Source organism: Coregonus clupeaformis, unplaced genomic scaffold (assembly GCF_020615455.1).
Source record: "Coregonus clupeaformis isolate EN_2021a unplaced genomic scaffold, ASM2061545v1 scaf0012, whole genome shotgun sequence".
NCBI classification, from domain to species: Eukaryota; Metazoa; Chordata; class Actinopteri; order Salmoniformes; family Salmonidae; genus Coregonus; species Coregonus clupeaformis.
The window spans coordinates 1152452-1296630 of NW_025533467.1; the positions used below are offsets into that span (position 1 = coordinate 1152452).

Consider the following 144179-nt stretch of genomic DNA (forward strand, 5'->3'; position numbering starts at 1 on the left):
CTCTAGAGGAGATCTGCATGGAGGAATGGGCCAAAATACCAGCAACAGTGTGTGAAAACCTTGTGAAGACTTACAGAAAAGGTTTGACCTGTGTCATTGCCAACAAAGGGTATATAACAAAGTATTGAGAAACTTTTGTTATTGACCAAATACTTATTTTCCACCATAATTTTTAAATAAATTCATAAAAAAATCCTACAATGTGATTTTCTGGAATTTTTTTTCCTCATTTTGTCTGTCATAGTTGACTTGTACCTATGATGAAAATTACAGGCCTCATCTTTTTAAGTGGGAGAATTTGCACAATTGGTGGCTAAATACTTTTTTCCCCCACTGTATATGTGTAGGCAATACTGTGTGTGGCATGGATGATGAAATCAAGCATAAGCAGATAAATTCTTATGTTCTCCTGTGAAAGGAAGTATTTCCAGATAGTGGACTAACAAGGATCTTCCATACCAGCTGATGATCTGTTGACTTACGTTTATTATTTAGAATTAGCAGTGTTTCGTGTCTCTTCCATGTTCATGTGGTTTATACATTACTGTATTTATAATCCCAGAAAGTATATTGTCCGGTAGTTGACCCAGGTTGGTCAAACTAGCCCCTCTCCTACATATACACTCGCATGTCAGTCAGGGCTATTTCTTCACTTTTATTGGTGTTTTTTCTCTGAAGAGTGTACAGATAACCACGCCCCACCCATCTTTTTGTGGGACTTGGAAATGTGACGTCATTGGAGCCCACAGTGATGGGAAGTGGCTCGAGCGCTGGTGAGTTCCTCTCTAAACCAATAAAATCACTGAATTCGATTGTGTCAGTTCGACAGGGACGAAAGAAACTGCAATACATTTTGGGGCTTGTACATTTACGGAAGTATCGGGCGAGGATAGCTCTGTTATCGAAACATTCTCAGCTAATAGTTTGATTTGGAAATGGCTGGAAGTAAGTAAACGTATTTTGTTTTGTAAAGGTATTCGTCTGCTTACGAACAGCTTGACAGTTGGCCGCGCGCTAGCAGGTAATTTTGCTGCTACATTATTGTCATGCTGTCAAAACAGCCACGAACGTGATGGGATGTTTTAGTGGCAGTATGGTATGTGTCATTAAAGAAACTTGTGTAATTTATAGCTAGTTACTTTGATGGGTAACCTAGATCCAAATATTGTGTACAGAGCATGCATAGTTTGCTTGCTAGCTAATTTACCTTGTAACGTTACAGGTGCAAATTCGGCTAGTTAGCGTGCCGAGGTAAATACATGTGCCCAGTCAGTATTATTTCAGTGGTCACAGCACGGCTAGCTAGGTTTGGCCATTTTAAATACGGGATTGGGCTGAGGATTTGGCTAATAACATTATAGTTGATGGTGTGTTGTCACTATGTGTGTCTGCAAAGCAGAGAACGCTTATGTGCGCAGTCTGTAAATTTGTATTTAATATAACAATTTTGGACCGTTGACCCCTCTCCCTGCTCGTGTGGGTCCTCTAACGTTACCTGACCCAAGAGAGACCTGCCAGTGTTGCCATTGCACAACAAGGAACTGGTATGATTACTGTAGCTTACAGAAATAGTGATGTAACATGTCTCGTCTTGCATAAAGAATCTTGTAGATGTGTGCTTATTTTATTGATCTTGTCTATTCTACTTCCAGATTATGTGACAGAATAACTATATACACTGAGTATACCAAACATTAGGAACACCTTCCTAATATTGCGCCCCCCTCCCTCCTTTGGGTGGTGGACCGTTCATGATACACACGGAAACTGTTGAGCGTAAAAAACCCAGCAGTGTTGCAGTTCTTGACGCCTGGCACCAATTACCATACTCTGTTCAAAGGCACTTAAATCTGTTTCTTTGCCCATTCACACTCTGAATGGCACACACACAAGCCATGTCTCGAGGCTTAAAAATCATTATTTTAACCTGTCTCTCCCTATATCTACACTGATTTGAAGTGGATTTAACAAGTGACATCAATAAGGGATCATAGCTTTCACTTGGTCAGTCTGTCATGGAAAGAGCAGGTGTTCTTAATGTTTTGTACACTCAGTGTATAGAAACAATGTATCTTGATTTAGAAGAGGTGCTAAACCAGGACTTAGTTATAACCCGTTGCTATGTACAGTGGGGAGAACAAGTATTTGATACACTGCCGATTTTGCAGGTTTTCCTACATACAAAGCATGTAGAGGTCTGTAATTTTTATCATAGGTACACTTCAACTGTGAGAGATGGAATCTAAAACAAAAATCCAGAAAATTACATTGTATGATTTTTAAGTAATTAATTTGCATTTTATTGCATGACATAAGTATTTGATCACCTACCAACCAGTAAGAATTCCGGCTCTCACAGACCTGTTAGTTTTTCTTTAAGAAGCCCTCCTGTTCTCCACTCATTACCTGTATTAACTGCACCTGTTTGAACTCGTTACCTGTATAAAAGACACCTGTCCACACACTCAATCAAACAGACTCCAACCTCTCCACAATGGCCAAGACCAGAGAGCTGTGTAAGGACATCAGGGATAAAATTGTAGACCTGCACAAGGCTGGGATGGGCTACAGGACAATAGGCAAGCAGCTTGGTGAGAAGGCAACAACTGTTGGCGCAATTATTAGAAAATGGAAGAAGTTCAAGATGACGGTCAATCACCCTCGGTCTGGGGCTCCATGCAAGATCTCACCTCGTGGGGCATCAATGATCATGAGGAAGGTGAGGGATCAGCCCAGAACTACACGGCAGGACCTGGTCAATGACCTGAAGAGAGCTGGGACCACAGTCTCAAAGAAAACCATTAGCAACACACTACGCCGTCATGGATTAAAATCCTGCAGCGCACGCAAGGTCCCCCTGCTCAAGCCAGCGCATGTCCAGGCCCGTCTGAAGTTTGCCATAGACCATCTGGATGATCCAGAGGAGGAATGGGAGAAGGTCATGTGGTCTGATGAGACAAAAATATAGCTTTTTGGTCTAAATTCCACTCGCCGTGTTTGGAGGAAGAAGAAGGATGAGTACAACCCCAAGAACACCATCCCAACCGTGAAGCATGGAGGTGGAAACATCATTCTTTGGGGATGCTAGGACGACTGCACCATATTGAGGGGAGGATGGATAGGGCCATGTATCGCGAGATCTTGGCCAACCACCTCCTTCCCTCAGTAAGATCATTGAAGATGGGTCGTGGCTGGGTCTTCCAGCATGACAACGACCCAAAACACACAGCCAGGGCTACTAAGGAGTGGCTCCGTAAGAAGCATCTCAAGGTCCTGGAGTGGCCTAGCCAGTCTCCAGACCTGAACCCAATAGAACATCTTTGGAGGGAGCTGAAAGTCCGTATTGCCCAGCGACAGCCCCGAAACCTGAAGGATCTGGAGAAGGTCTGTATGGAGGGGTGGGCCAAAATCCCTGCTGCAGTGTGTGCAAACCTGGTCAAGACCTACAGGAAACGTATGATCTCTGTAATTGCAAACAAAGGTTTCTGTACCAAATATTAAGTTCTGCTTTTCTGATGTATCAAATACTTATGTCATGCAATAAAATGCAAATGAATTACTTAAAAATCATACAATGTGATTTTCTGGATTTTTGTTTTAGATTCCGTCTCTCACAGTTGAAGTGTACCTATGATAAAAATTACAGACCTCTACATGCTTTGTAAGTAGGAAAACCTGCAAAATCGGCAGTGTATCAAATACTTGTTCTCCCCACTGTAGGTAAGATAAGAGTACTGTTTTTGAAGGTGGCACACAATACATCTTGATTATTTCCTATCAGCCTATGACCAGAAAGGGTAGGCCTATTCTTTACCAAATGTGTATAATGCAGTACTGAACAAATGGCTGTGTAATACCTTTATCATATTATTTGTGTTTATGATGGTTTTATAGACTCTAGGCTGTTCAAGTTCCCTGGTTAGGCCAATCTTGTTCTTGATAATAACTTGTTTTTGACATTTACCTTTGCCTAGGAAAAATGAGTGCCATTCCCCTCTCTCGGTCTGAGGTGTTCGGGGAGCTGCGGAAGGAGCTGCATGAGGATGAAGAGTTCCATCAGTCTGACGCTCACATCTTCATCATCATGGGAGCATCGGTGAGATAGGGAAGATGCGAGGGAATGTGGGGGAATTAGAGGCTACTTTGATTATTGATGAATGACCCTGCAAGTTTTGGCACTCCACAGCACAGGCAATTTTATTTTTATAATTACAAAAGTTGTGAATGCATGTGTGTGTTGGATGCATATTTTAGAGAGTCATTGATAAAATAAGTGAATCACTTGAGGTTATGAAATTCTCTGAAAATGTGTGCCATTTAAGACGCTTTTATCCAAACCAACTTACAGTCATGCGTGAATACATTTTACATATGGCGGCCCCAGCAGGAATCGAACCCACAACCTTTGGCATTGCAAGCGCCATGCTCTACCGGCTGAGCCACACAGGACCAATATGATGAAATGAAACCAGTAATCCATTCTGAGGTAGTTCAAGATCGATCAAATTTGCATTAGATTAACTATTTACTAAATGTAGGCTACCAAACTGCATATATTAGGATACATTTGGCCTAGGCACATATAATGAGTATTTTCCCAGAATCATTGTTATTTTTTGTTCAGTTATACCTATTTTATAAACACTTTATAATAGATTTTAGGTGGACAGAGAAGGGAACATATTTAGTGAGAACGGTGTGTTGAAACCTCAAAACGGACAAGAGGGGTTGCACATGACTGTTTGAGGAAATGTAGAAATTTCATTGAGACACATTACACAGAGCTTGAGTAACTAAGCAACCCCAGAAACACTTCAGCTCTCTGTAGTCTGGCCTTGATACAAAGAGAACCAACAATCATGAACCTTGACATTATGGTTTGGACACAGACCGTTTGTTAGCCAATCATGGTCAGCTCAAACAGTTTGTTAGTCAATCATGTTGCGCAAAGACAGTTTGTTGGCCAATCATAGTGTATGAACTGATATTTTGTTGACCAACTCAGCTGACTGACTGTATGTTCCCCAGTCACATAGAGAGAGCCTAACGAGTCAGAATGTCATATTTCCCATAGCCATTAATTCTCTCCTCCTATCTGTACCTACAAGGATGATCAATTCAGTGACTCAGTCCAGTCACTTTGAAGTTGTATTTTCTTACAGTATTTCCTTCTCTAGAAATGTCACCCTCCTCTTTAGGCCTACACTGTTTTTTCATGTTTCCTTCTTCTCTACTGGCCTGTAACACCTGCCCAGTTAACTGATAAACTGTACTGTCGAAGAGTAGCTCAGATGTTTCATTCTTCCGCCCACTTTTCCATCTAGGCTAGGTTCTCCCACTCTATTTTCTCTTGGTTGAAAGGAGTGGTGTGAGAGCTGAATAGTGCAGTTTCCTTTCATAATGAAGGTAATAGAGAAGCATGTTGGGAATCAGGATGGGGGAAGGGTAATGGTGGTAAGGCATAGCCTTGTGGTGTCTATGGTGGTTTTTGGGAACAGTGATGTACTACTACATAGGTTACTGTAAAATATGCTTTGTGTGCAATGCTGCAGTCTGTCCTTGACACTCAGCAAGCACACACCAATCACCAGCTGGTGTTACATGCACACAAAAACACACCGCAGGCACACACACCACCTCACTCGACATGGCCTCATTATAGTCACTGTGCCAATTTAAACGGTTAGTAAATATTCACTGAATATTCACTGATTAACTGAAGAATGACGAGAGAAATGTGATTGGAGGGTATTTGTCAAGTCACCCTCAGTTTGGATTTTTCTCTCAGCTGAGGCGGGACAGAAGGCCATTAGTCACGGACAGACTGGGGCATAGGCTAATGCATATCAGTTTAAAGGTGTAACCCATTGAGTCATTAAAGACACAACAACTCACTGGAATAGGACACAAATAATAGTCCATAAGGCCATTCGGATGATTATTATGTTTAAGTTTTCCCCCAAATGACAAACAAGTGGCAAACAAAGCCCGCTTGGTGTTCAACCTCCCTATGTTCTCCAATGTCACCACGCTCCTCCGCATACTCCACTAGGTTCCAGTCGAAGCTCGCATCATCTTCAAGACCATGGTGCTTGCCTACGGAGCAGCAAGGGGAACTGCACCTCCTTACCTTCAGGCTATGCTCAAACCCTACATCCCAATCCGAGCACTCTGTACTGCCACCTCTGGTCTCTTGGCCCTCCCACCCCTACAGGAGGGCAGCTCCCGCTCAGCCCAGTCCAAGCTCTTCTCTGTCCTGGCACCCCAATGGTGGCACAAGCTTCCCCCTAAAGTCAGGACAGCGGAGTCCCTACCCATCTTTTGAAAACGTCAACCTTACCTCTTTGAAAAGTGTCTTAAGTAACTCTCACTATGACCCCCACACACACACACACACACACACTTTGCTGATAAATACTTTGAGGGAAAATGTACTTTATACAATTGTGATGTTGTCTCACCTAGCTATTTTAAGATGAATGCACTAATTGTAAGTCACTGTACTAATAATCACCACACTGACAGACCTGAATGAACGGTCTGCCTGTAGTGCCAAGCTAGCCTCTGTTTCAGTCAACATTGTAGAGGTGACTAATCTGGTTTTGTGTTAATAATGTTCATATGTTTCTCTTTAGGGGGATCTAGCCAAAAAGAAAATCTACCCAACTCTATGGTGAGTGTGCAGCCTCTTTAGTCTTAAAATGAGAAGTCTATCACAGGGCAGCTGTTTGCACTGGATTTTCGTGTAATAAGCAGTCAACCCCTCTTTTTCTCTGAGTTGTCAAGTGATGAGTAAAAACTCCTGTCTAATGAGCCTCCTTTCTGTTCTCCCCCCCTCACTCAGGTGGTTGTTTAGAGATGGTCTCCTCCCTGAACAGACTCACTTTGTGGGCTTTGCCCGCTCAGACCTCACGGTGGATGCCATCAAAAATGCCTCCATGCCCTATATGAAGGTGATTCTTTCCCATCAACACATTATCTAGCATTACACATTGATCCACATTTTCTACACTGAGTGAGTTAATGCATATGTACAGTGGGGGAAAAAAGTATTTAGTCAGCCACCAATTGTGCAAGTTCTCCCACTTAAAAAGATGAGAGGCCTGTAATTTTCATCATAGGTACACGTCAACTATGACAGACAAATTGAGAGAAAAAAAATCCAGAAAATCACATTGTAGGATTTTCAATGAATTTATTTGCAAATTATGGTGGAAAATAAGTATTTGGTCACCTACAAACAAGCAAGATTTCTGGCTCTCACAGACCTGTAACTTCTTCTTTAAGAGGCTCCTCTGTCCTCCACTCGTTACCTGTATTAATGGCACCTGTTTGAACTTGTTATCAGTATAAAAGACACCTGTCCACAACCTCAAACAGTCACACTCCAAACTCCACTATGGCCAAGACCAAAGAGCTGTCAAAGGACACCAGAAACAAAAGTGTAGACCTGCACCAGGCTGGGAAGACTGAATCTGCAATAGGTAAGGACCTTGGTTTGAAGAAATCAACTGTGGGAGCAATTATTAGGAAATGGAAGACATACAAGACCACTGATAATCTCCCTCGATCTGGGGCTCCACGCAAGATCTCACCCTGTGGTGTCAAAATGATCACACGAACGGTGAGCAAAAATCCCAGAACCACACGGGGGGACCTAGTGAATGACCTGCAGAGAGCTGGGACCAAAGTAACAAAGCCTACCATCAGTAACACACTACGCCGCCAGGGACTCAAATCCTGCAGTGCCAGACGTGTCCCCCCTGCTTAAGCCAGTACATGTCCAGGCCCGTCTGAAGTTTGCTAGAGTGCATTTGGATGATCCAGAAGAGGATTGGGAGAATGTCATATGGTCAAATGAAACCAAAATATAACTTTTTGGTAAAAACTCAACTCAGTCGTGTTTGAAGGACAAAGAATGCTGAGTTGCATCCAAAGAACACCATACCTACTGTGAAGCATGGGGGTGGAAACATCATGCTTTGGGGCTGTTTTTCTGCAAAGGGACCAGGACGACTGATCCGTGTAAAGGAAAGAATTAATGGGGCCATGTATCGTGAGATTTTGAGTGAAAACCTCCTTCCATCAGCAAGGGCATTGAAGATGAAACGTGGCTGGGTCTTTCAGCATGACAATGATCCCAAACACACCGCCCGGGCAACGGAGTGGATTCGTAAGAAGCATTTCAAGGTCCTGGAGTGGCCTAGCCAGTCTCCAGATCTCAACCCCATAGAAAATCTTTGGAGGGAGTTGAAAGTCCGTGTTGCCCAGCGACAGCCCCAAAACATCACTGCTCTAGAGGAGATCTGCATGGAGGAATGGGCCAAAATACCAGCAACAGTGTGTGAAAACCTTGTGAAGACTTACAGAAAACGTTTGACCTGTGTCATTGCCAACAAAGGGTATATAACAAAGTATTGAGAAACTTTTGTTATTGACCAAATACTTATTTTCCACCATAATTTGCCAATAAATTCATTAAAAATCCTACAATGTGATTTTCTGGATTTTCTTTCTCTCAATTTGTCTGTCATAGTTGACCTGTACCTATGATGAAAAGTACAGGCCTCTCTCATCTTTTTAAGTGGGAGAACTTGCACAATTGGTGGCTGACTAAATACTTTTTCCCCCACTGTATGCATGTTAAAACCATAGACATATGACAGCATTACTATCTCTCTGTGGTCCCAGGTGGCAGACTCTGAGGCGGAGCGGTTGTCGGTGTTCTTCAGCCGTAACTCTTATGTCAGTGGGAAGTACACGGAGGAGAGTGCCTTCTCCAACCTCCACACCCACCTGTTGTCCCTGCCTGGGGGGAGCGAGGCCAACCGCCTCTTCTACCTCGCCCTGCCGCCCAGCGTCTACCACGACGTCACCAAAAACATCAAGCACCACTGCATGAGTACCAAGTCAGTAACCCTGTCATGTCTTGCTCTGACTGCCTCTCCTCTCAATCCTCTTCTGTGGTGTTGCTAGGGACTGGAACAGGCCTGGTCATATTTAATCCACTTGCTTTATGTAATTGGTCTTGTCTGGGGAGAGTTGCTCATTAGATTAGCTTTCCCCTCTTCCGCTGTTTAATAACCAAAACATGCTTACCTCCCCTCCTATCTGTGTGTTTTTAGTAGGGGCTGGAACAGGGTGATTGTGGAGAAGCCATTTGGTCGTGACCTGCAGAGCTCAGAGGAGCTGTCCACCCACCTCTCTTCCCTGTTCACTGAGGACCAGATCTACCGCATAGACCACTACCTGGGCAAGGAGATGGTGCAGAACCTCATGGTCCTCAGGTACAGTGCCTTGCAAAAGTATTCATCCCCCTTGGCGTTTTTCCTATTTTGTTGCATTACAACCTGTAATTTAAATGGATTTTTATTTGGATTTCATGTAATGGACATACACAAAATAGTCAAAATTGGTGAAGTGAAATGAAAAAAATAACTTGTTTGAAATAATTATCCAAAATAAATAACGGAAAAGTGGTGCGTGTATATGTATTCACCCCCTTTGCTATGAAGCCCCTAAATAAGATCTGGTGCAACCAATTACCTTCAGAAGTCACATAATTAGTTAGATTGCACACAGGTGGACTTTATTTAAGTGTCACATGATCTCAGTATATATACACCTGTTCTTAAAGGCCAACTAAGCAAGGGGCAACACCAAGCAAGCGGCACCATGAAGACCAAGGAGCTCTCCAAACAGGTCAGGGACAAAGTTGTGGAGAAGTACAGATCAGGGTTGGGTTATAAAAAAATATCCGAAACTTTGAACATCCCACGGAACACCATTTTAAATCCATTATTAAAAAATTGAAAGAATATGGCACCACAACAAACCTGCCAAGAGAGGGCCGACCACCAAAACTCACGGACCAGGCAAGAAGGGCATTAATCAGAGAGGCAACAAAGAGACCAAAGATAACCCTGAAAGAGCTGCAAAGCTACACAGCGGAGATTGAAGTATCTCTCCATAGGACCACTTTAAACTGTACACTCCACAGAGCTGGGCTTTACGGAAGAGTGGCTAGAAAAAAGCCATTGCTTAAAGAAAAAAATTATCAAACACGTTTGGTGTTCGCCAAAATGTATGTGGGATACTCCCCCAAACATATGGAAGAAGGTACTCTGGTCAGATTGAGATTTTTGGCCATCAAGGAAAACGCTATGTCTGTCTCTCATCACCCTGAGAATACCATCCCCACAGTGAAGCATGGTGGTGGCAGCATCATGCTGTGGGGATGTTTTTCATCGGCAGGGACTGGGAAACTGGTCATAATTGAAGGAATGATGGATGGCGCTAAATACAGGGAAATTCTTGAGGGAAACCTGTTTCAGTCTTCCAGAGATTTGAGACTGGGACGGAGGTTCACCTTCCAGCAGGACAATGACCCTAAGCATACTGCTAAAGCAACACTCGAGTGGTTTAAGGGGAAACATTGAAATGTCTTGGAATGGCCTAGTCAAAGCCCAGACCTCAATCCAATTGATAATCTGTGGTATGACTTAAAGATTGCTGTACACCAGCGGAACCCATCCAACTTGAAGGAGCTGGAGCAGTTTTGCCGTTGAAGAATGGGGAAAAAATCCCAGTGGCTAGATGTGCCATGCTTATAGAGACATACCCCAAGAGACTTGCGGCTGTAATTGCTGCAAAAGGTGGCTCTACAAAGTATTGACTCAGGGGGGGTGAATAGTTATGCACGCTCAAGTTCTCTGTTTCTTTGTCTTATTTCTTGTTTGTTTCACAATAATAAATATTTTGCATCTTCAAAGTGGTAGACATGTTGTGTAAATCAAATGATACAAACCCCCAAAAAAATCCATTTAAATTCTAGGTTGTAAGGCAACAAAATAGGAAAAATGCCAAGGGGGGTGAATACTTTCGCAAGCCACTGTACAGGACAAATACAGGCTACACTCTGTTTTTCTATTCTCTATTGCAGTCTCTGTCCCTCACTCTCTTTGCTTGGAGTGAGAGAGAACAACATGAATAAACCTTGCCACAGACAGTTGTTTGCATCTTTGTCCATGTCAATAAGGCTGAGGTTAAACGGTGGTAAATATTCCAGGTTTGGGAACCGGATCTTTGGGCCTATCTGGAACAGGGACAGCATAGCTTGTGTGGTCCTCACCTTCAAAGAACCCTTCGGCACCCAGGGCCGGGGCGGCTACTTTGACGACTTTGGAATCATCCGGTGAGGAGAACTGCCTTAGTGCTCAATGAAATCAAACCTCAATGAAGGCATTTATTTGTGCCATGTTTGTAACTTATATCACCCTCAATTCTGTATAAAAAATTTTTTTCAGGGATGTCATGCAGAACCACTTGCTCCAGATGCTCTCGCTGGTTGCCATGGAGAAGCCTGCCTCCACCAGCTCTGATGATGTCAGGGATGAAAAGGTACAGCAACATGGACACAAACTAAATCCCAAAACACATGTCTTCACTTGACTCCACCATTGGCCCCCGTCCAGAAAACGACTGATACCAATCTTTAATAGGTAGTAAAACCAAACAGAATAAACAAGTAGACTTAAAACCAATCACTTTGTACTCACTCTCTCCCTGACCACTGTCTCCCCCTGCAGGTGAAGGTGCTGAAGTGCATTGCCCCCATTACCATGTCAGATGTGGTGTTGGGACAGTACGTTGGTGACCCAGAGGGAGAGGGGGACGCCAAGCTGGGTTACCTTGACGACCCCACTGTACCCAAAGGCTCCACCCAGGCCACCTTCACCACAGCTGTGCTCTATGTGCACAACGAGCGCTGGGATGGTGAGAATAATAATATGCCATTTAGCAGACGCTTTTATCCAAAGCGACTTACAGTCGTGTGCATACATTTTTACATATGGGTGGTCCCGGGGATTGAACCCACTACCCTGGCGTTACAAGCGCCATGCTCTACCAATTGAGAACCTCGGCTTTCTTTCTATCACAGACTTGCTTGTTGTGCTTTCACTGTCTGGTCAAACCAGCTCACTCCTCAGAGATAACTGTAATAACTCTGTTCTTCCAAAGGTGTTCCCTTCATCCTGCGTTGTGGCAAAGCCCTGAACGAGAGGAAAGCGGAGGTGCGGTTGCAATTCACGGATGTTCCGGGGGACATCTTTGGAGCGCAGTGTCGTAGGAATGAGCTGGTGGTGCGTGTGCAGCCCAACGAGGCCGTCTACGCCAAGATGATGAGCAAGAAACCAGGAGTGTACTTCCACCCCGAGGAGACTGAGCTGGACCTCACATACAAGAGCAGATATAAGGTGAGATACTGAATGAACACACACACACCCAATCATTCATAGAAAACAGACACCCACACACACTACCTCGCCACGCTCACATTTTAGTAACCCATATACTGGCACAATGTTCAACCATATTGACATAATTTTCACTGTTATCTTTTCTCTCCTCAGGATGTGAAGTTGCCCGACGCCTACGAGCGTCTCATCCTGGACGTCTTCTGTGGCAGCCAGATGCACTTTGTCAGAAGGTCAGTCAGGCTGTCTTGGCTGTCTGTCTCGCTCAGAAGTCCCCTCTGTTGCCATGGTGTTTGTGTTATGCAAATAAGACCATGAACCTGCATTATAATTATGTTCACAAGATGGTGCCATAGGGTTTCTTTCCCCCATTGGCTGCATTGCAGTGTGGTACTCTCTTTACATTATGTCTTCTCTTTTCACTCAGTGATGAGCTGAGGGAAGCCTGGAGGATCTTTACGCCTCTCCTTCATCAGATCGAGAGCGAGAAGCCGCCCCCCACCCCCTACATATATGGAAGGTAAGATTTACCATTAACAGTTGAACAAGCATTTCGCTACACTCGCAATAACATCTGCTAACCATGTGTATGTGTCCAATACATTTGATTTGAAGTATCGCAAGTCAATAGTCCCATTCATTTGTCAGTGATATTTTTGGTGTTATTTTGTGATTGATTTGTTCCTTTCCTTCTTCCTAGCCGGGGTCCAACAGAAGCAGACGAGCTTTCAAAGAGGGTCGGTTTCCACTATGAAGGAACATACAAATGGGTCAACCCCCACAGACTGTGAGAGGGGGAGGGGCCAGAGCGGGGTAAATGAGCAGCATCATGTTCCAATACTTTTGTCTTCTTTGGGTCTGTGGAGTTTCTGCTGTATTGCTCTTTCCTTTCCAGACCTGTCACGGCAACAGTCAAGTGAGAGATTAGGATGGATGTATGGAAAGGAAGCTATGTAAAAGTATTGGAACATAGACTAGGTCTCAGCTACTACATGAATGCTCTGTACGGTGACCTGGTGTCACTAGTGTCCATCAGGTCTTAACTAGTTGGGAGGGCGGGAGGGAGCACTTAACCACTGGGGAAGAAGGGAGCGAGAGAGAAAACAACACTAGGCCAATTCTGTTTCTCCCTCTTCTTCCTGAAGTGTGCACTCTTTCACTTCTCTTCATGGATTCAAAAGCTTGGTTGTGATCTGATTCGCTACCCTTCCACCACTTGTTTCCAAAATACTCCTCATATTAGTCCATTCCATAAGGTGGAGTGTGTACAAGTGCAAATTTAGGATTGGGAGAAGGGTAGAGAATAGGACTGCTGCCATTGAATGGATGTAAGCATGGGCTAGACAATTTCCCACTGTCTTACACCTTGAGGGGGAGCGTACAAATACCACATTGGTGGTGTTTTTTTGTTTTTACTGTTAAGGTTATCCTTTTGTTTTGCTCAAGCTATTTTGGACCAAGGAAATCATGTTGCATAGTAATAATACTTATTGTGACTGTGAAGTGGATGCAGAGGTCCAGATTTCGGACAACATTTTAGTTACGGCAAGGTCTGTCACAGGGTCAACATGATGCAGTCTTTATAATGATATACTATGTTATAGATTGAACATTCACATGTTATTTCCACAACTTGCAATAAACCAGTCTTATTTCTTTGTGTTCAGTCTCCATTAATACAGATATTTTGTGTTTTAAGGGGTTGGTCTCTAGAAGTATCTTGCATTCTTGTGACACTTGATCATGTGTAGCCTATTAAACTAAAAAATAAGGTTTTGCTGTTTTTTTATTTTTATATGTGCAATAAAAAATAGCTTTCCATTGCTTTGTATTACAATTTTGGCGGTTTGTCTCATGTAAAGAACAAATATATTAATGGCTTTGTTGATTTGGTGCCACAGCATTTTCATGTGAAGTGCCTAGCCTAATTGGCTTGGTTGACTGTCGCAGATAACTTTCTTTCCCCATGATCACTGCTCAAGTCTAATTTTAAAGCAATTAACTTATTCCTTAAGTTAGCCTGTTACTGCTGGGTTGGAACAAAAAACCTGCACAGCCAGTAGCTCTTCAGTACTGAAGCTGTTTTATTCACAGTACCTCTCACTTTGCTGTCAAACTCTTTATAGGTTTCATGTTACTTCTCTGTTCCCTGGCTCTGACGTGCTTGTCCATGCAAATCGCAACAATTGATTCTGACCACGTGAGCTACAGTGCTGAGATTCCAGTTGACAACTTGCCATCACCGGAATAAAACTCCCCTCAAGAAGCTTATGTGAACAAGTAGCCAAATGAAAAGGGCAGCCACGACACAAATCAATTATTTATTTCAAAGGCAAATCTTTCTTTTGACATGCACTCTTTTCAAACATACTGTGCAAGCCATATGTCAGTGAAATTCAAAGGCAGCGTCATGGTGACTAATGGCTTCATGGAAGGACAATAAGGGGAAAAACTATTTGGTTTCACAAAGCACATAAACAGCCAAGACTTTTTAGCAATGTGGCATAGAAAGGCACTTTAAATTGTTTTAACAGGTGCTAAGCAAATCTAGCCTAACTATACATATAGTATAAGTCAAGACATCTCAAAGGATGCAGAGAGATTCAGAATTAGAAAAGGGAGAAGGACAATTAATCAAACGGCCACCCGGACTATTTACATTGACTCCCCCATTTGTTTTTACACTGCTGCTACCCGCTGTCTTATCTATGTATAGTCACTTTACCCCTACCTACATGTACAAATTACCTAGACTAACCTGTACCCCCGCACATTGACTCGGTACCAGTACCCCCTGTAAATAGCCTCATTGTTATTTTATTGTGTTACTTTTGATAATTTCTTTACTTTAGTTTATTTGGTAAATACACTCTTTCTTGAACTGCATTGTTGGTTAAGGGCTTGTAAGTAAGCATTTCACGGTAAGGTCTACCCCTGTTGTATTCGGCGCATGTGACAACTAAAGTTTGATTTGAAGGACACAAATAGCCTAGCATCTGCTACAACGCCCTACCACAATTAACATGAATAAGCCAAACAATAAGAAAGTGAGGTCACAATGGACAGACCAAGATAACAGCTGAGGATGGACAGTGGCGTCTGATTGGGTGACAACAAAAACATGCTGGGTCACACTCCTGTTGAAAACCAGGAGGAGAAAAGCACTTATACTATAGCGGTACATACAAAAACCCCTTAGACAGTACAGAGTAGATAGCTGCAGCACACACCACAAGTCCAATGCAAGCTAACTTTACTTCACATCGTCCGATGGAGTCTGCTTGCTGTACACCGAAGTGTACGTATTTTCCTACCCGGTACAAAGTGGAAGTGGTGTTGATCCTTCTCCTGGCACTTGGTCAGTCTGTTAGCCTACATATGCTCTGGGTGGTTCTGCAAACATTTGATGAACTCTGTGATCGGATGGCCCTGGTAGCAGATCTGGTACACAGCGTTGAATAGTGGGAACCTGGGACGGGAGAGAGGGAGGGAGGGATTGTTGAGTTGTCACAGTCTTTGTCCTTTGAGAATAACTGCATTGTTTTGACCATTTCATATTTATCCTTTTATCTGCATTTAACTGAGGTGACAGAGCAAGAGGTTATTGGTAAGTGAATCATCACATTTAATGTATAATCAGTTTCTTCAATGGGTGTGTAACCCTCTCACCAGGCTCGAATTTGACTCTCAAGATATTACCTTATTTAGAATATCTGAACAGCATGGGATATTAGGTGAGAAGGACATCTCCAATAAGAATCCCTATTGTAAACTTGCTAGGGTGAATGACAAATAGGGTATTAACTTCAGATAGAATGATTATAGACTTGGTTATTGGTATCAGGATATGCTTTCCCATGCATTAAATGAAACTGAAACAGTAAATGACTCCACCAATACAACAGACATAAGGTTCAATATCTATATTAATGAAATGTTCAATATATCACATCAAAAGAAATACAAATTATAAACCCCAATGATTTTCCCACAACCCATGTCCAAATTATTTGCAAGCTTGCTTAAACCCTGGGCGCGCGTTGGAGCTCATAAAAAAATGACGACATACATAAAGTCCTGAAGTCCACCACACATGTGTAGTTACTCACTACTTGTAGATAATGCCTCAGCAAAATATAGTAGTTCCGTGCAGGTGTCCTCACAAGATCCACAGCGGACACAGCTATCAATGCAGCCAGTAATCCGTAGCAGCAACAGACATCCGTTGAAACCCGAACTCGTTGGTCGTCACAAGCAATTCTCTCCAAGTCTTGCACGATGCTAGGCTAACCTCTAGGATGTCGAATGTCTCCACAATGTGACGGCAGCTTCAGTCTCTACTAGGTCTTTCTTAACGAACTAATAAACACTTTCTTATAGAAATAAAATCAGGATTTCCCTTTAAAACAAACTCTGTAGGTATAGTTTTTTTTATCTTTATCGTTTCCTTGGGTCGTTTTTTCCTTCCCCAACGCCACTAACGTCTCTCCTCTTTCTCCTCTCAACTTTTTCCTCTCTTTTCTTCCCAGCAACCAGTCCACTCTCCCATTGGCCACAACTTAACAAGTTACCTCATTGGTCAAAACTTTAACGAGATACGTGGGAAATTTAAACTTAAAAATAAACCAACCTATTACTTGTACATTTTTTTTTAAACATTGCTTCAAAAGAAATGCATTAATGACATTACAAATCAGGAGCTATTCGATCACCTTTTAAATCTAATACCAATGAATTATAACAAATAAACTCTATACTTGGTTTTAGCAAGGTATTACACTCTCCCCCCACCAAAATAGGCATGTCCTCATGACTTGTAAACATAAGTGAAATGTAATGACAAGTAAATGTGTCAACTCTTAACTACAACCTACAGCTGAGACAAAACTTGTTAGATAATTGAAAATGAGATACATTTGTGTTTCCCTTATCCAATCCACTTGTACAATGTGGAACAATATCTGACAACTGGGGCTATACTTGGAAATCCGGGTTTATCATAGGTAAGTAATACAGGTGCTTTCTTTACTCTCTGAGATCTTCTTATCCCTGGTCCTTCCATTTCCTCCGAAGTTTCCACTTCTCCCTGAACTTCTCGTTCCTCTTCTGTAATCTCTTCAACTGAGTTAGATGCCTCATTATCATCTACTTCAACTCCAGTTGCGACCTCAGCTTCTTGACTGGACTCTTTTACTTCCAGAACTTGGTCTGCTCTTTCAGGTTCCCCTGTCATTTGATTCCAAACTATGTCTAAGTCCAAGCTAAATGGTTCCGACATCTCTTCCACTTCTCGGCTTATACAGTTTGTATTTGGCACTTCATACCATACTCCGATGTCTTCATCTTCTGAGTCAAAATCCTTCTCATCTTCTGGATTCTCAACCTCTTCAACTTTCTCATCATTCTGAGGAGTACAGTTTCCAGGCAACTTTTCATTTCCCTTTCTCTTCCTCCTTCTTTGCAGGGTCCTTCTACCAGGTGTTGGTTCTATGTTAACCACAGGTTCTATGCGCACTTTCTGCCCCAGTGGTAGCAGGTGGTTTCGATGAAGAATCTTAATGGGTCCATCTCCAATTTCAGGCTTCAAACGAAACACAGGTAAGTTTGACATCTGACTTTCCACCACATATGGCGTAGAGGCCCAGCGATCTGCCAGCTTATGTTTTCCTTGCAGTCCTAGATTCCGTATGAGAACTCTGTCTCCAGGCATAAGTTGCGTGTAGCGGATCTTCTTATCATATCGCTGTTTGTTTTCTTGGTTTTGCTTTCAGCAGTGCTCTCAGCAAGTTTGTAAGTAGCTTGTAACTGTTTCTTCATATCAGATACATACTTGAGGTAAGTTCTCTCTGAAGAGCTATCACTCGAGACTCCAAAACAAATATCAACAGGCAATCTAGCTTCACGTCCAAACATCAAAAAATATGGCGAATAGCCAGTCGCTTCATTCCGACTACAGTTATCACGAGTGCACTAGATGCCCAACATACTGACTCCATTTGTTCTTTCGTGTAGGATCAAGAGTTCCAAGCATGTTCAACAAGGTTCGGTTGAATCTCTCGGGTTGCGGATCTCCCTGAGGATGATATGGTGTTGTCCTTGACTTCTCCACTCCAAGCATATTCAGTAGCTCATGGATGAGTCGACTTTCAAAATCTCTACCTTGATCACTATGCATCCTCTTGGGCAGACCATAATGGATGAAGTACCTCTCCCACAATACCTTGGCGACCGTGGATGCTTTCTGATCCTTCGTAGGAAAAGCTTGAGCGTATCTTGTGTAATGATCCGTAATGACAAGAACATTCGCTGTGTTACTGGAGTCTGGCTCAATGGACAGGAAATCCCATACACACAAGGTCCATAGGTCCATCGCTTTGCATATGACCAAGCGGCGCAACTATCTTTGGAAGTGTTTTCCTCTGTACACAGCGAGCACAGGACTTACAGTACTCTTCTACTTCCATCTTCATGCGTGGCCAGTAGAACCGGTCTCTGACAAGTCCATATGTCTTGTCAAATCCTAAATGACCTGAGTCATCATGCAGCGACGTGAGAACCATAGTTCTGAACTTCTCTGGAAGAAGTAACTGAGCACCGACGAGTCTTGTTTGGCGGATGTGTGATCCTGTACATAACTCCATCTTCCATCTTTAGCTTCTCCCACTCTCTCAGGAGCAAAGAGATGAGTGGATGTTTTGTCTTGGTCACCCTGGTGATATCATGTTTATTAAGAGCAACCCACATCTCTCCTAAGCAAGGATCTTCTTGTTGCGATGCAGAAAGTTCCATAGTGCTCAATCTGGGCATGTTAGACTTCAGCATGCTCAGGTTACAGTATGCTTGAGGCACAGCATGCATAGAGGCTCCCAACTGATCAATCACTCTACTATGAGATGATCCAGGAGTTATTCTAACAACATTAGACATCTGGCACATGGCTCTAACACCGGATGCAGGAATGTCTCTCCAATCTTGTTCCATTGCATATTGCTGATGAGGGCGGCGAGATAAAGCATCGGCATCTATGTTCTGCCTGCCTGGCCTGTACTTGAGACTAAAGTCATAGGTAGACAACGCAGCCAGCCAACGATGACCAGTGGCATCCAGTTTTGCGGACGTGAGGACATATGTCAATGGGTTGTTGTCTGTTCTAACCTCGAACTTGACCCCATACAGGTAATCATGTAGTTTATCAACCACGGCCCACTTCAACGCAAGAAACTCTAACTTGTGAGCTGGGTAGTTGCGTTCAGAAGCGGTCAGGCTTCGACTCACAAATGCCACAGGACGCAGACCCTCACCTTGGTCTTGGTACAGTACTCCACCTAACCCTTCACGGCTAGCATCTACATGTAGAACGTATGGTAACTGAGGATCAGCAAAAGCTAACACAGGAGCTTTTGTGAGGCTTTCCTTCAATGTCTCGAATGCCAATTCACACTTCTCATTCCACCTTGATCCAAATGGTTCTGAGTTGTTGAAGTAGGCTTTCACCTCTTCCTTGGGCTTTCTCCCTTTCTTGCCTGCGGGAAGATATCCACATAAGAGCTGATTCAGGGGGTAACTCACTTTAGAGTAGTCTTTCACAAATCTCCTGTAATATCCACAGAATCCTAGGAAAGAACGCAGAGCAGTCACAGTTTCAGGCCTTGGCCACGTGGTGACAGCTTCAATTTTTGATGGGTCTGTGGCCACTCCATTCTGGGATATGATATGTCCAACATAGTTGACAGATGTGCGGCAAAACTGACACTTGTCAAGGGACAGTTTTAGGCCTTCACTTTTCAAGCGGTCCAACACCTTGAGCAACCTCTGCTCGTGTTCTTCCAGCGTCCTTCCAAACACGATTAAGTCGTCAAGGTAAACAAGAACTTCGAGTAGATTCATGTCTCCAACTGTCTGTTCCATGACACGTTGAAATGTTGCAGGTGCTCCGGACACACCCTGTGGCATCCTCTCAAATTGGTAAAATCCAACTGGACAGATAAATGCAGTCTTCTCTTTATCTGTGTCACCCATTGGGATTTGATAGTATCCGCTTCGGAGATCTAACACACTGAACCATTTGCTCCCACTCAAACATGTCAGAGCATCCTCCACACGTGGGACTGTGTACTGGTCGGGAACAGTGCGCTTGTTGAGGGTCCTGTAATCAACACACATGCGTATGGTGCCATTCTTTTCCTCACCACCACAATAGGAGATGCATAGGGGCTTCTCGACTCAGATATGATCCCAGAACTTTTCAAGTTATTTAGATGCTTCCTTACATCTTCAACATCAGCTGGAGCCAAGCGGCGAGATCTCTCCCTAAACGGTTTGTCTTCAGTAACTCTGATGGTGTGATGAGTACTCTTTGAACAACCCACATCAAACTCATGTGTTGAGAACACTTCTTTCCGTTCCATCATCTTTTCACATAACCTCTTCTTCCATCCCTCAGGCACTGGAGAATCTCCAAAGTTGAATGAAGAAGACGTCAACTTCTCAGATGAATCCTGCTCTCGTTTCAATGGAGACCCAGGAGCAATATCTACAGGAAACAGATGAGCAATAGGCATACCTCGTTTCAGAGTGATCTCCTTTGTCGAGACATTCCTGACAGTAAGGGTGATTCTTCTAGACGACACAACTGCAACCGTCTGGATTTCAGGCCTCACTAGTAATTCTTCAGGGAACCGGGGTTCTTCAGGCCTCTCTACCAGAAGGGTTTGAGTAGAAGGTACCCCAGGAAACTTTGGAATTCCAGTAACTCTCGCCTGCCCACCAGGTGGCAGGGTGACAGGTTTTGTCTGTGCAAACCAGACCGTTCCTTTCTTCTCATCATCATCAGTTGAGCTTTCTCTCATCCTCTCATATGCCTCCTTGATAGCAGGATGAACTTGTAGTGTGCTAAGGAAACCTTCACCTTCCTTTTCTCTGCAAGCAGTCATAAGTCTCTTCACTACAGACGTATTTGTGCCGACCAGAATAGACACGTCACCTTTCATGGCCGGATCTGGACATACCAACACAAGTGCTTCAATGGTCTCTGCTACGCCCACAACCGATCCCGAGAACTCAAGCTTGAGCGACAAATAGCCATCATATGGATACTGCTCAGAGCTAAGGCCCCATATCTCTAAGTTTCCTATAGGAATCAATGGCAAATGCGTCAGGTACTTGTCATAAAAGGATCTGTAAAGTAGAGTAATCTGAGAACCACTATCTAGTAAAGCTTTAGTATAAACACCTTCAATCTGTACAGAAACGACAGAACTTGGGCCAACTAAACCTGTAGGTAGCATGTCTTTCATGTCTTCATACTTGTGGCACTTTGTGGAACGTGTCTTCACCGGGACGTCAGGCCGCTCCTTTACTGGGTCCCTCTGTAGTTTCCATAGACCGTTTTTGTTTGATCAGGCGTGTGTTGACTTTCCTCAAGTTCTCTTCCACCTTCACAGTTTCTCTTGAAATGGCCATCTTCTCCACATCTATAACAGAACACTCCAGGGTTTCTGTCGGCCTGTGTCTGTTCTTGTGATGGATTTACCCTTTTCTTTTTGCTTTTAAGTGCAACATCTGACCTTTGTGTGTCAGAGTGAGCTGCTGTGACGTTAGCAGACATGAGACGTGTCATTTCAATTTTCAAACCTTTTAGCTCTTTTCTCAGCACTTCTATCTCAGTATTAGCTTCTTCACAAACTGTAGCAACAGGAGCAACAGCTGATGACTTCACAACACTCTTCGTTGTGTTCCTGTCTTGAATCATGTCCTCCTCCTCCCTTACCTCCTGCAGCAGCTCAGTAAAGGTTGGTGGATCACGCAGCTTATAGGTCATGCGAATACGAGGCGCAACCATGTCATGTGAGGATGCACCTCTCGCTACTTGGCCAATGCGTATGCGATTCATCTCTGACAGCTCAATGCCTCCTTTTCGATATACAGTGTGTAGCAATTTGTCAAGTCTCAATAGGTAAGCTGAAAGCTTCTCTCCTTCACTCTGGAATGTGCTTCTGAACCTTACCATGAGATCAGGTGCACTTTCGGTGGTACCGAATGCGGTTTCTAGAGCCTTCATGTATTCGATCGCTGTAGCATGAGGGGTTTCCGGTCCTAAAGAACCTCACAATGTCAGCAGCAGGCCCTTTAAGACTTTCTATTATTCTCTGTTTTTCACATTGTCGGTGCACTGCCATTCCTCTAGAAAATGGGTGGTTTGCTCAGCCCATGCATCATACTCTTCCTCTCCACTAGGAGTGGGCTTCACACCTGAGAACATACGTAGCTTACGGTAACTCTGAGTCTCAGATGGCACATTGTTGCATTTTTCTACCAGTGAACTTATGGCAGTAACCAGTTCAGCGTTGAGGTCAGCACCAGAGGGACTTACCAGGCCTTTAACATCAGCCACAGTCTTCCCTTCATATCTCAGAAAGGATAATAGCTTTGCCTGGAAATCTTCACCCTCTCTCTCAACTGGAGATGTGACTTGTGAAACTACATGGTACAGGCCAGGGACCCAACTCTCCAGGTATCCCAACAACACTTGGCACAGCTATTTCGTTAAGGTTGTTTGATATCTCTACCAAAACATACTGCTTGTTACCAGCTGAATAGGAACAACGACCATGCAGTCTAATTTTACCAAAAGCCTTAACATAAGTCAGCGTTTCCAGCAGAACCTCATCAGACACATCATCTGTAACACTGCTAAGGACAACTGCACGATTAGTAGCTAGCTGTTTCTCTCTACACCAGGTAACAATCTCTTCAACATGCATGTTGTAGGTTTATGCCTATACAGCAATGTCAGAAGAAAATCCAAAATTTCAATTCAAAATTGTCAAATGGGAGTCAAAAATATCCCATCAACAATAACCAAGATCCCCGGACGAGCCCCCAAAAATGTAACCCTCTCACCAGGCTCGAATTTGACTCTCAAGATATTACCTTATTTAGAATATCTGAACAGCATGGGATATTAGGTGAGAAGGACATCTCCAATAAGAATCCCTATTGTAAACTTGCTAGGGTGAATGACAAATAGGGTATTAACTTCAGATAGAATGATTATAGACTTGGTTATTGGTATCAGGATATGCTTTCCCATGCATTAAATGAAACTGAAACAGTAAATGACTCCACCAATACAACAGACATAAGGTTCAATATCTATATTAATGAAATGTTCAATATATCACATCAAAAGAAATACAAATTATAAACCCCAATGATTTTCCCACAACCCATGTCCAAATTATTTGCAAGCTTGCTTAAACCCTAGGCGCGTTGGAGCTCATAAAAAAATGACGACATACATAAAGTCCTGAAGTCCACCACACATGTGTAGTTACTCACTACTTGTAGATAATGCCTCAGCAAAATATAGTAGTTCCGTGCAGGTGTCCTCACAAGATCCACAGCGGACACAGCTATCAATGCAGCCAGTAATCCGTAGCAGCAACAGACATCCGTTGAAACCCGAACTCGTTGGTCGTCACAAGCAATTCTCTCCAAGTCTTGCACGATGCTAGGCTAACCTCTAGGATGTCGAATGTCTCCACAATGTGACGGCAGCTTCAGTCTCTACTAGGTCTTTCTTAACGAACTAATAAACACTTTCTTATAGAAATAAAATCAGGATTTCCCTTTAAAACAAACTCTGTAGGTATAGTTTTTTTTATCTTTATCGTTTCCTTGGGTGCGTTTTTCCTTCCCCAACGCCACTAACGTCTCTCCTCTTTCTCCTCTCAACTTTTTCCTCTCTTTTCTTCCCAGCAACCAGTCCACTCTCCCATTGGCCACAACTTAACAAGTTACCTCATTGGTCAAAACTTTAACGAGATACGTGGGAAATTTAAACTTAAAAATAAACCAACCTATTACTTGTACATTTTTTTTTAAACATTGCTTCAAAAGAAATGCATTAATGACATTACAAATCAGGAGCTATTCGATCACCTTTTAAATCTAATACCAATGAATTATAACAAATAAACTCTATACTTGGTTTTAGCAAGGTATTACAGGTGAAAGAGTGGTTTGATTTCTGTGCCTACTTGTCAAGCAGATTTTTGTTCTTTAGGATAACATGGACTTCAGCTGCTGTTGCTGGTCCCTGGAGCTTCTGTCCATTCAGCATCTCTTTCTCCAGCTCTTCAATTGACTGAGCAGAATACAGACATGGCAGTTAAGTCAAGACTACTATTGTAGTATTACACCACTCTCCAAAACAACATTGAAATGAAACTCACTCTCTTTACTTTACTAACTTTATCTGTGGCCCCCTTTATTTTCAAACCTAATAATTACAGCGTTCATCTACTGTATTTTTCCCCCTTCCAATCCTAAATGCTATAATTCAAACCTTCATTTTTATATCGACCCTAAAAGCCAATTAGTAACGTCCCCTCTCACCTTCCCCCCTTTAGCAAAGGCTTCGGCCACTTTGCGGTTGCGGCCGCCGTAGCAGGTCGTGATGAGGTCGGCAACGCCACAGCTCTCCAGGAAGGTGGCAGAGGAGACGGGCCCGGCAGTGCAGAAGATTCGTGCGAAGGCGATCATCTCCATCAGGCCCAGCCGGATCACCGCCGCCTTCGTGTTGTCCCCGAAGCCCAGGCCGTCACAGAAGCCCGCCCCCACCGCCACAATGTTCTGACAGCCGCAGAGGTTAATGGCTTCAACACATTAGGGCAGTAGTTTCTTACAAGCACGCTTTCTCTCGTCTAGCCCTCTTCTCACTACCCTTTTATGTTTTCAGTAAGAAGTAGATTAATTGAGATTCAGACATCGAGACAACATGACTAGACATGAAGTAAGACGAGGCCAAGCAGAATCTCTTAACGGTTGAGTGCTCACCTTCAGTGCTCCACAGATTTCAACCACATCGGACTCCTCCACTACCGTGACCCGGAAGTTACTGGTCTGCATGAGTTCCTTCAGCAAAGCCCCATGTTCTGTATTCTTACATCCTGGGGAGAGAGGGAGAATGAGAAATGACCCTTTTCGATCCTAACATCCGTATCTTTCACAACCACCCCGTTCAAATACTTCACCACTCTTGTATTGTCATGCTTAGTTCTGGAGTTTTTCCAGACCACGTGGCTTAACCCAGAAAAACTCAAGGTCCACTCAGGGCCCAGACTTATAGGCTAGGGCACAGTGTTTTCATGGGCAGGTCACACGGTAAGGAACAACTTGGCCCTAGACATGCTCAATGTCATGTTTGAAATACACAGTACAGAAATGACATACCAGAGTTCACTAGTGCTGCATACAATTACAAGTGTACAGAACTACCGTAAAACAAGCCAGCTCACTCTCTGTAATGTAAACAGCCAGACTTTTACCCCCATGCTGACATGGCAGTCTTGAGCAGAGACATTGTTTTATTGCAGGTTGATTAAATCTGGCAAAGGCTGTCCCTACTTTTTTCTACTCCAGTTCAGTCTCTAACAACTAAACTTCTAACATCTATGGTGAACACCTTTACTAATGTCTACACACACACTGACAAAATGGACCAACTCTCAAAACAGTTTATATTAATGCGTGCCTTACTTTTCAGTTTGCACTGTGCTGTATAATCTACCCAAACTATTAAGAGGCATTTTCAGGAAGGGAAAAAGACAAGGGACAGCACGCCATTCAAACGTACAGTGGGGAGAACAAGTATTTGATACACTGCCGATTTTGCAGGTTTTCCCACTTACAAAGCATGTAGAGGTCTGTAATTGTTTATCATAGGTACACTTCAACTGTGAGAGACGGAATCTAAAACAAAAATCCAGAAAATCACACTGTATGATTTTTAAGTAATTAATTTGCATTTTATTGCATGACATAAGTATTTGATCACCTACCAACCAGTAAGAATTCCGGCTCTCACAGACAGTTTTTCTTTAAGAAGCCCTCCTGTTCTCCACTCATTACCTGTATTAACTGCACCTGTTTGAACTCGTTACCTGTATAAAAGACACCTGTCCACACACTCAATCAAACAGACTCCAACCTCTCCACAATGGCCAAGACCAGAGAGCTGTGTAAGGACATCAGGGATAAAATTGTAGACCTGCACAAGGCTGGGATGGGCTACAGGACAATAGGCAAGCAGCTTGGTCAGAAGGCAACAACTGTTGGCGCAATTATTAGAAAATGGAAGAAGTTCAAGATGACGGTCAATCACCCTCGGTCTGGGGCTCCATGCAAGATCTCACCTCGTGGGGCATCAATGATCATGAGGAAGGTGAGGGATCAGCCCAGAACTACACGGCAGGACCTGGTCAATGACCTGAAGAGAGCTGGGACCACAGTCTCAAAGAAAACCATTAGCAACACACTACGCCGTCATGGATTAAAATCCTGCAGCGCACGCAAGGTCCCCCTGCTCAAGCCAGCGCATGTCCAGGCCCGTCTGAAGTTTGCCATAGACCATCTGGATGATCCAGAGGAGGAATGGGAGAAGGTCATGTGGTCTGATGAGACAAAAATATAGCTTTTTGGTCTAAACTCCACTCGCCGTGTTTGGAGGAAGAAGAAGGATGAGTACAACCCCAAGAACATCATCCCAACCGTGAAGCATGGAGGTGGAAACATCATTCTTTGGGGATGCTTTTCTTCAAAGGGGACAGGACGACTGCACCGTATTGAGGGGAGGATGGATGGGGCCATGTATCGCGACATCTTGGCCAACAACCTCCTTCCCTCAGTAAGAACATTGAAGATGGGTCGTGGCTGGGTCTTCCAGCATGACAACGACCCGAAACACACAGCCAGGGCAACTAAGGATTGGCTCCGTAAGAAACATCTCAAGGTCCTGGAGTGGCCTAGCCAGTCTCCAGACCTGAACCCAATAGAAAATCTTTGGAGGGAGCTGAAAGTCCGTATTACCCAGCGACAGCCCCGAAACCTGAAGGATCTGGAGAAGGTCTGTATGGAGGAGTGGGCCAAAATCCCTGCTGCAGTGTGTGCAAACCTGGTCAAGACCTACAGGAAACGTATGATCTCTGTAATTGCAAACAAAGGTTTCTGTACCAAATATTAAGTTCTGCTTTTCTGATGTATCAAATACTTATGTCATGCAATAAAATGCAAATTAATTACTTAAAAATCATACAATGTGATTTTCTGGATTTTTGTTTTAGATTCCGTCTCTCACAGTTGAAGTGTACCTATGATAAAAATTACAGACCTCTACATGCTTTGTAAGTAGGAAAACCTGCAAAATCGGCAGTGTATCAAATACTTGTTCTCCCCACTGTATGTAATGATAACCCAGCCCACAAAGTTCATTTTCACAAGGTTAATTTTCTCTCCTAAGTAAATGTTCCCCTTAACCCCATGAGTCTAACCGATAGTGGTCTCACAGAACTTCTCATCGGCGACTTCGTTGGCGATGTTGGCCCCCATCAACACACTCATGGTGATGCCCAGCTTCTCCTGGATCACATCAGAGATGAGCTTCAGCCCATCAGGACCCTCATCCACACCCTGGAGTAGAACACACAGAACATGAGTACTCAGTATACGGTACGCACAATAAAGCAATTCAAGAGAGGTACTGTATATTACAGTGGAGCATTTAACTACATAATAACATCACATTAACACAATCAGAATCTGGCAACACTACTTATTTATTATTGCTAATACTGCACAATTTAAACACTTGCCCCCCAATCCTCCCTTCCTTGATACATTGTGCTATAAATTGTGCTTATGCTAAAATGTCTATTCTATTCTACTGAGCCATTTACTTGATGTATTCTTATATTTTCTTATTTGTTATTGGATTGTTGAGAAGGATCCTGCAAGTAAGCATTTCGTTGGACAGTGTATACCATGTGTATACAGTACATACGACTAATAAAACTTGAAACTACTGCTTTAAAACCTTTAGGGGTGGTTTCCTGGACATAGATTAACCCTGCGTTCATAACCAACTGAGAAGGTGGTATTTACCATATACGACTGGAAACACCCCTCCAACTGGTAATTACAAGTGGGAAACTCGTCTATCATCCCTGAACTCCGACTTCTCCTACATGCTGACCTCTGACGTCACCTACTATGGGAATTATACGATAACAGCATTTTTGTCAATTAAATGCAACAACAAAACATGATTTATAAAAAGCAATATATTAATATGTTTTTTGAACACTATAATTTGTTTACAAGCATGATGGTCGGCTAAAATGGCGCCGACAGAAAGGGCTGCGTCGATTCTAGTCCTTAGGAAACTTTGCAGTATTTTGTTAGCCCAGAAAAAGTGTTATTCCATACAGCCGGGAAGAACTATTCCATTCCTTTTGTGTGTATTAGATATTTGTTGTGGAACTGTTAGATATTACTTGCTAGATATTGCCGCACTGTCAGAACTAGAAGCACAAGCATTTCACTACACTCGCAATAACCAATACATTTGATTTGATAGCTGTACTTTTAGTTCATGGTTGACGCAGCTTGTTGGCCATTAGCCAATGGGCGTTTCTCAACGAGTTCAAAGCACGTGAATGCATCTAACTAGTATTTACGACTTCATAACTGGTTATTTCCACCTTCCTACTTGGTTATGAATGCAGCATAAGCCTAACCCTGGCCTAAAAGGTATTTTCAATGAGATTCTCCATTTAGGTTGCTTTTTAGTCCAGGCTTAGTTTTACTGTAATCTGTGTACTGTAAACCACCCCTTAATTTGTAATCCAAGAGGCTGAAGGAGTCAATGATTGACAGAGCATGATAATGAGGGTCAGATAGTTTCTTCCAAGGATCAAGATAAGGACAGAGTAGGACAAGTTTTCTCAAGGATTGAGTGACCAGTGTGTAAGAAAATTAACAAGCACCGATTTCATAAGTTCTCAAGTGCTAGTTTTAATTAGAATAGTCCCCAAAGGAGCACCAAACCCAGCCAATCCAGTCCCTTATGTAAAAAAGGTTGAGAAACACACACAGCCCATTCACAGTGAGGAGAGCATGGGTATTAGGATGGATTTACATTTGTAAAATATGTGTAGTGAAATCTATCTCTCTTCAACATCAGACTTGGATGTAGCATGACCAAAGGCACATTCCTGCTTCACCTGTAGGTGCAGCTATTAGCATACCGTAAATACCATAGTATATAGACAAACAAAATAAGGATAGCAATTTAAATTATACAGGAGCTTCCCATCTAAACCATTTTGCACATAGTGTGGCACGATTGATTAATGCAATGATTCACAAATGTGTGGATATTTTAAAAGCCTTTCATTTTCTATTTGGCTAACAGAGCAAAAATGCTGTCTAATGGTTTTAAGGTAATTATTGCAGGAACATGTGGTGTGGGAGAGCCTTTGTCTTTACACTGTACCACTCAGAGGGGGGATGTTGTGTAGATGTCTCCCACACTACCTCCAGATGGTAGTATGGGAGACATCCCTTAAAGAGAGATTTGAATCTAGATCTGTCTCTTTACACTACACAAGTATCTCTCCTGGACCTAGTTTGCGTTATCAAAGTGTAGTAGTGTAGTGTAATGAGGCCCTTAGCCAAACCTTGATGAGTGACATTCCTAGTGCATCGCTCTTTATCTTCCCCTTCATGGTGTCACACACTCTGCCGATGAACTGGTGGGGTATCACAAACACTAGGATGTCTGCTTCCTTGGCAGCGTCCACCAGCTCAGGAACAGCCAACTGGGGGAGAGAAAGGAGAGGGGACAGTCAGGGCACTGGCCTTAGCCTGTTTGTCTAATATACAATGCCTTGCAAAAGTTTTCAACCCCCTTGGCGTTTTTCCTATTTTGTTGCATTAAAACCTGTAATTTAAATGGATTTGTATTTATATTTCATGTAATGGACATACACAAAATAGTCCAAATTGGTGAAGTGGAATGAAAAAAATAAAAAAATATTTTTGGGGAAAAGTGGTGCGTGCATATGTATTCCTTCCCTTTGCAATGAAGCCCCTAAATAAGATCTGGTGCAACCAATTACCTTCAGAAGTCACATAATTAGTTAAATAAAGTCCACCTGTGTGCAATCTAAGTGTCACATGATCTGTCACATGATCTCAGTATATGTACACCTGTTCTGAAAGGCCCCAGAGTCTGCAACACCACTAAGCAAGGGGCACCACCAAGCAAGCGGCACCACGAAGACCAAGGAGCTCTCCAAACAGGTCAGGGACAAAGTTGTGGAGAAGTACAGATCAGGGTTGGGTTATCAAAAAATATCCGAAACTTTGAACATCCCACGGAGCACCATTAAATCCATTATTAAAAAATTGAAAGAATCTGGCACCACAACAAACCTGCCAAGAGAGGGCCGCCCACCAAAACTCACGGACCAGGCAAGGAGGGCATTAATCAGAGAGGCAACAAAGAGACCAAAGATAACCCTGAAGGAGCTGCAAAGCTCCAAAGCGGAGATTGGAGTATCTGTCCATAGGACCATTTTAAGCCGTACACTCCACAGAGCTGGGCTTTACGGAAGAGTGGCCAGAAAAAAAGCCATTGCTTAAAGAAAAAATAAGCAAACACGTTTGGTGTTCGCCAAAAGCCATGTGGGAACCCCCCAAACATATGGAAGAAGGTACTCTGGTCAGATGAGACTAAAATTGAGTTTTTTGGACATCAAGGAAAATGTCTGGCGCAAACCCAACAACTCTCATCACCCAGAGAACACCATCCATGCTGTGGGGATGTTTTTCATCGGCAGGGACTGGGAAACTGGTCATAATTGAAGGAATGATGGATGGCGCTAAATACAGGGAAATTCTTGAGGGAAACCTGTTTCAGCCTTCCAGAGATTTGAGACTGGGACGGAGGTTCACCTTCCAGCAGGACAATGACCCTAAGCATACTGCTAAAGCAACACTCGAGTGGTTTAAGGGGAAACATTTAAATGTCTTGGAATGGCCTAGTCAAAGCCCAGACCTCAATCCATTTGATAATCTGTGGTATGACTTAAATATTGCTGTACACCAGCGGAACCCATCCAACTTGAAGGAGCTGGAGCAGTTTTGCCTTGAAGAATGGGCAAAAATCCCAGTGACTAGATGTGCCAAGCTTATAGAGACATACCCCAAGAGACTTGCAGCTGTAATTGCTGCAAAAGGTGGCTCTACAAAGTATTGACTATGTAGAATAGTTATGCACGCTCAAGTTTCCTGTTTTTTTGTCTTATTTGTTGTTTGTTTCACAATAAAAAAATATTTTGCATCTTCAAAGTGGTAGGCATGTTGTGTAAATGAAATGATACAAACTCCCAAAAAATCCATTTTAATTCCAGGTTGTAAGGCAACAAAATAGGAAAAATGCCAAGGGGGGGTGAAGCCACAGTAGTCCTTGCACATTGTAAAATGAATCCGTTATCAGTTCTAAATAGCGTGTGCCATAGTGCACAAAGCTAAATCAAAGGCATCAAAATTTGGCCTCCTGCAAAAAATGATTTCATTATAAGGTTTAATTTTATAATTGTGTTCCATAATGCAGTGACTGGTTGGTCTGTGCTAAATCAGTCAAGTCAGAATGACCCATCCTACAAAAGCCAGGTGGCAGGGATTCACAATACTATAGTGGTGGGGATTGTAGTGAGAGGTACTGAGAGCTGCAAGGACAGTTGCAGTTGCAACACATAATAACTGAGCCAGGGCTGACCCTTTACACACATGGACCAGCAGCAGACATCGGGCCCTATTCCCCACAGCAGTTTATTACTCATCACATTAGGACCTCCTAGTTGTGACAGAAGAAACGGTCACACAGCATTTGGCAAGATGTGATCAGGGTAACATTGATACAGGCAAAAAGGGTATTGGTTTAGGGGTAGGTCAATTTAAATTATGTGAATAAAGGATTATAGAAAAATAAATCCCATTCCCGAGTAGGATTACAACACATAGTGGCGTTTGATGTGTTTCTCACCACATTGGGGGGTAGCTTGTGTCCAGGCAGGTACTTGACGTTCTCATGGTCGGTGTTAATGATCTCTGTCAGCTTGCGACCATCCACCATCTCCTCAAACACCCACATGGTCACTGTGTTGTCAAACTTGGAGTTCTGCGCAGCATTGGAACCCACTATTTTGGCAATAGCAGAGCCCCTGTATAGTAGATAAATTGCAATATAATCATGCCTTTAAGTTTGTCGTCCATTATTTAATTCAATACCTAGACACCTAGAATACCTATTCTATTCTATCTGCGATTTTCGGAAAGAACATCTGAACTGTGCACATGCACCCTAGATTGAACAATGCAAATGCCCAAAATACTTTTTGGAAAGAGCCCAGAGCACAAACAACTAAATCTTATTGCAAATTTGCAACTTGCAAGATTGACCATCAATTATCCTATTAAATAGGCAAATGGTAGTTGCTGCACCCTCCCTGTCCGTTTTATGGTTGAAGGCTTGATCATCACTTGGATTGTTGACCAGCTAAAGTTAGTTTGTTTGCTGGCCTTGCATTCAGTGGCCAATTCTGGTTAAACGTTACATAATGCAACAATGTAAGATGAATCTCATTACTCAAATAAATACCTGTGGTGCTATCATTACAATCCAAGAGCAGCTTTACTGCAAGGCAAGGGTCAGCATCATGTAGCTACCGCTCGAGTGACTTGTTTCCATGGGAAATGCTGCTAGAATTATCTAACTAGGCATGCTAGCTAGCTGCAGCACGCCCAGGCCTGGTCCTGGCCGTTCTGCCGCCTAGGTGAGACAAAAAAATTGCCGCCCTTCTCCTATTCCCGCAAAACTAGAATAGGGCCTAGCAACCCACTGGGCGTCAGTTCAACGTCTAGTTTTTATTTACATTTGATTGAGTTGTCAACTAATGTGAATTCAACGTGAAATCAACTAAAAATTCACCCTGTCATTGGATTTAGGTTAAAAGTTGGGTGAAAAAAATATGAAAATCCCTTACGTTGATGACTGTTTGCAAATCCAATAATTTTTCCACGATGATTCAACGTCATCACTGAATTTTGGGGTTGAAATTATGTGGAAACAATGTTGATTCAACCAGTTCTTGCCCAGTGGGGTAGCCCAGAACCATATATTTAGATGACTCTGGTGTAGCCTACAGTGTCGGCCTGCAATGCAATTTAATGAATGCCGATCCGTGTTGTACCGTTTGTAAAACAGGCAGTTGCATTGGCTTTATTAGCCTAGTACGGATTCCTGACCTAAGCTTAAGACATCATTTTGGCTATTTAAGATATGCATATCAGCTACCCATCAGGAGTTAGTTGGAGCCTATTTGCAAAGAGAATCAATGTGTTTACAAAGCGGGAAATGCAGAAGTATTCTCTTCTTCGCTATGATCAGCTCGTCTTTAGTGCAGCTAGATTCCGTTAATAGAACAGGAAGCTACCAAACTACAGAACAAGATGAAAATATGTGGTTTTCAGTGATGGTATAGCTAGTAAACAATTACCCATTCCTATAAGTGAGTACTATTTTAATAGTAATATTAAATAATACACATTGGCTGCTAAACACATTATATTATATGACTGTTGCCTTCTGTTTTTGTTTCTTTTTGAGGATAAGTATTAGGTGGTCGCTAGCTACAGTATATTCAACCTAGCCTAGCTTTTAGCTTGTTAACTAGCTAGCTGCTCTGTAAGCTAGCTCGACTTGCTAGGAAGTTAGAGAAACAAGTTGAGGAAAAAGTTGTATTATCACCTGAAACAATTTGCAATCTCCCAAAATAAATGCGATCTCTGATAAGAGACTAGGCTCTCCTCCAGGTCTGTTAGTGTATGACATAACGAGGAAAAATGACCATGCACTACCAAATTAATTGCACCGTGTGCAGCCATTCTACTAGTACAACTCTCAACAGAAGTAAGTTGAAAGCGGCCCGTTTTGACCCCATTCTGGGTCCAGATCCGGACCGCAGTCTGCCAGTTGAGAATGGCTGCCCTATGCTCTCCGTCCAGTAACGGAACAAGATTACATGAAGATGACGTACGGCGTAATGAAATATGTCACGATGTAAACGAGGTAAATCAGACCGACAGCATCATTGCATATTGGTACACTGGAAGTACATTCATTTACAATATAACGCTGCGTTTGCCTTGCAGCGTTGCGTTTCAGAGGCAATTGCAGTGCATAACTGTGATCTGTGTGGTGCATACGTTGGATATATCAAACGTATGCATCAAATTGTATGCGTAGACTTGGCAGAAATAGTAGCATAAGGTGAATGTTGAACTTTGGTTGCACACATATCCAGTAAAAATGTCGGGTTACTTAATGAAAAAAGTTTGACCGCTGTCTTTTTTTGGTGCGGTCCAGACCGGCCTTGATTATAACGTCCAAGGACGTTGTTTTTGGTCCGGTCCAGATCGGACCAAATCTGAACCAATCATAGACGTCTATGTTTGGTTCAGATTTGGTCTGGTCTGGCCCTGATTTGGCCCAAACATAGACTTCTATGCTTGGTTCAGATTTGGTCCGGGCTGGACTGACCCAAATGTGTACTTGTTTGGGGGCGGAGCTTATTATAATAATACCCAGCATGCTTTGCAAGTGTTTGTTTTTACATTTACATTTTGGTCATTCAGCAGACGCTTTTATCTTATAAGGTAGATAAGCAACAACATATCACAGTCATATCAAGAAAACAATATTTCTGTAACCGTTACTGAGAATATTTTTGTAGTTGAAGTGGTCTGTTGGTTTATTCTGTAGACTGGAGACTTTGAACATCATCACTGCCACTTTTAAAGCTTTTTGGGCGCAATAGTAAGTATTCTATGTTGCAATCTTCAGTTGGCTCCTGTTTCCTATAATAAATAATAATAAATAATTATTTTGATATAGCTTAATGCTTACTTAATTGAGAATGTATGTGCAGTTGAAATTTGGCCAAAATTGTATTTTCAATGTCTGTAAATAACGTATTTTCAACTTTCATTCAGAACCGAAAATGAACTTGATTTCACGTCCAGAAAATACGTATTTTCAATGTCCGGAAAGTACATATTTTCAACGTCCCGAAAAACTTATTTTCAACTATCATTCAGAACTGAAAATTGACCGGATTTCCACGTCAGGAAAAAAACGTATTTTCAACGTCCGGAAAATACATATTTTAAACGTCCGGAAAATACGTTATTTTCACCTTTGATTCAGAACCTAAAATGGACCTAACTTCAACGTCTGGAAAATACTTTTACATGCTGACCAGACCGCCCGCACGCGTGCGTCCACGTTAGCCATCGCGCGCATGTTGATTTTGTCCACCCACACCAGACGCGCTCAGGACACGCAGGTTGAAATATCAAAACTAACTCTGAACCAACTATTAAATTTGGAGATAGGTCGAAAAGCATTAAACATTTGTACATTTAGCTAGCTAGCTTGCTGTTACTAGCTCATTTGTCCTGGGATATAAACATTGGGTTGTTATTTTCCCTGAAATGCACATGGTCCTCTACTCTGACAATTAATCCACAGATAAAATAAAATAATGTATGTGCTAACTGTAAGTCGCTCTGGATAAGAGCGTCTGCTAAATGACTAAAATGTAAATGTAATAAAAGTGTAAACAGAGTTTGTTTCTAGTAATGGCTTCTTCTTCTTCTTTGGAGTTTATATGGCGGTAGCAACCAACTTTAAGGTGCATTACCACCACCAACTGGACTGGAGTTTGGACCTCAGTTCCCGTCTTTCAATCACCCATGTGGGTATATGTTCCTAAAAACCAATGAGGAGATGGGAGAGGCAGGACATGCAGCGTGTCAAGCATCACAAATAGAACCAAGTTCTACTTTTACCGCCTGGCCACGCATTTGTTTTGCGACGCGTGCAGTGTGGTCAGCATGTTAGACATCTTTTCAACGTAATTTTTGCTTACTGGGATCATTTCATTCCATATTGTCCATTTTATTCTGACCTGTGCTGTTTTTAGGATATGATGTTTGTTGTTAACATATTCAAATCCAAGCGCATTTGTATTTGCTGTTTTTAGGATATGGTGTTTGTTGTTAACATATTCAAATCCAAGCGCATTTTTCTTTGATAGCCATACATTTGGCCTATTTGATCGGAGAAACAGTACGTGCATGATGTGTGCATGATGTAGGCCTATAACAAAGTGTCTGTCTCATAACATTGTCATAAATATGGTCTCCAGTCTGTAGTCTAAAGCAAAACCACATGGGCTACTACGCTTTCTGTTATGATTATAGGCTATGCTGCGTCTCTCTAGCAACAGCACCCTGTACACCCACACACAAACACAAAGCCTTCGATATAGATATGTTTTCTTACCAATTGCCAGAGCCAATAATGCAGACTTTCTTGGGAGTTGCCATTGAAAAGACCCTTGCCGACTGACAAAATGGCACACTGTTACAAACCGGGCTACAGTGAACTGGACATTCACAGGGTCACTTTGTATGTAAAGGCAGTGCACAGCGGGGTTGGTAGATCTAGCTCTTATTTCATTGGTTAGTCTGAGGGGAGACAGTCCCGCCCACTGTTTTCATCCAAGTCCTATGAAACATTTGGCGTCTGAATAACTAGGCCAAAAGTTCCATGTGGGCAAATTGTAATTGATGACAATCTCGAAATTAAAAGTCATACTTTATGCTTTTAAAAAGAAAAACAGGTGCAAACATCACCATCTGGGGGAAGAAAAAAAAAACCTGTGAGAGAGACATAGGCTCTTCATTATTCTCAATGACAAACTATCAAATCAAAACTGAGCCTTGCAACCTTGGATGACTGGATATATGGACCTTGGATAAAATTCAGCCTTTGTTACGCAGATTAGTTTAGCAGGGCTTGCACACACAACATTCCACGGATCTAAATTCAAATGAATCTCTTCTGCTGTCCTCAGATGGCTGTGGGTGTTGTTCATTGTCTCAATGTGAATTTCACAGACCATAATCTCATATCCAACACTAACTGGCAGAAGGAGGGAGTCTTATGTGAGACACTATTGAAGTGTTGAAACAATAGGGGACCTTGTTGGGGAAAGAGACTGGTCACAAGGGAACACAGACATTCCAGTGAAATAATAGATTCAGCTGTTTAGATTTTACAATTTGGTAAAATAGAGGACATTTTCAGTTGTTGTTTACATAGAAAAGTGCCTGTTCAAACAAGGTTAACATAGACTCTGGTTATTAACGCCCTTAACCCCATGTTGTAAACAAATATTTTGGTATTGTATGCATGTGTTTCTTCTGTTTCTCTGTAGTACAGGAAAGGTATAGCTGGCATAGATATGAAAGAGTAAGAAGTTTAGACCATCTTAAAAAATAAAATAAAGTCTGTCTTCAGATCTTGCCAAAAATGAAGCCAGATTCCACTGAATTGAAATTTCATTATACTTTATTGTTGCTTTTAAATAAATAAAACATCTGAAAACATGTAAACTGGTAGGCATAGTTTTTATAGAAAAACAAAAGTAAGAACACATACACATGGCTACATTAATTACATCAACAACAATAGGCAAGACTATGCAACCATGATCAGAACATTATCCATAGTCCTTCCTTGCAGTATTCTATTTACATGTTCATGGTACTGTTGTGCTTGAGAATAACAATACACAGTTATACACTATCATACAACTCCCCTTTTCCTATGATAAATACATCTAGCATGGCTAACTGAGGCATGAGTGATAAGATATAGTTTCATCATATGTACAGTAGGTGTTCCTAACTACCTCCAATGGTTCCTACCAAAATATATTGTAGTAACAGTTGTCCAATTGTTTAACTTTGGGGAGTCCGGCAGTATTTCCATTGTCAAAAAGGTGGTTTGACATCTCTCATCATGTAGTTCTATCTCATCTACTCATTTGGCTGTAAAACTTTCAAACTTCTTACTAAGAAAATAAAAATGTTGACTTCTCTGTTTTATTTCTTAGAAAATGGTGAACAATCTTTTCAATTGAATAATTACTTGTTTTTCACTCTATAATACAATATGAAAAATGCAACAATTGGACAGAAGCAGTAAATTAGAAAACGGGCCAATTTCGTGACTGCAATTAATTAACTTGAGAAAGTGTATTACTCTTGAAGTATCACACACACACACTCAAAAAGGGCATGCACACAAACACAACCATACAAACAAACAGACCAAAATTGTAGCACGGACAAACATGCCAATATACTGCGAGGACATTTCCCATCATCACACACCCAAAGCCAAAATATCTTAGTCCTGCTTGCTATATCTAAATGTAGCCCAAGTAAAATTACATTCTTAGAAGACAATACAATAACTATTTTATTTTGTACGTGGGTTAACATTGCCACTTTCATGACATTGCAGTCATTATGATCCAGCAGGCTATACGTGGCTAGCACTACTCTTGCACCAGTGGGGACTTCAGTGCTATTGAAGTGTTACGTATTACCGATCATCAAGCTTTATAATCTGTCCACTTTTGAATCAAATTTAAATGCTCCATTTCCTTACTTCCTTGTGTTCTGATTGGCTCAGCAGGTGACGTCCTCTGAGTTGCTCCGCCCTGTGTGATGAGGTAGAATATTGGCAGAGTATGGAGGTGGTGCATGACTATTGTCATGGAGAGACTGGGGTGGATAATGTGAAATGGATAGTTAGTGACAAAAAAAGTGGGAGTATAACACAAGAAAAAGAGAAGTTAAACTCAAACTCATGAAAGACAACCAGTGAGAAAGCAGAGATTGAACAGACAACATACAGTCATGCATATAAAAGTGTATCCTTCTGCAGATATGCTTCATAAATAAAATGCACAACATATTAGAAAGTTCCCTTTTAAATCAAAGTGCCACATTACCCACTGGCAGCGGTGTAAAGTACTCAAGCACTTTTTACTCCATACATTTTCCCTGACACCCAAACGGGACAGGAAAATAGTCCAATTCACACACTTATCTAGAGAACATCACTGGTCGTCATACTGCCTCTTATCTGGCGGATTCACTAAACACAAATGCATCGTTTGTAAATTACAGTGGGGAAAAAAAGTATTTAGTCAGCCACCAATTGTGCAAGTTCTCCCACTTAAAAATATGAGAGAGGCCTGTAATGTTCATCATAGGTACACGTCAACTATGACAGACAAAATGAGAAAAAAAAATCCAGAAAATCACATTGTAGGATTTTTAATGAATTTATTTGCAAATTATTGTGGAAAATAAGTATTTGGTCAATAACAAAAGTTTCTCAATACTTTGTTATATACCCTTTGTTGGCAATGACACAGGTCAAACGTTTTCTGTAAGTCTTTACAAGGTGTTCACACACTGTTGCTGGTATTTTGGCACATTCCTCCATGCAGATCTCCTCTAGAGCAGTGATGTTTTGGGGCTGTTGCTGGGCAACACGGACTTTCAACTCCCTCCAAAGATTTTCTATGGGGTTGAGATCTGGAGACTGGCTAGGCCACTCCAGGACCTTGAAATGCTTCTTACGAAGCCACTCCTTCGTTGCCCGGGCGGTGTGTTTGGGATCATTGTCAGGCTGAAAGACCCAGCCACGTTTCATCTTCAATGCCCTTGCTGATGGAAGGAGGTTTTCACTCAAAATCTCACGATACATGGCCCCATTCATTCTTTCCTTTACACGGATCAGTCGTCCTGGTCCCTTTGCAGAAAAACAGCCCCAAAGCATGATGTTTCCACCCCCATGCTTCACAGTAGGTATGGTGTTCTTTGGATGTAACTCAGCATTCTTTGTCCTCCAAACACGACGAGTTGAGTTTTTACCAAAAAGTTATATTTTGGTTTCATCTGACCATATGACATTCTCCCAATCCTCTTCTGGATCATCCAAATGCACTCTAGCAAACTTCAGACGGGCCTGGACATGTACTGGCTTAAGCAGGGGGACACGTCTGGTACTGCAGGATTTGAGTCCTTGGCGGTGTAGTGTGTTAATGATGGTAGGCTTTGTTACTTTGGTCCCAGCTCTCTGCAGGTCATTCACTAGGTCCCCCCGTGTGGTTCTGGGATTTTTGCTCACCGTTCTTGTGATCATTTTGACCCCACGGGGTGAGATCTTGCGTGGAGCCCCAGATCGAGGGAGATTATCAGTGGTCTTGTATGTCTTCCATTTCCTAATAATTGCTCCCACAGTTGATTTCTTCAAACCAAGCTGCTTACCTATTGCAGATTCAGTCTTCCCAGCCTGATGCAGGTCTACAATTTTGTTTCTGGTGTCCTTTGACAGCTCTTTGGTCTTGGCCATAGTGGAGTTTGGAGTGTGACTGTTTGAGGTTGTGGACAGTTGTCTTTTATACTGATGACAAGTTCAAACAGGTGCCATTAATACAGGTAATGAGTGGAGGACAGAGGAGCCTCTTAAAGAAGAAGTTACAGGTCTGTGAGAGCCAGAAATCTTCTTGTTTGTAGGTGACCAAATACTTATTTTCCACCATAATTTGCAAATAAATTGATTAAAAATCCTACAATGTGATTTTCTGGATTTTTTTTCTCAATTTGTCTGTCATAGTTGACATGTACCTATGATGAAAATTACAGGCCTCTCTCATCTTTTTAAGTGGGAGAACTTGCACAATTGGTGGCTGACTAAATACTTTTTTTCCCCACTGTATGTCTGAGTGTAGGAGTGTGTCCCTGGCTATCCGTAAATTTAAAAAACACGAAAATTGTGCCGTCTGGTTTGCTTAATATAAGGAATTTGAAATGATTTATACTTTTACTTTTGAAACTGAAGTATATTTTAGCAATTACATTTACTTTCGATACTTAAGTATATTTAAAACCAAATACTTTTAGACTTTTACTCAAGTAGTATTTTACTGGGTGACTTTCACTTTTACTTGAGTCATTTTCTATTAAGGTATCTTTACTTTTACTCAAGTATGACAATTGGGTACTTTTTCCACCACCGCCCACTGGGCACACCACGAAATTTCAACGAGGATTATCGGGTACTATTTGGTTGAGATGTTGATCAATGACATTACAACCTATATTCACCCACTCAAAAAGTTTGTTGAATTTCCAATGTATTATCACTATGCTTTCAACCATCTAAAAGCACAACCAAATTCCAATGGAAAAACAATGTCTGAATTTTGGTTTAGTTGTCACCCAAATGCCTATCACTGCGCTTTCAACCATTTAATAGCAAAGTTCAAATGGGAATACAATGTCAGATATTTTGATTATTTATACAATGGATTAATGTGTTATCACTGTGCTTCATCTAATAGCAGAACCAAATTACCTGGATTGCTGTTGAGATTACATTAAACGTGCATGGTGCATGTGATCAACGCTGTTCAAGATTCTGTGCAGATTATTACAGCAATTATGAAGATCTCCACAGATAAGTGTGGATCTATGTATGCTATCTTGAACATGCACACTTTATATGACCACATAAGAAGACATTTATAGATACAGTAACCTTAAAATGTGGCCATGGATGTGTCACTCATTTTAAGGTTGAATGTTACATTTGTAAGATAGCCTTAACTTTAGGCTATTTACTGTATTACAAAAGTAATATTGAATTGACAATGCAACCCAATATCAACATTTAAAGGAGATGTATTTACTGCTTGGATAGTTCCACCTGAGCCACTGGCTTTATCCCATTCTTTAACTTTTATTTTTGGTTGAGTTGGAGACGTGAATCTAACATAGCATTTGTTGACTTGTTGACACGTTAATAGGCTATTTATTGTATTTCAAATGTGATATTGAATTTTGTTTGGTTGTCAACGCAACCAAATACTGTATCAATATTTGATGGAGATTTATCTTCTCCTTGGATAGTTCCTCTGTGCCACTAACTTAGTCTAGCTTTAATTTGTGTTTGTCTACAAATTCATAATTGATATGTTGGATTCACGTCTCCATCTCAAACAAAAAGTACTTTAAATATACTGAACAAAAATATAAATGCAATATGCAACAATTTCAAAGATTTTACTGAGTTACAGTTCATATAAGGAAATCAGTCAATTTAAATTAATTAATATGGCCCTATCTATGGATTTCACATGACTGGGAATACAGATATGCATCTGTTGGTGAAATATACAGTACCTGTAAAAAAAATAAAAATAGGGGCGTGGATCAGAAAACCAGTCAGTATCTGGCATGACCACCATTTGCCTCATGCAGCGCGACACATCTCCTTCACATAAAGTTGATCAGGCTGTTGATTGTGGCCTGTGGAATGTTGTCCCACTCCTCTTCAATGGCTGTGCGAAGTTGCTGGATATTGGCGGGAACTGGAACACGCTGTCGTACACGTCGATCTAGAGCATCCCAAACATGCTCAATGGGTGACATGTCTGGTGAGTATGCAAGCCATGGAAGAACTGGGACATTTTCAGCTTCCTGGAATCCTGGGCTGGCATGGTTACATGTAGTCTGCGGTTGTGAGGCCGGTTGGACGTACTGCCAAATTCTGCCAGGTATGGTAGAGATATTGTAGATAAATTAACATTCAATTCTCTGGCAACAGCTCTGGTGGACATTCCTGCAGTCAGCATGCCAATTGCACGCTCCCTCAAAACTTGAGACATCTGTGGCATTTTTTGCACATTTTAGAGTGGTCTTTTATTGTCCCCAGCACAAGGTGCACCTGTGTAATGATCATGCGGTTTAATCAGCTTCTTGATATGCCACACCCTGTCAGGTGGATGGATTATCTTGGCAAAGGAGAAAAACTCACTAACAGGGATGTAAATACATTTGTGCACAAAATTTGAGAGAAATAAGATTTATGTGCTTATGAAAGATTATTTCAGCTCATAAAACATGGGACCAAAACTACATGTTGTGTTTATATTTTTGTTCAGTGTAAATGCACTTTAAATAAAGTTTGATTTGATTTAGTCCTATTCATTAACTTTGATTTTTGGTTGAGATGGAGATGTGAATCCAACATATCAATTATTAATTTGTAGACAAACTGGAATAAAAGACAGACTAAGTCAGCGGCAGAGATGGAACTATCCAAGCAGAAGATATAGAACATCTCTTTCAAATGTTGATACTTGATTGCGTTGTCAACCAAACACAATTCAATATCACTAAATATCCTTCAATTTGAAATCAACCAGAGCTTGAAACCCTAGACCTATTGTATTGTCTATTTTTAGTTGCATTCTGGGTTGAATTGAAACAATAGTTGTTGATAACTGTAAATGCTTTATAGGCCTAAATAGCATAATTGATGATGAGTGATGAAGTATGGTCACATTTCATTTGCTCTGTTAAACCTACCCTTTGGAATGACTTCGATGACAACAGTGAAGTTATTTTGTTTTTAAGTGGAGATCGCTCAACAATCATTCGAACGATAGCACATTGGTAATAAACAGTGACATAGCTAAGCAGGACTTGGTTAAAACTCTGGATGGGAGACCAAAGGGTAGCTGTAGATAGATCAATTCTCTAGTAGGAGGTGCTGCCCAGCCTATAGTTATTTTTTCTGATAGTGGATATAACATTGAAGATCTGACGTTGTTTTAAAGGTACAAACTCAACATATTTTAAACAAGGTTTGTCTATGTTGAAATTTGGTTACCATGACAAATTACATTGAAACAACATTGATTCAACCAGTTTGTGCCCAGTGGGTAGACACCTGCTACTTTTAAGATCTTGATTTTTTCCAAAGATATAGATGAGAGAAAACTTGATGGAAATTGATGGGTTGATGACATGTTTCTCAAGCTGATACACAACATCACAACCTCAATTGATAGCAATTGTAACTATCGTTGTTGCTTAGAAAAAATATAAGCTTGGATATTGTTTTTGCTATTTGATCTTCAATGTGGTATTCCATTCTTCTGTTGCAAAGCCATTTACATTAGCCAACGAAATCTAAGGGATGCATGTGGATGATCATTGAATTGGTTGTCTTGTATCCTGCTGTCTGCGAGGCAAAACTAGACATATCCCCCCATGCACACATTCATGAAACTCACCAGGTACAGATGTAGGATCTTAATAATGCAGGCTATTTAAAACTTGTAGTAGATTTGAGGTTTAAAAAGGCTTCTGAAGTTTGCAATTTACACAGACTTGATTTTCCTCTACAAAAAGGTCAATTAATTATAATCCACATAATAATTCACATTTCTGTTGCTGCAGGATTATTTTCCTGCTGTAGCAAACTGGCTCAAATTAAGATCCTACATCTGTATGTTCATTTAGAACACATTAAATCCTTCATTGAGATGTTTAGACATGAAGCAATATGGCTGCCTCCTTCTGAGAGCTGCAAATGGTTAGTGAAAGTTACTGACATGACATTTCACATCGTCCAGGCTCAGAACAGCTCCCTGGTCGTTGTTGTTGCTGTGCTTGTGTTTCTTCTCTGAGCATCGACAGAGCTTGTACTTTATCACCTGTGATGAAACACAGATGCACACTACAAAGGTCAGTGATGCTGTCGATTTGAGACAAATGCTGGTAAGAGAACAGGTGGACATTTTGACGTATGCCTGCCTCTTCGACAGTTATTTGTAAAACGCATAAATGTTTAATTCTGCTTTTCCAAGAGCTTACAATAATGAGTGAGACAGAAAGCATAATGGAAAAGTGTCACTGTAGAATACTAGAGAATGAAAAGATTACCTCATATATGTAGTCAAACAGTTCCAGAATAGTAAGGATACTGGCTCCAATGAAAAGACCCATCTGACCACCAATATCACCTGGGAAGAACAGAGAAATACAAGATTATCAAAGAAAATAAACTTTCCCAAAAGATACACATTTCCAACAAAGTATCCTTAAAAATAAAATGTATAGTTTTTTAAACAATTGAAATACCTAAAAGTCCTGCTACTTCATAGGCTTTCTTCTGTTCGATCGTCTCATAGTTTAGAGCCTCAAAGAAGATGTCCAGAACCAGGATATTGTCACTGTTACAGAAAAATACCATATTCAACATCTAAACAGCAAACAGTTTATGTAAGCTTCTGATAGAGAAAATCTTTACTTAGTTGCACTTGCTGTGTATTGGAAATGGAACTGGATGGTCAAAGATGCAAGGGCCAAAGCCCAAAGCAGATTTATTTGCCATTACATTTCTTGCTAAGTACTCCATACTCACTGTAAAGATTTTATCGGGTGTTTGGAACATTAGACTCACGCTATGTACTGCTCTGACTTGTTGTATTTCTTGGCCAGATACTTGGCAGAGGCCTTGCTGGGGATCTTGACGAAGGACAGCTCCTTGCTGTATCTGGTCATGTTGCACGGCGTCTCACACACACAGAAATCATTGTCTCTCTCCACCAGGAAGTCTGGGGGCAAAGAGCAAGACTGCAGCATTAACACTTCTTCTCTTTTTAGTCCATGTAAGTCATATAGAGACTGAAATAGAGTTGCTATGGTCTAAGAAACAGCAGTCTGGATCTATTCCTTACCAAGAGCTGGATCAGCACACTCTTTGTACAGCTCAGGGGTGCAGAATGGGGCATCTCCTGTACATAAAGAGTTGTTAATCAATTAATCTAAGTTGAACTTGAAAACTTAAAAAGTCCAGACTTGGTAAACGGCTGGGTGGGAGGGTTCACCTACCAGGCATGTGTACCATGCGGCAGTTACAGTTCTCCACCAGGTAGCGCGTCTCACAGTCGATACGGCAGGCTGTGATGCTGTACGTCTCAAAGAATTCTGAGTCCATCCATGTCACCTTACAGTCCCCCCAGGGGGGGGGCAAATATATCAGCTGGAACAGACACACATGACACCTGTTACACATACAATATAAGCTACAGTACAACTACAATTGAATAGGTGTTCAGTACTACAACAGTTACACAGGTGGTGCTTATAGTAGCATATTGTATATGTATTACTATTTTGTTTAAATAAAGTTTTACGAATAAATGTAATGTCCCTACCCGTTGTTCCTGGCAGGAGACAAAGGTCTGGAACCCAGGTGCCACCCCGAAGCCTAGCTGGTCAATGAAGGGTGGCTCCTCTTGATTGTGGATCTGAACTTTGATCCCAGCTTCGAATGATGTCTCATCTGTGGGGAAGGGAACATAGGCAGGGATCACTGCACAATCCATGCATGGCTTACTTAACTAATGAACCCACTGGCTCCAGCAGACAGATAGAGTGGTCTGTTGGATAGAGCAACACACGTGAGCTGTATTTAGTATTTATTAGGATCCCATTAGCTGTTGCCAAGGCAGCCGCTACTCTTCCTGGGGTCCAAACAGGAACAAAACAACACATCATAACAAAACAATAGTCTACATCAGGGATCATCAACTAAATTCAGCCGCAGGCCAATTTTTTTCTGGAGCGGATGGTCGGGGGGCCGGAACATAATTACAAATAATTTGTAGACTGCAACTTGACCACAAGAAGCCCAAACAGATATAATGCTTGACTAAAACATAATCATTTCAAACCTTGCTTACATTTGTATACGATCACATGTCTCTCTATTATGCATGGGAATACTTGGGAACAGATTTCTTAAATTAAAATCACTTGGAGCTGATTTCCTGGTATTTTTACAGTCTTTTATGTCCAACAATGAAAATTCCCACAATAAAAAAAAATAATAATAATCTCTTTTGCTCAGAAAACCTGGGGGGCCAAATAAAACCACTCCCAGGCCAAATTCAAATCCAGTTGGGGAACCCTGTTCTAAATCATAAATAAAACAATACGTGTATATTGTGTGAGTATGCGTGTGTGAATGTGCATGCGTGAGTGTGTGTCTCTTCACAGTCCGCATTGTGCTGTGAGGTGTTGTTCTATCTGTGTTTTAAATCAGATTTAACTGCTAGCTTGGGTTACCTGATGTAGAAGAGAGTTCCATGTAGTCATTGCTCTATGTAGTACTGTACGTTTTCCAGCCTCTGTTGTGGCCATAGGGACTGTGAAGAGACCCCTGGAGGCATGTCTTGTGGGGTATGTATGGGTGTCTGAGCTGTGTGTTAGATGTTTGAACAGACAGTTCGGTGCGTTCAACACGTCAATACCTCTCACAAAGACAAGAAGTGATGAAGTCAATCTCTCCTCTACTTTGAGCCAGGAGAGATTGACGTGCATGTTCTTGATATTAGCCCTCCGTGTACATTTAAGGGTCAGCCGTGCTGCTCTTTTCTAGGCCAACTGTAATTTTCCTATGTACTTCTTTGCAGCACTTGACCATATAACTGGGCAGTAGTCTAGGTGTGATAAAACTAGGGCCTGTAGGACTTGTTTGCTTGACTGTGATGCCAAGAAAGCAGAGCAGCGCTTTATCATGGACAGACCACTCACCATCTTAGCAACTGTTGCATCAGTATGTTTTGACCATGACAGTTTACAATCCAGGGATACACCAAGCAGTTTAGTCTCCTCAATTTGCTAATTTTCCACATTATTCATTACAAGATTTAGATTAGGTTTAGGGTTTAGCGAGTGATTTGTCCCAAATACAATGCTTTTAGTTTTTTATATATTTAGGACTAGCTTATTGCTAGCCACCCATTCTAAAACTGACTGCAGATCTTTGTTAAAGGTTGCAGTGAATTCACTTGCTGTGGTAACTGACGTGTATAACGTTGAGTTATCAGTGTACATAGACATACAGGCTTTACTTAATGCTAGTGGTAGGTCATTAGGAAAAATTGAAAACAGTAAAGGACCAAGACAGCTGCTTTGAGGTATACCACACTCTACCTGGTTTACGTTAGAGAGGCTTCCATTAAAGAAAACCCTCTGTGTTGTGTTTGATAGGTAGCTCTCAATCCATGAAATGGCAGAGGATGTAAAGCCATAACACATATGTTTTTTCAGCAGCAGATTATGATCGCTGTGTAATGAACTGGAGTCAAACACACACACACATGCACCCGCACTCACACACACACACACACACTTTTGTCCTCACCTGTCTCTCCCCACACAGGGAGGTACTCATCCTGTTGAATGTCCAGCATGAGCTCCAGACCGTTTCCCATCCCTCCCTTGGTAGTTATGAGAGGGGTGCGGCCCTCACCCCCTGCGTTGAACGTGTAACACTTCCCATAGCGAGTGAACACCTGAGGAGAAAGATGAGAAATATGAAAGGAATGAGATAGCAAGACCAGATGTCCTGGAACCATCCCTCACAATAGCAGGACCATATTCATCCAGATGTATGGCTCTGCGCAATAGTTTCTGTAAGCCAAGTTTTGTTCCTTACTGTAACTTGCCACTGGGGGTTAGTGTTAGTCTACATTAGACACAACAGTGCCATGAGTGATGAGAGTATTCCTCTGGGTTTGGGGTTACATATTCATCTGACTGAGGTGATGGAGACCGGCAGCCAGTTATTTAACATTCCCTCACAACCTCTTTATTATAGCTATAATAGAACTGCTGTAACCATGGAGACCAAGCATCCCTGCAAAGAACATACTTTATATGTTGAACATTGAGTCATATTTCAAGGAACAAAAGGTAAACATTCAGAAAACGTCACGGAACGGTACGGCTGCTGTGGGAACTCATCAACTGTTATGATGGCTTATGACATAAGTTATCGCAGCATGTCAGAAGTCACACTAGGCCCATAGATGGAGGACTGAAGCAATGCTATGAGAAACTCACAGAGTAAAGAAAGAGCACATCTGGTAATGCAGGGCACAGAAAGGGTAGTAAGTGCAGTAACATTATGTTTCATAAAACTATATTGAACAAAATTATAAAAGCAACATGCAATTAAAAAGATTTTACTGAATTACAGTTCATCAGTCAATTGAAATAAATTAATTAGGCCCTAATCTATGGATTTCACATGACTGGCCATAGGCCCACCCACTTGGCAGCCAGGACCACCCACTGGGGTGCCAGGCTCAGCCAATCACAATGAGTTTTTCTCCCAGGGCTTTATTACAGACAGAAATACTCCTCAGTTCCATTAGCTGTCAGGGTGGCTGGTCTCAGACGATCCCGCAGGTGAAGAAGCCGGATGTGGAAGTCCTGGGCTGGCGCGGATGCACGTGGTCTGCAGTTATGAGACCGGTTGGACGTACTGCCAAATTCTGCCAGGTTTCCCCCGACAAAAGGGTTTTATTACAGACAGAAATACTTTTCAGAACTTGAGACATCTGTGGCATTGTGTCGTGTGACAAAACTGCACATTTTAAAGTGGCCTTTTATTGTCCCCAGCACAAGGTGCACATGTGTAATGATCATGCTGTTTAATCAGCGTCTTGATATGCCAAACATGTCAAGTGGATGGATTATCTTGGCAAAGGAGAAATGCTCACTAACAGGGATGTAAATAAATTTGTGCACAAAATTTGAGAGAAATAAGCTTTTTGTGCTTATGGAAAAGTTCTGGGATCTTTTATTTCAGCTCATGAAACACGGGACCAACACTTAACATGTTGCGTTTATATTTTCATGTTCAGTGTATAAACAACAGCATGGAACTATGCTCATGTCTACAGTAAGTCATAAGTCATTTGTATTTATGACACTTGGGGAGTGTGATTTGAGTCACTCAAATCAAATCAAATGAAATTGTATTTGTCACATGCGCCGAATACAACAGGTGTAGACCTTACCGTAAAATGCTTACTTACAAGCCCTTAACCAACAATGCAGTTCAATAAATAGAGTTAAGAAAATATTTACTAAATAAACTAAAGTAAAACATTTTATAAAAAGTAACACAATAAAATAACAATAACGAGGCTATATACAGGGGGTACCGGTACCGAGTCAATGTGCGGGGGTATAGGTTAGTCAAGGTAATTTGTACATGTAGGTAGGGGTAAAGTGACTATGCATAGATAATAAACAGGGGGTCAATGTAAATTGTCCGGGTGGCCATTATTTTATTAATTGTTCAGCAGTCTTATGGCTTGGGGGTAGAAGCTGTTAAGGAGCCTTTTGGACCTAGACTTGGCGCTCTGGTACCGCTTGCCGTGCGGTAGCAGAGAGTACAGTCTATGGCTTGAGTGACTGGAGTCTTTGACAATTTTTTGGGCCTTCCTTCCTCAGCCCAAAGAGAGAGAGGGGATTGAATTGAATTGAATTGATTTTGGGTAACAGACATATACAACAAAATATACAATGTGGACCCAGAGGATATCACTTGAAAGTATAATTAAAACGCTTGTTTCCAAAGTGGTCCTCGATGGTAAAAAAAAAAAAACATATAATGATTAAAAGGCAAGAACAAATTACAAACAACCATAAATACATAAATGTATATTGACATCCTAAAAAGTGACACTATTCACTGCACTTTTCCCTAACCTTAAAAAGACAACCTTGTCCAAATGAAAAAGCTATTTCTACTTTTTCTTTGCTTGATCTCCAAGGGGAGGCTATTCCATAGACACATTCCTATATAGAAACATTTGCTCCTCGAAATACTGTTTCCTCTTGGCCTTTTACAAGACATAACACTAGCTCTGGTACTGTAACTGTGTTGGTTATAGACCATATCAATGCAGTTTTTCATATAACCTGGGGCACGATCATTTAAGATGTCAAACATATGATAAAGTTTAAGTTGGTCCACTCTGGACTCCAAAGGCAACAAGCCCACCTTCCGGAACTCCTGTAGCCCTATGTGGGTCCTAGGGGGGACAATCAGCATATACCTGATAACATTATTTTGCATGATCTGCATTCAGCTTTTTTGATAGCCCACTATACCAAGCAGAGCAGGCTTAAATCAAAATGACACTGAATCAAGGTTGAGACAAGCAGTTTCTTAACTTTGATGTTAAAATATCTAGTTTTATGATATACACATTTCAATTTGTTCGCCATTTTATAAATAATTTTAGCAGCAATCAGGTCTCCAGTAAGGGATTGATCTAGGGACTCACCAAGATAAATTACACTTGTTTTAGATTCAATCTCCTTGCCTGCACAGTTGACCATTATCTTGTCAGCCCTAAGCAATCTACGTTTTGTTCCAAACAAAATCGATTCAGTTTTTCCCAAATGTAGCGACAATTTGTTGTCAGTCAACCAATCTCTAACAAAATGCAATTCCTTACTCAGGGTCTCCTCTATGTAAACTGTATCCTTTCCTGATACTAGTATGGCTAAGCCATCAGCATAAAGAAGGAGTTTGCACTTTACTGTATCTGGCATATCATTAACATATATAAGAAATAAGAGGGGCCCTAAAATTGATCCCTGCGGTACTCCACAGGATATTTCTTTGGCCTCTGACAGAACATCCCCAACATTACATACTTGTGTTCTGTTGGTCAGATAAGACCTAAACCAATTCACTGCTACGTCATTTAAACCCATGCATTTCAGTTTCATCAGGAGAATATAATGGTCCACAGTGTCAAAAGCTTTCTGCAAGTCTAACATGACCATACCTGTATAGTTCCCCTTCTCACTTTCCTGCTTGATGTGGGCAAAAAGGTGGATAAGGCAAGTATAAGTGGAATGAGCTGTTCTAAAGCCAGATTGGAGTTCATAAAGAAGTTTGTGCTCGAGGGGAGAAAGAATTAGAGAGAGAGAGAAAACATTTGAGAGAGAGAGCGAACAAGAGAGAGAATAAGATGGAAAGAGAGGGAGAGGTTAAGAGAGGTAAAGAGTGGGAGCGGGCCATTGCTCAGCGTTATGGCGCAACATGACACGTCTGTGAATAGAGAGAGGGCTGACAAACAAACACAATGATTGTTGACTGAGTTTGGGCAGTGCCAAGGGCAGTTAGACAGCGTTGCCATCTATCATCACACACACACACACACACACACACACACACACACACACACACACACACACACACACACACACACACACACACACACACACACACACATTTGTTTTACTAACCTGTGGGGACCAAACAATTGATTCCCATTCAACCTAAACCTAACGCCTAACCCTAACCCTAATTGTAATCCCAAACCTCCCCACTTGTCAGAACTTTCCTTGTTTTACTATCCTTGTGAGGACTTCTGGTCCACACAAGGATAGTAAAACCAAACACACACACACACACACACAAACACACACACACACACACACACACACACACACACACACACACACAATGGCTGACAATTACAGGATCAATGTTCAGTTTTCTCTGTCGTGAGGGACTGCTACCCAGCTATAGACTTGTAGACTGACTGGAAATCACTGTGGGGTAAATTCATTACTGATATTTTCAGACACACTGAATGGAGTATGTGAGTATTCTGGAGGATGTTTCTGTCATCATTGCCTAGACAAGAAAATAGGCTTCTAATCTCAACCACTGTTAGAGCAAAAATACTCTCCTACCTCACACTATACTTCCATATTTTCTATGCATTCTGTAACAAGCTTCTACTCTGCTTCCATTCTGCTTCTACCCATCCACCCATATCTTACTCACACGTTTTCCTAATTCCTTTACACTCTCTTTATCCATCATCAACGCTACCCCACTCCTTCCTCCTTCCTGCTATCCTCCCTCCCTCTCTTCATCCATTCCGCTGAACTTTGACTGGCATCGTCATAGACTTGTGTCTACTCTGCAGAGCCTAATGACATATGGGGAAGTTACTAACCATATGTTAGTTCTATGTTAGCCTCTACATCTAACCTCAATGAGTGCATGTTCTTTCTGAATACATGAATGAATAAGGTCAGAGTGCCAGATGCTCTTTATGAACAAATTAATCAATGAATGAGTGTGTGATGTCAGCAAGTGCCTGTTCTTTATGAATACATTAATGAATGAACATGTCTTTTCTAAAGTTAGGAATTAGATTTTTATGTATAAAAAAAAAAAAAGTATTACAATGTAATGCAAGTTCGCGAATTAATGATTTAATTTGTGTGAGGCGTGCAGTTTGTGTCTTTGTGCACGTTGCTATCTATGCCACATTTTACTTTCTGCTGCCTTTGTTGGCAATTCACTAAAATGACTACTTTACAGAGAAATCAATGCTCTTTACCCACTCTAAAGATCAAAGGCACATCTTAAAGAGTTTGCAATCTTACAGAGTCTATAATCTTTGGAGCTCCCGGTAGTCAATCAATGCCTGTCATTCATAGTGCGTTTCCCACAATTGAAAAGCATTAGCACTCTCCTGTGTTTAATCATATACATCAATGTGCATTTCCTTCCTTAGAGGCCAGGCAGACTGTAGAATAAGTCCTAAATCACTAATCCACACACTCTCCTGGCTGTTGGAGGAGACCTGATACACCCCAGCCATCCACCATCTGTTAAAGGATGCCTCTGCAGGGTGAAATTAATCCATTAGCACTCTGTTGTTTTATGAGAGAACGTTTCAGAGACTTAGAACAGCCTCTGTAAAGTGCAACCACTTGCTCAGTTATTATGCTGCTCTATTAAACAGCCTAGGCGCCGGCAAAGAGATTGCGATTTAAATGGTAGTAGCAGCCATGTGTCAGGCAGCAGTGACCGGTCGGCGGTCGGCACGCATAATCTTTTTTCCAGAGAGTGCTAATGTTGTAATTTGCTTGTTGATGCAGCAGGCATCTAAGTAATCTGGAAAATCTGGAACAACTCCCAAGATAGCCAATTTTACAGATTAATGGACTTTGTTGAACTTTAGTTAAGAAAGAAAGAAAACTTAAAAACACTTTGATACAACAGGCAAGAGAGTTAACAGATTTACACATTGTTAATTGTGCTCATGAAAGGAGTATGCCTATTCAAATGCATTAAAAAAGGATACAGCTTTTAATGCCATAGTTCGGATCAGAGTCTTACCAACCTGACACCCGTCTCTCTTGTTCTAGCTTCCACCTGTCTTTCCCGCCCAAACTGAAGGGCAATCCAAGAACAGTAAAACAGGGAGGCTCTCGACTGCTGAGTGCTGACTGACTTCTGTGAGGGAGAGAGATTGCAGCTCAAAGGCTCATGTAGTAGCCCCAATCCGCCATGTCAGAATACAGGTAGATAACCGGTCAGGATGGAACAACAGCAACCCACTGTCCTTTCTGTTCTGTCAGTATGGTTCTCTGTTCTGTTATCGACTGTGTGTGTTTGGACAACGGCTGCTGACTCACCAAACTAATGACAAGCTTTGGGTAAAACTGAAGGTCTTCCCATGCAGGACTTCAAATACCAAGGCTAGGGGATTTAATGAGTGTGTGTATGTGTGTGTGGGTTGTGTGTGTGTGTGTCTCAAGAGTGTGTGTGTCAAGCTGAGTGTGTTAATGATGGCTGAAAAGCATAGTGGCTCAATAGTTACTTGTCAAATTTTGTCACAAAAGAAACAACTGTCGGGAACAAGTGAACTGAAGTGAACCACAGGCCTCCACAGGGAAGATGGCTATATAAAAGCCTGCCACTCAGTAAATGTTTCAATTCATTTGTGTTCCGGCAGTAAAAAGAGAGATCCATAAACTGTCACAAGCAAGTCATACTTCATCTTGATTCTACAAAACAATATGTGGATATGGTGTAGAGAATAGCTAAAATGTTTTCCTCCAAATGAATACCTTTTTACAGTACAGCCTGCTTTTTTAAAATGGTGTATAAAGATGTCTACAGCCTACTGTGTTTTTTAGATTTCAACATCATGAAACACCATACAGTACATTCAACTGTCTGTAATTGTACAAAACCCTGTACAGAAATCATAGTAAAATAATATGTTTAGTTTAACACACGTCTGTTGTCACAGGTCACAGCTAGAGTAATATATCTGGACATGAATGAATCACCCAATACCAGCCACTTCCAATGGCTTTCCTGTCAGATAGCACCTTGAGCCAGACAGGCCTGTAAGCAGCAGAGTTGTCTAATGATCAGTTCATGGATATAGAGACAGCAGGACCTCTGACGTCACTGACAACAAAGGAGAAAAAAAAGAAACAGAGCAGGAGCTGTTTACTTGTATTTTTCCACTTTAGATTATTTGCAGGGGAGATCCAGCACTACATGCCTTGATGCTCTGCAATTAATCATCAAATTAATTTAGGCTGTCAGAATAACTTGACTCATTGCTACAATCATTACCTGTGTGGTATGCAGCGCCATTGTTTGCATTATATCCTTGTGATGGATCCTCTTTTCAGCTTTCCATCACAAACACAATTTTTTTCTGCCCACTGGGCACAGACGTCTATTCCATTCAAATGACGTGGAAACAACGTTGATTCAACCAGTGTGCCCAGTGGGTGGGTTATGAAAATTATAATTAATCTCCCACACAATGAGAGTGTTTCTTTCCCTTAATTGCTCCTTTATTTTCGCCCTCCATCCATCCCTTACCCCCTCCCTCTCCTCACTGTCTCCTCTGAGCTATGATGTGATATTCCCAGTGGACTCCTTTCCATCTCCTCCCTCCTCCTGCTCAGTTTGATTAATATTTGAAAGGCCGACAGAGACGCTCCACTCCTCTCCACCATTCCTCTCATCCCACTTCCAGACACTGCCAGGACTCTCAGTATCTATCACCTTCAGAGGCTATAGCATCATAGCATGGGATGAGAGACATAGCGGCAGAGAGCGAGAGAGAGAGACAGGGAGACAGGGAGAAGGGGTGAGGGGGGAGGAAGGGGGGGAGTGAGAGAGAGAGAGAGAGAGAGAGAGAGAGAGAGAGAGAGAGAGAGAGAGAGAGAGAGAGAGAGAGAGAGAGAGAGAGAGAGAGAGAGAGAGAGAGAGAGAGAGAGTTAAGGAAGCCAGAACAGAACAGCTTCAATGCACCTTGGCATAGATTCTACAACTGTCTGGAAGTCTATTGGAGGGATGCTGTGACGAGTACTGAGTATACGAAGAGGCAGGACGCAGACGCAGGAATTAACAAGGTAAAGGTTTACTTAATAATGAGAAAGAGAATAACAAAGAGAGAGTAAACAACACGACGCTAACAATTACACACAACAATGAACTAACAGTCCATGGCTATATAGTGGTGGTGATGAGATGATGAGGTGCAGGTGCGCTGGAGGTGATTAGGGTGCGTTGGGTTTCCATTCCTGTGTTTGCCGAGGTGGTGCGCTCAGACCGGTGGCTCAGTAGACCGGCGAATCAGAGCGCCGGAGTGGAGCAACGGGAGGAGACGTGACAGATGCGACACCATTCTTCCATGAGAAATTCTATAATGTGGTGTTTTGTTGATGGTGGTGGAAAACGCTGTCTCAGGCGCCGTGCCAAAATGTCCCATAAATGTTCAATTGGGTTGAGATCTAGTGACTGAGACGGCCATTGTATATGGTTTACATTGTCATCAAACCATTTAGTGACCACTCGTGCCCTGTGAATGGGGGCATTGTCATCCTAGGGGGCATAGCCATGGTAGCCAAAATAATGGCCTGCCCAGCATTTGTATACATGACCCTAAGCATGATGGGATGTTAATTGCTTAGGAACCACACCTGCTTTCAATATACTTTATTTCCCTCATTTACTTGAGTATTTCCATTATTTTAGCAGTTACCTGTATATTGGTAGATGCATTATGTTTGTGATACATATTTGGAGAGTAATTGCAAAAAGCGTTTAAAAAGCAATGAACAATAGAGCAGTTAGATTGGCTATTCATTGATGAATCAACTATAGTGTATTCACCATCTAGTACTCAGGCAATAAAAACAACACAGCATAAAGAGATCAAAACCACTGGCACGTTCAGAAACGTAAAACTGCATGGGGGTCTCAACAACACAAGTCCAATCAAATGGTGAGTAACACTGTTGGGTAGAATCTTCTGTACGGTATGTCTCCGAGAGAGACTATAACGGGCAACTTGAAGCCAACCTGGTCTTCTATGGTTTGAGGAAAACTGGCCAAAGTGCCATGACATGCTAAGAAAAAATAAGCCTTTCAACACTGGGAAAAAAAGCAGGTGAGAAAAAAAGAGTAAAATAATCCCTATTACCCCCACCTCCTGCTGGCTTTTTCTTAAATGGAGTAGAAAATATCTCCATATTTAAACAAGGGCATACTAAAACCCTGTTAAAAACAGGCTCTTTTTCAGCCATCTGTATTAGTCCTCCCCTGGTGAATGGTGAAAGCGGGCATGTGGATTTCAACACTAGATAAAGAATGTGTTTGGATTGCAGGCAGACTCTCTGTCAGATACATGCAATTTTCTATAAAATCTCCCAGGCAGCAATAAAGCCATAATTCCCCACAGAGTGAGCCCCAAATGAGGCAGCAAGGGGACTGGGCTATTCTCTGTCAGTCTGCCTTAGTTTATAAACTACCATTTTCCACCAATCTGTTGTATCTACAGTGAATAATGGTAGTACCTCTAGATAGCTACATACAAAATAGATCTGAACCGATAAAGATACATAGTAATCCATTTCTGTCTTATACTCTTTATTAGTGGACAAAATCATATACGATATCACCAACGGTGATGCAAAGCAAATACAGTATATCTGGTCATTTCATCCAATTAAAGTGAATTGTCTACCTATGCACAGACAGGCACAGCTATTCCTCAATGTCAGATTTTATGTTTCCTACTGTGCTGCCTCAGTTTTCCTCCAGTGACACCCTTCACCTTGTTTATATAGTCAACCATAAATACATGCACAGCACAAGCCGACTTCCTAACCCAACCTGTCAGTTTCGTTCATCTTTTTTATCGCCTACGAATCGACTGATTGGTTCTGCCGTCCGCCTACAATACCCACGCTCCCCATGCTGGGAGAGCTCTGCCGGGCACAGAGACCATTTACATTTACATTTTAGCTGTTAACTCCAGAGTGCTGTGTCCCCTCCTCATACACCGCTGAGTAAACATCAATGGATAAACAGCCTGAGGGGAAGTAAGTGGGCTTCTACAGTATGCAGGGTTTCTAGGAGAGAATTGCTATGAGTCTCTATCTGCAGGGTTAATCTGTGAGCTTGACTGAATCAAGTGGATGTATGTGACCCTGTTTTACACCCTGCCTCTCAAAAACCTCTGCCATGAGAAGATTCATTGAAAGGTTTATTTGGGTCCGCTTTTATAGTCGAGCCAAACCAAGCTGTACCAAGCACAGTTTGGTTTGGGGCTGCACGGTAGTGTTAAAAGGGTTTTTAGTTGTCTCTCTAGAGAAAGAGCTGTCAATCATGATTGTGTGTGTGTGTGTGTTTTGCCAGAGTAATACTGCTCAGTCAGTAGCTAGTGTTTTAGAACATTCTGTCCTCCAAACACACATTTATCAGTGCTTTGGAGCACTTTATTGTGAGTAGGTACTCTGGTGTTCATCAAAACGAGACACACACACAGATGAAAATTGTGTTTGTGAGTGTTGTCTTATTATGAGGAGAGCAGTTTGTTGTGTTTCAGAGCTGGCTGATTGCCTGCACCCTGCTGAGAGGGAGTCAAGAGGTTCATTAGTTAATGCAGACTGCACAGTTCCTAGAATGTATTTTAGGATAATGATCGGTGGTGTATGTGTGTGTGTTTGTTTGTTTCTGTGTGTGTGTGTGTGTGTGCGTGTGTGTGTGTTTGTTTGTTTCTGTGTGTGCGTGCTTGTGTATGTGTGTGTGTTTGTTTGTTTCTGTGTGTGCGTGCTTGTGTATGTGTGTGTGTTTGTTTGTTTCTGTGTGTGTGTGCGTGTGTGTGTGTGTGTGTTTGTTTGTTTCTGTGTGTGTGTGCGTGTGTGTGTGTGTGAGTTGGGAGGGTTCAGTAAAGAAAAGAAGAGAAGACCATTAAGAAAAGAAAAGCAATTTACTTACATTAATTGAGTATAGTAATGCTATTTTAATTAATATAGTCGCTCTGTGTTTTCCTTGTATCCTTATAATTTAAGCATACTCAAATCAATAGCTCTTTCAATAATTTAAGCATACTCAAATCAATAGCTCTCAGTGCCTTAATAATAAGATTACTTTCATGAATACATAGTTAGATGCATTTTAATTACTTCTGATATGGTACCGAAGGTAAATGAGCAGAATCAAATCCCATTTTCCTGAATTTAAGGGAAATATAGGAAAGTGTAGTGGGTATTACACCAGTGAATACTGATCTGTGTGCTTTGCCCCTGTTTCACTTTGACATCGCTCTAGAACAGGAGAAAAGAGCCACATCAAAAAGTCAGACAGACAAGCCTTTAGGCTGCGAGGAAATGCCTATACACATACTATACATTACAGTGCATCCGGAAAGTATTCATACCGCTTGACATTTTCCACATTTTGTTACGTTACAGCCTTATTCTAAAATTGATTAAATCGTTTTTCCCTCACCAATCTACACACACTACCCCACAATGACAAAGCAAAAACCGGTTTTAAGAAATGTTTGCAAATGTATTAAAAATAAAATACTGAAATTTTACATTTACATAAGTATTCAGACCATTTACTCAGTACTTTGTTGAAGCGCCTTTGGCAGTGATTACAGCCTTGAGTCTTCTTGGGTATGATGCTACAAGCTTGGCACACCTGTATTTGGGGAGTTTCTCCCATTCTTCTCTGCAGATCCTCTCAAGCTCTGTCAGCTTGATCGGTGGTGTATGTGTGTGTGTTTGTTTGTTTCTGTGTGTGTGTGCGTGTGTGTGTGTGTGTGTGGGGAGGGTTCAGTAAAGAAAAGAAGAGAAGACAATTAAGAAAATAAAAGCAATTTACTTACATTAATTGAGTATAGTAATGCTATTTTAATTAATATAGTCGCTCTGTGTTTTCCTTGTAACCTTATAATTTAAGCATACTCAAATCAATAGCTCTTTCAATAATTTAAGCATGCTCAAATCAATAGCTCTTTCAGTGCCTTAATAATAAGATGACTTTCATGAGATGTGCTTTCCTACTGTCCCACTCTCCACTCCTCATCTTCAATTCCCATCTGTGAGCCTAGATATAGTGTACCATCAAGACAAAGGGCAATAACAAGACAAAGTCTGGCTGAGGGATAAGAAGAGTACTTTCTTTATTCAACTGCATGCTCTGTTTTGTATAAAATGTTAATCTGGAAAGTCTCTGTTTCATCAGCTTTTCATCAGTCAACATGGAAACTAAGATTAAAGTAGTGAGTTCCTCTTAACGTAACACCTATCATTTTGGTACTCCAAAATCAGCCAAATACAGGGTTCCATCAAAGGGCTCTTCAGGGAAATAGGGAATGGCCTCATAATTGTGTTAATTTATCATCAGTGGAACTCGTGTTGCCTTTGGTGTAGTCAGGAGGGAAAGGAGTGACTGAGGGGAATAAAACGCCGGCAGCTTCCCCCCGAGCAAACCCCCTCCCTGGGTGTGACAAATTTCTCACTCTGCTGAGAGAAATCCGCTGAGGCTCCAGATTTCCTAGGCTGTCACGTGGTCTCCCTGAGCACATAGAGATTAATACGTTTCCCAGATAGCACACATAAGCAACTTTGACTCCCCAACATGCAACGTTCGCGCCATCACTTTCTGCTGAATCGCAGAGTGACAGGAAGCTGGGAGTTCAAGCTGGGAGGCGAGATAACCCTTAACGCCTGGCCGGTCACAGGGAATCAACAGGAGGTGTGAGTGAGAACATCACAAAGGATTCAACACACAACACTTGAGGTGCTTAACTCTCCAGACAAGAGTAGCTGGATCATTCAGAAATTTCATTCAGTATCTAGCCACTGGCCAACTATGATATACAGTGGGGAGAACAAGTACTGCTGATTTTGCAGGTTTTCCTACTTACAAAGCATGTAGAGGTCTGTAATTTGTATCATAGGTACACTTCAACTGTGAGAGACGGAATCTAAAACAAAAATCCAGAAAATCACATTGTATGATTTTTAAGTAATTAATTTGCATTTTATTGCATGACATAAGTGTCACGACCCGGTGCGAGAAACAGTCACTAATAATTGTCAGAACCCAGAAGATGAGGCAGACACAGCTGTACTAGAGATGGTGGTTTAATAAAAGAACAAAATCTTCAGGCAAAGAAACTAAATCCACAATGTCCAAAAATAAAGCCAAGAGGCACAAAGAGGAAAACCTCCAAAAAACAAAAGAAACTCCACAAAGTGGTAAAAAACAGCAGGGAAAAACAAACCTCAAAAGACTACTCAAACAAAACACAAGAACTAAACCAGAGAACCTCTGGAAAATCCCACCAGAGAAATATCTATATAAAACAAGGCTTGGGCTGGGGCTGGGTGCTAACTTACAAACACTGAGCAAGGAACTGAGGAACACACAGGGTATAATACTAACAAGGGAATGACCTACAGGTGCAAACAATAATTAGAGCAAGAAAAACAAAAGGTACAAAAAAGGTGCAATGGGGACATCTAGTGACCAAAACCCGAACAGTCATGGCCAAAACCTGACAGAATCCCCTCCTAGGAACGGCTCCTGACGTTCCTACCAGCCTTCTCAGGGTGGAGGGCCCTGAACTGACGAATGAGGTCAGGGTCCAGTATGTCCTTGGCAGGAACCCAGGAGCGCTCCTCGGGACCGTAGCCTTCCCAGTCCACCAGATACTGCCAGGACCGCTGCACCCGGCGGGAATCCAGTATCCGGTGGACGGTATAAGCCGACTGGCCACCGATGACACGGGGCGGAGGGGGGAGGTCTGCCTGCCGGGATAAGGGGAGAAAAAACAACAGGTTTTAATAAAGAAATGTGAAATGTTGGATTGATCTTAAGTGATCTGGGTAAGTGCAGGCGAAAAGTAACGGGATTGACTCTCCTGGCAATCTTAAAGGGACCGATGAACCTCTGGGACAGCTTGCGAGACTCCACCCGTAGTGGTAGGTTCTTAGTTGAGAGCCATACTCTCTGGCCGGGGTACAGGGTAGGACCGGGACGGCGACCTCTGTTGGCTTGTCGTTGGTACTGCTGAGAGGAACGCAGAAGATTAAGACGTGCCTTCTTCCACGTAAGCCGACAGCGTCTGATGAACCTCGAGGCTGAAGGCACTCTGACTTCTGCCTCCTGGTCCGGGAACAATAGAGGCGCATAGCCAAACTGACACTCATGCGGGGACATACCAGTGGAGGAGGAGCACAAGGTGTTGTGCGCGTACTCGGCCCAAACAATGAAGGATGACCAAGTGGACGGGTTGTTGGAAACCATGCATCTGAGGGTGGTTTCCAGCTCCTGATTCATCCTCTCAGTTTGGCCATTGGACTCGGATGGTACCCTGAAGATAAACTGGCCGTGGCCCCCTATGAGTTGGCAGAAGGCCTTCCAAAACCTTGAGGCGAACTGGGGACCTCTGTCGGAAACCATATCTTGCGGAATCCCAAAGACTCGGAACACATGGTTAATCACCAACTCAGCTGTTTCCTTGGCAGAAGGTAATTTGGTCAAAGGAACAAACCTGGCCGCCTTAGAAAACCTGTCGATGATGACTAGGATCGTAGTATTACCATGGGACGGAGGAAGGCCAGTAATAAAGTCCAACGAGATATGGGACCAGGGTCGGTGGGGAATAGATAGAGGGTGAAGGAGTCCTTGAGGGCGGAGGTGAGAAGATTTGCCCTGGCAGCACACGGAACAGGCCTTGATGAAAGTGGCAACGTCTTCTTTTATGGTGGGCCACCAGAACTTACGCTGGATGAACTCCAAGGTGCGGCCTACGCCCGGGTGACAGGTGAGGCGAGAGGAGTGCCCCACCGAAGGACTTGGGACCTTGCTGCCTTGGGAACAAACAACCGATTAGCAGGACCTCCTCCAGGGCCCGGTTCGATGGCTTGAGCTTGTTTCACGGTATCCTCCACTTGCCACGAGATCGGAGCCACGATCTTAGCGGCCGGAAGGACAGTCATGTCAGTATCTTCTCGAATGGCAGGAGAGTAGATTCGTGACAAGGCGTCCGGTTTGAGATTCTTCGACCCGGGTCTATAGGTGAGGATAAACTGAAATCGGCTGAAGAAAAGAGACCATCGAGCTTGTCTGGCGTTCAACCGCTTCGCCTGCTGGATATACTCCAGATTCTTGTGGTCCGTAAGCACTTGAAACGGTTGAGAAGCCCCCTCGAGCCAGTGTCTCCATTCCTTCAATGCCATCTTAACCGCTAGGAGTTCACGATCCCCCACATCGTAATTCCTCTCGGCCGGGGTAAGCCGGTGAGAGAAGAAGGCGCAAGGATGAAGCTTCTTGTCTTCACCCCTCTGAGACAGGACAGCTCCAACCCCAACCTCTGATGCGTCTACCTCCACCACAAAAGGTTCATCCGCCGTTGGTAGTGTCAGGATGGGAGCAGAGAGGATGCGCTGCTTGAGTCCTTGGAAGGCCGTCTCAGCTTCTCTACCCCACAGAAACCTTGTGTTGCCACCCTTGGTTACCGCCGAGAGAGGGGCTGCCACCGAGCTGAAGTTCTTGATGAACTTGCGGTAAAAATTGGTGAAGCCCAGGAAACGCTGAACTTCCTTAACGGACTTGGGGGTGGGCCAATCCGCTACCGCCTCTACCTTCTTGGGGTCCATCTGGACTTGTCCGGGTTCCACTATAAATCCCAGGAATTGTACTCGAGAGGAATGGAATTCACACTTCTCCGGCTTAACGTACAAATGGCTGTCTAGGAGGCGTTTGAGCACTTGTCTGACATGCTTAGTGTGTTCTTGAAGGGAGCTCGAAAAGATGAGGATGTCATCCAAGTAAACAAACACAAAGATGTTAAGCATATCCCTAAGCACATCGTTTATGAGCGCTTGGAACACAGCCAGAGCGTTGGTCAGGCCGAAGGGCATCACCGAGTATTCGTAGTGACCAGTAGGCGTGTTGAAAGCGGTCTTCCACTCGTCCCCGGGTTTGATCCGCACAAGATGGTATGCGTTCCGCAGGTCAAGCTTAGTGAAGACAACTGCTTCCTGGAGCAGCTCAAAGGCTGTGGCCATAAGGGGTAGCGGGTAGCGGTTACGGACGGTTATGGCATTGAGTCCCCGGTAGTCGATGCAAGGTCGTAATCCACCGTCTTTCTTGGCCACAAAGAAAAACCCCTGCTCCCGCCGGCGAGGTAGATGGACGCATGAGGCCTGCTGTCAGAGCGTCCTTGATGTAGGTATCCATAGCAGCTCGTTCGGGAGGAGAAAGGGAAAAGATCCGACCCCTGGGAGGGCAGGTCCCCGGCAACAGGTCGATGGTGCAATCGTAAGGTCTATGGGGTGGTAGTTTGGTGGCCCTCTGTTTGCTAAATACCAGTTTGAGGTCATGGTAACACTCGGGAACTCGGGACAAGTCGATGGATTCTAGAGACTCGGAAGGAGAACTCTGGGAACTCGGGAAGATACAAGTGGCTTGGCACGTAGGACCCCACTGCTTGATAGTGCCCACAGACCAGTCGATGTGAGGGTTATGGCTGTGAAGCCAGGGATAACCAAGGACGAGAGGAAACTCGGAACAGGAGATCAGATGAAAGTTCATCACTTCCTGGTGTTGGGAAACTGAAAGTCGTAAGGGGGTAGTGGCACGAGTGACAAGTCCAGATCCCAAAGGACTTCTATCCAACGTAGTAACCCTTATGGGGTCACTTAGAGGTTCAGAAGGAACGCCATTCTCCTTCGCCCAGACCCCATCCATGAAGTTACCTGCGGCTCCAGAGTCTACCAAGGCTTGAAGAGAAAACTCGTGGTCGTCCCAGGAAAGGGTAACTGGAATGAGCAGGCGGGAGTTGGATGGATGGGAGGAGGTTATGTTTCCCTGTTACAGTCCTCCCAGGCCTGCACGGGAGAGTGCGTTTCCCTGGAGCCCGGGACACGTGGAGCGGAAATGGCCCGGTTTGCCGCAATATAGACAGCATCGCTCCCTCATCCGGCGGTCTCTCTCAGCCTGGGAGATGCGTCCAACCTGCATGGGTTCTGGTGGAGCCAGCGAGGATAAAGGTGGAGACTCGGAGCTGGAACCGATAGGAGCTAGGGTGAACGGTCTATGGTTTTGTTCTCTCTCTCTCAGACGCTGGTCTATGCGTGAAGCCAACTTGATAAGGGACTCGAGGTTGTCCGGTGGTTCCCGAGTGGCCAGTTCATCTTGGATGGTGTCAGAAAGACCCTTCAAAAAACACACTGTGAGCGCCTCGTCGTTCCAGCCACTTGCTGCTGCCACAGTGCGGAACTGGATGGCATAGTCCGTCACGCTGCGCCGACCTTGGCGGAGAGTCAGGAGCTGTTTGGCTGAGTCAGGGCCGTTGGTAGGACCTTGAAACACTCGCTTGAATTCTTCAGCAAAGGTAGAGTAGCTGGCACAGCAGGGACTTTGGGCATCCCACACAGCAGTAGCCCAGGCTAGGGCCTTTTCCGACAGCAGGGTGATGATATATGCTATCTTGGACCGGTCGGTGGGAAACGACGATGGTTGCAGCTCAAAGGAGAGAGAACATTGGGTGAAAAACCCCTTACAAACACTCGGATCCCCTGAGAACCGTTGGGGAGGCGGCAGACGAGGTTCAGCCAGGGGATTAACTGCCAGTGGCCCTTGAATCGGATGAACTGGAGCAGAAGCGGTTGCCGGGGAAAGTCGATCCGAAATCTGCTTTATGGAAGTCAGCATCTCTGACAGAAGTTGAGAATGTCTAGCCATTAAGGCCTCTTGCTGAACCAGAGCAGCTTCGTGGCGTTGGACAGTCCCCTCATGGTGGGACAGCATGGAAAAAAGATCCTGGGTACTGGCTGCCTCTGGGTTCATAATAATGGCTCAGTGTTTCTGTCACGACCCGGTGCGAGAAACAGTCACTAATAATTGTCAGAACCCAGAAGATGAGGCAGACACAGCTGTACTAGAGATGGTGGTTTAATAAAAGAACAAAATCTTCAGGCAAAGAAACTAAATCCACAATGTCCAAAAATAAAGCCAAGAGGCACAAAGAGGAAAACCTCCAAAAAACAAAAGAAACTCCACAAAGTGGTAAAAAACAGCAGGGAAAAACAAACCTCAAAAGACTACTCAAACAAAACACAAGAACTAAACCAGAGAACCTCTGGAAAATCCCACCAGAGAAATATCTATATAAAACAAGGCTTGGGCTGGGGCTGGGTGCTAACTTACAAACACTGAGCAAGGAACTGAGGAACACACAGGGTATAAATACTAACAAGGGAATGACCTACAGGTGCAAAAAATAATTAGAGCAAGAAAAACAAAAGGTACAAAAAAGGTGCAATGGGGACATCTAGTGACCAAAACCCGAACAGTCATGGCCAAAACCTGACAATAAGTATTTGATCACCTACCAACCAGTAAGAATTCCGGCTCTCACAGACCTGTTAGTTTTCTTTAAGAAGCCCTCCTGTTCTCCACTCATTACCTGTATTAACTGCACCTGTTTGAACTTGTTACCTGTATAAAAGACACCTGTCCACACACTCAATCAAACAGACTCCAACCTCTCCACAATGGCCAAGACCAGAGAGCTGTGTAAGGACATCAGGGATAAAATTGTAGACCTGCACAAGGCTGGGATGGGCTACAGGACAATAGGCAAGCAGCTTGGTGAGAAGGCAACAACTGTTGGCGCAATTATTAGAAAATGGAAGAAGTGATCTTACATTAAATAAATTGTTTGTGAATCTCTTTAGTTTGGGTTTATTAATAGAAAGTGAATTCTCCCAACTCTTGAGAAAAACAAACAGTCTTTCTATTAACTTTCCAAGGACCAAGCTGTAGTAACCTTGATCTAGCTTGATCATGAGCCATACTCTACTCGAAGTGTTGCACTAGCTAACTCAGCTGTAAGTCTGGCTGAAAAACGACCCTTGATGAAAAGCTCTCTCACACAACATCCACTTATAAAATGTTACTTTGTTACTTACAACTCACTTATAAAACATATAAACAACCGACTTCTAAAACATTTTTTTGTGCATGTGTGTTTGATTTGATTTGAAACGGTTAGCAGAGAATAATTCTTACTGTGATGTTTAAAGCTAAGGGAAAGTGCCTTGCTTTGTGGACAAGGCTTCAGTTTAAACACAGACACAGCTTAAATAGAGAATTGATTGTTTTCTTTGTGTCTCTGTGTGTGCGTGTTTGGTTAGGGGGGATGGTGTTTGGATCTGAGTGGTCCAGACAGTCCAGTGAAATGAACGCTCAGAGCTGAAGCCCCAGGCTCCTTGCTGCGATCTGCCAGAGAGAAAAGGACAGCAGGGGATGACGATCCCCACGGGGGTCTTAACACGCACACACACACATGCATGGATGCGCGCAAACACACACATACACACACACAAACACACATGCATGGATGCGCGCAAACACACACAGACACACATGCACGCATACAAACACACAGACACACACACACATATACACTCAAAAACATACTCACTCACCCTCCCAACTGCTGTGATAGTTGGTAAAGGGCCAAGGGTTCAGGGTAAAAAATGTATTAGGTTGTGGCTCTGAGCTTCAAAACTGCCACCTTGCGAAAGTCACTCTAATAGGGTGGGCAGTGTGAACAGTCTTTCTTTGTTGGAATTTGCACTGAGTGTACAAAACATAAGTAACACCTTCCTAATATGAGTTGCATCCCCTTTTGTCATCAGAACAGCCTCAATTTGTCGGGGCATGGACTCTACAAGGTGTCGAAAGCATTCCACAGGGATGCTGGCCCATGTTGACTCCAATGCTTCCCACAGTGTCAAGTTGGCTGGATGTCCTTTGGGTGGTGGACCAATCTTGATACACACAGGAAACTGTTGAGCGTGAAAAACCCAGCAGCGTTGTAGTTCTTGACACACTCAAACCGGTGCTACTACCATACCCCGTTCAAAGGCACTTAAAGCTTTTGTCTTGCCCATTCACCCTCAAGCATTTCGCTACACCCGCAATAACATCTACTAAATATGTGTATGTGACCAATACATTTTTATTTTATTTGATCCATGTCTCAATTGTCTCAAGGCTAAAAAATCCTTCTTTAACCTGTCTCTTCCCCTTCATCTACACTGAGTGGCGCAGTGGTCTAAGGCACTGCATCACAGTGCTAACTGTGCCACTAGAGATCCTGGTTCAAATCCAGGCTCTGTCGCAGCTGGCCGTGACCGGGAGACTCATGGGCAGCGCACAATTGGCCCAGGGTAGGGGAGGGAATGGCCGGCAGGGATGTAGCTCAGTTGATAGAGCATGGCGTTTGCAACGCCAGGGTTGTGGGTTCGATTCCCATGGGGGGCCAGTATAAAAAAAATACAAAATACAAAAATGTATTCACTAACTGTAAGTCGCTCTGGATAAGAGCGTCTGCTAAATGACTAAAATGTAAATGATTGAAGTGGATCAATAAGGGATCATAGCTTTCACCTGGATTCACCTGGTCAGTCTTTATCATGGAACGAGCATGTTTTGTATACTCAGTGAATAATATGAAAATGGTTTGGATTTAGGTAATTTGTTTGGATTTAGATAATTGGTTCCATTTGCAACACATTTTGTATGATTGAGAAATGTAACCATTAAACTAGTGTGTATGAGTTAATAATGATGAACACTGGAGCATACACTCCATTACCACATTTTTGGATTTGGCAGCACTGCCTTCATAATGGGTTGGCTCGTAGCAAATTTTCTCTACTCTTTCCTAATTCAATCCAAAATTGACATACCCATAGAAATAGAATTCAACTCCTTTAATGAACACTGCCATTTTTGTCCATTTTCCTATTCATCCTCTATTTCCTAGAAATGGTTCTTAGTGAAGTCCCACTTGGTTTTGACATTGGGGATGACAGACTGGTGTGGGAGTTGAGTTTTTTTTTAGGGTTTACCTAAAGGAATAATTTTCCCTTACCGAAGGGAATTGTTTAAGGGTGTGTCATAGAGCCCATCAAATATAAGGAGTTTTACGGTAGTTTTGAAGGCATGTACAGCAGAAAGAGTCTCTGGTTACCATGGAGATGGCCTGATTCACTGACTGAAAGTCAAACAGATTGCAAAATAGACCTACATTCAAGACAGGAGAATCAAATTGATTCAGAAGATAATAAAACACATTTATTTTAGTTACTTCTTTCTCAACTTGTTTCTATTACTTTTTAGCATGTCAAGCTAACTTACAGAGTAGGTGTAGGCTCGGCCCTAATTTATGTGCTCTCTGTCACCTCCAACCACATGGCAATTGGCCCAAGACCAGTGGCGGTTGGTGACGTTTAAGATGATTGGTGATTATTTTATTTTTTATGAGCATGGCCTTATTTCTATTACAGCATATTGGATGACTGTCATTCATATTCCATTCACCCAGCTCAATGTAACATCGATAGGTTTAGGCTAGTACATGATACTCAAATGTTCCCTATACCCATCATGAAGTTGCTACAACGTAGCCTAAAGTTTACAATGCAGGTGCACAGCTTGAGATAAACAATTTTGTAATCAAGGTGACAGACAGTGACACATTCAATACGGCCGTGCACACTCTTGCCTGCATCTAGCTGATCTAGGGTGTACTCCAGCGTTTCCCAAACTCGGTCCTCAGGACCCCAAAGGGTGCATGTTTTGTTTTTTGCCCTACCACTACACAGCTGATTCACATTTTTTAAGCTTGATGATTAGTTGATTATTTGAATCAGCTGTGTAGTGCTAGGGCAAAAAACAAAATGTGCACCCCTTGGGGTCCCGAGGACCGAGTTTGGGAAACCCTGATGTAATCATTAGTCCAACAGTTGCAAACAAGAGTTTCTATTGGACAAATTCAGGTATCTTTATCCACGTTTTGTTCTGTTTACTTCCGTTTAAGAAACGTTTTTCAACAGAATCGGCGGAATGAATACACCCTTGATCACACTCAAACACAGTTCACTTCATTAGCAGCCACATACAAACAGCATGATCACTTTGCTCATTGTAATTCCTTCTCACATCTACGTGCTCTCCTCCTCTCTAACCTTGTCCCTTCGCTTGTGGACTTCAGTGCACAACACATCAGCTGTGTGTGACCAGGCGAAAAAACCATTTCAAGCCAAACCTTCATATCATAACCGCTAACCACTACACACATCGTTACCACCCTATTAGCTAACATCATAGTCCACATAGCTAATAGAACTAACACATTAGTAAACCCGCTACAATCATGCAGTACAGTGTCCAGGCAGCAAGTAGTTTAATAGTTACACTGACGGGCCCCGGTGGCAATAAATTAATAAAATCAAAAGCTTACCTTGACTTGGAAGACTTCCAGTGTTGGATAGCCATAGCCAGCTACAGTGAGGGAAAAAAGTATTTCATCCCCTGCTGATTTTGTACGTTTGCCCACTTTCAAAGACATGATCAGTCTATAATTTTAATGGTAGGTTTATTTGAACAGTGAGAGACAGAATAACAACAAAAAAATCCAGAAAAACACATGTCAAAAATGTTATAAATTGATTTGCATTTTAATGAGGGAAATAAGTATTTGACCCCTCTGCAAAACATGACTTAGTACTTGGTGGCAAAACCCTTGTTGGCAATCACAGAGGTCAGACGTTTCTTGTAGTTGGCCACCAGGTTTGCACACAACTCAGGAGGGATTTTGTTCCAATCCTCTTTGCAGATCTTCTCCAAGTCATTAAGGTTTCGAGGCTGACGTTTGGCAACTCGAACCTTCAGCTCCCTCCACAGATTTTCTATGGGATTAAGGTCTGGAGACTGGCTAGGCCACTCCAGGACCTTAATGTGCTTCTTCTTGAGCCACTTCTTTGTTGCCTTGGCCGTGTGTTTTGGGTCATTGTCATGCTGGAATACCCATCCACGACCCATTTTCAATGCCCTGGCTGAGGGAAGGAGGTTCTCACCCAAGATTTGACGGTACATGGCCCCGTCCATCGTCCCTTTGATGCGGTGAAGTTGTCCTGTCCCCTTATCAGAAAAACATCCCCAAAGCATAATGTTTCCACCTCCATGTTTGACGGTGGCGATGGTGTTCTTGGGGTCATAGGCAGCATTCCTCCTCCTCCAAACATGGCGAGTTGAGTTGATGCCAAAGAGCTTGAGTTTGGTCTCATCTGACCACAACACTTTCACTCAGTTCTCCTCTGAATCATTCAGATGTTCATTGGCAAACTTCAGACGGCCCTGTATATGTACTTTCTTGAGCAGGGGGACCTTGCGGGCACTGCAGGATTTCAGTCCTTCACGGCGTAGTATGTTACCAATTGTTTTCTTGGTGACTATGGTCCCAGCTGCCTTGAGATCATTGACAAGATCCTCCCGTGTAGTTCTGGGCTGATTCCTCACCGTTCTCATGATCATTGCAACTCCACGAGGTGAGATCTTGCTTGGAGCCCCCATGCCGAGGGGAGATTGACAGTTATTTTGTGTTTCATCCATTTGCGAATAATCGCACCAACTGTTGTCACCTTCTCACCAAGCTGCTTGGCGATGGTCTTGTAGCCCATTCCAGCCTTGTGTAGGTCTACAATCTTGTCCCTGACATCATTGGAGAGCTCTTTGGTCTTGGCCATGGTGGAGAGTTTGGAATCTGATTGATTGATTGCTTCTGTGGACAGGTGTCTTTTATATAGGTAACAAGCTGAGATTAGGAGCACTCCCTTTAAGAGTGTGCTCCTAATCTCAGCTCGTTACCTGTATAAAAGACACCTGGGAGCCAGAAATCTTTCTGATTGAGAGGGGGTCAAATACATATTTCCCTCATTAAAATGCAAATCAATTTATAAAATTTTTGACATGCGTTTTTCTGGATCTTTTTGTTGTTATTATGTCTCTCACTGTTCAAATAAACCTACCATTAAAATTATAGACTGATCATTTCTTTGTCAGTGGGCAAACGTACAAAATCAGCAGGGGATCAAATACTTTTTTCCCTCACTGTAGCTAACATAGAATCCCTATCTGTTTGAGCCGGGTGTTTGAGCAGGGTAAACTAGCTAGCTGCATTCGCTAGCTAAGTAAGTGAAAGTGAAAAAATACTATGAAATATAGCTAGCTCTCTCTCTCTCTCCCTCGCTCGCTCTTGCTTCTCCTTAATTTTTGAAGAAAAAAACTGTTCAACTCTTGTCTTTCTCTCTCTTTGAGTCAACTACTCACCACATGTTATGCACTGCATTGCTAGCTAGCTGTATCTTATGCTTTCAGTACTAGATTCATTCTCTGATCCTTTGATTGGGTGGACAAAATGTCAGTTCATGCAAGAGCTCTGATAGGTTGGAAAACGTCCTTCGGAAGTTGTCATAATTACTGTGTAAGTCTATGGAAGGGGGATGAGAACTATGAGCCTCCTAGGTTTTGTATTGAAGTCAATGTACCCAGAGGAGGACGGAAACTAGCTGTCTTCCGTCTACAACATGGTGCTACCCTACAGAGTACTGTTGAGGCTACCGTAGAACTTCATTGCAAAACAGTGTCTTTTAATCAATTATTTAGTGACGTGAATATATTTACTATAGTTTAATCTAAAAATGAACTTCACTGAGGAGGATGGTCCTCCCCTTCCTCCTCTGAGGAACCTCCTTTGCGAAAGACAATGCCTAAGGGTCAGTATGGCCTTCCCCCCTTTCAGGGGCTAAAAATGTATCTCTCTCTACATTATCCAGATTTATTATATTTTAAATCAAATTTGAAAGGTCTATTTTGCCCGGTGAGGCAGCCACAGTGTTTACTTGTTTGTTTGTTAACCCTTGTATCGCAACAAAATGCGTATTTCTTTCACCCAGAATGAGCTACTGAATATTAGGGACACGTTACCAGTCCCGAAATTCTGTCATCCTCCAACGATATACTACTGAAGAATACCCCGACTACGAGTCGGACTTCAAACCGAGGCAATGGGACTGTGCGACGGAAACACAGGTGGAGGCGAACCGGGACTCTAGTGCGTTTCAGAAGGCGTTTCAGAAGGCGAGGACTCTGTGCCCCTGTGCCCGGCCTTTTCCTCTCCTTTTCCTCTCCAATGTGCGGTCAGTCGCCAACAAAACCGACGAGATACAACTTCTGATAAGGACAAAAAAGGACTTCTCTCTCACCTCTGCTATCTGTTTTACGGAGTCATGGTTAAATGCCTCTATTCCCGACAACGCTGTGGATCTAGCCGGCTTCCAGCTGTACCGGGGTGACGGCGTCCCGGAGCAGTGCAAACCATATTATTCACCCCGTGAATTTGCCTCAGTCATTCTGTCCGGAGTCCACAGCGCAAAAGCGCCAAGCCTGTCAAACATATGGTGCGGAATTTAACTGACAAGGCCATTGGGGAGTTAAAGGACAGCCTAGACACCACGGATTGGAACATTTTCAAGGACAACAGTGCCAACATACCCAACTACACAGACAGGGTCACATCCTACATCAGTGTATGTGAGGAAAACTGCATACCATCAAATACATTTCTATCACACAACTACGGCAAGCCATGGTTTACTGGTGAGCTTAGGGCTCTCTGCTCTGCCAAAGAGGAAGACCACAGGAGCAAGACCAGGGTCCTCTATAGAGAGGCCAATAAAAAGCTACACCCAGGAATTAAGGTGGCCAAACAGCAGTATAAAGACAGGCTAGAGCAGGGGTGTCAAACTCATTTTAGCTCAGGGGCCACATGGAGGAAAATCTATTCCCAAGTGGGCCGGACCGGTAAAATCATGGTATATATAACTTAAAAACAACAACTTCAGATTGTTTTCTTTGTTTTAATACTATCAACATAAAACATAAAGCTGGAGCCTGAGGACAGTGTGTCCAAAATAGTACAAGCACAACATCACTATTAATCATAAAACACCTGAAGTTTATTTGAAAATTCTAAAGAAAAAGAACACACAAACACACAATGCCTCAGTGATTCATATAACTGTTTCACAGATCACAGAACTATATCAGGGTGTCATTTCTCAGGCAGAAATGTAGATACAAATAATGAAATCCTGTTCCCCAAACAAGTGCAAGAACCACAGAGTCAAGAATAGGTTAAATATACAAATAAAATAAAATCAATAAAAAACAATAGCACATCAACATAAAAACATATAAACATAAAGCTGGAGCCTGAGGACAGTGTGTCCAAAAGCACAACATCACTATTAATCATAAAACACCTCAAGTTATTTGAAATTCTGAGGACAAACAACACACAAATACACAAGAAGTATATCACAGATCACAGAACTATATCAGGGTGTCTCATGCAGCACTTTAAGTGGGGTTGCATAGTTTATTTGACTCCTGATACCTGGCATCTTTTAGCTTTCACCAGCGCATCAATATCAGGCGTCACATCCTGAGTGGCAGCCAACTTCAGGATGTGATTCAAGTGCTTGTGCGTGAGCCTTGAGCGCAGCTTTGTTTTATTCATGACGTTATCCATCTTTAATGACTTGCAACACAAAGCCTCCTGGTGCAAAATACAGTGAAAAGTCCAAAAATCACGTCCTCCATTTGCAGATTGCACTTTCTCTCTGAACTTTGTCACAACGCCTGCTTTTTTCCCGATAATTGAGGGCGCACCATCTGTAGCCAGGCTGACAGCGCGGGACCAGTCCACTCCGACCCTGTCCAGCGGGGCCGACGAGTGCAGTGAAAATATCAGCTGCTGTCGTTGTATCTGTCATCGGCACCAACTCCACGAACTCCTCGGTGACGGTCAATGTGTCATCAACTCCGCGGATGAAAATGGCCAGTTGTGCAACATCTGTAATGTCCGTGCTTTCATCAATTGCAACCGAAAACGCAATAAATGACTTTACTTTTGCTTCAACTGGCTGTCCAAATCCACTGAAAGATCGGAAATCCTGTCTGCAACTGTGTTTCTTGTCAGGCTGATATTTGCAAAAAGCCTGGTGCTTTTCAGGGCACACAATCTCTGCTGCCTTCATCATGCATGTTTTTACAAATTCACCCTCACTAAATGGTTTTGAAGCCACTGCGATTTCATTAGCAATGAGGTAGCTAGCTTTCACTGCAGCGTCACGGATGTCTCGGCTGTGAGTAAACACAGACTGCTGTTTTTTCAGACCCACCAACAGTTCATTCACCTTCTCTCTTCTCCGCTGTCCTTGAAAGTTGTCATATTTGTCGGCATGAAGACTCACATAGTGGCGACGAAGGTTATATTCTTTCAGCACTGCAACATGCTGTGAACACACCAAACATACAGCTTTCCCATTCAATTCCGTGAATAAATAGAAGGATGACAATTTTTCTTGGAAGACTCTGCACTCTGCGTCCACTTTTCTATTTTTTTGACAGAGACATATTGGGGTAATGAGGGTGCCAAAGCACATAATGTTAAAAGTAGAAGCCGTAATAAATATCGCGGGCAAAACAAAGTAGCTCATCCGGACCGGCTGCACTTGCTTGACCTATTTGCTCTGCCCCGGTATAAACAGTTTGCTTGCTTAACACAATTGCTATTGCGCCATCCAGTGGACACAATTGGAACAGCAGTTTCTTTTATTGAAAAATTGCAGCTCATTTTTATACTTTACAAAATCATCTCGCGGGCCGGATTAAACCCGTTTGCGGGCCTAATTCGGCCCGCGGGCCGGACGTTTGACACCCCTGGGCTAGAGCAACAGTTCTCCAGAAACGACTGCTTGTCTGTCTGGAAAGGACTGAAACAAATGACCAACTACAAACCTAAAGCTCCCCAACAGCAGACGACCCCTCACTGCCGAATAAACTAAGCCAGTTCTACTGCAGATTTGATTCACAAAGGCCACACAATCACCAGGACAATACCCCCCTCCACCTACCCCTCCTTGCCACTTCCCCCTCTCAACCATCTACCCCACCCCCCACCCCTCCCTTCCCCATGCCTCTCCAGGCTCCTCTCTCCTCTACCTTTCTGCCATTCCAGGAACCCCCCACACGCTCTGCGTTCAATACCATCATCCCAGAACTGCTACAAGACAAACTCTCCCAACTGAACGTACCCAGCTCCATCTGTCAGTGGATCACTGACTTCCTGACCAACAGGACGCAACATGTGAAACTGGGAAAACACCTCTCAGACTCTTTATCCCTCAGCACCGGAGCGCCACAAGGATGCTTGCTCTCACCTCTACTCTACTCACTGTACACCAATGACTGCACCTCCAACAACACATCTGTTAAACTACTCAAGTTTGCAGATGACACCACTCTGGTCGGTCTCATCACTGACTTCGACAAGTCCATGTACCGTGGAGAGGTTGACCGGCTAGTGACCTGGTGCAGTCGCAATAACCTGGAATGCAACACAGACAAAACCGTGGAAATGGTGGTTGACTTCAGAAAACACCGCCTCCCTCAAGATTGAAGGCTGATTAGTTAGCACGGCTGAATCATACAAATTCCTGGGGACCATCATCTCCCACAATCTCTAGTGGGAGGACAACATCACAGCAGTCACCAAGAAGGCACACCAGCGGATGTACTACTTGCTGCAGCCTTGAGTCTTCTTGGGCATGATGTTACATACTTGGCACACCTGTATTTGGGGAGTTTCTCCCATTCTTCTCTGCAGATCCTCTCAAGCTCTGTCAGGTTGGATGGGGAGCATCGCTGCACAGCTATTTTCAGGTTTCTCCAGAGATGTTCGATCGGGTTCAAGTCCGGGCTCTGGCTGGGCCACTCAAGGACATTCAGAGACTTGCCCCGAAGCCACTCTTGCATTGTCTTGGCTGTGTGCTTAGGGTCGTTGTTATATTGGACAGTGAACCTTAGCCCCAGTCTGAGGTCCGGAGTGCTCTGGAGCAGGTTTTCATCAAGGATCTCTCTGTACTTTGCTCCGTTCATCTTTCTCTCAATCCTGACTAGTCTCCCAGTCCCTGCCGGTGAAAAACATCCCCACAGCATGATGCTGCCACCACCATCCTTCACTGTAGGGATGGTGCCAGGTTTCCTCCAGATGTTACACTTTGCATTCAGGCCAAAGAGTTCAATCTTGGTTTCATCAGACCAGAGAATCTTGTTTCTCATGGTCTGAGAGTCCTTTAGGTGCCTTTTGGTCAAACTCCAAGCGCACTGTCATGTGCCTTTTACTGAGGAGTGGCTTCCATCTGGCCATTCTACCATAAAGGCCTGATTGGTAGAGTGCTGCAGAGATGGTTGTCCTTCTGGATGGTTCTCCCATCGCCACAGAGAAACTCTGGAGCTCTATCAGAGTGACCATCGGGTTCTTGGTCACCTCCCTGACCAAGAGCCTTCTCCCCCGATTGCTCAGTTTGGCCGAGCAGGTAGCTACGTAGCTGGCCAGCTAGCTTTGTAGCCATGGATTGTGCACCTTCCATTGTTTAGCCACAGAGTTTCTAAATACTGTCTTCCTAGCTACAGTAGCTGATAGATGTTTTCCTTTTGCAACCAGGGCAGAGGAAAGCAACATCCACCACCACAAATGCTGTTTACATTGAAATCTATACATAATGAAGCACTTAAGGAACCTCGTGGGAACCCTTAACTTTTTCACTTAATTTAAGGGGGAAATTCATCTTTAAATGTTTTGTGCAACTGACTTAAGGTTAAAGTTTAAGGGAAAAGATAAGGGGCAAATTCATTCAAAATATGTTTAATGCAATTGGGCCCAAGGGCAAATATACTGAGGTTACCATGGTAACACACAGAGGCACAGGAGGCGGCTGACCTGAGCAGCAGCATCTAGACAGACGCCTGAGGGAGTACTTAGAATCTAAACAGCAAAAACTCTTTCATGGGTTTTATAGTAAAGACAGGTAATTTAACTGTACAAATGTATTACCTTTTAATGTGCAATTAACACAACCAATCATTATGTTTTCATCTGATTCTCAAACAAATCACTTCAAAAACTAAGTTACCTTCGCACATTCATCCAAAATAATTTCAGCATCCGAACAGTATACTGTGTACCCGCCAACTTTCCTTCAATTCGCAAGTGGCTAAAACTATCTCACCGGAGAAAGCATACGAGCAAGCGAAACAGTGCCCCTCTGTCTTACTGTATGTAGCCTATGTATCTGATGCTGTTTTGCTAAAAGAGTATGGCATGTCATACACTTTGAGGGCCAGACAGCATCAGATACATGGGTTACATCTCAAGCGGAGCATGGTGGGGCCTGAAGCGGAGAAAAAAAAAGATTACTAGTATATTGTTTTTAATTATGCCCAGCTCACGAGGCTCCTTGATGATGTGAGGCCTGAGGCAAATGCCTCTTCTGCCTAATGGTAAGTCCACCAAAGTGAGTGTGCGCACGCCTGATTGTTTGTTTGTGTGTGTGTGTGTGTTTGTGTGTGTGTGTGTGTGTGTGTGTGTGTGTGTGTTTGTGTGTGTGTGTGTGTGTGCGTGCGTGTGGAACCTGAACCTAGCCAATCCAGCCCAGTGATGATAGTAATTGAGAGAAATGAGGAGCTGGATTTGAAGAAAAGTGGGGACATTTGAAGTAGACATCTGGTTTAAAGATATTAGCATCAAACAGGACAAGCATTAATACTACAGGAGCCTGAGTTAGAAGGTCCGCTTAGGACGAACGGCAGTACTGGGGAATAGGACGGCTTTAATACGAGTTTCCTGGAACAGGGAGAGAGACAAGCATTGAATAATTGAGAGGGAGAGGGAGATTTGTCTGAAACTGCATGTATTTCCCTTGGACGACCAAAAACAAATCTGTTGTTTTCCACCAAATAAAATAAAATAAAATGTTATTTGTCACATGCGCCGAATACAACAGGTGTAGACCTTACCATGAGATGCTTACTTACAAGCCCTTAACCAACAATTCAGTAAAAAAAAAAAAAGAGTTAAGAAAATATTTACTAAATAAACTAAGTAAATAAAGTAACACAATAAAATAACAATAACGAGGCTATATACAGAGGGTACTGGTGCCGAGTCAATGTGCAGGGGTACAGGTTAGTGGAAGTAATTGAGGTAATATGTACATGTAGGTAGGGGTAAAGTGACTATGCATAGATAATAAAAAGGGGGTGGGGGGGGTCAATGCAAAAAGTCTGGGTAGCCATTTCATTAATTGTCCTGCAGTCTTATGGCTTGGGTGTAGAAGCTGTTAAGGAGCCTTTTGGACCTAGACTTGGCGCTCCGGTACCGCTTGCCGTGCGGTAGCAGAGAGAACAGTCTATGACTTGGGTGGCTGGAGTCTTTTACCATTTCTTGGGCCTTCTTCTGACACCGCCTAGTTTAGAGGTCCTGGATGACAGGAAGCTTGGCCCCAGTGATGTACTGGGCCATACGCACTACCCTCTGTAGCGCCTTACAGTCGGATGCCGAGCAGTTGCCATACCAGGTGGTGATGCAACCAGTCAGGATGCTCTTGATGGTGCAGCTGTAGAACTTCTTGAGAATCTGGGGCCCCATGCCAAATCTTTTCAGTCTCCTGAGGCGTTGTCATGCCCACTGTCTTGGTGTGTTTGAACCATGATAGTTTGTTGGTGATGTGGACACCAAGGAACTTGAAGCTCTCGACCTGCTCCACTACAGCCCCGTCAATGTGAATGGGGGCGTGTTCGGCCCTCCTTTTCCTGTAGTCCACGATCAGCTCCTTTGTCTTGCTCACGTTGAGGGAGTGGTTGTTGTCCTGGCACCACACTGGCAGGTCTCTGACCTCCTCCCTATAGGCTGTCTCATCGTTGTCGGTGATCAGGCCTACCACCGTTGTGTCGTCAGCAAACTTAATGATGGTGTTGGAGTCGTGCTTGGCCACGCAGTCGTGGGTGAACAAGGAGTACAGGAGGGGACTAAGCATGCACCCTTGAAGGGCCCCAGTGTTGAGGATCAGCGTGGCAGATGTGTTGTTGCCTACCCTTACCACCTGGGGGCGGCCCATCAGGAAGTCCAGGATCCAGTGCAGAGAGAGTTGTTTAGTCCCAGGGTCCTTAGCTTAGTGATGAGTTTTATGGGCACTATTGTGTTGAACGCTGAGCTTAGTCAATGAACAGCATTCTCACATAGGTGTTCCTTTTGTCCAGGTGGGAAAGGGCAGTGTGGAGTGCAATTGAGATTGCATCATCTGTGGATCTGTTGGGGCGATATACGAATTGGAGTGGGTCTAGGGTTTCCGGGATGATTGTGTTGATGTGAGCCATGACCAGCCTTTCAAAGCACTTCATGGCTACAGATGTGAGTGCTACGGGGTGGTAGTCATTTAGGCGGGTTACTTTGGCGTTCTTGGGCCCAGGGACTATGGTGGTCTGCTTGAAATATGTAGGTATTACAGACTCGGTCAGGGAGAGGTTGAAAATGTCAGTGAAGACACTTGCCAGTTGGTCCACGCATGCTCTGAGTACACATCCTGGTAATCCGTCTAGCCCCGCAGCCTTGTGAATGTTGACCTGTTTAAAGGTCTTACTCACATGGGATACGTATGTACGGTCACTGTGGGGTCGATGTTATCGATGCACTTATTTATGAAGCCGGTGACTGAGGTGGTATACTCAGCCCACGGCCTCAGAATGAAGTAATTTGTGAATGTCAGTCTCAGAAGTGTAATAAGACACATAGAATGACTGCCACTCAAAGTTATCTCTACCTGCGGCTATCTGGCTGTAATTAAAACAACACAGGCCCCTTAATACACAGTCTGAGGTGATAACCCTTTTTTTTTTTTTAAACAGACCTCCTTGTTTCCTGGCAACAATAGAGTCATAATGAGAGAACAATCAATGGCATACAGGAAACAATTGAAGAGTTTCATTCCAAAACGCTATATATCCATTTTCAGAAATGTTGGTCAATTATATTTGATTCTTTAAATAAATTATGAAAGAGATTGTTGTTGTTTTTTCACTGTCTAATCATGGCATGGGGTTGTTCAATGGCAGACATCTATCACTTGCAAAATGCTATATATCCGCCTCACTCTTAGTGAAATAAGTAGTACTGCTAGGTTTTACACAATCAAATGTAACAAATAAGTATGTTTAATAAAGAACTGTACAAATGATACATTTCTGACATCAATATAAAACCAAATAATAATGATAATAATTTGTCACACCCTGGCTATGGGACTCTAGTTGTTGAGCCAGGGTGTGTTTGTTCTATGTGGTGTGTTTCTATGTTGGGGGTTCTAGTTCGTCTATTTCTATGTTTTGCCTGAGTGACTCCCAATCAGAGGCAACGAGTGTCAGCTGTTGGCTGGTTGTCTCTGATTGGGAGCCATATTTAAACTGTATGTTTTCCCTTTGTGTTTGTGGGTTTTTGTTCCGTGTTCGGTCTTTGATACCGTGGACTTCACGGGTCGTTTCTTGTTTTGTATTGTTTACACTTTAACTAATTAAAGTATGTTCGTTCATCACGCTGCGCCTTGGTCTACTCCTTACCTCGATCGTGACAGAAAAACCCACCATACCAGGACCAAGCAGCGTGTCCAGGAGCAGGCAGCCTGGTCATGGGAGGAGATATTGGACGGGAAAGGGTCCTGGACCTGGGAGGAGATCCTGGCCGGGATGGATCGCCGGCCATGGAGTGAGACAGTTGAGAGGCGACGGAGAGAGGAGCAACGGCGTAAGCAGTGTCAGCGTCGGACGGTCGAGAGGCAACCCCAAAAAATTTTTTAGGGGGGCACACGGCAGGGGGCGACTGGGCAGCAGGAGGCTGCCACAGGGCGATTAGGTGAGGAGGCCACCAGGTTAAGGGGGCTACTGGCCCAGAGGGAGCAGGAGTTAGTGTTGCAGAGGATGGAGCTATTGGAGGCGATAAGGGAAAGGGTGAGAAATGAGGCACGGCGAGAGGAACTCGGTAGGCAGCTGAGGGAGCGGAGGGTTATGATGAAACCCAGTCCCGCTCCTCACACCAAGCAAGTGGTGTGCGTCACCAGTCCGGTCCGGCCCGTTCCTGCTTCCCGCACTAAGTGTACGGTGCACGTCGCCAGCCCAGCCCGGCCTGTTCCTGTCCCTCGCACCAAGCCTACGGTGTGCGTCGCCAGCCCGGCCCGGCCTGTTCCTGCCCCTCGCACCAAGCCTACGGTGTGCGTGCCGCCCGGCCCGGCCCGTTCCTGCTTCCGCACTAAGTGTACGGTGCGCATCGCCAGCCCGGCCCGGCCTGTCCCTGCTCCACGCACCAAGCCTACGGTGTGCGTTGTCAGCCCAGCCCGGCCTGTCCCTGCTCCACGCACCAAGTTTACGGTGTGCGTCGCCAGCCTGGCCCGGCCTGTCCCTGCTCCACGCACCAAGCCTACGGTGTGCGTCGCCAGCCCAGCCCGGCCTGTCCCTGCTCCACGCACCAAGCCTACGGTGTGCGTCGCAAGCCCAGTCCGGCCTGTCCCTGCTCCACGCACCAAGCCTACGGGGTGCGTCGCCAGCCCAGCCCGGCCTGTCCCTGCTCCACGCACCAAGCCTACGGTGTGCGTCGCCAGCCCAGCCCGGCCTGTCCCTGCTCCACGCACCAAGCCTACGGTGTGCGTCGCCAGCCCAGCCCGGCCTGTCCCTGCTCCACGCACCAGGCCTACGGTGTGCGTCGCCAGCCCAGCCCGGCCTGTCCCGGCTCCACGCACCAAGCCTACGGTGCGCGTCGCCAGCCCGGCCCGGCCTGTTCCTGCCACTCGCACCAAGTCTACGGTGCGCGTCGCCAGCCCGGCCCGGCCTGTTCCTGCCACTCGCACCAAGCCAGGGGTGCGAGTCGTCAGTCCGGGGAGGCCCGTTCGGCTCCACGCACCAAGCCAGGGGTGCGATCGTCAGCCCGGTCCGGCCCGTCGCTGCTCCACGCACCTAGCCAGGGGTGCGAGTCGTCCAGTCCGGGTGAGGCCCGTTCCGGCTCCACGCACCAAGCCAGGGGGTGCGCATCGTCAGCCCGGTCCGGCCCGTTGCTGCTCCACGCACCAAGCCAGGGGTGCGAGTCGCCAGTCCGGTGAGGCCCGTTCGGCTCCACGCACCAAGCCAGGGGTGCGTATCGTCAGCCCGGTCCGGCCCGTTGCTGCTCCACGCACCAAGCCAGGGGTGCGCATCGTCAGCCAGGTCCGGTCCTTTCCTGCCTCACGCACCAAGCCAGGGGTGCGCGTCGTCTGTCCGGCACAACCCGTGCCTGGGTCACCGGTGCCTAACCAGGTACCGGTCAACGGCTCCACTACGGAGTTGAAGCTAACCGCTCCTGCTACGTCCAGTCCAGCTCCAGCCAGCGTGGGCCAGACCGGACCAGGGGCGCTATGGGGGGTTTGTTGGAGGGTGGTGGGCAAGCCCGGAGCCAGAACCGCCGCCGAGGAGGTATGCCCACCCAGCCCTCCCCTGTTTTGCTCTTTTGAGGCGCGGTCGCAGTCCGCGCCTTTTTAGGGGTACTGTCACACCCTGGCTATGGGACTCTAGTTGTTGAGCCAGGGTGTGTTTGTTCTATGTGGTGTGTTTCTATGTTGGGGGTTCTAGTTCGTCTATTTCTATGTTTTGCCTGAGTGACTCCCAATCAGAGGCAACGAGTGTCAGCTGTTGGCTGGTTGTCTCTGATTGGGAGCCATATTTAAACTGTATGTTTTCCCTTTGTGTTTGTGGGTTTTTGTTCCGTGTTCGGTCTTTGATACCGTGGACTTCACGGGTCGTTTCTTGTTTTGTATTGTTTACACTTTAACTAATTAAAGTATGTTCGTTCATCACGCTGCGCCTTGGTCTCTCCCTGACGTTCGTGACATAATTATTCAATACAGTAATATGAGATATTTTAGTCATGTAGTAGATGCTCTAATCCAGAGCGATTTACAGTAAGTGCATTAATCTTAAAATAGCTAGATGAGACAACCACAGATCACAGTCAAATATACAGGATACGAACATTCCATACCAGCTAAACAATGGATATATAGTGTTTTGCAAAAAAACACATTTTCATAGACATCTAAAATCTATGAATTAAAAATCTGAGAACAGTGATATTTTACACACACATGAATAATAATAATAATAATATGCCATTTAGCAGACGCTTTTATCCAAAGCGACTTACAGTCATGCGTGCATACATTTTTTGTGTATGGGTGGTCCCGGGGATCGAACCCACTACCTTGGCATTACAAGCGCTGTGCTCTACCAGCTGAGCTACAGAGGACCACTCAACACGAAGGTACCCATAAGGAATCATTTCTGATAAAAAAACGCAAATGTGAAAAATTTGTGGATATAGCATTTTGGAAATAAACTCTTTAATTTTAGACTGTAATGGGACAATGTTGTAATTCCTCTGTGTTATTTCTGGATGTTGTTTATTTGCATACAATATATTCCATATTGTGTGTTCCATTATGGATACAATTAATGCTCTCTACTGTATGATTCACATTCAATAAATGGGAGAGGAAGCATCTCTACATATGATGATGGTTGTAACTGTAGTTATGTATGCAGAGGGTGCTACAAAAACCCAAGGACAGTGGAGACAGTTGTGATCAGGGGATCAGCAGGTGATGCTTGTGGTCTTTTCGGCACATCAAAACCCAGCCGCCCACACACAATCTCAAGGCTGCATGATTAGAGGACTAAAGGAGGGAAACTAGATTCCTGGTAGACAGACAGAATAATTAAGACCTAAGGCAGGGTGTGTGATCTGAGCTGAGCTTCTCCTCACTCTGGTCAGCCTCGCTCGTCTCTCCCTCCCAGAGCTCCACGCTGATGTTGGGTATACTCTTCTGGATGTGAACTTATTGTCTCCTTCCTAATTGAGCACAAGTGTTTTTAGAGGAGGGAAAAGTAGGGAAGTGGCTGAGCCTTGTGGCGCCCAGCGACTCCTGCAGGGCCATGAGCATCGAGAGGAAGCTGGAGGAGCATACAGTTTTTCTCAATTGCTAAAACACTAAAACCCATTGGCTGAACAAAGTTCTCAGTTGCCTGGACTCATTTAGCTAATTATGCAGTCTGTTGTCAATACCTTAAACCATTTCACATGGTAAAACACAATTTGCAGATCTCACTTAGACTTTTCAGCAAAACTCTAAACACATTCTCATTCTCAAAACACATTCTGCACTCTAATGCACGTCATCCATACTGGTAAACACAAGTGGCAACAATCAAATACAAATAGAGAACACGTCATTGATTGAACACAACCACTCAGAATTGATTTAACCTGTTTCAAATGATGCGACACAACCAATATAAGCCAGTTCAGAGAGCAAACAGGTTGTTGAAGGTGGGAAGGAGAAAGTCTGAGAATGGATAGAAGAAACAATGTGAGAGGACGAGGACGAGTGCGTATGCGAGGTGGGCGACGAGGAGGAAGAGGAGGAGGAGGGCAAGAAAGAGGAAGAGGAGGACGAAGAGGAAGAGGAAGACAAAGAGTGGAAATATCTGATGAAATTCGAGCAACAGTCATAGACCATGTTCTTCTCCATGAACTGACAATGAGGGAAGCAGGACTTAGAGTGCAACCCAATTTGAGCCGATTTTCTGTGTCCACCATAGTAAGGACATTCAGAGAAGAGAACAGGTACAGTATACTACTGTATTTTTGTAATTGCAAATGTACTGTACTACACTATATGCAGCTGTTTCAATAGACATTTGTAAAGTTAATCACTGTATGTATTGTACTGCATGAATATGTTTTGTAACTGCACAACTACTTTTTGTAGAATTGCAAGGCTGCCACATGCAGGTGGAAGGACAGCTATATTCACTCAGGAGCAAGAGGCCGTTATAGTTGGCATGGCCTTCAAGATAATGCAATACAACTCAGAGAAATCCAGGAACGAGTGATACAAGACAACACACACTTCCAGGGAATCGACAGTGTGAGCATTTCCACAATTGACCGTGTCCTCCATCGTAACAGGATGCGAATGAAACAAGTATACAGAGTACCTTTTGAGCGCAACTCACCAAGGGTGAAAGAACTGCGAGCTCAGTATGTGCAAGTAAGTGTACATTCAGAAACATTTACTGTAATCCAGATTGTCTACAGTACTAACACATACTATGTGAATGACATTACTCTTCAGTACATACAATGTATGTGAATCAGAAGTGCATACAGTAGGCCTAATTGTACTCTACAGTATAGCACTGTCTCTGTACGACTTACAAAATCCTACATACAGTATATTGTATTTCTACACAGACAATATTTGACTTGGAATCCTTGGACAGACCCCATGAGTTCATCTTTGTCGATGAAGCATGCTTCAATCTAACAAAGAGGAGAAGGAGAGGCCGAAACATGATTGGACAGCGGGCCATTGTTGAAGTCCCTGGTCAACGAGGTGGCAATGTCACAATCTGTGCTGCTATCAGCAACCATGGTGTTCTACATCACCATGTTACACTCGGGCCATATAACACCCAGCACCTTCTAAGATTTATTGCCAATCTAAGATATATTTTATTTGAGCAGCAGGTTCAAGAGCAGCAGGGTCAAGAGCTAAATGAGAATCCCATTCCCACCTATGTGATAGTGTGGGACAATGTCAGTTTCCACCGAGCTGCTCAGGTAAGGGAATGGTTTAACATCAATGGGCAGTTTATGAACTTGTACCTCCCTCCATACTCGCCTTTCCTGAATCCGATTGAGGAGTTTTTCTCATCTTGGAGATGGAAAGTGTATGATAGACAACCCTACACCAGAGTAAATCTGCTGCAAGCCTGGATTTAGCCTGTGGTGATATAGGTGAGGAATCATGTCAGGGCTGGATACGGCACACAAGAGGCTTCTTCCCCCGTTGCCTCAGGAGGGACAATATTGCTTGTGATGTCGACGAAGTGCTCTGGCCAGACCCAGCCCAAAGACAAGAAGAAGCACATTGATCACATGTTTACTCCTTTGATTTTTGTCCCTTTTAGTATTGTATACTGTAGTACAGTGCATTGTAGACTGTATACTGTACAATGGACTAATTGTATGGCCATGAACATTGTGCTTTCCATTTGTTAACAGTACTGACTGCTCAATAGATTTTGACTGGTTGCAGGTTCATATCAACAAAGAACAAGAATTACAGTTTCACAGAGACAAAGGACAAGTTTGTGAGATGCAGGGTACAGTACTGTAAAAATAGGGGTACAAGGAGGAGGAAGAACAAAAAACAAAATTGCAAAGAGCAAAGCAGAGTAGTAATTTCTGATCAATTTTGAGCTACTATGATAGAACATGTTTTCGTTCATCAAAAGACAATGACGGAAAAATATGAAATTTGTTTTCAGATTAAAAATGTACTTCTTCCTGAGAACTGTATGTTTTGAACAATGTGTTTTCTATTTTTCGGTGTATTGTTTACTGACTGCTTGAGAGTGTATATCATTTTGATCACTTTGTTTATGATTTGAGAGCAGTGTTTGATTTTGAACACAGGTAAAACTGTTTTGAGGTGAATGTTTCATTTTGCGAGAGGAGTCAGAGGTTTTGTAAATAGTGCTTGAAGATGAGGTGTTGTGTTTAATGTTTTCAGGAAATAGAGCAAGGTTTCAGAAATTGTGTTTTAGCAATTGAGAAAAACTGTAATAAGATAACACAGCCAGACACATAAAACAAGTGTGTCCCTGTCATCTGAGAGAGAGAGAGAGAGAGAGAAAGAGAGAGAGAGAGAGAGCGAGAGAGAGAGAGAGAGAGAGAGAGAGAGAGAGAGAGAGAGAGAGAGAGAGAGCGCCCTCTGGAGCTCCACTCGACTTATCATCATAGCATAAATAAATAAACCAATGACGAGAAATCCTATCTGCAGTTTCAGATATAGCTGTCATTCTGAAACACGAGCTTAGGCTGCAGATTGGGGAAGTGAATTATTTCCTCTTTTTGGGGCTGTCTGGTCATCAATCAATGAGTGTAATGATTTGGTCTACGTGAGCGATTAGTTTAATTTCATCTCATTGTATAAAGAGAAAAGATGGATCACATTTACCCTTGGAGTGTGTTAACCCTAAACAGTAAACACATTAGTGTTGGGGTGAACAGTTACAGTTGGTGGAGAACACTATATTCTGCACTGTTGGTTCGCATTGCAACTTGGGCATTTATGTGATTAATTTACGGCCTTGATTGGAGGAAGAGTCCACTCATCAGGTGTAAATCAGATGCTGATTAAAAGGCAGGGTGGAATGGCCTCTCCAGAGGTGCATTGACTTATGAGTACTGCTGCCGTGCAGCTCTGTGGGTTAAAAACCTCTAAAAGTCTAACATATGGAATTGTTTTAAGATGGTCATACCATGGGTTATTTAGCTATTTGATTATACTGTACCTTTAGGTTGAAAAAAAAGGTAAATAAATGATTTTATAAAATATTGAATTTGGTCTTTACTACTATAGCCCATAGAAACGCATTGAATAGCTCATTCATAAATGGCAAGAAAGACAGTAAAAAAAGAAATCCTAAGGAATAAGGGTTTGAAGTGTCTGTCCTATATCTAGGAGATATAAGAAAGCTCAGGAAATATTTTTGTTTTTTGGGGCACATATTTAACCCCTTATTTTCTAGGCCAAACCATTTGGACGCTACAGACATTTTCATGAGAAGACCGATTTTCGGGATGTCTCATGGTCTGACAGACACCACTGTACCTTGGCCACCTTCCACCGCAGATGCAGAAGGCCGACATAGGCGGATGCGGTGGATTGAGACACAGCCCATAAAAAAAACGGATATCTATAACTTAAACTGACTGATTTGATGGGGATTTTTTTATTACGTTGCTTAGATTGACGCACAGGTGCATCAATACACTCTAAAGGATTTTTGAATGCTTGCATTAGGAGACACAGTTTGGCATTTTTATGGAATTCAACAGGAGAAACATCCTCAAAATGAGTGATATGAGCACATACAGTCACACACCCACACTTTACACTCACTCTCCTCACATCTGGATAAGAACGTCTGCCAAATAACTAAAATATAAAAATGTAATAAGTAAATATCCTTCCTTACACACTAATCCACATGCATACACACACTTGTGCACACGTGCACATACAGTGCATTCAGAAAGTATTCAGACCCCTTGACTTTTTCCATATTTTGTTACGTTACAGCCTTATTCTAAAATTGAATAAATTGTTTATTTCCCTCATCAATCTACACACAATATCCCATAATGACAAAGCAAAAACAGATCTTTCAAAAATTGTGCACATTTATTTTGAAAACCCCCCGGAAATATCACATTTACATAAGTATTGAGACCCTTTACTCAGTACTTTGTTAAAGCACCTTTGGCAGCGATTACAGCCTAAAGTCTTCTTGGGTATGACGCTACAAGCTTGGCACACCTGTATTTGGGGATTTTCTCCCATTCTTCTCTGCAGATCCTCTCAAGCTCTGTCAGGTTGGATGGGGAGTATCGCTGCACAGCTATTTCCAGGTCTCTCCAGGTGTCTCCCGAGTGGCGCAGTGGTCTAAGGCACTGCATCGCAGTGCTAGCTGTGCCATTAGAGATCCTGGTTCGAATCCAGGCTCTGTCGTAGCCGGCCGCGTCCGGGAGACCCATGGGGCGGCGCACAATTGGCCCAGCATCGTCCAGGGTAGGGGAGGGAATGGCCGGCAGGGATGTAGCTCAGTTGGTAGAGCATGGTGTTTGCAACGCCAGGGTTGTGGGTTCGATTCCCACCGGGAATAAAAAAAAAGAATGTATGCACTCACTAACTGTAAGTCGCTCTGGATAAGAGCGTCTGCTAAATGACAAAAATGTAAATGTAATGTTTGATGGGATTCAAGTCCGGCCTCTGGCTGGGCCACTCAAGGACATTCAGAGACTTGTCCTGAAGCCACTCCTGAGTTGTCTTGGCTGTGTGCTTAGGGTCGTTGTCCTGTTGGAAGGTGAACCTTCGCCCCAGTCTGAGGTCCTGATCGCTCTGTAGCAGGTTTTCATCAAGGATCTCTCTGTACTTTGCTCCGTTCATCTTTCCCTCAATCCTGACTAGTTTCCCAGTCCCCGCCGCTGAAAAACATCCCCACAGCATGATGCTGCCACCACCACGCTTCACCGTAGGGATGGTGCCAGGTTTCCTCCAGACGTGACACTTGACATTCAGGCCAAAGATTTCAATCGTGTTTTCATCAGACCAGAGAATCTTGTTGCTCATGGTCTGTGAGTCCTTTATGTGCCTTTTGGCAAACTCCAAGCGCACTGTCATGTGCCTTTTACTGAGGAGTGGCTTCCGTCTGGCCACTCTAACATAAAAACCTGATTGGTGGAGTGCTGCAGAGATGGCTGTCCTTCTGGAAGGTTCTCCCATCTCCACAGAGGAACTCTGGAGCTCTGTCAGAGTGACCATCGGGTTCTTGGTCACCTCCCTGACCCAGGCCCTTCTCCCCCGATTGCTCAGTTTGACTGGGTGGGCACACACACACACTCACACACACACACACACACACACACACACACACACACACACACACACACACACACACACACACACACACACACACACACACACACACACACACTTAATTCCACTTGGTTCCTCATCAATACCTGGAGGATGATGGCGCATAAATCTCGATAACACCTGCTCCCTCCTCCTCCACCCCGTCCTAAGAGCCGCTGAACTGCCTCCCTTTACTTGCACACAAACTGAGGCTGTTATTTATCACACACCACAAAAAAAAAAAAAGTAAAACAAAATAAATTATCCTGAAACCCAGCCCTCCAGGCCAAGACAGAACTGTAGGTGGTTAATTAATAGTTCAGCGACGGTGTAGGAAATGCCAGTCCGAGGCTCACATAAACTGCACAGGAGCATTGAGGAAATACTAATCAGCTTCCAGGGCCTCAGCGCTCCGTTGACCAGACAATACTGACAGAATGTCACTACATCCTGCTACATAGGACTGTGGATCTTTGGGTCTGAGTACTGTGTAATGTGTGTATGGAATATGGATGACTGGGTCCCCAAGGGCCTACAGTACTAGCTAATGTACTGTTTGGTCATGACTAAGATGGAAAACATGTCATTACATCAGGCTACATGTAGAATACATCTGGGTGGGAGACTGTCTGTTGTCTGCTGAATATTTATAAAATACATAATAGTGTATGGTAAGTATAATTAACATTTAACAACATGGAGCTTATGCCACTGCTATCGCTGTATAGTATTAAACACAGTATATTCACTGGAGATGCAGCCATGTCCACTTGCAGACAGGTTAGCGATTATAAGGAGAAATTAATGCTTACAAATTAAGATATATTTATGTGTAATATTACTACAGTATAGACTAAAAAAGACACATTGTCCTGCAGTCATTGGTCAGTGTGAATACAGCCTACCCCAGCTATTTCTCAAGTCATAAATGGCATTAATGTAACAGCCTGAAATGTTTTAAGATGAAGAATAAATGTGGTGAACCTTTAAATCATCTCACAGATGTCATTAAAATGAATGAGTCATTCAACTATTACTCTCAGATAATCTAGTGTAACGCAATCCTCGAGTCTAGTCTATATCCCTCTGCTCTGTCCCCTGGTCCAATCCTCTAGTCTACATCCCTCTACTCTGTCTCCTGGTCCAATCCTCTAGTCTACATCCCTCTACTCTGTCCTCTGGTCCAATCCTCTAGTCTACATCCCTCTACTCTGTCCTCTGGTCCAATCCTCTAGTCTACATCCCTCTACTCTGTCCTCTGGTCCAATCCTCTAGTCTACATCCCTCTACTCTGTCCTCTGGTCCAATCCTCTAGTCTACATCCCTCTACTCTGTCCTCTGGTCCAATCCTCTAGTCTACATCCCTCTACTCTGTCCCCTGGTCCAATCCTCTAGTCTACATCCCTCTACTCTGTCTCCTGGTCCAATCCTCTAGTCTACATCCCTCTACTCTGTCCTCTGGTCCAATCCTCTAGTCTACATCCCTCTACTCTGTCCCCTGGTCCAATCCTCTAGTCTACATCCCTCTACTCTGTCCTCTGGTCCAATCCTCTAGTCTACATCCCTCTACTCTGTCCCCTGGTCCAATCCTCTAGTCTACATCCCTCTACTCTGTCCCCTGGTCCAATCCCCTAGTCTACATCCCTCTACTCTGTCCCCTGGTCCAATCCTCTAGTCTACATCCCTCTACTCTGTCTCCTGGTCCAATCCTCTAGTCTACATCCCTCTACTCTGTCCCCTGGTCCAATCCTCTAGTCTACATCCCTCTACTCTGTCTCCTGGTCCAATCCTCTAGTCTACATCCCTCTACTCTGTCCCCTGGTCCAATCCTCTAGTCTACATCCCTCTACTCTGTCCCCTGGTCCAATCCTCTAGTCTACATCCCTCTACTCTGTCTCCTGGTCCAATCCTCTAGTCTACATCCCTCTACTCTGTCCCCTGGTCCAATCCTCTAGTCTACATCCCTCTACTCTGTCTCCTGGTCCAATCCTCTAGTCTACATCCCTCTACTCTGTCCCCTGGTCCAATCCTCTAGTCTACATCCCTCTACTCTGTCCCCTGGTCCAATCCTCTAGTCTACATCCCTCTACTCTGTCTCCTGGTCCAATCCTCTAGTCTACATCCCTCTACTCTGTCCCCTGGTCCAATCCTCTAGTCTACATCCATCTACTCTGTCCCCTGGTCCAATCCTCTAGTCTACATCCCTCTAGTCTGTCCTCTGGTCCAATCCTCTAGTCTACATCCCTCTACTCTGTCTCCTGGTCCAATCCTCTAGTCTGCATCCCTCTACTCTGTCCCTGCATGTGCCCTCTGCCTCTATCCAACTAGCCTCCTCCTTTCTCTCAACAATTACTGTAGATTACATATTTCTTTCTTTTTCTTTTAACTCTTCCCTATCTCATCCCCCTGTATGCCTAGATCTAACCTAGCCTCTTTCTTCTCCTTTCTCTCAACACTTACTGTGTATTACATCTTTCCTTTTATTTTCTCTTCAACCTTCTCAATGGCTACAGTAATGATTGTTTCTTTCCCCTCATCCCTATGTAATTTAGATCAGCATCATCTCCATGCTGGGTGTCTGTGTGTCTGACACTTCCACTGCCTACAGCCTCTCTCTCCTCTCACTTTGCCCATCTGTTCTGTTCCCCTTCTCACCTTCCCTTGTCCCCTACCCCCTCCGCCTCCCCTAACCCCCATTCCCTCCACCCAGAGGGCCTGCATAGGTATGAGTTTATGTTAAGATAGGATGCCAAACATTTAAATACACAGTTTAAACAGTCTTCAACAATGACAAATGCTACAGACACGCTATGCTAAAGACAATTTGATTTGAGATTTCCGAACCTGGCGACTCAAACACACACACAAACACACACAGACACACACACACACAGTGCATGGGGTTAATATTGAGTTGTCCGTATGTCCGACCTTGCCAAAGGATGTTCTGAGGATGGAGTGAATACTCATGGACTTCAAAGCCTCCTGCTGCTTCTACTGTATATTAAATAAACCAGAACCTGCAGCACCTGCCCCATTCTTCTTCCTCTCCTCAATTCTCTCTCTCTCTCTCTCTCTCTCTCTCTCTCTCTCTCTCTCTCTCTCTCTCTCTCTCTCACACACACTCTCTCTCTCTCTCTCTCTTTCTCACACTCTCTCTCTCTCTCTCTCTCTCTCTCTCTCTCTCTCTCTCTCTCTCTCTCTCTCTCTCTCTCTCTCTCTCTCTCTCTCTCTCTCTCTCTCCCTCCCTTTCTCACCCTCCTCTCTCAATTACTGTTTTACAGGTCGGTCCCTTGTCTGACATTTGGGGTCAGGACGGTCCAGTCCAGTCCAGTTAAAATTCCACCACCAGAGCTCCCCTCTCATGTCTCTGCCTGTCCCTCAGAGCAGCATCAAAGGGGTCTGATTCAGAGAGGCCCATGCCAACCTACATCAAACCCCCACAGCACAGAAAGCCAGCCATCCAGTCACCTGCACTAATCCTCCGGATAAATAAACCATGCGCAGAGCAGATTCGTGCAGCCAGCACAGAGCTATTTTAAGACACACTGTTTTTCTACCCCCATCCGAAATGTATTCATAAAGAGCATTTTTCCGTCTCTCTCTCTCTCTCTCTCTCTCTCTCGCTCTCTCTCTCTCTCGCTCTCTCTCTCTCTCTCTCTCTCTCTCTCTCTCTCTCTCTCTCTCTCTCTCTCTCTCTCTCTCTCTCAGGTCTGGGCAAATAGAACGCTTTTGAGCAACACCACTGATCTCTCATCTGGAGGCAGGTTTCAATGAGGGGTTTGGATAGGGTTATCAGACTGTGCTAAGGCATAAAAGGGTAAGCTTAGAATCGATGGTAGAGAAATGCCTTCATACAGCTTAAACTTATGCACTTCCTTGGATGTGTTTTCTATGCTGCCTATAATCTATTTTGCTGTATTTTGTGAAGAAATGGAAAAGCTAATAAAAAAAATTAAAAAAACGGGTCAGTTCCTCTTGTCCCTCTTGGTCAGTTTGAGTCATGAAGGTGTGTGTGTGTGTGCGAGTGTGCGAGTGTGTGTGCGAGTGTGTGTGTGCAAGTGTGTGTGTGTGCAAGTGTGTGTTTGTGCCTGTGTCTGTGTGTGCTTGCGTGCGCATGCATATGCCTGAGTGTTTGTGTGTGTGTGTGTGTGTGTGTGTGTGTGTGTGTGCCTGTCAGCATATGTAAACATACAATTACATGCACTCTACTTTCCTGGTCTATTTGGCAGGCCCAGTGCTGACATCTGGGCTTTGGTTAGCCTATCGCATTACTTCATTACTCTCCTTCATAAGCTTTATGAGTATTCATACACTGCTTTAGGTAAAGTGGTTATCTTCACCATCGATCAGACTTCTGAGCTGGTCAGCACTAAATACACTGTATTCAGCAAAGGGAATGAAACTCATTTGGTACAGCATGCATGCCTCATCACAAAGGCATGAGGGATCACCTTCAGCGCTGCCCCTTAAGTGATTTCACATGCTCCTAAAATGTCCACCTCACCTCTCTTGGCCAAGACATATTTTTTAGAAAACCTGGCGCACACGAAACAAGGGATGAAGAGGGATGCCAGGGGAAGGTGAGAAGGAGGGAAAAGGGCGGAGGAGTGGAGGATAGAGAGAGCGCATGAAAAGATAATGAGAATTGTCATGCCCATGGGGGTGATGTGAAGGGGATGCACAATGCAGTGGTCGAAATGAAGGAGAGATGAGGAAAAATAGTTTAGAGAAAAAAAGAGAGAGAAAAAGAGAGAGGGAGAATGGAGGGGTAAACACTGCTCGAGGGCCTGAATGTGAGGAGTTGTGACAAGGTCCTGATGCCCAGGAGGTCTCTGACCCTGCCTGGTGATGATGTGTCACTGGGTGTGAACACAACAGAACAGAACAGAGCAGCTCGTGGGGGAATGCAGCGCCTGGGCCTTCTTGTTCGACTTGCCAGTGGGAGGATGGGTTCATTCTCTAGAGTCTGGTTCCTCTAGTCTCAATCTTAAAAATGTTTCTTGTTATCAATTTAAGGGTAATCTCGGCACCCAGAACCAAATCAGCTAAGGCTGTCACGAGAGACAAACCTAAAACAGATCCCAATTCACCTACATTCATCCCAGGTTATTATTTTAGGGAGGTTCAGGCCAGGGCTGAAGGGGTTCCTCGAACAGATGGCTGTAAAAAGAAACACCACTTCAGCCAAATTACATTGGATTGAATAAAGAGGATCTGATGTGTGTTGGGTGTGCACGATGCACTGACAGTCTCACAGCCACTCTCTTCAACACACGTCACAAAGCATAAGTTGTCTGACTTAGTTTAGTTAATTATTAATCGTTTTCACACAGAGTGCTTTTGTTTCACCCCAATTAAGATAGGATTTGATGATGTAACAGGCAACAGCACATTTGATCATTTCCACAGCAAAGATCAACAGTTGTTTTTGTGAGGAAGCCGACGATTTGTTGCTTTGCATATGTCTATCACCGAAAAACTTCTCAAGGAGAAGGTTGTTGCCAGCATTGACATGACAGACAGGCAGTGTGATCAGAGGAAGGAAGTAATAGCACAGCTGTCATGGCACAGAGTATAGCAGGGAGCTCACAAGAAGCCCACAATAACATAACAGAGCTGCTGTGCCTGGTTCCAGCACGTAAGGATCCTGCAAGTGAGCTTTTTGTTGGATGGTGTATACCATGAGTATCCTGTACATACAACTAATACAACTTTAAACTTGAAACTTGGTTCCCTGGGTAGACTTGTCAGAGCATGAGACAGAGCTCCCCAGAGTAGGATGCTTTCTCACCCTTTCTCTTTCTCTTACTGTATCTCTCTCTTTCTCTATGTCTGTCTCTCTCAGTTTCTCTCTCTCTCTCCGATCCTGCTCTCGCTCTACATTCTATCTCGCAGTCGCTCTGTCTCTCTCTCTCTCCACCTCTCACTCTCACTCTCTCTCCTTTCAACTCCCTCCTTCAGTTCAATTGAGAGGCTTTTTGAACCAGCTCTATCTCTTTGTCCCACGGCCATGTTTAGGCCAATTATCCCTGATCATTCCCTTCAACCCTCAGTCATTGACAGCCAGCAAGGGTGGAGGATTCACTCAATGACTCTGTAATTGCTGCCTCTTTATCATTTATGCTTATTCATTTGGAAATCGCTTCGCCATTCACCCTCTTTCTCAAAACACTTTGATTGTGGATATGAATATCTCAGGCAAATATGTTTCCAAGTTGCTTCTCGCAGTAGCGCACTATCAATAACCTCACATTCACCCAGGGGGTATTCTTGGGAACCGACCTGAATAATGCTAATCAGCTAAAAGTGGATGATTCAAAAAGTACTCAGTGCCTATCGAGAGGACAGTCATTTCTCTCCTTACATTGACATGCACATAGGGCTATTGCTTTGAAGATAACCCTTCAAATAAATCAATAATCTAAGAATGAGGTCGTTATCATAATAAATCTCGGAAAGATGTTTTTCTAATCTTTTAATTAAATGAGTGGTATTTTTTAATGGTCAACGCCAGTCAGTTTTTAATCAGATGCAATTGGGCCTGCCACTATTCCACATGTCATTGGATTGGTTGTTAAAATGTAGGCTACAACCAAATAATTGCAGCATTACCGCAAAAATGGAAGAGGAAAGTGGAAGGAGGAAAAAGTAAGGAACTTGTCTGTCGGCCTTGCATTAAAGAACATAATTGGTTAAAGAAAATTGTGATAAATAAAACAGTTTACCAGTTTCATTTAAGGACCAAAAGATTGACAGCCGTCCCATATAGATTGCAAAATAGTTGGGAAGAGATTTCATGGCACAGTGTTTATGAACTGATACGTAAAACGATGCCGGATTCAAAACTTCAATTTAAATTATTATATAAAATTCTTGCTACCAATATAATGTTATTTGTATGGGGGATACAATCGTCCCAGCTCTGCAGATTTGGCTGTGAAGAGACAGAATCATTAGATCATTTGTTTTGGTACTGTCCATTTGTAGCTTGTTTCTGGACACAGGTCCAGGAATGGCTGAAGGATTGCAATATTTGCATGGAGCTGACCCTGCAGATAGCACTACTGGGTGATCTGAAAAGTCATAGTCAATTGATCAATAATATAATAATACTTTTAGCAAAGATGTTTATTTTCAATTCACAAACTGTAGAAACTATGAGAATAGAAAGGTTCAGAACATTTGTAAAACATCACAGTACAGTTGAAAAATATATGGCAAATAGAAATCCAATATGGATGGTGTTAAGAGATAGATGGGAGGTGTTGAATGGAGCTGAAGGATGGGACTAATAACAACAACTAATAACAACAAGATAACTAGTGTAAGACATGCTGTGTCCATAATAAGTATATAGGTTATATATTGTGAGCTTTTGTGAAAGAGCACAGTTAGAAAGATATGGCATTTAGAAGCATACCAGATGGACATCATGAAAATGATCAGAGGAAGTTCAGGAGGAAAAAACAAACAAAATATCCATAAGTGTCCATAAAATGTATATAGTATGTATAAGCATGAAGTAGAGGCCTAAGCATTGTTGTTCACTAGTTTACTCCAATTAGGGAGGGGATGGTGGGGTTGAAAAGTAATAAAGGGAAATATATATATTTTTAAAGGATATGTATGTATATATATGTATGTATGTGTATATATATACACTGAGGGAAAAAAGTATTTGATCCCCTGCTGATTTTGTACGTTTGCCCACTGACAAAGAAATGATCAGTCTATAATTTTAATGGTAGGTTTACTTGAACAGTGAGAGACAGAATAACAACAAAAAAATCCAGAAAAACGCATGTAAAAAATGTTATAAATTGATTTGCATTTCAATCAGGGAAATAAGTATTTGACCCCCTCTCAATCAGAAAGATTTCTGGCTCCCAGGTGTCTTTTATACAGGTAACGAGCTGAGATTAGGAGCACACTCTTAAAGGGGGTGCTCCTAATCTCAGTTTGTTACCTGTATAAAATACACCTGTCCACAGAAGCAATCAATTAATCAGATTCCAAACTCTCCACCATGGCCAAGACCAAAGAGCTCTCCAAGGATGTCAGGGACAAGATTGTAGACCTACACAAGGCTGGAATGGGCTACAAGACCATCGCCAAGCAGCTTGGTGAGAAGGGGACAACAGTTGGTGCGATTATTCGCAAATGAAAGAAACACAAAATATCTGTCAATCTCCCTCGGCCTGGGGCTCCATGCAAGATCTCACCTCGTGGAGTTGCAATGATCATGAGAACGGTGAGGAATCAGCCCAGAACTACACGGGAGGATCTTGTCAATGATCTCAAGGCAGCTGGGACCATAGTCACCAAGAAAACAATTGGTAATACATCACGCCATGAAGGACTGAAATCCTGCAGTGCCCGCAAGGTCCCACTGCTCAAGAAAGCACATATACAGGGCCGTCTGAAGTTTGCCAATGAACATCTGAAAGATTCAGAGGAGAACTGGGTGAAAGTGTTGTGGTCAGATGAGACCAAAATCGAGCTCTTTGCATCAACTCAACTCGCCGTGTTTGGAGGAGGAGGAATGCTGCCTATGACCCCAAGAACACCATCCCCACCGTCAAACATGGAGGTGGAAACATTATGCTTTGGGGGTGTTTTTCTGCTAAGGGGACAGGACAACTTCACCGCATCAAAGGGACGATGGACGGGGCCATGTACCGTCAAATCTTGGGTGAGAACCTCCTTCCCTCAGCCAGGGCATTGAAAATGGGCCGTGGATGGGTATTCCAGCATGACAATGACCCAAAACACACGGCCAAGGCAACAAAGGAGTGGCTCAAGAAGAAGCACATTAAGGTCTTGGAGTGGCCTAGCCAGTCTCCAGACCTTAATCCCATAGAAAATATGTGGAGGGAGCTGAAGGTTCGAGTTGCCAAACGTCAGCCTCGAAACCTTAATGACCTGGAGAAGATCTGCAAAGAGGAGTGGAACAAAATCCCTCCTGAGATGTGTGCAAATCTGGTGGCCAACTACAAGAAACGTCTGACCTCTGTGATTGCCAACAAGAGTTTTGCCACCAAGTACTAAGTCATGTTTTGCAGAGGGGTCAAATACTTATTTCCCTCATTAAAATGCAAATCAATTTATAACATTTTTGACATGCGTTTTTCTGGATTTTTTTGTTGTTATTCTGTCTCTCACTGTTCAAATAAACCTACCATTAAAATTATAGACTGATCATGTCTTTGTCAGTGGGCAAACGTACAAAATCAGCAGGGGATCAAATACTTTTTTCCCTCACTGTATATATATATATATATATATATATATATATATATGCAAGAAAAATATAAAAAAAATATATGGGGGATTGGAAGTGATGCAGACAATTACAATCTATCTACATTATTAAAGCTGATCTACCCCATAAAAAAATAATATATATATATATATATATATATATATATATTTATATAAAAACAACTAATGTAGGCAACAAGCATCCATCTCCCCAGGCACTTTCTGCAATATATATAATCTCCATCCCAGTGGTTGGCATATCATAATGGAATAAATAATTCACAATTATTGGCCGAGGCAAAATCTCATTAAACTCATCCTCGATAGCATCTTACTCAACGAGCATAATGATTGGATAATGAGATGATAAAATATAACTTGACCCCAACCCCATGTGCACAATCTGGTTGAATCAACGGTTTCAACGTAATTTGTCAACGTATTGTGACGGGGAATCTACGTGGAAGATACATTGCATTTGAAAAAAGTAATCAACGTAAACTGTTGTTTTGAGGGTGAAATTTCAACCACAGGATTATGTCATCATGGTAACCAAATTTCAACATAGACAAACCTTGTATAAAATATATTGAATTTGTACCTTTAAAACAACGACAGATCTTCCACTATCAGAAAAAAAACACTAGGCTGGGCAGCACTTCCTACTGGAGAATTAATCTATCTACAGCTACCATTTGGTCTCACATCCAGGGTCTTAACCAAGCCCATCCCTGATTACCTATGATATTTGTCACTGACTATTACCAAAGTGCTATCATGAGAATGATTGTTGAGAGATCACGTAAAGCTGCAATATGTAACTTTTTGGGCGAACAAACCAAATTAACATAGAAATGTGAGTTATAGATCTGTCATGCTTATTGAAAGCAAGTCTAAGAAGCAGTAGATATGTTCTATGTGCGCTATTTCTATGCTTCCCGTTCTTAAGTTTTAGTGTTTATTTATTATATCTGTGTCCATATTGTCCATGAGTTTCTAGTAGATAAAATTAATGAAAAAAGCATCTAATCAACAATGGCATTATTTTCTATTAACTCTGGAACTCTTCCAACCATTGACCTTTTTCACAACTGCCATCAGTTTGACGCCAAAACATTGACAACAAATACATGTTTACAAAGCTTTACTACACAAGCCTCCGACCTACCTCACTTCACTATTCAAATGTAAAAGTATGAGACACCAAACCCGTTCACAGGGATGCTTAACTCTCAAGGTTCCACTAGTACGTACCGATGAAGGCAAATCCGCCTTCAGTTTTAGTGCCGCTGATTTTTGGAATAGCCTACAAAACTCCCTACATCTTGACTTTCTGGTGAATCTAGGGTGGTTTAAGACTTAAATGTTGAATGAATTTAATGAGAATTGCAACTGTTTGGATTTAATATAAATCCTTGCATTTGTGGTGATTGAAGCTGTAGTGTTGATTTTGTAATTTATAGTTTTCAGTATTTTTATTGATCATTTTGAATTTGTTGGATTGTTGTCCTCAGGGCACCATTGTAAATGAGACCCTGGTCTCAATAGGTTCCCCTGAATAAATACAAGTTAAATATAAATTATAATAATTCTCACATACAGTTGAAGTCGAAGTTTACGTACACTTAGGTTGGAGTCATTAAAACTAGTTTTTCAACCACTCCACAAATTTCTTGTTAACAAACTATAGTTTTGGCAAGTCGGTTAGGACATCTACTTTGTGCATGACACAAGTAATTTTTCCAACAATGGTTTACAGACAGATTATTTCACTGTATCACAATTCCAGTGGGTCAGAAGTTTACATACACTAAGTTGACTGTGCCTTTAAACAGCTTGGAAAATTCCAGAAAATTATGTCATGGCTTTAGAAGCTTCTGACGTTCATCTGTACAAACAATAGTACACAAGTATAAACACCATGGGACCACGCAGCCGTCATACCGCTCAGGAAGGAGACGCGTTCTGTCTCCTAGAGATGAACGTACTTTGGTGCAAAAAGTGCAAATCAATCTCAAAACAACAGCAAAGGACCTTGTGAAGATGATGGAGGAAACAGGTACAAAAGTATCTATATCCACAGTAAAACGAGTCCTATATCGACATAACCTGAAAGGCCGCTCAGCAAGGAAGAAGCCACTGCTCCAAAACCGCCACTACGGTTAGCAACTGCACATGGTGACAAAGATCGTACTTTTTGGAAAAATGTCCTCTGGTCTAATGAAACAAAAATAGAACTGTTTGGCCATAATGAACATCGTTATGTTTGGAAGAAAAAGGTGGACATTGCAAGCCGAAGAACACCATCCCAACCATGAAGCACGGGGGTGGCAGCATCATGCTGTGGGGGTGCTTTGCTGCAGGAGGGACTGGTGCACTTCACAAAATAGATGGCATCATGAGGAAGGAAAATTATGTGGATATATTGAAGCAACATCTCAAGACATCAGTCAGGAAGTTAAAGCTTGTTCGCAAATGGGTCTTCCAAATGGACAATACTGGCATACTTCCAAAGTTGTGGCAAAATGGCTTAAGGACAACAAAGTCAAGGTATTGGAGTGGCCATCACAAAGCCCTGACCTCAATCCTATAGAAAATGTGTGGGCAGAACTGAAAAAGCGTGTGCGAGCAAGGAGGCCTACAAACCTGACTCAGTTACACCAGCGCTGTCAGGAGGAATGGGCCAAAATTCACCCAACTTATTGTGGGAAGCTTGTGGAAGGCTACCCGAAATGTTTGACCCAAGTTAAACAATTTAAAGGCAATGCTACCAAATACTAATTGAGTGTATGTAAACTTCTGAGAATGTGATGAAATAAATAAAAGCTGAAATAAATCATTCTCTCTACTATTATTCTGACATTTCACATTCTTAAAATAAAGTGGTGATCCTAACTGACCTAAGACAGGGCTTTTTTACTAGGATTAAATGTCAGGAATTGTGAAAAACTGAGTTTAAATGTATTTGGCTAAGGTGTATGTAAACTTCAGATTTCAACTGTAGGTGTTCCTTTTGTCCAAGTGGGAAATGGCAGTGTGGAGTGCAATAGAGATTGCATCATCTGTGGATCTGTTGGGGCGGTATTCAAATTAGAATAGGTCCAGGGTGTCTGGGATGATGGTGTTGATGTGAGCCATGACCAGCCTTTCAAAGCATTTCATGGCTACAGATGTGAGTGCTACAGGGCGATAGTAATTTAGACAGGTTACCTTGGCGTTCTTGGGCACAGGGACTATGGTGGTCTGCTTGAAACATGTAGGTATTACTGACTGGGTCAGGGAGAGTTTGACAATGTCAGTGAAGTTGTTGTTGTTGTCCTGAAGTGAAATATATACAGCAGTCAAGATAACAGATGAAAACTCTCTCTGGAGGTAGAAGGGTCAGCATTTGACCATCAGGTATTCAAAGACAGGTGAACAATAGGTCGAGACTTGTACTGTGCTAGGGTCTTCACACCATCTGTTGTTGATGAATAAACATACCCCTCCCACTCTCGATTTCCCTGAATCCAATGACCTGTCCACTCAGAGAATGGAGAATCCATTGAGTTGGATAGCCATGGGGGATATCTTGTCCGAAAGCCATGTTTCAGAAAAACAGATGATATTGCAATTACGAAAGTCCCGTTGATAGCAAATCTGCGATCGGAGGTCATCCATCTTATTACCAATTGGACCATAGAATGGAGGAAAGTGGTGGCCAGTTTTCCCTTCACCTTAGTCTCAACAGGAAGTCCAATCTCTTGCATCTTTTTCGCTGGCGTTGCTCTTGGCTAGCACGAGGATTGGATCGGAGCTACATAAAGAGCCAAGGGTGGATGAGTCGAAGTCGAAGTCGAAGCTGGAATTGAGGTTAGTAACTACCGATCTGATGTTCAAACGTTTTTTTTTTTAGATCATAATTATAGGGGATACATTTTGTGCAAAAAAAGTTAACATAAATGCCAAAATAATCACAAAACTGCAAAGATGGGTCTAAGCTTTGTCATTCTATTTTATTTTATTATAAATCATCTTATTTAATTATTTCATATACTTTACATGTGATAATGCCACACAGAGGGCCAGAGATTATTACAGACACCTCTCTCTCTCTCTCTCTCTCTCTCTCTCTCTCAATTTAAGGGCTTTATTGGCATGGGAAACATATGTTTACATTGCCAAAGCAAGTGAAATAGATAATAATCAAAAGTGAAATAAACAATAAAACATTTACAGTAAACATTACACAAAATAATAAAGACATTTCAAATGTCATTATGTCTAAATATTGTGTTATAATGATTTGCAAATAGTTAAAGTACAAAAAGGAATAATAAACATAAATATAGCTTGTATTTACAATAGTGTTTGTTCTTCACTGGTTGCCCTTTTCTTGTGGCAACAGGTCACCAATCTTGCTGCTGTGATTGCACACTGTGGTATTTCACCCAATATATATGGGAGTTTATCCAAATTGGATTTGTTTTTTAATTATTTGTGGGTCTGTGTAATCTGAGGGAAGTATGTGTCTCTAATATGGTCATACATTTGGCAGGAAGTTAGGAAGTGCAGCTCAGTTTCCACCTCATTTTGTGGGCAGTGTGCACATAGCTTGTCTTCTCTTGAGAGCCAGGTCTGCCTATGGCGGCCTTTCTCAATAGCAAGGCTATGCTCACTGAGTCTGTACATAGTCAAAGATTTCCTTAATTTTGGGTCAGTCACAGTGGTCAGGTATTCTGCCACTGTGTACTCTCTGTTTAGGGCCAAATAGCATTCTAGTTTGCTCTGTTTTTTTGTAAATTCTTTCCAATGTGTCAAGTAATTATATTTTTGTTTTCTCATGATTTGGTTGGGTCTAACTGTGTTGTTGTCCTTGGGCTCTGTGGGGTCTGTTTGTGTTTGTGAACAGAGCCCCAGGACCAGCTTGCTTAGGGGACTCTTCTCCAGGTTCATCTCTCTGTAGGTGATGGCTTTGTTAAGGAAGGTTTGTTAATCGTTCCCTTTTAGGTGGTTGTAGAATTTAATGGCTATTTTCTGGATTTTGATAATTAGCGGGTATCGGCCTAATTCTGCTCTGCATGCATTATTTGGTGTTTTACGTTGTACACAGAGGATATTTTTGCAGAATTCTGCATGCAGAGTCTCAATTTGGTGTTTGTCCCACTTTGTGAATTATTGGTTGCTGAGCAGACCCCAGACCTCACAACCATAAAGGGCAATGGGTTCTATAACTGATTCAAGTAGTTTTAGCCAGATCCTAATTAGTATGTCGAATTTGATGTTCCTTTTGATGCCATAGAAGGCCCTTCTTGCCTTGTCTCTCAGATCGTTCACAGCTTTGTGGAAGTTACCTATGGCGCAGATGTTTAGGCCGAGGTATGTATCGTTTTTTGTGTGCTCTAGGGCAACGGTGTCTAGATGGAATTTGTATTTGTGGTCCTGGCAACTGGACCTTTTTTGGAACACCATTATTTTTGTCTTACTGAGAATCTGTGCAGAAGATCTAGGTGCTGCTGTAGGCCCTCCTTGGTTGGGGACAGAAGCACCAGATCATCAGCAAACAGTAGTCATCTGACTTCAGATTGTAGTAGGGTGAGGCCGGGTGCTGCAGACTGTTCTAGTGCCCTCGCCAATTCGTTGATATATATGTTGAAGAGGGTGGGGCTTAAGCTGCATCCCTGTCTCACCCCACAGCCCTGTGGAAAGAAATGTGTGTGTTTTTGCCAATTTTAACCTCACACTTGTTGTTTGTGTACATGGATTTTATAATGTTGTATGTTTTCTCCCCATCACCACTTTCCATTAATTTGTAAAGGAAACCCTAATGCCAAATTGAGTCAAATTATTTTTTGAAATCAACAATGCATGAGAAGACTTTGCCTTTGTTTTGGTTTGTTTGTTTGTCAATTAGGGTGTGCAGGGTGAACATGTGGTCTGTCGTACAGTAATTTGGTAAAAAGCCAATTTGACATTTGCTCAGTACATTGTTTTCACTGAGGAAATGTACAAGTCTGCTGTTAATGATAATGCAGAGGATTTTCCCAAGGTTGCTGTTGACGCATATCCCACGGTAGTTATTGGGGTCAAATTTGTCTCCATTTTTGTGGATTGGGGTGGTCAGTCCTTGGTTCCAAATATTGGGGAAGAGGCCAGAGCTAAGGATGATGTTAAAGAGTTTAAGTATAGCCAATTGGAATTTGTGGTCTGTATATTTTATCATTTAATTGAGGATACCATCAACACCACAGGCCTTTTTGGGTTGGAGGGTTTGTATTTTGTCCTGTAGTTCACTCAATGTAATTGGATAATCCAGTGGGTTCTGGTAGTCTTTAATAGTTGATTCTAAAATTTGTATTTGATCATGTATATGTTTTTGCTGTTTGTTCTTTGTTATAGGGCCAAAAACATTGGAGAATTGGTTTACCCATACATCTCCGTTATGGACAGATAACTCTTCGTGTTGTTGTTTGTTTAGTGTTTTCCAATTTTCCCAGAAGTGGTTAGTCTATGGATTCTTCATTTACATTGAGCTGATTTCTGACGTGATGTTCCTTCTTTTTCTGTAGTGTATTTCTGTATTGTTTTAGTGATTCACCATAGTGAAGGCGTAGGCTCTGGTTTTCTGGGTCTCTATGTTTTTGTTTGGATAGGTTTCTCAATTTCTTTCGTAGGTTTTTGCATTCTTCATCAAACCATTTGTCATTGTTGTTAATTTTCTTTGCTTTTCTGTTAGACATTTTTAGATTTGATAGGGAAGCTGAGAGGTCAAATATACTGTTTAGGTTTTCTACTGCCAAGTTTATACCTTCACTATTACAGTGAAACGTTTTGTCCAGGAAGTTGTCTAAAAGGGATTGAATTTGTTGTTGCCTCATTGTTTTTTGGTAGGTTTCTACACGACTTTCCTTCCATCTATAGCAGATCTTAATATTATTCAGTTCCTTTGGCTTTGATGCCTCATGATTGAGTATTGCTCTGTTCAAGTAGACTGTGATTTTGCTGTGATCTGATAGGGGTGTCAGTGGGCTGACTGTGAACGCTCTGAGAGACTCTGGGTTGAGGTCAGTGATAAAGTAGCCTACAGTAATACTGCCAAGAGATGAGCTATAGGTGTACCTACCATAGGAGTCTCCTTGAAGCCTACCATTGACTATGTACATACCCAGCATGCGACAGAGCTGCAGGAGTTGTGACCCGTTTTTGTTGGTTATGTTGTCATAAATGACTAAAATGTAAATGTAAATGTAGTTGTGCCTAGGGGGGCATATGGGGGAGGGAATGCTGTCACCTCCAGGTATATGTTTGTCCCCCTGTGTGCTGAGGGTGTCAGGTTCTTGTCCAGTTCTGGCATTTAGGTCACCACAGACTAGTACATGTCCCTGGGCCTGGAAGTGATTGATTTCCCCCTCCAGGATGGAGAAGCTGTCTTCATTAAAGTATGGGGATTCTAGTGGGGGGATATAGGTAGTACACAGGAGGACATTTTTCTCTGTTGAGATCATTTCCTTTTGAATTTCTAGCCAAATGTAAAATGTTCCTATTTTGAATAATTTAATAGAGTGAGTTAGGTCTGCTCTATACCACATGAGCATACCCCCTGAGTCCCTTCCCTGTTTCACACCTGGTAGTTTGGTGGATGGGACTACCAGCTCTTTGTAACCTAGAGGGCAACCAGTGGGTCCATCTCCTCTATACCATGTTTCTTGTAGGATGACAATGTCTGTATTTCTGATTTATTTGGTGAAGTTCAGGTTCCTGCTCTTTAGGCCAAAGGCAGATGACCTCAGGCCTTGGATAATCTCTCTCTCTCTGGCTTGTTCTCTCTCACTCTATCTGAGGAGTGCTGCGAGGACAGGAGGGGAGTGGAACAGGACAGTGTCGGCCTGCCGGGGGTTTTAATTTTAAAGATGTATTTGTCACGATCGTCTGAAGAAGCGGACCAATACGCAGCGCGTGGAGTGAACATGATGACTTTATTAAATAAAGCAACCACAAAAAACAACAAATGACGATAGTGAAGTCCTCTGTAACACTGACAGAAACATGGAACAAAAACCCACAAAGACAAAGTGAAAACACCCAGTATATATATGGCTCCCAATCAGAGATAACGAGCCGACAGCTGACACTCGTTACCTCCGATTGGGAGTCATATGACTACAAAGCCAACATACCCAAAAACACAACAAAACGAACACACCCTGACTCAACATACAAAGTCCCAGAGCCAGAGTGTGACAGTATTAAAGAGAAAATACTTTAAAAAACACTCCGCTCCTAAAATTGTCCATCCTGTGATAAGAAATATGTTTATTTTTTAAATAAAAAATCCAAAAGGTTGCTTTGAGCCTTCGGTATTTATGATGCAAACTTATCTAACTTTTGAAATACACTGAGTGTACAAAACATTAGGAACACCTTCCTAATTTTGAGTTGCACCACCTTTTGCCCTCAGAACAGCCTTAATTCGTAGAGGCGTGAAAAACCCAGCAGCGCTACAGTTCTTGGCACACTCAAACGGTGCGCCTGGCACCTACTACCATACCCCGTTCAAAGGCTCTAAAATCTTTTGTCTTGCCCATTCACCCTCTGAATGGCACACATACACAATCCATGTCTCAATTGTCTCAAGGCTTCAAAAATCCTCCCCTTCATCTACACTGATTGAAGTGGATTTAACAAGTTACATCAATAAGGGATCATATCTTAACCTGGATTCACCTGGTCAGTCTGTCATGGAAAGAGCAGGAGTTCCTAATGTTTTGGACACTCAGTACACCCAACAAGATTTTCAGAGACAGTTGTGATACTGTAGATTCCAGTGTATGAGCAAAGATTATATATGATAAACGAATATTGCATAATAGATATCACAACCTCTCTAAACCACTTACGTGTTGTTAGCCATGATTGGGAAAGTACATAGTTCATTTCACATTAGTAAAACTGGCAAAGATGAATGCATACTGTGCAGTATAATGAGAAAATATTCCTTGCCACAGCTGCTATAAGGGACTTGATATGCTCTGCCAATCATCATTATAGGAAAACTACTATAGCTCTCTTTTTCTCTCTCCTCTCTGACCTCTGTTGAGATACCACACGGTGTCCAAGAAAATCACAATTTTATCGAAACTAAACAATGGGGCAGTGAGCACAGCATAAAGGCAGTGTACTCTCCAAGACTGAAAATGAATGGAAGATGCCTGAGAGACTATTGGCAACTGGCAGAGGATCTATCATCAGCCAACGCAGCAGGTTTATGGCGAGGAGACTTTAACCCAGTGGGAGATTTCAGAGTAAAACCCTATGCTGAAGTAGCAGTAGCTAGCTGCAGTAAATACAGAAGAAACATTTACGTTGCCACCCACATTTACCATCCATTACATACAGTATCCCACAACTGTATGTAATGTCTCCCTTCAACATGCATCTTTCATCCCCTCTCTACCACATATTCCACATCCACTTCCCACATGCATCTTTGAACACCAAGTCTCTGAGGATAGCTCCACACAGTATGCCGTGCCAGCCACTCTCTTGTTTTGGTGGGACAAATCCCAAATAATAAAAGACATGCTTCCAACCTGAGTTTGAGGGATTACAGTACAAACACTGTTTGAAGGAATTAACAAACACATTACGAAAAAGGGATTCTGTTTGTTGCCAGAGCTCTCAAACAGAGGCTGTGGGCATGGTGAGTGATCAAAAGAGGGCATTCCTGCTTGGTTGAGTCACAAAGCACAGTAGGGCCACCACTCTCATTACAGCAAAACATTTAATATGAAGCAGATAAATTAATTGTGAAATAGGTCAATTTTGACTGTGAGGTGCAGTCAAATATACTCAGAACAGACTCGGGAGGCAGAGCGGAGATTCACATACTGCATAATACCGTGTTTGGGAGCTACAGTAATAGCAGCTTCTGTTTTTCCTCTCTTTGGTACATAAAACTATTGTCTTGAAAGATGATCTGAGGCCTTCAGGTAACTTACCACTTGGAAGTCCTCGGCTCTGCACTCACCCCCCCGGAACTGACACGCCAGCAGTATATCCTTGATGTCATGTCCTGTGCGGTCGTAGAACTCACGCATGTTGAAGGGGCGGGGCTTGAAGTTGTGGAAGTCAGCTTTGACCTTCAGGGTCTCCAGAACACTTTCCTCCACCAAGTGGGTGTCCCTGATCTCATACCTAGAGAGACAGAGAGAGAGAGAGAGAGAGAGAGAGAGGGAGAGAGAGAGGGAAGGAGAGACATAAAGAAAGCGAGAAGGAAGGAGTCCAAAAGAGGGCGTTATATTAGTCTAGTCACAAACGTTCTATTTCAACATATTCAAACAGAGGTAGATTGATACCCTTCCTCCTGCTATTCCTCTTCCCAGTCTGTAATACCTACATGTTTCAAGCAGACCACCATAGTCCCTGTGCCTAAGAACGCCAAGGTAACCTGTCTGTAGCCATGAAATGCTTTGAAAGGCTGGTCATGGCTCACATCAACACCATCATCCCAGACACACTGGACTCACTCCAATTTGCATACCACCCCAACAGATCCACAGATGATGCAATCTCTATTGCACTCCACACTGCCCTCTCCCACCTGGACAAGAGGAACACCTACGTGAATATGCTGTTCATTGACTATAGCTCAGCATTCAACACCATAGTGCCCATAAAGCTCATCACTAAACTCAGGACCCTGGGACTGAACACCTCCCTCTGCAACTGGATCCTGGACTTCCTAATGGGCCGACCCCAGGTAGTGAGGGTAGGCAACAACACATCCGCCACGATGACCCTCAACACGGGGCCCCTCAGGGGTGTGTGCTTATTCCCCCCATGTACTCCCTCTTCACCCATAACTGCGTGGCCGTGCATGACTCCAACACCATCATTAAGTTTGCCGATGACACAACGGTGGTAGGCCTGATCACCAACGACGATGAGACAGCCTATAGGGAGGAGGTCAGTGACCTGCCAGTGTGATGCCAGGACAACAACAACCTCTCCTTCAATGTCAGCAAGACAAATGAGCTGATCGTGGACTATAGGAAACGGAGGCTGAGCACGCCCCCATCCACATCGACGGGGCTGTAGTGGAGCGGTTCAAGAGCTTCAGGTTCCTCAGTGTCCACATCAGTAAGGAATTATCATGGTCCACACACACCAACACAGTCGTAAAGAAGGCACGACAACGATTATTCCCCCTCAGGAGGCTGAAAAGATTAAGCATGGACCCTCAGATTCTCAAAAAGTTCTACAGCTGCACAATTGAGAGCATCTTGACTGGCTGAATCAGCGCTTTTTATGGCAACTGCTTGGCATCTAACTGCAAGGCGCTACTGAGGGTAGTGCGGACGGCCCAGTACATCACTGGGGCCGAGCTCCCTGCCATCCAAGATCTCTATACCAGGCGGTGTCAAAGGAAGGCCCTAAAAATTTTGGTGGGCCTGGGAGGGCATAGGCCCACCCACTTGGGAGCCAATCAGCCAATCACAATGAGTTTTTCTCCCAAGGCTTTATTACAGACAGAAATACTCCTCAGTTCCATCAGCTGTCAGGGTGGCTGGTCTCAGACGATCCCGCAGGTGAAGAAGCCGGATGTGGAAGTCCTGGGCTGGCGCGGATGCACGTGGTCTGCAGTTATGAGGCCGGTTGGACGTACTGCCAAATTCTCTAAAACGACGTTGGAGACGGCTTATGGTAGAGAAATTAACGTTCAATTCTCTGGCAACTGCTCTGGTGGACATTCCTGCAGCCAGCATGCCAACTGCATGCTCCCTCAAACCTTGCAACATTTGTGGAATTGTGGCCTTTTATTGTCTCCAGCCCAAGGTGCACCTGTGTAACAATCATGCTGTTTAATCAGCTTCTTGATATACCACACTCGTCTGGTGGATGGATTTTCTTGGCAAAGGAGAAATGCTCACTAACAGGGATGTCAACAAATGTGTGCACAATTTGAGAGAAATAAGCTTTTTATGCATATGGTTAATTTCTGGGATCTTTTATTTCAGCTCATAAAACATGGGACCAACACTTTATATGTTGCGTTTATATGTTCAGTATACATATCTACCTCAATTACCTCATACCCCTGCACATTGACTCGGTACTGGTACCCCGTGTATATAGCCAAGTTATCGTTACTCATTGTGTATTTATTCCTCATGTTATTATTTTTATATTATTTATATTTGTTTCTCTCTGCATTGTTGGGAAGGGCCCGTAAGTAAGCATTGCACTGTTCGTCTACACCTGTTGTTTACAAAGCATGTGACAAATTGGGGCGGCAGGTAGCTTAGTGGTTAAGAGCGTTGTGCCAGTAACCGAAAGGTCGCTGGTTCTAATCCCTGAGCCGATTAAATTACTAAAAAGAAAAAAAATGATTTGATTCCAATAACAAAATTTGAAAGCATGACAATCAGTTTGGGCAGACTTGAGCTCTTAAGAATAAGATGTGAATGTATGGCATAAGAATAAATACTGTTTTTAGACACAGGCACATAGTGATCTTACATTCAATAAATTGATTGTGAATCTCTTTAGTTTTGGTTTATTAATAGAAAGTGAATTCTCCCAACTCTTGAGAAACAAACTGTCTTTCTATTAACTTTCCAAGGACCAAGCTGTAGTAACCTGGATCTAGCTTGATCATGAGCCATACTCTACTCAAAGTGTTGCACTGCTGATTTTGTACGTTTGACCACTGACAAAGAAATGATCAGTCTATCATTTTAATGGTAGGTTTATTTGAACAGTGAGAGACAGAATAACAAACAAAAAAATCCAGAAAAACGCATGTAAAAAATGTTATAAATTGATTTGCATTTTATTGAGGGAAATAAGTATTTGACCCCCTCTCAATCAGAAAGATTTCTGGCTCCCAGGTGTCTTTTATACAGGTAACGAGCTGAGATTAGGAGCACACTCTTAAAAGGGAGTGCTCCTAATCTCCGTTTGTTACCTGTATAAAAGACACCTGTCCACAGAAGCAATCAATCAATCAGATTCCAAACTCTCCACCATGGCCAAGACCAAAGAGCTCTCCAAGGATTTCAGGGACAAGATTGTAGACCTACACAAGGCTGGAATGGGCTACAAGACCATCGCCAAGCAGCTTGGTGAGAAGGTGACAACAGTTGGTGCGATTATTCGCAAATGGAAGAAACACAAAATAACTGTCAATCTCCCTCGGCCTGGGGCTCCATGCAAGATCTCACCTCATGAAGTTGCAATGATCATGAGAACGGTGAGGAAACAGCCCAGAACTACACGGGAGGATCTTGTCAATGATCTCAAGGCAGCTGGGACCATAGTCACCAAGAAAACTATTGGTAACACACTACGTCGTGAAGGACTGAAATCCTGCAGTGCCCGCAAGGTCCCCCTGCTCAAGAAAGCACATATACAGGGCCTTCTGAAGTTTGCCAATGAACATCTGAATGATTCAGAGGAGAACTGGGTGAAAGTGTTGTGGTCAGATGAGACCAAAATGGAGCTCTTTGGCATCAACTCAACTCGCCGTGTTTGGAGGAGGAGGAATGCTGCCAATGACCCAAAACCCACGGCCAAGGCAACAAAGGAGTGGCTCAAGAAGAAGCACATTAAGGTCCTGGAGTGGCCTAGCCAGTCTCCAGACCTTAATCCCATAGAAAATCTGTGGAGGGAACTGAAGGTTTGAGTTGCCAAACGTCAGCCTCGAAACCTTAATGACTTGGAGAAGATCTGCAAAGAGGAGTGGGACAAAATCCCTCCTGAGATGTTTGCAAACCTGGTGGCCAACTACAAGAAACGTCTGACCTCTGTGATTGCCAACAAGGGTTTTGCCACCAAGTACTAAGTCATGTTTTGCAGAGGGGTCAAATACTTATTTCCCTCATTAAAATGCAAATCAATTTATAACATTTTTGACATGCGTTTTTCTGGATTTTTTTGTTGTTATTCTGTCTCTCACTGTTCAAATAAACCTACCATTAAAATTATAGACTGATAATTTCTTTGTCAGCGGGCAAACTTACAAAATCAGCAGGGGATCAAATACTTTTTCCCCTCACTGTAACTCAGCTGCAAGTCTGGCTGGAAAGACTACCCTTTATGAAAAGCTCTCTCACACACAACGTCCACTTATAAAATGTACCTTGTTACTTATAAAACATGTTTGTGTGCATGTTTGTCCACAAGTCTATAAATCATGTGTACCTAGTGCCCTCACGCATGTTTACTTTGGGTGTGTAGCCTACTGAACTCTGGGTGTAGTATGTACTGTACATGTATGTACCTATGTGTGTATTTGTGTGTTTGCGTGCGTGTGTTCTTGCGTCCGTGTGTGCATGCGTGTGTGTGAGGGAGCGTGCACACGTACAGGCACAAGTGTGTGTTTTTCCTTATCCCATCTACACACAGAATAATAGCGCGTGAGTCACAGAGTGGGAAGGGAGAGTCATCCCACTCACAAAACATTATCAGTGGGAGTTCATCTTTTAATAGAGCAGCCGAGAGGCCAGCTAAATCTGACCATGATGTTTTCCTGCTGCCCAGCATGAATACATAGCAGCATAATGTCAACTGGCACGCTCCATATTGACTTGGCGATGCCGTGCTGTGGTATCATTAAACAAGTCAAAACCTTATAGGGCCGTAAAAGAATTAGCAGGATTTAGGCTTTTTCAAATAGGTTTGGCTCATAAGAAGGGGCTTATAGTCAGATTTCTGCTCAGGAACAATTGGTATTGGCAGTGTGAATGGACACACAACAAATCTCAAAAGTAGTGTGTTGAATTAAAGTCTGTGGCCAATCTATATAAAAACACTAGGGGTTACGGGGCCATCAAATCCCCTGAGTAATCTAAGTTCAGTAGAAAGCCAGAATCATCAAACTGAAAGCCATTAAACATTGAATCGCCTACCTACTATTCCACTTCTCATATTTTGGTTCATATTTTGGTTCACCTTATGCCGATGAGATGAGAGCATGGCCCAGTACCTCGGAAGGTACTGATCTGATCCAATTTAGATGTTCTCTCTGGCTGTTGCTAAGTGCCATCTCAGGCTTCCGTTGATTAAAGGAGGACTTAATTGAGTTGAGACCTTTGCTCCCCAATGTTGTTGCAGTGGACAAAGCTGCCAAGTGTGCACTTATTAAATAAAATCCCGAACACACACAAGCCTGACAGAATCAGCCCCGGCTGACACTTTTCCCCCAGTATGGATGGAGTTTTAATATCACGCCACAAGACATTTCCCCAGACCAGCCATGGCAAACACTGAAAGTGACAGGGAGAGAGAGAGAGAAAGAGACAGAGACAGAGAGAGTGAGAGTGAGAGAGAGCAAGATAGAGTGAGAGAGAGAGAGAGAGAGCGAGAGAGAGAGAGAGAGAGAGAGAGAGAGAGAGAGAGAGAGAGAGAGAGAGAGAGAGAGAGAGAGAGAGAGAGAGAGAGAGAGAGAGCGAGAGACCCTCAATTGGATTTCACGCCAAAAGTGCTTTCATTTCTGGATAAGGGCTTAACAAATGAGGGAATAACTACATCGCCTCCCTACCTTGGGAGACGGTATAAGTGAATAAGCACCGACTCTAATTCGCCAAACAAGTCAAGTGTTTTTAAAGTAGTGGGACTGTGGAAGAAAGCCGGATATTTCCCTCTCTGCTAAACAACCATTCTCAGTGACTCCCTAATTGGAAAAAGCTGAGACTTTTTGAAAACAGCTATTCTTAAATTCTCCCTCTTGGGAAATGAAAAGCTTGCCCTTTTATCTCATCTTCCGAGTTATTTATTTTCTGAAGACTATGGGTTCAACATAACAATATAAATGTTGCCTCAGACCAAGTGCCCACGAGATTATGGAATGTTGGTCTACCATTTCAAACAGATACTGGGTCTGTTGTCATATGATTTTACATTGGAACTGATCCCTGTTGATAATGTGACACAAGTTTCTTCCCCTGAGAGGGAGGATAAAGAGATGTATTCATTCATAAAGCTTAATTCACAAAAATGTACTATTTCTATCTCTCAAGAAACAGAAACCTACACCAGATGGTACATTGTACAAAGCTTTCATAAGCCATACCACCGTGACTGAAGTGCTAATTTTAGTGACAGTGTGGAATTGTCATAAATGACGAAATGGGGACGTTTATCCGTGAATGAAAACCAATCCACCAAACACACTGGCGCCTGCTGGGCCCTATAACAAAATGTTATTTTAGATTTCCTCATTTATATCCCATTTTCTATCAGTTCTAGTTTTTCTTTCCCTCTTTTTCAGCCATCTCTCATCTGCTCCCTCATTCTATCTCTCGTCACTTCACTCCCTCTCTCTTTCTCGGTCTCTCTGCCGTCTTTTCTCTCTGTCCAGTGACAGTCCTTCCTGTTGCTTGAGTCACCACTTAAGTGTGTGTGAGTGTGTGTATGCTTCCTGTATGTCCACCTCAGATGATGTGTGTGTTGATGAAATGCAGCAGCTGTTGCCGCTGAGTCCAGCAGGCGTCAACAATCAAACAGGGAGAGATGCAGAGTCAGACAGGGCTGCTGTGATTGGCTCATCAGCCATCAGCACTGACATTTCAGAGACAACTGACACCATGGGGATAGCAGTGTCTCAGGCTGGTATTACTCATAAACTGTCTGTATGGAAATATGATACACACCCCCCCCAATCCCTCCTCTTCCTGCCCATGTCTAGTTCACAGACCTAGGCCAAATGGTCTGTTACTGTTTACAATATAAACAATTTTTACTTTAGATAACTATACCTTGTCTGTCATTCCTGGTGGAAACATCAAGCAACTATTGGTTTGGAGTTGGGTAACAATGAATCCCAAGAGTTTGATGGAATGCAGGGACTAAAATCACAATATACAGAAAAGACTGTGGAGGGCGGTCTGGAGAGTCAACTAAATGCATTCTTTCAAATATGGTTTAACTTGGGCTCATGTTAATCAGAGCAATCAGAGCCCTTTTCCAGCATTCCAAGTTGGAGACTGCATGGAGCTGTGGACCAATGAGCGAGGCGTTAATATCGTTCTCTCAGTGAGCTGCTGCTGCTCTTCTCTGGGGTTTTGTGACGGCAAAGCCCTCTCGGCTCATCCATCCAAGGCAGACTAATCGGGGCTTTCTCTCTAAGCGTGGCTGGCATGACTCACCAACAGTAAGGAAATGGAAGTATCAGAGTGACAAAGTGACAAAGTGCTTCCTGAGGATGTAACAACCTTGAGGTAACTACTGACTATGACTAATTAACTCTCTTTGATTCCCCCCCTCTCGCCCACCGGGGTAAATTGCCCCCAACCTGTAATTTTCACAGAAACCATTTCATGTCACCAATTTTATTCCAAAACTTTCCCTGGCTCCCACTACTCTTGCTCAACTAAAAATCTGTCTCATCTCAATTTCTTAAGTCACTCCAACAAAAGATGTTGAGGTAAATGTATGTCATATTTTGTCATTTAGAAAAAGTTATATACAGTGAGCTCCAAAGTATTGAGACAGTGACCATTTTTGTATTTGTTTTGGTGCTGTACTCCAGCACTTTGGATTTGAAATGATACAGTGCAGACTGTCAGCTTTAATTTTAGCGTAACCGTGTAGAAATTACAGCACTTTCTGTACATAGTCTCCACCATTTTAGGGGACCAAAACTATTGGGACAAATTCAGTTATACTGTATGTGTATTAAAGTATTCATAGCATGCAATGACTACATCAAGCTTGTGACTCTTCAAATTTCTTGGATGCATTTGCTGTTTGTTTTGGTTGTGTTTCAGATTATTTTGTGCCCGATAGAAATGAATGGTAAATAATGTATTGTGTCATTTTGGAGTCACTTTTATTGTAAATAAGAATAGAATATGTTTCTAAACACTTCTACATTCATGTGGATGCTACCACCGATAATCCTGAATGAATCGTGAATAATAATGGGTGAGAAAGTTTCAGATGCACAAATATCATGGTAGCGTCCACATTAATGTAGAAGTGTTTAGAAACATATAAACATGTGCCACTGCACATCCACATTTTGTCACTTGTTTACAGCACCTCTGGTTAAGCAGCGCGAGCAGCTCCCCTGCGTGGTACAGGTCATTTCGCGTCACGCGACTGAAGCGGAACGAGTTGAGGTTGCAGAACGTGACAGCGGGGAACACCATCACCGGGGTCGAGATCTCGTCCAGTTTGGTGACGTGTGGGTACTCCAGGTAGAAGTGTATTCGGTCCACGCACACAAACAGTAAGAAAGTCAAGGAGCCCAGGAAGAACACGACCCATAGACAGCGCTTGATGCAGACCCTCTCATAGGTGAAGATGTGCGAAATTCCGTGCAGTGTTGAGTTTTGCGCAAAAACCTCAACGGTGGGCGGCTGGTTGCAGTCTATTTCTTCGGATTCTACTTTGAGGTCCATTATGCTTACAGTCTCGGTTAATGGCTATAAAAAATACCAAGTGACATTGAAATCGTTTGCAGTTCAGAAGGCAGGTAAATTACTTCACCTCACAATAGCCTACATATTCAATTATCTCTCCAAGCTAATAAAAACACACGCACCGGTAAACATGTAATCGTCCATATTGGTGCACTTAATATATGCGATCTATGGGAATGTGTTTAATATAAAATCCTTACCATGCACCTGTGGCATCTCCAATGCACCTGTCAATAAAAGTAATAGCTATTTAACGACTAGTCGCCCGAACGTGCAGAAAACCAGCGTGAGATTTACTGTCGCGTGGTTATCATCATTCAAAAGGCGGGATGCAAAAACCCACCAAGGTTTCCCTCCTCCAAGTCAGGCGCGCATGAATTCACAGTAAGAGTTAAAAATAAACCAAATAATTATAGAGTATGATTCACCAAGGTGATCCTATTTCCCGTATAAAAGTCCCCATCCTCAGTGGACGGCGTTGGGAGACGCTGTGCTGTCTTGTCAAGTCCAGGTAGCCGATCTAAAAAAAAAAGTGCAAGGCAATAGCCTACAGCGGTGAATAATATGGACCACGTCGGTCGTAGATGAGGAGGCAGTAGGCTACAGCGGTGAAAAATATGGACCACGTCTGTCGCAGATGAGGAGTTAGTGAACTAGGTCTCGTCCGTGTTGAATGTCCAGCTTAAGTTCCTGGTTGAAGAGTAGGCTAGCTTGTTCATATCCATCGTTCCGTTGCGTCTGTCTGTTGGCAGAACCGCGGTTTTATATCCGCAGGAGAGAGGTCCGAGACTGGAGAAGTTATCTAGGGACTGGGGGCTTCGCGGTTGGATTGGTCGGTTGTGACTTGCGAGCGTTTTTTCTTAATGCGTAGTTTCTAGCAATGGTAGGTGGCAGTGAGAGCAGAGTGCAAGGGAGCGGACCTGTCCTGCACACTGAGAGATGAGTGCAAGGGAGCGGACCTGTCCTGCACACTGAGAGATGTTAACTGTGGCATGCAGTTGTGATCTATGAGTAAACTCTTCTATCATGCAAGCAAATGATGGAGAATGCAACAGAATGCACCCGCCCTATCATTATTTCAAACTCTCCCTCTCTCTCTCAGGGTGTAGTGGGTGTGAGAGCCTGTGTACATTTGTGTAGGCATAGGTCTATGTGAGTAATATGGACTCAATGAGATTATCCATAACACCATATATATATATATATATATATATTTGGCTAAGGTGTATGTAAACCTCCGACTTCAACTGCACATACAATGTACAGTTGATCCCTTTAGCGCGTATCGTTGAAAGCTAGCTCACCTATACTGTAGTTTGCTTTTAAAAGGTAGTAGCTAGGTTACCATCTGGGGTAGGCTAGTGCAGTTGTTATACTAACCCTAGAAAGCCACAGTGTGCAGCTACAGGGTGTAGCAGTGGGCTTCTGGTGTTTCAGTGGTGGGCTGAAGCAAGATTGCACACCTGTCTCTAGTCAAAAAGACCAGGGTTGCTGACAATGTCTACAGATGCCTTTAATGCAACAGTGAGAATATAGATATATATATATGTATATATACAGTGAATTATAAGTGAAATAATCTGTCTGTAAACAATTGTTGGAAAAATTACTTGTGTCATGCACAAAGTATATGTCCTAACCGACTTGCCAAAACTATAGTTTGTTAACAAGAAATTTGTGGAGTGGTTGAAAAACGAGTTTTAATGACGCCAACCTAAGTGTATGCAAACTTCCGACTTCAACTGTATATGCGTGTTCATCAATAAACCAAGACACATTTAGCCCCCAATGGGATACTGGCATGAAAAATGAATCTAGTTCTGTAACATGGGAGTAATCCATGCCTTACTAATATAACAACATATTTATTATGTGCTATTAAATATGTATTGCGCATCTCTCCAATGAACCAGGGATGTGGACGAGCACTTATAAAAGCCTCGCTAAATGGAAGTGTTTCATTTGACACTGGTACAGAGTATTGAGGGACACTCCTAGCTACCTCTTGTCACAAGCCGGGTTAGAACTCCGGTCTCAGATGTGTAGAGCTGGGGGTACTACCCCTTAGCCACAGAGGAAATGTTGTAGGACCCAAATGAAACACCCAAGGCAATACTCCAGGCAAGTAGATTTAATATTCCAAAACAGGAGGCAAAACAAAACAACTCCACGAGGGGAGAAAAACAAACTAAAGATAACTTCAACAACTTACTAGGACAGACACGGTGAGACAAAGCAGGAGACACACAGTCAGGACGCAATAACCAAGTGAGAAACAAGGGGAAAACACACAGCTAAAATACTCAAGGGGAAACAAGGCACAGGTGACATAGATAAGCTAATTAGGACACATGAGGAAAAACTAAGGCAAAAGGGGGAACACAGCTGACCTCTAGAGGCCAGGAGACAAACAGGGGAAGCAGGAAGCTGACAGGACCCCCCTCCTCTAGGAACGACTCCTGACGTTCCTTCCAGGAACACCCTGGCCCCAGGGTGCGAAAATCTCGGATCAACCCTGGGTCCAGGATGTCCCTGGCTGGAACCCAGGAGCGCTCCTCTGGCCCGTAGCCCTCCCAGTCCACCAGATACTGCAGAGAGTTCTGGACCCTCCGGGAGTCCAGTATCCGGCGGACTGTGTAGGCTGGCTGGCCGTCTATGATCCTGGGAGGTGGCGGGGGTCTGTGTTGGGGGGCAAAAGGAGAAGACAAGACAGGTTTAAGGAGTGAAACATGGAAAGTGGGGTTAACTCTAAGGGAGCGAGGCAGAACTAAACGATACGACACAGGGTTAACCTTTCTAGAAATGCGGAAAGGGCCGATGTATCTCTGGGAAAGCTTCTTGGATTCGACCCGGAGGGGCAAGTTCTTAGTGGCCAACCAAACTCTCTGACCAGCTCGGAAACTAGGGGGCCGTCCGGCGGTGGCGATTAGCCTGACTTTGGTATCTCTGGGAGGTCCGAAGGAGGGTACACCTGGCCTTCTTCCAGGTCCGCCTACAGCGTTGGACAAAGCGCTGGGCCGAGGGAACACCAACTTGCGCCTCTTCCTCTGGAAACAAAGGAGGGTTGTAACCGAACTGGCATTCGAAGGGGGACAATCCGGTGGCTGAGGACTGGAGGGTGTTGTGGGCATATTCAGCCCAAATGATATAGGTGGCCCAAGACGTGGGATTACTGGCCGCCATACACTGCAGGGGTGGTCTCCAGATCCTGATTAATCCGTTCCGTTTGGCCATTAGACTCTGGATGGAATCCTGACGATAGGCTGGCTGTGGCCCCAATAAGCCTGCAGAAGGCCCCCCAAAACCGGGACGAGATTGGGGACCTCGGTCAGAGACCACGTCCAGGGGAATGCCAAATATCCGGAAGACATGGTTCATGAGGAGCTCAGCAGTCTCCTTAGCCGAGGGCAGCTTGGGCAGGGGAATAAACCGGGCAGCCTTAGAGAAACGGTCTACCACCACAAGGATGACGGTGTAGCCCTGGGATAGAGGAAGTCCCGTAACAAAGTCCAGCGAAAGGTGTGACCATGGCCTTCGAGGAACAGGTAAGGGATGGAGCAGTCCCTGGGGTCGCTGGCGTGTCGACTTTCCCTGGTTGCACACAGGGCAGGCCTCAACGTAGACCTGCACGTCCTTCTTGATGGACGGCCACCAAAACCGCCGTCGGAGGAACTCCAGTGTGCGAGCACTGCCAGGATGGCATGTCAAGGGCGACTCATGACCCCACTGCAAGACGCGGGCCCGAACCGAGAGAGGAACGTACAGGCGACCCGGCAGGACCACCGCCTGGATCGGGCTCATGGGCAAGAGCTTCTCGTACCCCTCTTTCTAGTTCCCACTGAAGAGGTGCGACGATCCTAGACCTCGGAATAATCGATGCCAAGGGCTTCTCTTGTACCTCGGGAGAATAGACTCGAGACAGAGCATCCGGCTTGACGTTCTTGGTGCCAGGTCGGTAAGTCAGGATGAACTGGAATCGATTAAAGAAAAGGGACCATCGTGCTTGCCGAGGGTTCATCCGCTTAGCCTGTTGGAGATATTCCAGGTTCTTGTGGTCTGTGAGAACCTGGAAAGGGTGCTGAGCCCCCTCAAGCCAATGGCGCCACTCTTCCAAGGCCAGTTTAACCGCAAGCAACTCTAGATCCCCCACGTGGTAGTTGCGCTCGGCCTCAGACAGGCGGCGAGACATGAAGGCACAAGGGTGTAATCTCCCATCCGCACCCCTCTGTGACAGGACGGCTCCCACCCCCCACCTCTGAGGCGTCCACCTCCACCACGAAAGGTCTCTCTGGGTCAGGGGTCACCAGAATCGGAGCAGAAGTGAAGCGGCGCTTGAGATCCTCGAAGGCCCCTGCTGCTTCCGGACCCCAGTGAATCTTGGTCCCTCCTCCCTTGGTAAGCGTCGTCAAAGGGGGCTACCACCGAGCTGAAATTCTTGATGAACTTCCGATAGAAGTTAGAAAAGCCAATGAACCGTTGAACCTCCTTGACCGTGGCAGGTGTGGGCCAATCGTGGACCGCCTTGACCTTCTTGGGATCCATCTCTAGGTGCCCGGGAGTGACAATAAACCCGAGAAACTGAGTCTGAGAAACATGAAATTCACATTTCTCAGGCTTAACGTAGAGGTGATTGTCAAGGAGCCTCTGGAGAACCCGGCTAACATGCCCCTCATGCTCCTTCAGTGACCTCGAGAAGATGAGGATATCGTCCAGGTACACGAAGACGAACAGATTAAGCATATCCCGGAGAACATCATTAATCAGGGCTTGGAATACTGCGGGGCATTGGTGAGCCCGAACGGCATCACCCGATATTCATAGTGTCCCGTGGGCGTGTTGAACGCCGTCTTCCATTCGTCTCCTGGCCGGATCCGCACGAGATGGTAAGCATTGCGGAGATCCAGCTTAGTAAAAATGGAAGCCCCTTGAAGCAGCTCAAAAGCAGTGGCCATGAGAGGAAGAGGGTATCGATTCCGAACCGTGATCTTGTTGAGTCCCCGGTAATCAATACAAGGCCTCAGACCCCCGTCTTTCTTTTCAACAAAAAGAAGCCCGCCCCAGCCGGGGAAGTAGAGGCATAGATGAGGCCGGCTGCCAAGGACTCCTTAATGTAAGTGTCCATAGCTGCGTGCTCGGGGAGGACAAGGAAAAGATCCGACCTCTAGGAGGGCAGCACCCAGGGGAGTAGATCAATGGCACAGTCATAAGTGCGATGAGGCGGTAAGGCAGTAGCCCGGGCCTTGCTGAACACTGTTTTGAACCGATGGTAAACACTGGGGACTCGGGAGACGTCAACAGACTCTTGAACCTGGGTACTAGGGGCTGAGGAACTCTGAAGCATGCAGGTGAGTTGGCAAGTGGGACCCCAGCTAAGAATGGTGCCAGTAGGCCAGTCGATCTGGGGATTATGTCTGCATAGCCAAGGGTGACCCAGGATAATAGGATACTCGGGGAGAGTCAATGAGATAGAAGGTCTCCTCCTGCTGGTGTTGAGAGATGGTAAGTCGCAGGGACTGAGTCGCCTCAGTAACTTTTCCTGGTTCCAGAGGTCGGCCATCTAAGGCTGTAACTGCCTGGGGTTGAGGAAGTAGTTGGGTAGGGATCTTAAGTTCCTTAGCCAAGGTTACATCCATAAAATCACCTGCGGCACCGGAATCGATCATAGCCTGGACCCGATGCTGGTGGCCCTCCCAGGACAGAGTGGCTGGAATAGCTAGGACCGCGTTAGTAGGAGGAGCTCTAATTTTCCCCATCACAACCCTCCTGTAGCTGGGCGGGGACAGGCGTTTCCACGAAAGCTCGGGGCAAGTGGAGCGGAAGTGGCCGGCAACCCCGCAGTAGAGGCACCGACGCTCCCTCATGCGACGTTCCCTTTCGTTGGAAGAAAGCCTGGAACGGCCTAACTGCATGCTCTCCGGGGAATCTTGGGGCAGTTCAGGAGCCGGGGCAGCTCTGAATGACGGAGTCCAAACAGGAGAAACAGAGCTGCTCAGAGGAACTTGGGACTGAGACACCTGACGGCGAGCCGTTCTCCGCTCTCTTAGACGATTGTCCAGGCGGATGGCCAAGGCTATGAGGGACTCGAGATCTTCAGCTGGTTCACGGGTGGCTAACTCATCTTGAAGGGGCTCAGATAACCCTCCCTGAAAGCAGACCCTCAGCGCTTCATCATTCCATCCGCTCCTTGCTGCTATGGTTCGGAACTCAATGGCAAAATCTGCCGTGCTTCGGGGCCCTGACGGAGAGACAGTAGGCGCTTGGAAGCCTCCCGCCCACTGACAGGATGATCGAACACCCGCTTGAATTCTTCTACAAATGCAGCGTGGGAGTCACAACAGGCCTCCTGGGACTGCCACACCGCAGAGGCCCAGGCGAGCGCCTTGTCTGAAAGAAGGGTAATGAGGTAGGCAATCTTGGAACGGTCTGTGGGAAAACTTGAGGGTTGGAGCTCGAAGGTGAGGGAGCATTGGGTGAGGAAACCCTGACAAGAGCTTGGATCCCCAGAAAAGGGCTTGGGAGGTGGTAGTCGGGGCTCCGCCAACCGAGAAGGCCTGTCGTCACTGGGAGGTGACCGGGGGAAGGGGGGAGAACCAAGGAGGCGTTCAAAGAGCTGGTGAAGGGAACTCATCATTTCGGCCAGGAGTTGAGAATGTCTAGCCATCAGCTCCTCTTGTCGGCTGAGAACGGCTTCATGGCGCTGGAAAGAAGCCTCATGTCGAATGATCACCGCCAACAGGTCCTGGGAACTGAGTGTTTCTGGGTCCATGATTGACTTGGTTATTCTGTCACAAGCCGGGTTAGAACTCCGGTCTCAGATGTGTAGAGCTGGGGGTACTACCCCTTAGCCACAGAGGAAATGTTGTAGGACCCAAATGAAACACCCAAGGCAATACTCCAGGCAAGTAGATTTAATATTCCAAAACAGGAGGCAAAACAAAACAACTCCACGAGGGGAGAAAAACAAACTAAAGATAACTTCAACAACTTACTAGGACAGACACGGTGAGACAAAGCAGGAGACACACAGTCAGGACGCAATAACCAAGTGAGAAACAAGGGGAAAACACACAGCTAAAATACTCAAGGGGAAACGAGGCACAGGTGACATAGATAAGCTAATTAGGACACATGAGGAAAAACTAAGGCAAAAGGGGAACACAGCTGACCTCTAGAGGCCAGGAGACAAACAGGGGAAGCAGGAAGCTGACACCTCTAAGATATCATTGACTTGAGTCAGTGCTTGAGTTTAAAAATGAATAGCTATTTCTGTATTAAAATTAACACCTGTAAGTAATTGACTGGCTGCACATTCTTAAAAATAAAGACAATTTCCCCACACTAAGAAAACATTAGGCCTATATTCAAAGCAAATAGTTTTCTTCTTGTCATTGACTGATAACCTACACCTATCCCTCCACCTGCAACCTGGACTCAGGGGTAGACATAACATAGTAAATGAAATTCCGGGACGCTCAAATTAGTCAATGTTATGTTTAGAATGGTATGTATTAATTTGTGCATGTCTATCATCCATTTTGTATGATATGTTACGAATTACAATTCGTATGATATGTTACGAATTGCAATTTGTTCAATAAGTTATGAATATGCAATAGGTATGATATGTTACGAATTCCAATTTGTTGTGGCTAACATTAGCTAGGTAGTGTCCCAGATTTTCATTTACTATGTTACGTCTAGTCTATGAGACCAGCCTGATCCCTCTCCTGACATAGGCCTAATGGTAACAAAAGAAAACTAGAAAGTCAAATATCTTATGAAGATGTGTTGGCTACAGGCCTACTTAAACATTTGAAACAACTTAGTCATTGGTTTTAGAAGCCATAATCTAAATAAAAGTGTATGCCTACCGCGGGACAGAGCCCACCTGTCTGTTGAGCCATCACCAGTCAAATCAGTACTATGGACAGTGCCTAACCAGGTTTCAATGGTATGTGTAAATGTAATCCAGTGTGTTCAATGCAGTCTCCGCTCCCGTAGATGGCGCCATTTAGAAATAATCCTAGCTAGATGAAGATTTACCAAGAAGGAAATAGCTCTGCCAGAGACGGAAGAGGAAGCGAGACACCCCACTCACAGTTTTTTTCTGGTTTAATGAAAGTTAATTAACTAAGTAGACCAGACCCAGCAGCTGCTATTGCATTGGTGTCTATGGGAGACACACCCATTGAAGTAGACTGGAACTAACCATTGTTTTCAATGGGTTGCTCCCTCAGCCAGTGATAGATCTAGGTTTGCTTGAGAGGGTAAGAGCTGTTGAGGAAGAAGTAGATTCAGTTGTAAATGAACATTTAAGAACACAGCACTATGCTTTCTTGAACATATTCACAGATGGATCTAAGGACCCTAAATCAGGGAGGCAGGTGCAGCTTTTAGTGTTCCTGAGTTTAAGGTGGCAGTGACAAAAAGAGCAAAGGATAATTTATCTGTTAACACAATGGAGTTTCTGGCCATACTCTTGGCTGCAGAGTGGGTGGAGGAGGTGAGGCCAGACAGGGTAGTCATCTGCTCTGACTCCTGTGCAGCACTGATGAGCTTAAATTAGTTTGTGTCTCGGAGCAGACATGATGTATTGTATGAGGTTTTGCAGTGCTTGTATAGGGTAAGACAGATGGGGGTATTTGTGATGTTCCTCTGGGTACCAGCTCATGAGGGAGTAGAGGGGAATGAGGAGGTGGAGGTTCTCGCCAAGCAGGCTCTTAAACATCCTAATGTTGAGATGAAATTGTCAATCAGTAAAGCAGAAGCCAAGGGGTTGATAAAAACAGTGGTTAAAAACAAATGGCAAGAGCTGTGGAACAGGGAGGGAAAGGGAAGACACCTGTATAAGATCCAGGAAAAGGGAGGGGCAGGGTGGTCCTCAGGTCGAGAGAGAAGGCGGGAAAGTCTAATTGCAAGGCTGAGACTGGGACACACAAGGCTCAATAGTACATTGAAATTGGTGGGAAAACGTCAGACTGGGAGGTGTGATCATTGTCAGGAGGAGATGGAGATAGTGGAACATGTTCTATTTCAGTGCCAGCAATATGGGAGGGGAATGGAGCGATTGTTATTAGATTTATGGAGTAATGAGGTTGAAGAGCCAAGATTAAGTGAAATGCTGGGGAAATCTTCAAAGGATGTAGTATTTAATTATGTATTTAATTTCCTTAGGGAGATGAGAATATTGGGTAGGATTTAGACCTTCCCTGTCTCTGGTCCACACTCCAGTCCAGTTGGTGGCGGTAATGCACCTTAAAGTTGGTTGCCAACCGCCATATAAAATCCACAGAAGAAAAAGAAGAAGAAGAAGAAGAAGAAGGTAAGCTGTTCAAAAATAAGTGGTAGGCCACACAAGCTCACAGAACGGGACCACAGAGTGCTGAAGCACGTAGCGCAAAAACATTGTCTGTCCTTGGTTGCAACACTCACCGAATTCCAAAATGCCTCTGGAAGCAACGTCAGCACAATAACTGTTCGTCTGGAGCTTATTGAAATAGGTTTCCATGGCCAAGCAGCCACACACAAACTTAAGATCACCATGCGCAATGCCAAGCGTCGGCTGGAGTGGTGTAAAGCTTGCCGCCATCCAAAATGCCTCTGGAAGCAACGTCAGCACAATAACTGTTAGTCTGGAGCTTATTGAAATAGGTTTCCATGGCCAAGCAGCCACACACAAACTTAAGATCACCATGCGCAATGCCAAGCGTCGGCTGGAGTGGTGTAAAGCTTGCCGCCATTGGACTCTGGAGCAGTGGAAATGCGTTCTCTGGAGTGATGAATCACGCTTCACCATGTGGTAGTCCGACGGATGAATCAGGGTTTGGCGGATGCCAGGAGAATGCTACCTGCCCGAAGGCATAGTGCCAACTGTAAAGTTTGGTGGAGGAGGAATAATGGTTTTTCATGGTTCGGGCTAGGACGCTTATTTCCAGTGAAGGGAAATTCTAGATGATTCTGTGCTTCCAACTTTGTGGCAACAGTTTGGGGAAGACCCTTTCCTGTTTCAGCATTACAATGCCCCCGTGCACAAAGCGAGGTCCATACAGAAATCGTTTCTCGAGATTGATGTGGAAGAACTTGACTGGCCTGCACAGAGCCCTGGTTGCAGACAGTCTGAATAGCTTTTTTACAACTATAGCTAATACAGTGGCTTGCGAAAGTATTCACCCCCTTGGCATTTTTCCTATTTTGTTGCCTTACAACCTGGAATTAAAATGGATTTGTTGGGGGTTTGTATCATTTGATTTACACAACATGCCTACCACTTTTAAGATGCAAAATATGTTTTTATTGTGAAACAAACAAGAAATAAGACAAAAAAACGGAAAACTTGAGCGTGCATAACTATTCACCCCCCCAAAGTCAATACTTTGTAGAGGCAACTTTTGCAGCAATTACAGCTGCAAGTCTCTTGGGGTATGTCTATAAGCTTGGCACATCTAGCCACTGGGATTTTTGCCCATTCATCAAGGCAAGACTGCTCCAGCTCCTTCAAGTTGAATGGGTTCCACTGGTGTACAGCAATCTTTAAGTCATACCACAGATTCTCAATTGGATTGAGGTCTGGGTTTTGACTAGGCCATTCCAAGACATTTAAATGTTTCCCCTTAAACCACTCGAGTGTTGCTTTAGCAGTATGCTTAGGGTCATTGTCCTGCTGGAAGGTCAACCTCTGTCCCAGTCTCAAATATCTGGAAGACTGAAACAGGTTTCCCTCAAGAATTTCCCTGTATTTAGCGCCATCCATCATTCCTTCAATTCTGACCAGTTTCCCAGTCCCTGCCAATGAAAAACATCCCCACAGCATGATGCTATCACCACCATCTTCACTGTGGGGATGGTGTTCTCGGGGTGATGAGAGGTGTTAGGTTTGCGCCAGACAAAGCGTTTTCCTTGATGACCAAAAAGCTCAACTTTAGTCTCATCTGACCAGAGTACCTTCTTCCATATGTTTGGGGAGTCTCCCACATGCCTTTTGCCGAACACCAAACGTTTTTTCTTATTTTTTTCTTTAAGCAATGTCTTTTTTCTGGCCACTCTTCTGAAAGCCCAGCTCTGTGGAGTGTACGGCTTAAAGTGGTCCTATGGACAGATACTCCAATCTCCGCTGTGGAGCTTTGCAGCTCCTTCAGGGTTTTCTTTGGTCTCTTTGTTGCCTCTCTGATTAATGCCCTCCTTGCCTGGTCCGTGAGTTTTGGTGGGCGGCCCTCTCTTGGCAGGTTTGTTGTGGTGCCATATTCTTTCCATTTTTTAATAATGGATTTAATGGTGCTCCGTGGGATGTTCAAAGTTTCGGATATTTTTTATAACCCAGCCCTGATCTGTACTTCTCCACAACTTTGTCCCTGACCTGTTTGGAGAGCTCCTTGGTCTTCACGGTGCCGCTTGCTTGGTGGTGCCCCTTGCTTAGTAGTGTTGCAGACTCTGGGGCCTTTCAGAACGGGTGTATATATACTGAGATCGTGTGACAGATCATGTGACACTTAGATTGCACACAGGTGAACTTTATTTAACTAATTATGTGACTTCTGAAGGTAATTGGTTGCACTATATCTTATTTAGGGGCTTCATAACAAAGGAGGTGAATACATATGCACGCACCACTTTTCCGTAATTTTCTTTTAGTTATTTTTTTCATTCCATTTCACCACTTTTGACTATTTTGTGTATGTCCATTACATGAAATCCAAATAAAAATCAATTTAATTTACAGCTTGTAATGCAACAAAATAGGAAAAACGCCAAGGGGATGAATACTTTTGCAAGGCACTGTACATTAGTTAGCAAGTTACCTTTTCAATCAGGTTGCTATGGGGAGAGTCAAGTCCAGTAGTTTTACTCACAGCAGGGGATTCAAGTAGATGCTTCTTCATTTGAAAAAGTGTCTGAGTCAACTGTGCTAAAGATGCTGAAAGAACCTGACCATTCCAAATCAACTGGCCTTGACAACATTCCTGACAGATTTCTAAGGGATGCTGCGGTAATTATCACCCCCTGTGTAACTCACATTGTAAATCTGTCTATTGAACTAGGGTTTTTTCCCAGTGAACTAAAACTTGCAAGGGTCATTCCTCTATATAAAAAAGGGAATAAGTTAGATCATGGAAACTATCGGCCGTCTCAATCCTGTGTATTTTATCGAAGGTCATGGAAAATATTATGTTTGAGCAGATTGATAGTTATATTTCCTTACATAACCTACTATATGAGTTCCAATCTGGCTTTAGGAAATCCCATTCCACCGACACTTGCCTACTATATTTAACTGACCTTATCAGGAAGGAGGGACATTTTGAGGTATGGTTATGTTAGCTCTCCAAAAGGCATTTGATACAGTGGATCATGAGATTCTGTTAATCAAACTAAGAGCCATGGGCTTTAACAACTTAACCGTAAAATGGGTTAGTTCTTATCTGCAAGGAAGAAAACAGATGGTGGATGTGGATGGGACCCTGTCTAAACCCAAAATCTTGAACTGCGGGGTAACCCAAGGGAGTGTGCTGGGTCCACTTTTCTTTCAGTTGTAAATAAATTATCTGAAATATGCCTGTACATGTGAAATTTTCCTCTATGCAGATAATTATGCACTGTTGGTTTCCCACAAAGACAAAAATGTGGTTGAGAAAGCCCTCAGAGCTGAATTTCTGAATGTCAGTAAATGGCTATATGACAATAAACTGTCACTTCACCTTGGAAAAACATCTTGTTCGGGTCCAAAGTTAAACTGAGGAAATCCCCTGGTTTTAAGGTGGTAGTAGGTGATATAGTAGTCACAGAAAAAGACTAAATTCTAAAATTGATTTTTTTTTTTAAAGAATCCTCATCAATCTACACACAATACCCCATAATGACAAAGCAAAACAGGTTTAAAAAAACACAACAAAAAACAGAAATACCTTATTCACATTAGCATTCAGACCCTTTGCTATGAGACTCGAAATTGAGCTCAGGTGCATCCTGTTCCATTGATCATCCTTGAGATGTTTCTACAACTTTGTTGGAGTCCACCTGTGGTAAATGTAATTGATTGGACATGATTTGGAAAGGCACACACCTGTCTATATAAGGTCCCAGAGTTGAAAGTGCATGTCAGAGCAAAAACAAAGCCATGAGGTCGAAGGAATTGTCCGTAGAGCTCAGAGACAGGATTGTGTCGAGGCACAGATCTGGGGAAGGGTACCAAAACCTGATGGTCACTCTGACAGAGCTTCAGAGTTCCTCTGTGGAGATGGGAAAACCTTCCAGAAGGACAACCATCTCTACAGCACTCCACCAATCAGGCCTTTATGGTAGAGTGGCCAGACGGAAGCCACTCCTCAGTAAAAGGCACATGACAGCCCGCTCGGAGTTTGCCAAAAGGCACCTAAAGGACACTCAGACCATGAGAAACAAGATTCTCTGGTCTGATGAAAACAAGATTGAACTCTTTGGCCTGAATGCCAAGTGTCAAGTCTGGAGGAAACCTAGCACCATCCCTACGGTGAAGCATGGTGGTGGCAGCATCATGCTGTGGGGATGTTTTTCAGCGGCAGGGACTGGGAGACTAGTCAGGATTGAGGGAAAGATGAACGGAGCAAAGTACAGAGAGATCCTTGATGAAAACCTGCTCCAGAGCGCTCAGGACCTCAGACTGGGGCGAAGGTTCACCTTCCAACAGGACAACGACCCTAAGCACACAGCCAAGACAACGCAGGAGTGGCTTTGGGGCAAGTCTCTGAATGTCCTTGAGTGGCCCAGCCAGAGCCCGGACTTAAACCTGATCGAACATCTCTGGAAAGACCTGAAAATAGCTGTGCAGCGACGCTCCCCATCCAACCTGACAGAGCTTGAGTGGATTTGCAGAGAATAATGGGATACCCAAGAAGACACAAGGCTGTAATCGCTGCCAAAGGTGCTTCAACAAAGTACTGAGTAAAGGGTCTGAATACTTATGTAAATGTGATAGTTCAGTTTTTAATTTTTAATACATTTGCAAAAATGTCTAAAAACCTGTTTTTGCTTTGTCATTATGGGCTATTATGTGTAGTTTGATGAGGGGAAAACACGATTTAATCAATTTTAGAATAAGGCTGTAATGTAACAAAATTTTGAAAAGTCAAGGGGTCTGAATACTTTCCGAATGCACTGTATCTTGGATGTGTGCTAGATAACCATCTGACATGGCAGAGCATGGCACAAAAAGTTATCTCCAAAGTGAACCATAAAATTAGGTTTCTGGCAAGAACCTCAAAATATCTGGATAAGAATGCAATGGTGGCATTGGCAGGGGCTCTTGTTCAGTGCGACTTTGACTATGCTTGCTCTTCCTGGTACAATAGTACCCCCAAGATAATTACAAATAAATTGATTATTCTTAAACTTCCAGCACGTACTGACCATTCCCACTTTGAAAGCCTTAGATGGCTCAAAGTGGAGCAGAGAGTCTCTCAGATTAAATTGTGTCTTGTACATAAGATTGTGCACAGTATGGTCCCCAGGTACCTACAGTTGAAGTCGGAAGTTTACATACATTTAGGTTGGAGTCATTAAAACTTGTTTTTCAACCGCTCCACAAATGTCTTGTTAACAAACTACAGTTTTGGCAAGTCGGTTAGGACATCTACTTTGTGCATGTGTCACACCCTGGCTCTGGGACTCTATATGTTGAGCCAGGGTGTGTTCATTCATTGTGTTAGATTTCTATGTTGGTAGTTCTAGTTGTGTTTATTTCTATGTTGGCTAGAGTGACTCCCAATCAGAGGCAACGAGTGTCAGCTGTCGTTGGTTGTCTCTGATTGGGAGCCATATTTAAACTGTCTGTTTTCCCTTTGTGTTTGTGGGTTCTTGTTCCGTGTTGGTCATTGTTACCGTGGACTTCACGAGTCGTTTCTTGTTTTGTTTATTGTTGTCTATTATCACTAAAGATAATAAAGTTTAAACATGTTCGTTCATCACGCTGCGCCTTGGTCTATTCCCTACGACGATCGTGACAGAAGAACCCACCTTACAAGGACCAAGCAGCGTGTCCAGGGGCAGATCTTGGACCGGACATGGGAGGAAGCGCCGGGAAAGGAGATGGAGAGGTTGGCGATGGCCCAGGTGGGCAAATCGTGGTCCTGGGAGGACATGCTCGGGGGCAAGGGACCTTGGGCTAGGATTAAGGCCCTGGCGAGAGAGGAGCAGCGGCGTCAGCAGTGTCATCGTCGGACGGACGAGAGGCAACCCCAAAAAAAATTTAGGGGGGGCACACGGCATGGGCGGCTGGGCAGCAGGAGGCTGCCACAGGGCGATTTGGAGAGGAGGCCACCGGGTTAGGGGGGCCAGAAGGCAGGTTGGCGGAGCCTGGATGGAGAGCGGAACCAACTTCCCGTACTCAGGCATGGCAGCATGGGACGGGGCAGGTTCCGCGGTATGCGGAGCGGCGTACTGTGCCACGAGTGGTCCGGCATAGTCCTGTACGTCCTGTGCGAGCACCCCGCACGTGTCGTGCGAAGGTGGGTATGCAGCCAGGACGGAGTGTGCCGGCTCAACGCTCGTGGTCTCCAATGCCTCTCCGCGGTCCCGGATATCCTGCTCCAGTGTCACGTGCTGTTATGCCAGTACGGGTACACAGCCCTGTACGTCCTGTGCGGATGCCTCACACAGAGTGTGTGAAGGTAGGCATTCAGCCAGGACGGGTTGTGGCCGCTCTTCACTCCAGGTCTCCTATCCGTCTCCACAGCCCGGTTCGGCCTGTCCCTGCTCCACGCACCAAGCCTACGGTGTGCGTCGCCAGCCCGGTCCGGCCTGTCCCTTCTCTACGCACCAAGCCTACGGTGTGCGTCGCCAGCCCGGTCCGGCCTGTCCCTGCTCCACGCACCAAGCCTACGGTGTGCGTCGCCAGCCCGGTCCGGCCTGTCCCTGCTCCACGCACCAAGCCTACGGTGTGCGTCGCCAGCCCGGTCCGGCCTGTCCCTGCTCCACGCACCAAGCCTACGGTGTGCGTCGCCAGCCCAGTCCGGCCTGTCCCTCCTCCACGCACCAAGCCTACGGGGTGCGTCGCCAGCCCGGCCTGTCCCTGCTCCACGCACCAAGCCTACGGTGTGCGTCGCCAGCCCGGTCCGGCCTGTCCCTGCTCCACGCACCAAGCCTACGGTGTGCGTCGCCAGCCCAGCCCGGCCCGTCCCTGCTCCACGCACCAAGCCTACGGGGTGCGTCGCCAGCCCAGCCCGGCCTGTCCCTGCTCCACGCACCAAGCCTACGGTGTGCGTCGTCAGCCTGGTAAGGCCCGTTCCTCCTCCACGCACCAAGCCAGGGGTGCGAGTCGTCAGCCTGGTAAGGCCCGTTCCTCCTCCACGCACCAAGCCAGGGGTGCGCGTCGTCAGCCTGGTAAGGCCCGTTCCTCCTCCACGCACCAAGCCAGGGGTGCGCGTCGTCAGTCCAGCACAACCCGTGCCTGGGTCACCGGTGCCTGGTAAGGTACCGGTCAACTGCTCCACTACGGAGCTGAAGCTAACCGCTCCTGCTAAGTCCAGTTCAGCTCCAGCCAGCGGGGCCAGACTGGACCAGGGGCGCTATGGGGGGTTTATTGGAGGGTGGTGGGCAAGGCCGGAGCCAGAACCGCCGCCGAGGAGATATGCCCACCCAGCCCTCCCCTGTTTTGTTCAAGTTGAGGCGCGGTCGCAGTCCGCGCCTTTAGGGGGGGTACTGTCACACCCTGGCTCTGGGACTCTATATGTTGAGCCAGGGTGTATTCATTCATTGTGTTAGATTTCTATGTTGGTAGTTCTAGTTGTGTTTATTTCTATGTTGGCTAGAGTGACTCCCAATCAGAGGCAACGAGTGTCAGCTGTCGTTGGTTGTCTCTGATTGGGAGCCATATTTAAACTGTCTGTTTTCCCTTTGTGTTTGTGGGTTCTTGTTCCGTGTTGGTCATTGTTACCGTGGACTTCACGAGTCGTTTCTTGTTTTGTTTATTGTTGTCTATTATCACTAAAGATAATAAAGTTTAAACATGTTCGTTCATCACGCTGCGCCTTCACGACGATCGTGACAGCATGACACAAGTAATTTTTCCAACAATTGTTTACAGACAGATTATTTCACTTAATTAACTGTATCACAATTCCAGTGGGTCAGAAGATTACATACACTAAGTTGACTGTGCCTTTAAACAGCTTGGAAAATTCCAGATAATGATGTCATGACTTTAGAAGCTTCTGATAGGCTAATTGACATAATTTGAGTCAATTGGAGGTGTACCTGTGGATGTATTTCAAGGCCTACCTTCAAACTTTGCTTGACATCATGGGAAAATCAAAAGAAAACAGCCAAGACCTCAGAAGAAAAAGTCTGGTTCATCCTTGGGAGCAATTTCCAAACACCTGAAGGTACCACGTTCATCTGTACAAACAATAGTATGCAAGTATAAACACCATGGGACCACGCAGCCATCATACCGCTCAGGAAGCAGACGCGTTCTGTCTCCTAGAGATGAACGTACTTTGGTGCGAAAAGTGCAAATCAATCCCAGAACAACAGCAAAGGACCTTGTGAAGATGCTGGAGGAAACAGGTACAAAAGTATTTATATCCACAGTAAAACGAGTCCTATATCGACATAACCTGAAAGGCCGCTCAGCAAGGAATAAGCAACTGCTCCAAAACCGCCATAAAAAAGCCAGACTACGGGTTTGCAACTGCACAAAGATCGTACTGTTTGGAGAAATGTCCTCTGGTCTGATGAAACAAAAATAGAACTGTTTCGCCATAATGACCATCGTTATGTTTGGAGGAAAAAGGGAGGACTTGCAAGCCGAAGAACACCATCCCAACCGCGAAGCATGGGGGTGGCAGCAACATGCTGTGGGGGTGCTTTGCTGCAGGAGGGGCTGGTGCACTTCACAAAATAGATGGCATCATGAGGATGTCACGATTCTCTAAAGCAGAACCCAGAAGCAGACCAGGACAAGGTGAGTAGAACGAAGGTGAGTATTTATTTACAGACTCAAATGTGGAAGCAGAATAATCCAGGAGACGGAGCGGGCAGCGGAGGTGAGTTGGTGGGAGTGAATAGTCAGATCCAATGGTGTCACAGAAGCCACCGACGACCAGGCAGGAGTGGGATGAATGTTCCGGGAGAATGACTGTAGACAGAGTAAACGGAGGTGAGTACACGGCAAGCAAAAAGTACAGAACAACAAAACTAACTCTAGTAAACTTGAGGCTAATACGCTGACACAACATACTGTTCATGGCTAACGATCCGGCAGGGAATGGATGTCAGGTCAGAACTTATGAAGTGGAGAGGTGATGATCAGGACCAGGTGTGCAAATAGCTGATGAGATGCAGGTAATCGAGAGATATCCCGCCTAGCCTCGTCGCCCGGCAAACAGACAGGGTGCGTTCAGGAACCTCAGGAAACAGACTCCAAGACAGAGAACAGGCAACTCAGGCAAAAACAGACTCAGGAAGCGGGATTCATGACAGAGGAAGGAAAATTAGGTGGATATATTGAAGCAACATCTCAAGACATCAGTCAGGAAGTTAAAGCTTGGGCGCAAATGGGTCTTCCAAATGGACAATGACCCCAAGCATACTTCCAAAGTTGTGGCAAAATGGCTTAAGGACAACAAAGTCAAGGTATTGGAGTGGCCATCACAAAGCCCTGACTTCAAACCTATAGAAAATGTGTGGGCAGAACTGAAAAAGCGTGTGCGAGCAAGGAGGCCTACAAACCTGACTCAGTTACACCAGCTCTGTCAGGAGGAATGGGCCAAAATTCACCCAACTTATTGTGGGAAGCTTGTGGAAGGCTACCCAAAACGTTTGACCCAAGTTAAACAATTTAAAGGCAATGCTACCAAATACTAATTGAGTGTATGTAAACTTCTGACCCACTGGGAATGTGATACAATAAATAAAAGCTGAAATAAATAATTCTCTCAACTATTATTCTCACATTTCACATTCTTAAAATAGAGTGGTGATCCTAACTGACCTAAGACAGGGAATCTTTACTAGGATTAAATGTCAGGAATTGTGAAAAACTGAGTTTAAATGTATTTGGCTAAGGTGTATGTAAACTTCCGACTTTAACTGTATGTAACTACTTTAACTTGTGCCGGGATAACCATAACTATTCCACTAGAAGGAGTGAAACTGACGTTGTTCCTTTTAGATTTACTGGGAAATAAACTTTATTGTACTCAGCTGCCATTGTTTGGAATAGTCTTCCAAAGAATTTGAAACGTATAACCTCCATAGGTAGTTTCAAGTTCTCACTGAAAAATTGCTAAATAGTAGCATGTCTCAAAAGTGAGTCGTAAGATTATAGTACGTGGCTGAGAAGGAAATGCCCGGGATAGCAAATAGTCTGCCTTTTGGTGCCTGTTGTGTATCATATTGTGATTGTCTTATATATATTAGGGATTGATTGTTTTATATATTAAGGGTATGTGAGACAAGGGAGATGTTTACTAGGAAATGGAACTGTAGTAAATATCTCACATTATGAAACAAACAACAACTTTGTCTGTCATTGTCTGTTGCCACTACAATTGCCGCCTAACCCCCTTCCCCCTCCAAAAGGACCACAATAAAAATAAGCTTTTAAGCTTTATTGTGTTATCCTTGATGATTTTCTTAAATTGTATGTGGAGGCGTCACCGGCTGGAGAGCCCTTATGTATGTATTTCTAAAATGGTCTAATAAATGCAATCAATCAATCTGAACGCCGACTGCGAGCCAGGCCTAACTGCCCAATATCAGTGCCCGACCTCACCAATGCTCTTGTGGCTGAATGGAAGCAAGTCCCCACAGCAATGTTCAAATATCTAGTGGAAAGCCTTCCCAGAAGAGTGGAGGCTGTAATAGCAGCAAAGGGGGGATCAACTCCATATTAATGCCCATGATTTTGGAATGAGATGTTCGACGAGCAGGTGTCCACATACTTTTGGTCATGTAGTGTATGCGCTTCAGTAAGGTAGGTTTCTTGGCATTCATAGCTATGGTTGTCAGATGTACTGTAGAAATAGATCGAAAGTCACAGAAAATAGAGGTTGTGGTGGCAGCGGCAGAGAAATACTTGGGATTATAAGGTTTTACTGCAGAACAGTTGCAGGGGGTGTTGAATGGTAGTGTTCTGTCCTCACAGACCGTTGGTCTGGAGTAGGATTGTATAGAGTAAATAGTGGAATGAGGTGGTGTTTTTTTGTTTTTTTAGAGAGGGCTAATAGTTGGCAGGGTAATTTTTCCTTTTCCCCAATTTTATAGTACCGTATCACAAATAATTTAATGTAAGTAGGCCGTGAATGGCCTCACACTCCATCCAGTACAATAGGTGGCGGTGTACGCACCTTAAATTGGATGCGAACTGCCAACACAACCCCAAAGAAGAAGAAGAAGAACCGTTTTCAATTTTAAACTACCTTCATTTTGTCAACCATCTTTGGCTCTGATGTGTAAGTGAAGATGGCGATGCTCTTTGGCATGGGACATTATTGTCGCCTGGCAGGACGAGTTGTGAGTGCACTGTCCCACAGACAAACGCATGTGACGCTTCTTCCAGCGACAACATGGTATAGCACCCAAACGACTGGCGATAGTGAGTAGAACCTTGCACTGTGACTGCAAGGGCCCGAGGGGACACTGAGCGACGCGCCCTTTGCCTTAGTTTTAACGCATAGCGAACTTGAGGTCCGAGCAGGGGAGATTGCATAATAACAATTCTGACCACCTGCTTGTTTTGCCTTGACATCCACACATGTGTAGGCCTATTTTTGCAAGTTTCCGTGCGTCAATTAACTTTAGTTTTGAAATCTGACATTTCATCAAGTTTACAGAATTTACAACAGAACATCGTTTTGAAAAGTTAGGTTACATTGTGGTTGGAAGGGCAAGTAAACTGCATTTCAGCTTTCTATAGTGTAGTTGAATACAGTAACTCAAATCGGTTTGATAGTAAATCACTGGTGGTTACCGGTAGGCCGCATTCCCGATCCTCAGACGGTGGTCAATTTCGAGATGTGTCATGCCGATCATAAATACCCGACGTCCTGCCAGCTACGGTGACATTGTGTTGATTAGCAATTGTAGTTCAAAGGTTTACAATGTGGATTTCAATTCATTACCGACAGGATGTCATCTGAACATCACACACCCAGTTTGGCCTTGTTATGTCGTATAACGCTTTGGGGGAGATAAATACGTTTTATGAACAATTTATTAGCCTATTATGCAAGATAAAGATAATATTTAAATAATGTTTTTAGATATCGCATGCCATGTATGTCTCCACTTTCACCAAGCATAAGCCTATGTATTTGCTCTCTAGAGCAGGGTTTCCCAAACTCGGTCCTGGGGCCTCCCCTGGGTGCACGTTTTGGTTTTTGCCCTAGCGCTAGCGCCCAGGACAGAGTTTGGGAAACCATGCTCTAGAGAACATTCTGTAGTTGTCAGTATCTATTAATAATTTCTGATCTTCTCTCTGTAGATCTGCAGTTTAAGTTGGATGACAGGACAGCCCACAGCAGTCTGGACCTTTTTAAGAAGGACACAGGTGTCATCTACCGCATCTTGGGCCTGGACCCCAGCCATGTCCAACAAAACTGTGAGCGCTTCCATGATTGGGCCGTTGTGTTCGGAGACGGGCAAATCACAGGTGGCTGCCACTAATGGGAGGAGATGGTGGAAAAGTCCTCAGAGTTCCGTTTGGGTGTGGCCTTGGTGGCGATGTCACGGGACGACTGCGTGGGCACCAACAGCTCCTCCTAGGTGTTCGGCTATGTCCAGCGCAAGTGGTTCGCCATGACAACCAACCAGAGAGTGCCAGTGCCACTGGTGGGGAAGCCTGACCGCGTGGGCATCCTGTTGGACTACGAGGCCGGCCTGATAAGCCTGGTGGACATCCCGAAGGCCAAGGTGATCCACAGCTTGAGGGCCATGTTCAGGGGGCCTCTCTGCCCAGCATTAGGCTTTTTACATTTACATTTTAATCATTTAGCAGACGCTCTTATCCAGAGCGACTTACAGTTAAGTGAGTGCATACATTTTCATACTGGCCCCCCATGGGAATCGAACCCACAACCCCGGTGTTGCAAACGCCATGCTCTACCAACTGAGCTACATCCCTGCCGGCCATTCCCTCCCCTCCCCTGGACGACGCTGGCTAATTGTGCGCCGCCCCATGGGTCTCCCGGTCGCGGCCGGCTACGACAGTCTGGATTCAAACCAGGATCTCTAGTGGCACAGATAGCACTGCGATGCAGTGCCTTACACCACTGCGCCACTCGGGAGGCTTGTGGGATGGAGAGCTGCTTACACACTCAGGTCTGGGGGAGCCTGAATGCTTGAAGTGAAGCATAAGTATCTCTCTACTGATGATGAAAATATGGTAGGGAGGAAGATAGTGGTGATGGCAAGGTGAGAGGGGGACAGGAATGGCGATGTGCATTCTGACAACTTGGTTTTTGTCAACTGAACACTTACAGCAGGCAGCACTTAAATGTCTTTCAATATTCTCCATCAGAATTTGGAGAACAGGGAGTTTGTCCAATGTGTCGTTTCACTGCCATACAGACTCAGGAAACTCATCACAATAAGCTGTGTTTTTGTTACCTCTTGTGTAATATTTTTTACATGTGAAATAATATGTAGCCGTCTTGTGTGTAATGAGATCATTAGGTACTGGGAATGTTACTACTATTGCTTAAAGTCCTGACATCCTCCATTATCTTGTCAAACTTCAATAAACCAAAACCATGCCTTTTTTAGACTTTTGATATGATAAATTGTATGCCGAAATAAAAACTGTTGCACATTTTCACTCATATTTATTTACAGCAGAGCATAACATACGTCAATCAAGCACACATTGACAGTTTAACCTGAGGAAGCAGTCTGTAGAACAGCAGCACTTAATCACAGTAAGAAAATCCTGGATGTATCTTTGGTTCTATAACATATCAAAACAGTCTGTTCTGCAGTGAATAGACATTCATCTAAATTTGTGGATTAATGTACATGTAACAGGAAACGCTGATGGGACACTATCATACATGAATATTAATTAGTCTCAATCACTCAAAAGATCCCATTTAGACATGTTTCTATAGTAACATAAAAGTTGTTTATCTTATCTTAGGCCAATTCATGTTAAGTATTCACACAAGGAAAAAAGACCAGAATGAAAATTGTCAAATATCCCATCCTCACGTCTTCAGACCTGCTTATGAAACTGTTCTACTTCCTAGTGAGGTAGATTAATATATAATTTCCCACTTAATATATTTATAGCCTGGTAATATGTAATGTTACAATGCTGTGTACGTTATGCAGTCATATGTACAGTGTAATGAAATCCCTTAACAAAATATCAATGCTTCATACATGATTAAAAACATTGTATAAATAAAGTACAAACAGTGGTCACATACAGTCGCCATATATACATAACGTGTGTCACAGTGGCATTTTAAGTGACGAGTAAGGACAAAGTGTGTGTGTGTACTTACATCAATAACTGCTAAGTTCACCTGAGGGGTATACTACAAAGCAAGATCAATGACTTAGCCAGCCAAAATATTCAGAAATAACTTTTAAAAAATAAATAAAGATAAGCATGAAATGTGCATGGTCTAATTGACTCAACAACCAAAATCATATCTAAGTTTAGGTTTCTTAATGAACCAGAAAATCTATAGTTATTTCTGGTTGTTAATCAAAGTTAGCTGGCTAATGCATTGATCCTGCTTTTTAGTATACCCCCCTGACTAGCAACTGATCACTTGTTGGTGTCATCTCAACTTTATACAGTGCTACCTTGATTCTGTCCACTCCTAAAGACTCCTAAAGCTTTTATGTGCAGCGACTGGGACAAAGAAAGTGCGCTTGTGACCTTTATACATAGTGACGTGTGACCATATCAAATATATTCACTCACTTAGCTACAACTCTTCATGACTCTTGGCACAAAATGGCTGCATTTCATTACGAAACGTTGTCGCCCATCTATAGCTGAAGTCGGAAGTTTACATATACCTTAGCCAAATACATTTAAACTCAGTTTTTCACAATTCCTGACATTTAATCCTAGTAAAAATTGCACTTTATTTTAAGAATGTGAAATGTGAGAATAATAGTAGAGAGAATGATTTATTTCAGCTTTTATTTATTGTATCACATTCCCAGTGGGTCAGAAGTTTACATACACTCAATTAGTATTTGGTAGCATTGCCTTTAAATTGTTTAACTTGGGTCAAACGTTTTGGGTAGCCTTCCACAAGCTTCCCACAATAAGTTGGGTGAATTTTGGCCCATTCCTCCTGACAGAATTGGTGTAACGGAGTCAGGTTTGTAGGCCTCCTTGCTCGTACACACTTTTTCAGTTCTGCCCACACATTTTCTATAGGATTGAGGTCAGGGCTTTGTGATGGCCACTCCAATACCTTGACTTTGTTGTCCTTTAGCCATTTTGCCACAACTTTGGAAGTATGCTTGGGGTCATTGTCCATTTGGAAGACCCATTTGCGCCCAAGCTTTAACTTCCTGAGTGATGTCTTGAGATGTTGCTTCAATATATCAACCTTATTTTCCTTCCTCATGATGCCATCTATTTTGTGAAGTGCAGCAGTCCCTCCTGCAGCAAAGCACCCCCACAGCATGATGCTGCCACCCCCGTGCTTCACGGTTGGGATGGTGTTCTTCGGCTTGCAAGCATCCTCCTTTTTCCTCCAAACATAGCGATGGTCATTATGGCCAAACATTTCTATTTTTGTTTCATCAGACCAGAGGACATTTCTCCAAAAAGTACGATCTTTGTCCCCATGTGCAGTTGCAAACCGTAGTCTGGCTTTTATATGGCGGTTTTGGAGCAGTGGCTTCTTCCTTGCTGAGCGGCCTTTCAGGTTATGTCGATATAGGACCTGTTTTACTGTGGATATAGATACTTTTGTACCTGTTTCCTCCAGCATCTTCACAAGGTCCTTTACTGTTGTTCTGGGATTGATTTGCACTTTTCGCACCAAAGTACGTTCATCTCTAGGAGACAGAAAGCGTCTCCTTCCTGAGCGGTATGACGGCTGCGTGGTCCCATGGTGTTTATACTTGCGTATTATTGTTTGTACAGATGAATGTGGTACCTTCAGGTGTTTGGAAATTGCTCCCAAGGATGAACCAGACTTGTGGAGGTCTACAATTTTTCTTCTGAGGTCTTGGCTGATTTCTTTTGATTATCCCATGATGTCAAGCAAAGAGGCACTGAGTTTGAAGGTAGGCCTTGAGATACATCCACAGGTACACCTCCAACTGACTCAAATGATGTCAATTAGCCTATCAGAAGCTTCTAAAACCATGACATAATTTTCTGGAATTTTCCAAGCTGTTTAAAGGCACAGTCAACTTAGTGTATGTAAACTTCTGACCCACTGGAATTGTGATACAGTGAATTATAAGTGAAATAATCTGTCTGTAAACAATTGTTGGAAAGATTACTTGTGTCATGCACAAAGTAGATGTCCTAACCGACTTGCCAAAACTATAGTTTGTTAACAAGAAATTTGTGGAGTGGTTGAAAAACGAGTTTTAATGACTCCAACCTAAGTGTATGTAAACTTCCGACTTCAACTGTACCTGAGAAGATGTTAGTTATAGCTTTCCGCCATATTGTTTTAACCAACCCAGTCTTATCAGATCTGTTATGGGGAGTGCTTGTGAACAAGGATATAGGGGAAGGGGGACAACTATCTGGAATGAAACTCTGCAAATGCCTCTTGTATTAAATACAATATGGTTAGACATCTCTCCTGTCTAGCTCAAACCACAACCTTCACTGTGTCTAATTTTCTCTGGTCTTCGGTTTCTGACTGGGACCCATTACTGCATGGATACATCCGCTGGTACTCCGTCAAGGCCGACACCACCCCGTCATGACCAAACTGCCTGGCATCATCCAGGGGTGTGTTTCCCCACCTGATAGAGAGAGCGATATAAGCGGTCAGGAAAAAGCTTTGAAATACCGCTGCAGAGGCAAATGTGATGCAAGGCAAAGGAAACAAGGGATAGTGTGCTAAGTAATGCTCCGACTGAGTCTCAGAACAAATCAGGTCATAATAGCCCTTGACTAGTCTGGTGTAGTTGGGTGATTTTAAAGACCTGGACACTTTTAAAACCACCAGTCTCCATTATGCATTCTTCAAGGACCTTTACAATGGAACATTTCTCAGAGATGTGTGAGTTATTGAAAGTGACAGGCAGATGATGAAGTGGTGTCCCTACCTATCCTTTATATGGGGGTTCACTTTACACGTCTCTGTTAGGAAGATCACCGCTTCCACATGACCTGAACAAACAGGAAGGAATAATTAAATCTCAATAT

The 144179-nt window shown here is 43.7% G+C and overlaps 4 protein-coding genes and 1 pseudogene across 9 annotated transcripts in view; 2 read left to right on the top strand and 3 right to left on the bottom strand.

Moving 5' to 3' along the window:
• The first annotated feature begins 806 nt into the window (after window positions 1-806).
• On the top strand, window positions 807-13913 carry LOC121545443 (glucose-6-phosphate 1-dehydrogenase). 6 transcript variants are annotated; one of them, XM_041855975.2, is made up of 14 exons: window positions 807-945; window positions 1506-1544; window positions 3975-4096; window positions 6636-6673; window positions 6845-6953; window positions 8692-8909; window positions 9126-9287; window positions 11069-11194; window positions 11307-11400; window positions 11589-11775; window positions 12022-12257; window positions 12414-12490; window positions 12685-12777; window positions 12958-13913. In XM_041855975.2, the coding sequence occupies exons 1-14, from the start codon at window positions 936-938 to the stop codon at window positions 13046-13048; spliced, it is 1602 nt and encodes a 533-aa protein (XP_041711909.1). In that variant the 5' UTR covers window positions 807-935; the 3' UTR covers window positions 13049-13913. The 6 variants fall into 6 exon arrangements, with proteins under 6 accessions (XP_041711909.1, XP_041711910.1, XP_041711911.1 ...); XM_041855976.2 differs by having other exon boundaries at window positions 9129-9287; XM_041855979.2 differs by lacking the exon at window positions 807-945 and adding an exon at window positions 946-1021.
• A 1179-nt stretch (window positions 13914-15092) lies between these two features.
• Window positions 15093-36649, bottom strand: LOC121545445 (glycerol-3-phosphate dehydrogenase [NAD(+)], cytoplasmic). Its single transcript, XM_041855982.1, has 8 exons — window positions 36511-36649; window positions 32149-32326; window positions 29777-29917; window positions 27590-27728; window positions 25098-25210; window positions 24657-24893; window positions 24299-24405; window positions 15093-15726 (listed from the first exon to the last, which is right to left on the bottom strand). Exons 1-8 carry the CDS (start codon window positions 36552-36554, stop codon window positions 15630-15632), a joined length of 1056 nt encoding a protein of 351 aa, XP_041711916.1. The 5' UTR covers window positions 36555-36649; the 3' UTR covers window positions 15093-15629.
• A 914-nt stretch (window positions 36650-37563) lies between these two features.
• Window positions 37564-118815, bottom strand: LOC121545446 (acid-sensing ion channel 1). Its single transcript, XM_041855983.1, has 11 exons — window positions 117462-118815; window positions 109418-109613; window positions 48100-48250; window positions 46106-46233; window positions 45780-45930; window positions 45626-45682; window positions 45349-45502; window positions 45027-45118; window positions 44829-44908; window positions 44498-44599; window positions 37564-38804 (listed from the first exon to the last, which is right to left on the bottom strand). The coding sequence occupies exons 1-11, from the start codon at window positions 117821-117823 to the stop codon at window positions 38709-38711; spliced, it is 1569 nt and encodes a 522-aa protein (XP_041711917.1). The 5' UTR covers window positions 117824-118815; the 3' UTR covers window positions 37564-38708.
• A 19410-nt stretch (window positions 118816-138225) lies between these two features.
• Window positions 138226-141172, top strand: LOC121545447 (annotated as a pseudogene).
• A 2188-nt stretch (window positions 141173-143360) lies between these two features.
• Window positions 143361-144179, bottom strand: part of LOC121545448 (glutaminase kidney isoform, mitochondrial-like) — a 20170-nt gene continuing 19351 nt past the window's right edge. Inside the window, exons 17-18 of the mRNA XM_041855984.2 lie at window positions 144080-144143; window positions 143361-143773 (exon numbers count right to left, since the gene is read on the bottom strand). Coding sequence (XP_041711918.1) covers window positions 143617-143773; window positions 144080-144143 — 221 coding nt within the window. The 3' untranslated portion in view covers window positions 143361-143616. The remainder of the gene's footprint in view (window positions 143774-144079; window positions 144144-144179) is intronic.

Coding starts and splice junctions, on each gene's coding strand:
- LOC121545445 (XM_041855982.1), bottom strand. CDS start 36,554: ATGGCAACTCCCAAGAAAGTCTGCATTATTGGCTCTGGCAATTG. Junction 29,918..32,148: donor ACAAGCTACCCCCCAATGTG/GTGAGAAACACA, acceptor TCTCTCCCCCAG/TTGGCTGTTCCTGAGCTGGT. Junction 24,894..25,097: donor AAATCTGTGGAGCACTGAAG/GTGAGCACTCAA, acceptor TGCGGCTGTCAG/AACATTGTGGCGGTGGGGGC.
- LOC121545443 (XM_041855975.2), top strand. Junction 6,954..8,691: donor CCTCCATGCCCTATATGAAG/GTGATTCTTTCC, acceptor CTGTGGTCCCAG/GTGGCAGACTCTGAGGCGGA. Junction 12,491..12,684: donor CAGATGCACTTTGTCAGAAG/GTCAGTCAGGCT, acceptor CTTTTCACTCAG/TGATGAGCTGAGGGAAGCCT.
- LOC121545446 (XM_041855983.1), bottom strand. CDS start 117,823: ATGGACCTCAAAGTAGAATCCGAAGAAATAGACTGCAACCAGCCGCCC. Junction 109,614..117,461: donor CTCGCGCTGCTTAACCAGAG/GTGCTGTAAACA, acceptor CTGTCTCTCTAG/GTATGAGATCAGGGACACCC. Junction 45,119..45,348: donor AAGTCAGAGCAGTACATAGC/GTGAGTCTAATG, acceptor TTTCTGTAACAG/TGACAATATCCTGGTTCTGG.